The sequence below is a fragment of the Nyctereutes procyonoides genome, unplaced genomic scaffold (assembly GCF_905146905.1).
Source record: "Nyctereutes procyonoides isolate TBG_1078 unplaced genomic scaffold, NYPRO_anot_genome, whole genome shotgun sequence".
Taxonomy (NCBI): Eukaryota; Metazoa; Chordata; class Mammalia; order Carnivora; family Canidae; genus Nyctereutes; species Nyctereutes procyonoides.
Window position 1 is genome coordinate 14,545,899 of NW_026575126.1, and position 114,892 is coordinate 14,660,790.

The 114,892-nt window shown below is 43.4% G+C and overlaps 1 protein-coding gene, 1 non-coding gene and 1 pseudogene across 2 annotated transcripts; 1 reads left to right on the plus strand and 2 right to left on the minus strand.

Annotated features, from left to right (window-relative positions):
• Window positions 1-37,488: 37,488 nt before the first annotated feature.
• LPAR3 (lysophosphatidic acid receptor 3) lies at window positions 37,489-114,109 on the minus strand. The gene is made up of 3 exons (XM_055340347.1): window positions 113,943-114,109; window positions 88,948-89,704; window positions 37,489-39,255 (listed from the first exon to the last, which is right to left on the minus strand). The coding sequence occupies exons 2-3, from the start codon at window positions 89,681-89,683 to the stop codon at window positions 38,927-38,929; spliced, it is 1,065 nt and encodes a 354-aa protein (XP_055196322.1). The 5' UTR covers window positions 89,684-89,704; window positions 113,943-114,109; the 3' UTR covers window positions 37,489-38,926.
• Window positions 75,211-76,121, plus strand: LOC129519635 (mitochondrial carrier homolog 2-like; annotated as a pseudogene).
• On the minus strand, window positions 85,145-85,247 carry LOC129520322 (U6 spliceosomal RNA). The gene has a single exon (XR_008666559.1). It is a non-coding gene; the product is annotated as a U6 spliceosomal RNA (small nuclear RNA).
• Window positions 114,110-114,892: the final 783 nt, after the last annotated feature.

The window sequence follows — 114,892 nt, forward strand, 5'->3', positions numbered from 1 at the left end:
TTCAGTGGGGGCACAAAGTAGGAGCTGCTATTTCCTCTGTGGGAAGAAAAGCTTCCCCCCACCAGCAGTTGTTTGGGAATGAAAGTCATACAGTCTTCCATCTGCTTGCTAGGCTTCAGTCCTGGTGGTCACAGATGTCTGCCTACCCAGTCTAGTGGGGACCAGCATCTGAGGCATGAATCGGGCTCTTCAAGCTCCAGGGCTTAGGACAATAGTTCCAGTATCCTAATTTTCCATGGTGGGAGCTATACTTGTCCATAGCTGTATTTGTCCATACATAAGAGAGTATAGTTGTCCAGAAAAAGCCCACTCTTCTGGCACAATTGCCCAGGAAATCCCAGATAGATGTTTTCTTCAATAAAAGCTATGTTTATTTAAGAAACACTCCAAGTTGGGGCTACAATAAATCAATAGAAGAAAAAGAAGCAGCAGCCCATCCACAGCCAGAGACCTGAACATCGCCCAGGACATCCAGCTAGATTTGTCCAGTGGGCCACAGACTTGCGATTTTCCACGAAACGGCTAAGGAAAAACACTTGTACTGCACATTCACTACTGGGCCTACCTCACATCATCATGATAATTTGGGTTTTACCTGCACCCAAATGCATGATTTGGGGTAATCTAGTTCATTTAAAAAAAAAAGATTTATTTATTTATTTTAGAGAGAGAGAACAGTGGGGAGGACAGAGGCAGAGGAAGAGAGAGTCTCAAGCAGACTCCACGCTGAGTATGGAGCCCAACAGAGGTCTTGATCCCACAACCTTAAGATCACAACCTGAGCCGAAATGAAAAGTGGGACCCTTAACAACTACACCACCCAGGTGCCCGAGGTAATATAGTTCTTAATGACTGCATTCATTTATGTGCCCTATCCAGGAGTTATTGTATATAGTTACATTAGCATATATATTAACACGGGAAAACAATGTCTACGTCATAGACAATAATTCACAGATAAGGACCAAAGGCAACTTCTAGAATCTGCTAGTAAGGTCAAGCTAGAGTTCATGAAGCATGCTCTCCTTTTTGCTACTTGTTATTTTATCTAATTCTTTCCTCTAGCTTGATGCCTCTGCTCTATGCAGGCTTTGGGAAGCACACATCTGCTTATCAACAATCTCTGAAAGTGCCTTGAACTTTAGGAAAAACTCCATGCCCTTTTGAGGAGTCTCAAAAAATCAATCTCCACTAGTAGTTCTGAGGTGCCTTATCACGTCCAATGCGCTCTCTACCTGGACCTTCATGGGAAACGTGAAACCTTGGAGAGGCAATGCCGGAATGTTTAATGCCCACTGACCCTCGTTACTCCAGGCTTCCCCAGGCGGCAGCAGCAGTAAGGAGGCAGCTCTTTGTCCACGTGGCCCCCTTACCTCTCCCCACTAGGTGCCATCCCTGGGGCCCTAGCATCAGGAACACAGGTGGCTGCACCTCAGCGGCAACCAGGGAGAGCCAAGAGCAAAACCCATTTTTGCTTTTACTTAGTGAAAATCATGATCTGAGCTGTGTACTGCAGTGAAAAAATAATTTGTGAGTTTAAAAGCAGTGAACTATCCATTGCCACAGGTTACTTTTAAGACATGCTTTTTTGTCCCTGAGGAAGTTGCACTCCCAGTCATGAATCCCTAGGGAGGGCTTGGAGGAGGAGGAGGAGGAGGAGGAGGAGGAGGAGGAGGAGGAGGAGAAGCATACCAGGGAAGGGAGCTCCCCTGGCAGTCACTTCAGGCTTTAACTTTCGGAGCAAAGAAAATGGCTGAGCCGGTTCCGATCCCCTGCAGCCTGGCGCGGTGATTGCTTTACACTCCAGGGCTGCAGGGCTCACTAGAGCACAGCTCAGCACCTCAGTGGCTCAGGCCTTCTCAGGCACTCTGCAGGAGGCTTGTCCCAGATATACAACTGCTCCTGCATCTGGTTTTAGGTTGCACCACAGTATGGAATCACAATCTATTCAGAAGAGATGTGTTCTACTCACCTGCCTTCGTCACATACGTAGGTCTTGGTCCCCTCCACACGGCAGACCCTGCTCTAGGCGCTGAGACTTCAGGAGTGAACCCAATACAGGTGCCATCATCATGGGGCTGGCGTTCTAATGGAAACAGACAATAAACAAGTAAACATACGAATATATGATACGGCATGTGGCAGTGATCTGTGCCATGGAAAGCCTCAAGCAAGGAGGGAGGATACGAGCTGCTCTGAGTGCGGTGGCCAGGGAAGGTCTGCTGATGAGCTGCCCTCTGAACAGAGTCCCGAATGGAGAGCATTTCAGGGGGAACAGCAGGAGCTCAGTAGAAGGAAGACTCTGGCAAAGAGCACTAAAAACTGATTTTATGAATCGCTTACTATGTCTGTAAGCAAGCACTTTGCATACCTAGCGTGCTGCCTGTGTGCATCGGCGCATCTAACCGTCACGACAGTCCTTTGCCACAGGTACAGTTATTCTCCCATTTTATAGATGATGAAACAGAGGCTGAAGGATGAGCTACTTTGCCTCAGCTCAAATACTTAGGACATGGCAGAGCTGAGGCTTGAGCTTGGGTCTAGTCTCAGTCCAAACGCGTCCCTAACCTCTTAAGATATCATGCCCCATGCTGCTGCATTGGGGAGCACTCTCAGACCCTCGGGGCTTAGTGTGGAGGAAAGAACACTTTTGAGGCTGTGTGTTGCCTGGAAGATGCTTTGCTCATCATGTAAACTGCTTTCTTGTATGATTATTTTCTCTCTTACTTGGAAACATGGTCCAACCAAAGTTGTTTTTTGAGTGGCCTCCTGAGTCTTTGCTGCTTCTCTTTACAAGATAAATGTGGTTGCCACTAGGACGGTGGATACCACTCAGGTTACCCTTACTTCAGGGTTTGGTGGGGGTGCCAAAAAGCTGCACAGTTCTTTCAACAACCTGGCATGTGAGACTCATGTTTGTAAGGCTGCTTCATGAGCTCCCTTACGGTAGCCCTGGGATCTGAAGTGATTATAAATGGATAGCCATCTCGGTGAGTAGTTCATCCAGCAGAACGACATGGACACAGTTCAGTTTGGTAGAAAGAACAGCAATTTGGAATCAGGAGCTTTGCATTTTGCAGAGTCACCCCCCCCAAATCTGCATGATCCTGAGCAGATAAGTTAGTAGTCCTCTTGGAGCCTCAGAGTCCTCACCTACAAAATGGGAATAATCATGCCAACTTCTTTCCATCCTTTTCAGCTGTGACAGGAGTATATGCACAAGAGAATATGCTTTTTATAAAGAGCTCCTTCATCCCTCCCCAGAAGAGAAAACACAGGAAGAGCCTGGGTACAGAGGTCAATTCCTGTCTCCTAGATGTGAGAAGTCTGGATGCTATAAAATTGCCCTGGAGTTTATCCATGCTCAAATGGTAGTTCTTTGTGTTGGCTCTTCTGTCTTGGGGAGGCAGATCAAGGTCATTGAAGGATATCCCACCAGGCAGAAGTAGCACTGATAGCACCCTGAGTCAAGATGCATGGGAAACCATCTCAATATACACATTTTAGAATTAAGAAGCTCAAAATGACCCCCAAATACAAATATATCTATGGGTAGTTATAGATCTGAGTAGTGGTTAAGATATGGATTTGAGTCAATCTCTTTGAGTTCAGATCATGGCTCAGTCACTTACTAGCTATGTGACCTTAAGTGACTTAATTGCCATTTCTGTACCTTTAGTTTACCCTTTGTAAAAGTTGTACATGTAAAGATGAAAGCTTAAAAAGGTAAAATGGGAAATAGCAGCACCTACCCCAAGATTATTGTGAAATTTATTAAGCAAATGGCTACACACACACACACACAGAGTCCCTGACAAATTAAGCAACATTTAAATGTTGGCTATTAGTAGAAAGAAGGGACCAGGTTTAGGGGTGGTAAATGGGGAAATTCCAGGCCATGAGAAAGATGCTATCACTTAATTATCCGGGGAATGGCATGCCCTAGGAAAAGCGGTCCAAAATGTGCCAGAAAAGGCAGCTCCATGGCCAAAGATGTGTGGTGACTCTTGGTTGGGTGGGGATGAAAGCAATGCTCCGTGCCGTCCCAGGCACAGAGAGGAGGAGGGATGTTAAGTGTACGCTGCATTGTCGTTAATTAATTTCTCAAGGGCTGCAGTAATCAGGAGGCTCATTAATGTGTTTCAGGCTGCCTTTCATTTAGAGAACCAACGAGTAGTAAATGTAAATGTGGTGTGCTTAGAAACCTTAGAAATCATTCAGTGCTGTAGTAGGAGGGGGGAAACCCTGCTAATGTCTCTAAGGAAAAGGAAAAAAAACCCACAAGGGTTTCTTTAATCACACGAAAGAGGAGCAATTCTAACTCAACAGCAGCAGAGGCTCCCTGTGGCTTTTCAAAATATTATCATTTGGACCTGGTTGTCCCTCTGCTCTTGTACCATGTTTAAAGATGCCATGCTCTATCCATATTTATATTCTCCCCAGCAGGGTGCCAAATCCTGACAGGCAGACCTAGGGGCCAGGGCTTGGCAGGGTCCTGGCAAAGGAGCTGTCCTGAGCTCATGGGGATGTGCAGCACAAAAAGTCCCCAAAGGCCCCACCTACTGGAGGCTTGGCTGCTGAATCACGTTGAGGGCACAGGTTGGTGGCTTCTAAATGCTCAAGGCCAACCTCAAGGCTACATGAGCCCCCTTCACTCTAATCTTGACCTCCCCTGAGGAGATTCTTGAAACTATGCCAATTCCTGCTCTGAGAAGTGAGCAAATTTCAGAGGATCCCTTTCATGGACCTGGACCTCTTCTTCCCTAGCTCTTCCCATTAAATAAAGTGCTTAGAACAATGCCCTGCTCATAGTAAGCCCTCTCTAAGCCCTCTCTAAGTGTTTATTATTCTCACTGTGATTCTTATTAACTGCCGGCAGACAGCGGGCCACAGTTTTGGGGGGTTCTGTCCTTCCAGTGTTCCACACTGGGTTTCCTGACAATAATTGCAATACAGGTGGTCCAACTGGGACCAGTCAGCCATAGCACCTAAGATTATGACACAGACCTCCATCCTTCTTCTTTCTTCATCCTCATGTTTGATCCACTTAGGTCAGTGACACCTACTCTCATTTTTACTCTCCCCCACTATAGGGAAGGGGGCTGGGCCTAGATCTGCATACCCCCTTTCGAGTAGGTCATGCCTCCAGGGGGCATGGAGGTTAGCCCACAGGAGGCAGAGGTTGACAAGTGATATGTGACAGACCACACTCTTCCCTGGGGAAAGCAAACATCCAGTCACTTCCTACCCCCACCTCTCCCACGGAACTTTGAATATAAACCCTCAAATGGGACCCCAACCAACCTTTCGTCTGAAGTTCAGTTCAACATCTGTTGAGTACCTACTATGTGCCAAGTTTTATGCCAAGTGCTAGTGATACAAAATGAGTAAGACATGCCTCTACCCTTAGGGAACATAGAGTCTAGGGATAAGGTCACACCCAGAAACACAACTTCAATAAATGGAAGCACAGAGGAGGGCATGTAACTCAATCCTGGCTTCCTGGAGGATATGGGGTCTGATTTGAACTTTAAGGACAAGAGTCTGAAGCAAACAGGTGATGTGCTCAGTTTTACAACTTATTTGCTCCTGACTGTACTACCCAAGAGGGAGCCTTTTGAGAACACTAACAAATCAAGCTATAAAGATCATATTTTTATACTCTTGTATTCCAAGGTATGTTTGAGCCATATTAGATCCAAGTTGCTTCTTTATTAAACTAATTTGACAATGGGGGACACCTGGGTGGCTCAGTCGGCTAAGCATCTGCCTTCAGTTCAGGTCATGGTCTCAGGGTCATGGGATGGGTCCCTGCATCACATTGGGCACCCTGCTTAGAGGGGAGTCTGCTTCTGCCTCTCCCTCTGGCCCTTCCCTCCTCTTGTGCTCTCTCTCTCTCTCTCTCTCTCTCTCTCACATCTTAAAAAATAAATAAATAAATAAATAAATAAATAAAACAAACAAACAAAACAAAAAACCCTAATTTGATAATGGATATCTAATCTTGATACTGGGTCTAAAATTTATAGGGTGAAATTATCAATCTCTACCTTAGTTCCTAATCTGTAAATACAGCTTTAAACTTCTCTCTGAAATGCTTTCTCTTCCATAAAGCTTTCTTATAAACAAGGGTTTGTTGCTACCTTCTGCCCTTAGCCCCCTACAATGCAATGTCACAATTGAGAACATGTCCCAGCACATTGGAGTACATAGTCATATTTGTACACTGATGGGTCTATATCACAATTATGGCCTACTGGATTAGCTTCTCAGATGCAACCTGCATCATGTTATAAGATAAAGAGGAATCAGGCAGCCCCAGTGGCGCAGCGGTTTAGCGCCACCTGCGGCCCAGGGTGTGATCCTGGAGACCGCGGATTGAGTCCCGCGTCGGGCTCCCTGCATGGAGCCTGCTTCTCCCTCTGCCTGTCTCTCTCTCTCTCTCTCTCTCTCTCTCTCTCTCTCTGAATGAATAAATAAATAAATAAATAAATCTTTTAAAAAAAAAGATAAAGAGGAATCTTAGTTCCAGGCTTTGACACAAATTGGTAAGGCTAAAGTTCAGTGTTTACTGTAACATCTAGGTTTTTTTTTTTTTTAAGATTTTATTTATTTATCCATGAAAGACATAGAGAGAGGCAGAGACACAGGCAGAGGGAGAAGCAGGATCCCTGTGGGAGCCTGATGTGGGACTCGATCCCAGGACCCTGAGATCATGACCTGAACCAAAGGCAGACGCTCCAGCCCCTGAACCACCCAGGTGCCCCCATAACACCTAGTTTTAAACCTGAATCATGTTTCACTCTTAAAGATTTTTAATGATTTTTCTAAAAATGAAATAAAGTAATGAGTAAAGTGCTTACAAATGTCCTACCTATAGTAAACCCTCAGTAATGTCGCCTATGTTCATCATTACCAGAGGAAGTTCTGTTGAGGATTCAAGTCAGACCTCTGGAAGTGGACAAAAATTGATATATTATGAGAAATGAGTTTGGCATTTTCTTAATGGTCTCTCTGAACTCTCTTAAAGTTCTTTAATGTTTTGTGTTTATGTCTGCACCCCCTACTTAGACTAAAAGGAGTCTGAGGGCAGTGATCTTCTTAGATTTCTATTTTATTTCCCTCACAGCACTTAGCACCATTCCTCGCATACAGCAGATGTTTAGTAAATATATCTAGATGCACTGATTGGCTAGATGAATACAAGGCTGTATAAATGAATATTAAAGTGTTAATTACCACAATAGTTGGCATCATCTGTGCCGTAGTCCTTCTTTTTGCCACTGCTTTGCAGTTCAGAAAAATGAGTAGGAGGAGGGTCTTGAGTGGAGTAACACATCCAAAATACTATAGACTATGTGGCTGACCAGTTCACATACCTCAGCGTATCACTGTCTCTTCCTCACACTATACACTGTCCCCGCAAAACTGACCGTCTCTGACCTCCTGGCTCAAAGGCACCAAATGTGGCACTGGGTTATTGCACTAAAGGTGCAAATGACTTCTTCAAAGTTCAGGAGAAATACTGGAGAGGTGGCCTGCTTCCTAGGTCACCGCAGCAAGCTGGGGCAAACTGGGTTGGCTCCATCCTCCCTTTCAAATAATAGGCCATTCAGTCTTAAGGAGAGAAATGAATCAGCAACCCCAGGGCCATTCGAGCGGCCCAACAGCTGCCAGCTGGACAGCCCATTTCAAACAACCAATTAGTATGAGCACCACAGGTTGATTTGAGCAAATCCAGGCAGCTCTCCATGCAAAAACTAGAAGGGCCCACATGTCTGTGTGGAAAATGAAGTTGTTTCACCTTCCCTGGCACTGTTCCACTCCAAGGAACAGGCTTTATTTCTCTCAAAACTTGGCTTCCCTTGACTTGCCAGATGAAAAATGATGTGAAGTTATTGAAATCATCTGCTAAGGGAAATGAATCCAAGCTCAGTGAAAGAGGTTTTGCTGCTTTTTCAAAGCACATCAGTCGGTCTGTCTTATAAGCAAAATAGAATGTTGCTACCAGGTAAGGACAGTAATTACTTCAATTAGCAATTGTATTCGATGTAGAAGGTAATGAGGAATAAAGCTGCTGGACCCAGCCCAATGACTCATTATATATGTTTCTTTTTCCTGTTCTAAGGTAGCAAATGAACAGAGTGAATTCAGCTGTGGGATGACAGAGGCTTCCCCCAATGTGGACTGACTCCTAATTCATCATTTGCTGCCTGATGAAGAGGCAGCACAAGCCTGGAGAATACACAGATATGAGATGCCAAAGGTGTCTGGTCCACCTCTGATCTAATACTGCCTTTGTTGCACAGTGACCCTTGTGGACAATGGCAAACCATGAAGTATGGTGGTTAGTGAAACGATAATTTGCTGATACTTTTAACTCTATTGCTGAAATGAAGTAATGAAATCTCAAGGATCTAGAGTAGTTTTATTCAACGTCATCTTAGACTATTCTTTTGATTTTACATATATATGCACTCCTGTAATGGGAGGAAGGAAAAGAGAGGGAGTGGGAGACAGAGTGACAGCAGGGCCACCTTGTTCTGGGAGGACTTTGACCAAACTGGGTTAATGTGGCAGAAAAGACTGAGGCAGCTGAGAGGCTTTCTGCAAATGTAGGACATTTGAAGTTTCTGCTTTGATTAGTGCCTCTCTGTGTTATCTGAGAAGTCTATCATGAAAGCAAAAACTGACAGTACTTCAAGGGGTAATTGACAATTCCTTGATTAGAGTGACAGATTTAACACATATTTCTTAGTAACTGATAGATCAAACAGCCAAAAATACTCAGTAAAGTCATAAAGATTTTGAACAATATAATTAACAAGTTTGATGTAACGGACTTATTTTTTTTTAATTTTTTTAAAAATTTATTTATGATAGTCACACACAGAGAGAGAGAGAGGCAGAGACACAGGCAGAGGGAGAAGCAGGCTCCATGCACCGGGAGCCCGACGTGGGATTCGATCCCGGATCTCCAGGATCGCGCCCTAGGCCAAAGGCAGGCGTCAAACCGCTGCGCCACCCAGGGATCCCTGTAACGGACTTATATAGAGCACTGCACTCAACCACTGGAGAATACACTTTCTTTCCCAGATCACATATTACGTTTATGAAACTGATGATGAATTAGGACATAATATCAAATCTCAACAAATTTCAAAGAATCAGTATAAGATTGCATCACCATTAAGCTAGAAATCAGTAAAACTTATATCTTAAAAGTCTCTATACATTTAGAATTTTAAAAGCACAATTAAAATTCAGAGGCAGAAAGCAGGTTGTGGGTGCCAGGGGCTAGGAGGAGAGAGGAACGGAATGGGACTACTTAATGGGTATGGGGTTTTCTCTGGGGGTAATGAAAATATGTTGGAACTAGACAGGGGTGGTAGTTACACAATATTGTGCGATAAATTGTACACTTTAATATGGTTAACTTTATATGAATTTCCACCTCAATAAAAAAATGCTCATATCTCTGTGTTTAAATCCTAATCTATGGGAGGCCTGGGTGGCTCAGGGCATGATCCTGGAGTCCCGGGATAGAGTCCCACATCAGGTTCCCTGCATGGAACCTGCTTCTCCCTCTGCCTGTGTCTCTGCCTCTCTCTGTGTCTCTCATGAATAAATAAATAAAATCTTTAAAAAATTCTAACCTATGGATATATGGGTGTGTACAGTTTGTGAAACTTTTTCAAGCTAGTGTATTTTTCTTTATTGTATGTATATGTTTACATTTTCTATATTATGCTTCAAAAAAGAACTTCAAAATAAAAAACATCAACTAGAAGTCATAAAGTATGAAAAATAAGAACTGCATGACACTTCACTCAAAATTTACAGAATGTACTGAACTCATTCAGATCAAGGGAAATAAGCTGCAATAGAGAATGATGATTTGTCCAAAGTACACATAAAATAATTTATAGCTTTAAATATTTATTTGGAACAGGGAGAAAAGTTTAAAATTAATAAGATGAGCATCAAATGTAAGAAAGGAGAAACAAAATAACAGAATATTCCCAAAGAACGTAAAAAGGAAATAATACCCTTAAACAAAACAGAAACAAAAATGATGATCAACAAAGCCAAAGACTGGGTCTCTAAAGAGACTAACCCCTACAAAGATTGAATAAGGAAATAAAAAAATATATACAGAGAGAAGGCACACATAATATTAGGAATAAAAAAGAATACACAAGAATCACAAATATAATAGAAACATAGAAAAATGCCAATAAGTTTCAAAATGTACATTTTAGATGGAAAAATTCCTAGAAAGATATATTTACCAAAACTGACCAAAAAAGAAATAGAAAGCCTGCATAATCGGCAGTAAAAATCTTCCTATGAAAGAAATCCTAGGCTTTGAGAGTTTTTTTTTAATATTTTATTTATTTATTCATGAGAGACACACGGAAAGAGAAAGAAAGAGAGAGAGAGAGAGAGAGAGGCACAGACACAGGCAGGAGAAACAGGGAGCCTGACGTGGGACTGGATCCCGGGTTTCCAGATCAGGCCTTGGACTGAAGGTGGTGCTAAACTGCTGAGCCACCGGGGTGCCATACTTTGAGAGTTTTATTTGTGAGTTCTAGAAGACATTTCAATTTAGCCTCAGATTATAAACAGTATGTTAAATAAGAAGGATTCATAGAATGTAATCAAGAAAGTTACTACATTCTGTCTCCTACTGTCCCTTTAAATCATCTCAGTGAAGGTAATCCTTCCTCTGCCATTGGATGAAAACTCAGGCTAGCCTTCTGACTTTTAAGGTTATTACTGAGTAACAGAAATGCCTATAATAACTTATAGACATAAACCCAGATTCAAATTAGTAACTTAAAATGTCCAGTACAATATGAGATAGGCTTTCAATTTAAAAGTTAAGACTTCTCTTCCCCAAGCTCAGGCTTGTGGCAGACTTACCACCTGTCTTGGGGGAAGGAAATGGAGTCAGCTTCTTCTCTTTTCCTCTCTCCCCTTTTCAATCACACACATACCACCACCACCACCACCTCGTCTTAAGTCAGAGTTCAATCAAGAAACTGAAAATAAGGACACCTGGGTGGCTCAGTGGTTGAGCGTCTGCCTTTGGCTCAGGTCGTGATCCCAAGGTCCTGGGATCAAGTCCCACACTGGGTTCTCCACAGGGAGCCTGCTTCTCCTTCTGCCTATGTCTCTGCCTCTCTCTGTCTCTCATGAATAAATAAATAAAATCTAAAAAAAGAAAAAAGAAATTGAAAATATACCAGTGATTTCAGAAAAAAATTAATGTAAAACATTAACTAAATTGAAGTTACTAGCCAGGAGACTGATGAGACAAGAACATTCTAGCAGAAGCTACCATCCCCAGGGCTGAGGAAATAAAGATGTTAAAATTCTCGAAACTTCAAACCATAGACAAGGGACCCTACAGATCTGAAACTCTGGATCTTGAGGAGGAAGTGATGCTTGGCTGGTGCTGGTGTGTGTGAACTCAGAGGAAAGGAGCTCATAAGGCTGGACCCAAACTCTGAAGAGGATGTAACCCTCTTTCAGGATGAAGGAGTGGATGTGATGAGACTGACCTTACAAGTCTTGTTGAAACTGTAAATTGGACTGGCTGCTGCTATGGAGGGAATTGCCCTTGATGGGGTGAAGAAGTTGTGCTAGGGTGATACTCAGAGGGACCAGGCAGGAAGGAAAGCAGGGAGGAACACACTGCTTCCACTCTTCCAGCCTCCTGGTCTCCCTCCAGCTCTTTGACTGTCAGAGCCCATCAGAAACAGCTGGCGAAGCAGAAATGTGGTTTGCAGGATTGTGGCCCTAGCATCACAGAGAATAAAAGGGTGGGCTTTAATAAATGACACACCCTATTCACTCACTGCTTTTCTGATCTTCTCCAGCTTGGGGAGATTGAGAAGGAAGGGAATGGAAAGTTATTACTTAATTGGTACTATTATTAGAATGCTTTGCTCTCTCTGGAACTGCTGGGTATTTGAATCTGATTCTTTCTCTCTTGGAGGGCTTTCATGTGAACTTTGGAAAACCTATTTTCTTACCCCATCACTGCTGATTTCCTTTGATCTAAATGAATATACTGTATTCTGGGAGTTGCTCATTAACCTCCATTTAATGCCCAAATAAGCAGCATCCAGCTTCCCCTGTAATGAAACCTGTTTACCTCTCCAACTGATCCAACACGACTTGAGACAATATAAGATGACCCTGTGCCAGTTCCTTTGTATGCATCTGGCTGTATGTGAGCCAAAGAAACACACGGTTTCTTTGCCCAGGCAAATTTGGGGAATGCAGATTGACTCAAGCCAGGAGCACCTTTCTCTCACACAATCACCAAAGCAGCTAGCCTGCCCTGTTATTGCCTTTTATGTTTCAGGTGAGAGCCAGACACAAGTCCACTAGACTTGCCTAGTTGCAGAGGACTAAGGGGAAACCACTGAATCCCTCCTTAGTTGTTTCACTTCATAGCAGTAAAGTTTACCAAAGAAATCTTCTTGCAAAATTTCCATCACATTCCCTCTGTCGAGCCATTTACATGCTTGAAAGGATGAGGAGTTGTTAATGTCAAGGAACTAATTCCTAGATGTATCTTTAAAAGGCTATCTTGGCCTATCATCTCACTTTGGAACTTTGTATCTTGAATCTTGGTGCTTCAGTCAAAACTTAACTGAACATCCTCTTGTACCAATCTTTTTTTTTTTTAAGATTTTAATTTTTTTTCATGAGATACACAGAGAGAGCGACAGATATACAGGTAGAGACATCAGCAGAGGGAATAGCAGGTTCCCCACAGGGAACTCAATTAAGGACTGGATCCCAGGGCAGCCCGGGTGGCTCAGCAGTTTAGCACCTGCCTTCGGCCCAGGGCATGATCCCTGGAGACCTGGGATCAAGTCCCATGTTGAGCTCCCTGCATGGAGCCTACTTCTCCCTCTGCCTGTGTCTCTGCCTCTCTCTCTCTCTCTCTCTCTCTCTCTCTCTCATGAATAAATAAAACCTTTAAAAAAAAAAAAAAGGACTCGATCCCAGGACCCTGAGATCACACCCTGACCGGAAGGCAGATGCTCAACCACTGAGCCACTCAAGGGTCCCCTCCTGTAGCAATCTTAAATTCTTCCAATTCATTTTATGAGATTAGTATAACACTGATCCTAAAATCAAACAAAACAGAACGAGAAAGGAAAATCGCAGGTTAAATTACCAATCTAGCAGAGTATAAAAAATATCATACTAAGTTGGGTTTATCCTGGGAATGCAAAGTTGGGTTCATATTATAAAAATAATTTAATTCATTACATTTACAGATCAGATAAGAAAAACCACCTGATAATCTCAGTAAAAGCAGAAGAAACATTTGAGTAAAAGCAACCTAATTTGTAATAGAAATTCTGAAGATTATACTTAAGAAGGTAACTTTTTAACAAGATAAAAGCCAAAAACAAACACTTAAGGCAAATATTCTCCCCAGTAAAACTTACAAGTCTTCCTTTTAAAATTAGGAACAAGTTAAGGATGCCCAATGTCAATATCATATTCGACATCATTCTAGTTTCATGAGTAAAATGTAAAAAAGAAAAATTAAAGGTCTACAAATTGGAAAAGGACTAATCAGCATTAGCAGATTGATATGATTGCCCATAGGGAATATTCAAAAGAATCTATAGTCAAATTATTAGAATTGAGAAGATAATTTAGTAAAGTGGCTAACTATACAAAAATAATTGCATTTCCATACAATAGCCATAAAAACACAGTAACAGAATTTTTAAAGATACTATTACGGTGGACAGAAAACTATAATAAAATAAAATAAAGGCAAGACTTTATGGAGAAAAACTTTACTGCAAAACGTTAAAGAAGATATAAGGTAATAGATATACCATGTTCATAGATAGAGAGACTCAATATGTCAACTCTCCCTCAAATTCAATGTAATTAAAATCCATTTCTCAACATTTTATCACAGATCTTATTAATCTGATTCCAAAATTTGCACAGAAAAGCAAAAGCCCATGAATAGCCAAGATACTCAGATATTCTTGAGGAATAAGAACAAGGGGTATGTGTAAGATGGGGGGGCCCTGCCAAACGGTGAGGTTGATAAATTTATTTAAATACGACAATGTGATATTGGGACAGGGATAGACAAACAGACCAAAGGAAAGAATGGTGAGCCCAGAAATGGACTCATAAATATATGATGATGACTGATCTACTGGCACACTAGAGCAGCTGGCAGAGGTAGAGGGGATGAGAGGAAATGAAGTGTTTAATAGTATGGGAACAAGAGTTTATCCATATTGGAAAAAAAATGATATTGGATTCCTCCCTCACGGCATATATAAAATAAAGTCCAGGTGAAATGAAGACTTAAATATGAAGAGAAAAACCTTAAAAATTCATGTGTCAATACAGAAAAATATTTCTGACCTTTGGTAAGGAAATATTTTCTAAAGAAGACCCAGAAAATGCAAACCATAAAGGAGAAGATTGATAAATGAAAAGCTTTTCAAAGAAGAGGAAACATGAGTGGCCAATCATTATACAAAATGTAGTTTAATTTCATTAGTAATCAGGAAAAGCAAAATGAAATCACAATGAGAGATATTTTTACCCCTACCAACTGGTACAAATATAAAGTCCAACAATTTTAAGCCATACTATGAGATCTCCTAAACACTTACAATGGGTGATACAATCACTTTGGGAAACACTTCTGACATGTCTAGTATAGCTGAGACAGCACATCTCCTATGACTCCCAGGAACATGCCTTAGAAGAACTTCTGCATATGAGCACCAGGTGATACATTTGAAGCAGCGCTGTTTATAGTAACAAAAAACTGAACACAACCCAAAGGAGAATAGATGAATCAACTGTAGTGTATTCATAAAACGGTTGTAAGAGTAAAAATGAATCAACTACATAACTGAATTTCAGAAACCGTGTTGAGAGGAAAGGAATACATGATATATGATATTTTAATAAAACAAGCAAAAGTAACATTTTGCTTGGAAAACAAGCAAAGTAATATTTTGTTTAGGGATATATATATTAAACTATAAACTATAGCAAAGGTATGATAAAACCAAGGTTAAAAGCAATGGTTATCTGTCAGGGAAGAGCCATAGGACTATGATTGACAAGATAGTGTGAGATAAGACTAGGTGGGGCAGGTAACTGTGAATTTAGATAATGAATAATGTTTTTAGTATAACTATACCCCAGATATCTCATGGAACATACTTATACTAAAAATTATTTATTATTTACCTGAAATTTAAAATTATCAGGGGGTGTTTTGTTGTTGTTGCTTGTTTTTGGCTAAATCTGACAATCCTACTCACAAGGAGATTCAGTGATATTTATAACATACTATTTCTTAGGTTGTGTACTCGGGTCATGCTTGCTCATTTTATTGTTCGGTTTTTTAAAAGCAGACACCAAAATTGAATACATGTCTGTCACTGCTTATAATTCCACTTGGCGGATCCAAAGCTTTTGCTAAAGGATCAGCAATACCAAGACTGAAATGTCAGGTGCTGGCCCTCCATGACCACCTGAGGATACACCAAATTTCTTGTGGCTGGCCTTTCTCCTTACTGCTTTACATGTTCCTGTTAGGTATAATTTCACCTCCTCCTACAACTAGATAGGGCTTTCTGACTCAGTTAGGTAGAGTATCTCACCATCTTCCTTCCACAAAGTCTGTAAGTGTGGAGTGTTATGCAATGCATGACCCACTTTAAGCTCATGTTCCAAGCAATAAAAGATTTTTTAACCATCAAAGGGTCTTATTATCTCCCCAGTTCCTCAGGGAAAACATCAGAAGAGAGATCACAAAGAACATCCAGATTAAAGAGGCTATTAGTTGCAAAATCACTTGCCTAGTCCCATGGGGAAAAGCTTACTGGAGGGAGAAGAACCTTCCACAGAATTTAATTGATGAAGACTCAATATATAAAGACTCTTCTAGAAGCAAGTACATAAGCAAAGCATAAAGACCACAAAGAATACTAAAGACGCCCAAACAAGAGTAGAACATTCCAGCACAGCACAAATAGCAAGGAGGGGGGATGGTGCTCAAGACATACAGAAGAGGTTCCAACCAGATGTGACATTAATGAGCCCTAGGATCGTGAGCAGCTGTTCGGCTCACTGGTGTATTCCCAGTGCTTACACCAAAGACTGGCACGGAGTTGTCCTCCATAAATGTTTGTGGGTGGAATACATGAATGCATAATGAATGAAAGAAGTAGCAAGGGGAGTGTTAAAGATTATTATCAGATACGTAGAAAGGAGGAATTAAAAAAAAGTCATAGCAGAATCTGCTGATTCTCCTATATTTCTTGCCCAGGCAGACCTCAGAGATATTGCAGGTTTGGTTTCAGTCCATGGCAATAAAACAAATATTGCAATAAAGCAAGTCAGATAATTTTTTTGGTTTTCCAGTGCATACAAAAGTTATGTTTTACACTATACTATAGTCTACTAAATGTGCAATAGCATTATGTCTAAAACAAAAATGTGATGTCTTCATTAAAAAATACTTTATTGCTAAAAAAGTATGCTAACCATCAACTGAGCTTTCAGTGAGTCATAATCACTGATCACAGACCATCACAATGAGGAAAGTAATAAAGAAAACATTTGAAATACTGTGAGATTCACCAAAATGTGACACTAAGACACAAAGGAAGCAAATACTGTTGGAAAAATAGTGCTGATAGACTTGCTCAACACAGGGTTGTCACAAACCATCATTCACTTTGTAAACAAAAAACCCCAAAGAATCTGTGACATGCAATAAAGCGAAGTACAATAAAATGAGGTACACCTGTATACAGGTATGTAAGCTCTTTATTGTTCTCAATACAAAGGGTGGATTCACAAAACCTGAATAAAAGATCTCTGGTTGAAACCCACATATCTATTACAGTCAAGAACCTGGTATCCAGAGTAGTCAGAACCAAAAAAGTAGCTCTCAAAAAAATGCCACCTTAACTAGGTTTGTTCCTGCCTGGCTTTGCTCAGTCACCCTGACACCACGGTTTTATACATCTTTGGTTCCTTCTGGCTGACCCTGAGGCATGACAGCCAAACTTCTGTTACTTTTACTACTGCCATAAGGTACTGATATGCTGGCCTTCTCCATCAGTTCTTACATCTAACCACTCCTGCACTAAACATTTATAAAGCATGCACCAGGTGCTGTACAAAACCCTCAAGATTGAGAGGTAGTATTTAGTGCACATTACTAAGGCAGGCACCGTGTTAAGAACATTGCTTAGATGATCTAACTTGCAGCCCTAAGTAGTAGGTACTATTATCCTCTTTTATAGATGAGGAAACTCAGAGGTAAGACATGGTCTATGGCTTCAAGAGGGAAGACAGACATTTACAATCCACCATTCTGAGGATTTTCCAAAATGCCATGGGAACACAGTGGGTATGGGACCTGAGATGCTATCTATTGCTGCATAACTGTATCATTACCCAGTTAGCAGTTTAAAACAACACATACTTATTTTCTCACACTGTGAAATCAGGGTCCAGGCATGGTGTAGCTGGATCCTCTGCTTCCAGGTCTCTCATCTGAAAACTTCCAGCTCCTTGTGGGCTGTCAGGCTGAGGGCCTCAGTTTCTTGATGGCTGTCAGCTACTGGCTGCCCACAATTGTTGCCAGTTGCCCTCTCCGTGGGGAAGCTCATAACATGCAGCCTGCTTCTTCAAAGCCAGCAAAGGAGAGCCACTCCTAGCAAAAGGGATATTTTAGTCTTATGTAACCATTAGGAAAGGACATCCTATCACCTTTGCTGACTTATGTTGGTTAAAATCAAGTCACAGGTCTGGCCATACTTAGGGCGGAAAGGGTTACAGAGGGATGTGAATACTGGCAATAGGAAGCACAGGAACAGCTCTACAGCCTGTACACCTTCCGTTCTTCATCAACTCAGGTTAGCTGCCCCTGCTGTCTGCCTCCGGAGCTAGCACAGCTGCCACACATGGCTGTGCATTCATCCGACTGCAACCTGAAAGGCACCCTGCCCCACCTGGGGTTTTGCAGTGCACAGTTTGCATGATGATATACAGCAGCCCTGCCACTTCCATCCTAGTGTTTATAACACTGCATTATGATTATGTTTATATTTTTCCCTCTCTTCGCTATACTAAAGGCTCCTTGAAGTCAGAGACTAAAACTTTTATTTTTCTATCTCCAGTACAGTAAGTGCCAAAAAAGGGTTTGTCAAGTAAATGGAAGAGAGATGGTGGCACAACTAGTTGACTTGGGGTAGCCAGGAAGAGGCATGGGGAAGACTTCACAGAGAAGGCACATGTATGCTCTTTTTCATCGTGCAGCTAGAGCTGGACACTGAACTCCTTTAAAGAGACTTCAGGAACAACTTCCAGTGAGATATAATAATAATTAAAAAAATATTGGTTTACTGTGCTCTGCTTTCCTGCTGAGTAATCTCCATGGAGATAAAAACAAAAACACCCAGCTGATTCAACCCAGTAAAAACCAGTGTTCTTATTCTCATAATATGGTAGTGGGCGACAGCAAGTAGAATGTTTCCTTTTTTTTTTTTGGAACTGGCAAGTAGAGCCCAGAGCAGAGAAAGAGTGCTAAGCTTTCTGCAGTCCAAGAAAGGACAGCATCCAGCACTGGGGAACACCTCTCTGTAGGGCAATGCCAGCCACGTGCTCCTCTCTACCACTCTGCTTCCCCCACTGTCCCCTACAAGCCCCTAGAGCACCCTGAGAGCTTTGAAGTGAACAGAAGATGGAAGTGAACAGAACTAAAGACAGTCTTAAAATGGTTATACGTTTAAGATCATAATCCTCTCTCATTTTCTTCATTTAAAATAATTTGTTTCTTTATGGTTTCCATGTTACAGGTCTTCGGTCATCTACTATAATTATTCTGACTACTGATAATAATAAAGTGAAGACCAACACCATGTATTCCAGGTCAGGAAAGCACCTGCACAGCGCTCTACCATTCGGATCTGACCAATGGCCCAACATGGAAGCAAATGGAAATTAGGATCAGCAGCTGCACGTAAGGAAACCAATGACACATACAGCAATGAATGAGAATTTAAGTACTAAACCCCAAAATCGCTACTATTTCAAAATGATCATTCTATGGCTTTCTCTGTGGGGACAGAGTTGGTCCCTCAAATTAAACTAATAAAGAGGGCAGGCCCGGGTGGCCCAGGGGTTTAGCGCTGCCTTCAGCCCAGGGCGTGATCCTGGAGACCCGGGATCGAGTCCCACATCGGGCTTCCTGCGTGGAGCCTGCTTCTCCCTCTGCCTGTGTCTCTGCCTCTTTCTCTCTCTGCGTCTCTCATGAATAAATAAATACAATCTTTTAAAAAACTAAACTAATAAAGAAAGAGAAAATCAAAAGCTTGCCTGAATGCCACACTCACTGCACTGTCTTGGGGAGGAGAGGCAGGGATGAGCGGAGCTGAGCTTTGATGGAACTCACATTATCTGTTCAGTCACTAGAGGCCTTTGGACCTGATGTTCCTCCACGTGTCAAAGAACGCTTTGACTCAGAACAAAGGCACCCACCAGCGAAGTTCATGGCCTTCTGCTGTTCCCACCAGAGCACAGATCACCTTCACACTGTCCGGACACTGATCACTCCTGCTGACTGCCTCCCCTGGCCCTGTTCCTGAAGGATGACATAGTTAGAAAGTTTCTTTTATGTTGCTTCTATTAAATGTGAGCTTTTTGGTGCCCTCGAGTGGTTCAGAGGCAATAAAAACTATTCAGAGGTTAACGTTGTTTTTAAAAATTAATATTCAATTTATTAAAGTTACAGATTAAAAAAACTAATTTTTCCTGAAGCTTTTAAGCTCTGCATCAAATCTTCCTGTTCTTTGTATATTATATACAGCCTGTCATATATTTTTAAACTATGTTAAAGGCATTTGAATAATATGTGATCCTATTTCTAAGCTAATACCTTCAAGCAATTTAAATTGCATTTATTTATAAATGCATTCTATTTTTTGTATTACTTCAATGTTTTGATTGAACTAACACAACTTCCTGAGTACTCAAACAACAAAGAACACTAATAAGTTAAACTTATAAGGAGGGCTAACCTTAACTTATTTTAAATATTGCAATATTGTAGATATAAATAATAAAAGTATAACTTAAAAATCTAAGGCAATTATTCATACATTATAACTTGAAGCTTAAATTCTGTTCATTTTAATATTAGGTCAAGAGGTCTTAAACATTACAGGCACATGAAATACTAAATAAATGCTTCTCCCTCACACAAAATATTAATACAAAACAAGTTGACTTCCTTAAACACATCCGTAATAAAATCTTAAAAAAAAAAATCTAAGCACTGTACTGGTTCCCTAGGGCTGCTGTGACAAATTACCACAAACTGGGTGGCTTAAACAGCAGAAGTTGATTATCTCTCAGTCTGGAGACTGGAAGTCTGAAATCAAGGTGTCAGCACGCCCCTGCTCCCTTTGGAGACTTGAGTGGAGAATCCCTCCTTGCCCTTTCCAGTTTGGGTGGCTCCAGGCATTCCTTATCTTCCTTGGCTTGTGGAAGCCAAACCACTCCAAGCTCTGCTTCTGTCCTCACATTACCTTCTCTGTATGCCTCCTCTTCTGTCTCTCATAAGGACATTTGTCACTGGATTTAGGGACCATGGGGGGATGATCTTATTTTAAGATCTTTACTTTTATTGCATCTGCAAAGATCCTTTTTTCCAAAGAAGGGAACATACACAGGTTCCAGGGATTTGGATGTGGACATATTTTTCAACCCACTCTACCCACAAAGGGGGCCTGAAATTCCAGTGAATCATGGTAACACTCAGAGGTGGGAGCTGAGCGCTTTTTTGGTAGCAACACTGCTGGGTCATACTAGTTCTATTTATAGCAGCGCTATCAGTGCCTTTCAGAGGAGCTTCTCATAGTTACAGCTCTGAGTTCACATTCTGCTTTACTGGATTTCTTTTTGGGGAGGGGAAGGGGGTTATCTTTCTTTATTTAAATTCAATTAGCCAACATATAGTACCTTTGTTTCAGATGTAGAGTTCAAGAATTCATCCATTATGTATAACACCCAGCACTCATCACGTGACCTCCTTAATGCCCATCATCCAGTACCCCATCCCCCCTGCCCTCTCCAGCAATCCTCAGTTTGTTTCCTATAGTTAAATGTCTCTTATGGTTCTTCTCCCTCTCTGATGACTTCCCATTCCCTTCTCCTCCCTTCCCCTATAATCCCCTGTGGCTTCTCATATTCCATATAAGAATGAAACCGTATGGTAATGGTCCTTCTCTGACTTATTTCATTCAGCATAGTGCACTCCAGTTCTATCCACATTGATGTAAATGGTATTTATCCTTTCTGATGGCTAAGCAATATCCCAGTGTGTGTGTGTGTGTGTGTGTATACAAACGTCTTTATCCATTCATCTGTCAATGGACATCTCAGCTTTTTCCACAGTTTGGCTATTTGGACATTACTGCTATGAGATGGTATCTCATTTGTGGTTTTGATTTCCCTGATGCCAAGTGATGTGAGCATTTTTTCATGTATCCATTGGCCATTTGTATATCTTCTTTGGAGAAGTGTCTATTTATGTCTTCTACCCATTTCTTGACTGGATTATTAGTTTTTTGGGTGTTGAGTTACAGATCTTCAATACTAGCCTTTTATCTGATACGTCATTTGCAAATACCTTCTCCCATTCTGTAGGTTGCCTTTTAGTTTTGTTGACTGTTTCCTTTGCTGTGAACAAGCTGTATATACTGTTGAAGTTCCAATAGTTCATTTTTGCTTTTGTTTCCTTTGCCTTTGGAGATATGTTTAGCCAGAAGGTGCTGTTGCCAAGGTTGAAGTGGTTGCTGCCTGTGTTTTCCCCTAGGATTTTAATGGATTCCTCTCACATTTAGGTCTTTCATCCATTTTGAATTTATCTTTGTATATGGTGTAAGAAAATGGTCCAGTTTCATTTTTCTACATGTGGCTGTCCAATTTTCCCAACACCATTTGTTAAAGAGACTGTCCTTTTTCCATTGGATAGCCTTTCCTGCTTTGACAAAGATTAGTTGACCGGAGAGTTGAGGGTCCATTTCTGGTTATTGGATTTCTTTATGTCCTCACAGAATTCTGTACTAACTTCCTCCCACCTGGACTGTGCACTTTATTTGATTAGGTTTTACATGTATTAACTCTTAACATGTATAAATATATTGTATGGTTATTTCTAAACATGTTTGTACCTGACAGAATCCTGGATTCTTTTCACATCTTTCCAAACTATTAAAATCATCAACATCTAGGGATATTAGAACAGAATAACTGAATTTCTGTATTTCTCTTATGGTTCTGCCCAGAACAATTTCAAACAACTGGTTAGGGATTCTGTTAGGACTTTGAACAAACTGTTGAAAAATGAATCTCAAAAAATTCAATAGTAGATCTTTATTTAAAGGAGGTGGTACTGTAGAGTGGTAAAGAAACTCTTCTGTATATAAACTTAAGGCTTAGGAAAACTCCTTAGACTTTTTGAGTCGGTATACCCGTTTATAAAACATTGGTAACATCATCCCAAGTTACTTCATTGGGTTGTAAGGACTAAAAGAGTTGGTGCACGTAGAGTACTTTCCATAGCGCCCAGTTTTATAACAAGCACACAAAAAGTGTTAGTGATTTGAATACTAGAAGAGTGTTTCCATATTTCCTTAGGGGCTATTTGAACACAAATTTAGTATAGATAGAAATATTCCCTAAAAGGAGGTTCGTTCCTTCCTGCATATTTTATATTTATTTTTATTTAGGGAGCACCTACTATTTGCCAGGCATTGTTCTAAGTGCTTGGGATGATGACTGAACAAAATAGGCATCAATCCCTGTTTCATGGAGCTTAAATTCTAGTTGAGGGAGCCTTATAGAAAGTGAAAAGTAGGGCAGCTTGGGTGGCTCAGGGGTTTAGCGCCGCCTTCAGTCCAGGGCCTGATCTCAGAGACCTGGGATAGAGTCCCACGTTGGGCTCCCTGCATGGACCCTGCTTCTCCCTCTGCCTGTGTCTCTGCCTCTCCCTCTCCCTCTCTGTCTCTCATGAATAAATAAATAAAATCTTTAAAAAAACAAAACAAACAACATCAAAAAGAAAGTGAAAAGTGCTGTGGAAAGAATGGAGCAGAGGAAGAGGGCAGGACAGTGTCAGGAGCAGGGTAGGTTGAAATCTAGATAGGGTGGTCAGGATTTCGTGGGGAAGGAGGCACTGGAGTAAAGACCCGAGGAAGGTGAGGGAGCAAGCCATATGCAGATATATGGGAGACAGCACTGCAGGTGGAGGAAGCAACTGTGCAAAGGCCTTGAGGTGGGAGTACCTCTGACATGTTCAAGGACAAGCAAGACAACAGTGTAACAGGAGTGCTGTGAGACAAGGGGAGGGTAAAAGGGAAAAGGCAGAGAGATGACAGAACTAGATAATAAAGGTCACTGGCATCACTTTAATAAGATAGGAGGCCATCACAAGGCCAAGAGCGGAGGGTTGACAATTTGACCTGAATTTTAAAAGGATCACCCTGGCTACAGTGTGAATAGACAGTAGGAGGGGAAGGGTAAAAGCAGGGAGACCAATCAGAGGGTACGTAGGAATCCAAACAAGAGACAAAAGTAGCTCATACCAGAACACAGTCCTGGAAGTGGTGAGAAGTGGTCAGATTTTGCTTTTATGCTGAAAAGCACTATATGTGGGAAGTGAGGAAAAAAGAAGTGAAGGAAGATGCTAAGATGTTTGACCTGAGCGACCTGAAGGACCATATTACCATCAACTGAGATGGGTAGAGCAAGTTTGGGGTGAGAGGGAACAACTACTAGACATGGAAGGGGAATTGTCTACACGAGTTTAAAGTTTGAAAGAGACAGAGAGGTCCTGGGTAGAGACGTACAGTTGAGAGTTGCCAGCATCTAGATTTGATGATACGACCAAGAGAGAAGGTAGAAGGAAAAGACAACTGGACCAGTGGCCGTCCCTGCCAGGATTAAGATGCCAGGGAGAAAAGTGAAACGAGCAAAAGAGACTGAGAAGGGACAATGAAGAGAATGTGCTGCCTTGGAGGCCAAGGAGCTGTGTCCTCCATGGTGCTAGCAACTGCATTTAACTTTGGGAATGTCCTCTCTGTGATGACAGGGAGCCCCTTCAGGTTACACCTGTTGTAGCACCCTCTCCATCCCACCCCACCCCCCAGTTTCCTCTGCCTCTTCCTCTCTAGCTAAACATCTTTTGCCTTTCTGCACAGACTTTTCTATAAGGAAATCAGATAGATTTCAAGGATTAAAAAAATAAAAAAGGAAATAAAAAATCAAGAAATACACCTCAGGATAGCAACGAGAATTTTTTTTAAAGTATGCCTATAACTTATTCACATAATCTACATAAAATAGACAAATCACATGCAAATGCCCTTGCAGTCACTGGTTCTTAGGAAGATTTCTGTTGATCCCACAGCTATAGTGAATTTTAGACCATACCTTGCAAGCTGTACAAAGGCAATCCAAATGGCATTCTCAATAGCCATATGTATGGTCACACATTTTGGACAGTGGGGGCAACTTCTGAGTATTAGTCCCTTTCTTGTCCCATGAATATGTACTGGAAGAACCTTAGTCACTAGAGTAAGCTGTTTTTGAACTCAGGGTCCATTTTATTTCCCCTGGCATTTTTTTTCAATACCCAGCAATACTGTCTGGCTCATGGTAAATACTCTACAAAAGTTTGCTCAGGGAATGAATGAATAATGCCTGCTACCATTGATGAATGACTTGAACCAAACAGACTTTCTTGGTTGGAAACTTGAAACACAGACAAGGATAGCAATTATACTTAGAAGTTGGCTTTTTTGTTGAATTTACGGCATTTTAAAAAATTGGATCATTTATATTTCTTGCCCTGCCACCCCCTGTGCCATAACATAAAAAAACTCAAATTGTAGACATGCAGACTTTCTACCCCAGGACAGGAAAGACCCTTTCCACCTTGTTTGAACCACATATATTTCTAAGAAGAATACTAGGCAGAAAGAGAGTGGACTCAGCTTTTTAATCAGCAGCACTGCTGAGGACAGATGCTATTCTATTTTTCATCTCTCTCTCTCTCTAGCTACCATTTCAGGAACTATGATTTTCCATATTCTTAAAGTGAAAAAAATTGCTGATGGAGGGCAAGCAAACCAATGTCATCACTGAATATACCACACAAGTGCATATGAGAAGCTGTATCACTGGCCAAAAGGGGCATAAAACAGAGTTAGTCTGCAAACCAATCAAAAGGATCATTTCCATGAGCAGCCGCCTTATTAGATGCATAATCAACAGTCTACCTGGGGCCTCTTTCCATGGGAAGAATCGAGGAGATAAAGATTCATTTTGTCAGCGTGTTCTAGTTTTTCATGTGATTCTTTGCTGTCTCCAGAACTTTTTTTTCAGCACTCAAACAGACAGCTATAAAATTGATTGGCTTGAAAGCCAAATAAAATAAAACACAGTAGCCTACTTTATCATTTACTACTAGCTATTTATTATGAGCAGTGCTGTGTTGGGATATCGACCCTGAGATTAAAGCTAGAGAAATATAGATTCTGAGATTCTGTGGACACATAAACCTCCCCAGCCATGGTGACAGATGATAATGAGATTATACTCAGAGGCCATCTTTTATCTCAATGGAGCCCAACAGCTATCATTTTTTAAAAATAATGAATTGTACAAACAATGCAGGGAACATTTGCCCAGCAGTCCTGCAATGCAGCTTCCACGAGCCCCAAGTACATTGGCAGGCTGCCCAGCTGTCCAGCCACTGAAGACAGACACTCCCCCAATTCATTTGTTTGCTGGTTAGTGGAATCATTTGCTCTCTTATTCACTTCAACCTGGCCACAGGAGGCATCCTCCTCCCTGGATATTCCTTGTATTCACCACGTTCTTTCTTGCCCTCCTGGCCTTTTTTTCTGGAGTCTTCCTCCAGCTGAGAAAGCCCTCTTACATGTCCAAAATCAAAACCCACTTCCTCCTTGAACACGCGGCTTTAGTTTCACATCTTTCACAAAACCTTCAGCAAAAACTTTAGAGCAAATTGGTCCAGATTCAGACCCTACTTACTAGCAGGGTTGCTGAGGGCAACTCACATCGCCTGTCTGTGCTCCAGGTTATTTACTATGGAGCAGAGGTTAAAAATTCTTATCTCCAGGTCCTTCCCTAATTCCTACCTCATGCAAGATTAAGCAGGTGAGGTGCACCGCACTTCTCACCAGAGTATGCACTCACTCCACCCTCTTGGGCTCCCTTTCTCAGTTCAATTTTCAGCCCGCGCTTCGGTAATTAAACAGACCCTGAATTTTTCACAGCAGGATGTCCCTGGATCTCAGGCTCTTCTGCGAACCTTCCCTTCACCTTCTTGCTTTAATCTGTGGTTCTGAAAGCCTGGCTGAGAGTGGCAATCACTTCAGATACCCGCCCTGGTTGAGCCCAAGCCCCAGAGGTTCTGATTTAATTGGCTGGGACGGAGCCCGGACGTGGCCTGACAGGGAATTCAGGTCTCTGTCTGCACCATGACTGCAGCCCAGCAGCCAGACTGGCGGAAGGGAAGCATGAACTGTCTGAACGGTCTTGGATCGGTGCCCGCCAGCCTCGCTGGGCGGGCCTGGGTGTGGCAGTCCGACTGAGGTCCCCGGTCCACTCACCCTCGTGCTCTCCTGGACGCGACTTCTCACTTCCTCTTCCCCCTTCAGCCCCTCAACTCCTCTGCTAACCGTCTGCTAACGGTCAGGTCCGCAGCCCTCACCGATAAGACAGGAGGAGCGCCGGGCACACCGCAGCAGCACATCTGCCGACGCCCCGGGCCTGCCCCGCCTGGTCTCCTCTCGCTGTGCTCGGGAAATGTCCCCATTGCTGCGAAAGACAGGAGTGTCCACTCAGACCCTGGAGCTCCTTCCTTCCAGCAATTCATCACAACTCTCCTGAATCATCACTTATTCCCTCTTTACTGGATCATTCCCACCAGTAACCACATGCTGTAATAAATAATTCCCGTGTAAAAATAAGCAACCTCCCCCCCATCCCATCCCCCCCGTTACTGCACATGCCCCTCCAGCTACAGGTCCCTTTTTAGGACAGAAAACTAGGTAAAACTAACTAGTCCTCGCTGGCCTCCAGTCCCTTCCTCCCAGCGCCGCTCGGGCTTCCTGCGGGCAGGCTTCACCCCGCGGCTGCGCTGCACCAGTGGGCTCCAGACGCCAAGTCGCCGAGCATGCTAGGCCCCGGCGGCACCGGTCCTGCTCCTCCATCGCCGGAGCTCCTCCGCCTTCTTAACGCTCTTCCCCGACCAGGAGTCAGATCTCAGGCCTACGCTCTCGGGAGATGTCCAGGAGTCAGATCTCCGCCTACGCTCTCGGAGATGTCCAGGAGTCAGATCTCCGCCTACGCTCTCGGGAGATGTCCAGGAGGCAGATCTCAGCCTACGCTCTCGGGAGATCTCCAGGAGTCAGATCTCCGCCGACGCTCTCGGGAGATGTCCAGGAGTCAGATCTCCGCCGACGCTCTCGGGAGATGTCCAGGAGTCAGATCTCAGCCTACGCTCTCGGGAGATGTCCAGGAGGCAGATCTCAGGCCTACGCTCTCGGGAGATGTCCAGGAGTCAGATCTCCGCCTACGCTCTCGGGAGATGTCCAGGAGGCAGATCTCAGGCCTACGCTCTCGGGAGATGTCCAGGAGGCAGATCTCCGCCTACGCTCTCGGGAGATGTCCAGGAGTCAGATCTCCGCCTACGCTCTCGGGAGATGTCCAGGAGTCAGATCTCCGCCTACGCTCTCGGGAGATGTCCAGGAGTCAGATCTCCGCCTACGCTCTCGGGAGATGTCCAGGAGGCAGATCTCCGCCTACGCTCTCGGGAGATGTCCAGGAGGCAGATCTCCGCCGACGCTCTCGGGAGATGTCCAGGAGGCAGATCTCCGCCTACGCTCTCGGGAGATGTCCAGGAGTCAGATCTCCGCCTACGCTCTCGGGAGATGTCCAGGAGTCAGATCTCAGGCCTACGCTCTCGGGAGATGTCCAGGAGTCAGATCTCCGCCAACGCTCTCGGGAGATGTCCAGGAGTCAGATCTCCGCCTACGCTCTCGGGAGATGTCCAGGAGTCAGATCTCCGCCTACGCTCTCGGGAGATGTCCAGGAGTCAGATCTCCGCCTACGCTCTCGGGAGATGTCCAGGAGGCAGATCTCCGCCGACGCTCTCGGGAGATGTCCAGGAGGCAGATCTCCGCCGACGCTCTCGGGAGATGTCCAGGAGTCAGATCTCCGCCTACGCTCTCGGGAGATGTCCAGGAGGCAGATCTCCGCCGACGCTCTCGGGAGATGTCCAGGAGTCAGATCTCCGCCTACGCTCTCGGGAGATGTCCAGGAGGCAGATCTCCGCCGACGCTCTCGGGAGATGTCCAGGAGTCAGATCTCCGCCGACGCTCTCGGGAGATGTCCAGGAGTCAGATCTCCGCCGACGCTCTCGGGAGATGTCCAGGAGGCAGATCTCCGCCTACGCTCTCGGGAGATGTCCAGGAGTCAGATCTCCGCCTACGCTCTCGGGAGATGTCCAGGAGGCAGATCTCCGCCGACGCTCTCGGGAGATGTCCAGGAGTCAGATCTCCGCCGACGCTCTCGGGAGATGTCCAGGAGTCAGATCTCCGCCGACGCTCTCGGGAGATGTCCAGGAGTCAGATCTCCGCCGACGCTCTCGGGAGATGTCCAGGAGGCAGATCTCCGCCGACGCTCTCGGGAGATGTCCAGGAGGCAGATCTCCGCCTACGCTCTCGGGAGATGTCCAGGAGTCAGATCTCCGCCTACGCTCTCGGGAGATGTCCAGGAGTCAGATCTCCGCCGACGCTCTCGGGAGATGTCCAGGAGGCAGATCTCCGCCGACGCTCTCGGGAGATGTCCAGGAGTCAGATCTCCGCCGACACTCTCGGGAGATGTCCAGGAGGCAGATCTCCGCCGACGCTCTCGGGAGATGTCCAGGAGTCAGATCTCCGCCTACGCTCTCGGGAGATGTCCAGGAGGCAGATCTCCGCCGACGCTCTCGGGAGATGTCCAGGAGTCAGATCTCCGCCGACGCTCTCGGGAGATGTCCAGGAGTCAGATCTCCGCCGACACTCTCGGGAGATGTCCAGGAGTCAGATCTCCGCCGACGCTCTCGGGAGATGTCCAGGAGTCAGATCTCCGCCGACGCTCTCGGGAGATGTCCAGGAGTCAGATCTCCGCCGACGCTCTCGGGAGATGTCCAGGAGTCAGATCTCCGCCTACGCTCTCGGGAGATGTCCAGGAGTCAGATCTCCGTCTACGCTCTCGGGAGATGTCCAGGAGTCAGATCTCCGCCTACGCTCTCGGGAGATGTCCAGGAGTCAGATCTCCGCCTACGCTCTCGGGAGATGTCCAGGAGTCAGATCTCCGCCGACGCTCTCGGGAGATGTCCAGGAGTCAGATCTCCGCCTACGCTCTCGGGAGATGTCCAGGAGTCAGATCTCCGCCTACGCTCTCGGGAGATGTCCAGGAGTCAGATCTCCGCCGACGCTCTCGGGAGATGTCCAGGAGTCAGATCTCCGCCGACGCTCTCGGGAGATGTCCAGGAGTCAGATCTCCGCCGACGCTCTCGGGAGATGTCCAGGAGGCAGATCTCCGCCGACGCTCTCGGGAGATGTCCAGGAGTCAGATCTCCGCCGACGCTCTCGGGAGATGTCCAGGAGGCAGATCTCCAGCCTACGCTCTCGGGAGATGTCCAGGAGTCAGATCTCCGCCTACGCTCTCGGGAGATGTCCAGGAGTCAGATCTCCGCCTACGCTCTCGGGAGATGTCCAGGAGTCAGATCTCAGGCCTACGCTCTCGGGAGATGTCCAGGAGTCAGATCTCCGCCTACGCTCTCGGGAGATGTCCAGGAGTCAGATCTCAGGCCTACGCTCTCGGGAGATGTCCAGGAGGCAGATCTCCGCCTACGCTCTCGGGAGATGTCCAGGAGGCAGATCTCCGCCGACGCTCTCGGGAGATGTCCAGGAGGCAGATCTCCGCCTACGCTCTCGGGAGATGTCCAGGAGTCAGATCTCAGGCCTACGCTCTCGGGAGATGTCCAGGAGGCAGATCTCCGCCGACGCTCTCGGGAGATGTCCAGGAGGCAGATCTCCGCCTACGCTCTCGGGAGATGTCCAGGAGGCAGATCTCCGCCTACGCTCTCGGGAGATGTCCAGGAGGCAGATCTCCGCCTACGCTCTCGGGAGATGTCCAGGAGGCAGATCTCCGCCGACGCTCTCGGGAGATGTCCAGGAGGCAGATCTCCGCCTACGCTCTCGGGAGATGTCCAGGAGTCAGATCTCCGCCGACGCTCTCGGGAGATGTCCAGGAGGCAGATCTCCGCCGACGCTCTCGGGAGATGTCCAGGAGGCAGATCTCCGCCTACGCTCTCGGGAGATGTCCAGGAGTCAGATCTCAGGCCTAGGCTCTCGGGAGATGTCCAGGAGGCAGATCTCCGCCGACGCTCTCGGGAGATGTCCAGGAGGCAGATCTCTGCCGACGCTCCCCGGCCATGCGCTCCAGTCTCCCCCCGCGGCTTCACGCGCCCTTCAGGTCCTGTGTGCGACCCCGAGATCCAGCTCTCCGGCCAGACACCGCTCGGCCCAGCCAGCTCCTCCCTGACATCTCCACCTGGCTCTGTCCCGGCAACGTCAAAGGTCACACTGCCGCTGAATTCCGCCCCCCCTCCCCAATCTTGGGCTCCTACCACGGTCTCCATCTCCGCGAGTTCTACTGTTGGAGGCTGTTGGTAGCTGTGCTCCTCGGGCCCAACCCCCCGTTGGCGGCTCCGCGGGGTGGCAGCCGGCGGGCCGGCCCTGGGCACTGGCTGTCGCCGCCTGAGGCTCTGTCCGTGGCCCCGGGCGGTGGGGGACCTGGCTCCCAGGCCCGCAGGGCTCTCCGCTCGCCCGGCTCACCGCCCACGTCTGTGTGGGATAGAGAAAGCCGCCGCTCTGGGGCCCCACGGCGCGTGCGCATGCTCTGGCCTCTGACCCTTGACCTGCGGCCCCGTCGGCCCTCCGGAGGCCCGGATGTCCCGCCCCTGGGGCCCAAGCTGCCAGCACCGCTTTCGACGTTCAACCAAAAAAGAGAGAGAGAGAGAGAGAGAAGGAATAGAGAGAAAAGAGAAAAAAGAGAGAAAGAGAAGAAAGGAAAGAGAAAGAAAAAGAGAAGGAAATAAGGAAAGAGAAGATAGAGAAAAAGAAAGAAAAAAGGAAAGAAAATGAAAGAAAGGAAAAGAAAGAGAAAGAGAAAAAGATTGAAAAAGGAGAAAGAAAAAGAAAGAAGAAAGAGAAAGAGAAGGAAATAAGGAAAGAGAAGAAAAAGAAAGAGAAAAGGAGAAAGATAAAGAGAGAAAGAAAATGAAAGAAAGAAAAAGAAAGAAAAGAAAGAGAGAGAGAAAGAAAAAGAGAGAAAGAAGAAAAGAAAGAAAAAGAAACAGAAAGGAAGAAAAAGAAAGAAAGAAGGAAAGAAGACAGAAAAAAAGAAGAAAAAGAGAAGGAAAGAGGAAAAAAGGAAAAGAAAGAGAAAGAAAAAGAAAGAAAAAGAAAAGAAAGAGAAAAAGAAAAAGAAAGAGAAGAAAAGAAAGAAAGAAAGAAAAAAGGAATTCTCCATTTGTACGTTTGTAGTAGTCCAAGCCCAAGCCTTAGAAGTCTGTTTAGGACACAACTCTCGCTTCCACGTCCAGTCCATCAGCAAATCCTCCATCTTACACGTCTTTCAATGCCACTAGCTGAACCACAGCCATAATTAAATTTGCTGAGCAGCGTTCCATCCGTAACAATAAACACACACACAGAGCGCCCCAGCACTGTTAAATGCCTGACATAACTTATTTATTGTCCATAACAAGCCTGTGCTGGGTGGAATTGCCCAAAGAGGACCTGGCCCAAAGTCCCATAGCTAGTGAGTGAAAAAGCTGAGATACCTAGGCAATAGGATTCCAAGTCCACGTGCTGGACTACAATGCTTTACACTGATCGCGGTGCTTGGGTAATTGCATTGTGTAGAAGTCTCCAGTGCTATACATGTTGTTTTGACCACCTCTGTGTACAAAGCCTTTTCCTCATTTAGAACCATTCTCAGAAGTTGAATTGCTCAAAAGAGCATAAACATTCTTAATCCCTAAAGCGGCTAACCTATTATCAATTAACATTGGCTTTTTGAAATCTGAAGTCATATGCAGTTACTAAGGGCTGTTTTCTGAGTAGAGAAGAAAATCTAAAGTTGAACGTTAGCTAAGTTTGACCCTTGATTTAATCACCGTGTATCTTACATATTCGTTCAATCTTGTGGTCTTCAGTTTCCCTATTTGTAAATTCAAGATAATCCCTACATTACAACTTCCTCACAGAGATGCTTTTATCAGGCTCTAATTTCTGTAAAAAGAAGAAATTTTAGTGTTTTTTTCTCCCCAGCAAACCATAAACTCTGAAACTTAGATCTATGACTGTTCTACTCCAGAAAGGGGTTGATCTGTTGCATCTGTTAGACCATGAAACACTGAATTCTGACTTTTAAATGGCTTTGCAAATCTGAATTTTACACCGACCTTGGCTCACTTCTTATTTTTTCAAGATCCTCTTCTACACACTATCTGAACCTGAAGGAAAGATTGAATGGCGCTATATTTGTCATGATTGTATATCAACTGTGACACACATATTTTATTTCTCATGTTCTAATCTTAACTTTGATATCATAGGTTTGGATAATGAATAGCCAACAATAAGCTTTTATGTCCTTTTTTTTTTTTTTGTCTTATTCCCACTCAGTCTTTGGAAGATCCATATGCTAAAATGTGGAACCTGTAAATTATATGTACCAACACTTTATTTTTTACAAAATTTTCACCCCTTATTCCAGAACTAACTGTATCTTCTACCCTCAGTCAACAAAAACTAAAAGACACGTATTTCAGAAAGGGGAAATTCTCAGAAGCCAAGAAGTCCTTTCTCCTTTCATTTTCCTTTCTCCATGTGCTGAATTGGCTATTTGCAGTCGGTTGTATTGCTGATCTTTTCTATCTCTCCTGAATCTGAAAGGTTGGAAGCCTGGGAACCATATTTCTCAGAATACGAAGCCAGCAAATATCCCAGTCTAGAGTCTGGCAGTGCCAGACAACTATGAGAGATGAGGAAGGCAGAGGGAAGCCGGAGCCGTATTCTTCCTCTAGCAACAGATCTGAGATTTTGTTGTGGCCTCTGGGTGTCCTGTCACAAATGGTCTGCCTCAGGAGGCAGTTTCCAAAAGTTCCTGACCAGTGTGGCAATATATCCCAGAAAGTTAGCTGCAAACCTGAGAGCCAGTTATGGGCTCCCCTTCCTTACCTTGGTCCTCTAGCCTTTCCAACTGTTTATAAGTGCCTAATTGCCTATTTTAAACACCTTCCTGCTTCGAGTACCCAGAATGGTTTCTGTTTTCCTAACTGAAGCCTGATTGATGTGTCCCATCTCCCAGTTTATATAAACCCATAATCAGGCATTCACCTAAAAGAAACACAAGCCTGATTTAGATTACCAGAAACAGATCACTAACCCATAAATTGTAAACGGATTTTAACCAAAAAGTAGCCCCTTTACGTGATTTCTTTTTCTACTACTAGGTCTTGGGGAATTCTATATCAAGAATTACACCACAGAGGCCAGATCTAAAAAACATAATACCAGTATCACCAATGTTTCAAAGTGATACCTTGAGGATGACTACATCCATGCATATTTTATTTATCCTTAATATTTTCAAATATTTTATTGTTCCTTAGCACCTAGGGAATGTTCAAAGTTTTGGTTAAATGTAAAAATAAGTGTGGGGTTTCTCTTTGCCTTGGAGTAAACAGTTCACACACTTCACATTTAAGTTCACTTTAGCACACATAAACAGGTCATCGAGTCTCTTAGGTTCCCATTTTGATGAGCAATTCAATTTTATTCCAGAAATCCTTTCCCCCTGTATTGATGATGGATTTATAACTACACATTTCAGAGCTACTTTAATCTCATGGATTGTATTTTTTAGAGATTTATTTATTTGAGAGAGCACATGCATGAATGGGGGGGACAGGGGGAGAGGCAGAGAGAGAATCTCAAGCTGACTCCCCACTGAGCAGGGAGCTGGATGTGGGGATTTTATTTATTTATTTATTTATTTATTTATTTATTTATTTATTTATTTATTTATTTATTTATTTATTTATTTATGATAGTCACACACAGAGAGAGAGAGAGGGCAGAGACATAGGCAGAGGGAGAAGCAGGCTCCATGCACCGGGAGCCCGATGTGGGATTCGATCCCGGGTCTCCAGGATCGCGCCCTGGGCCAAAGGCAGGCGCCAAACCGCTGCGCCACCCAGGGATCCCTGGATGTGGGGATTGATCCCAGCACCCTGAGATCAAAACCTGACTTGATATCAAGAGTCAGATGCTTAACTAACTGGGCCACCCAGGCGCCCCTCATAGATTTTAGATGGTCTTCCTAGTGTACACTAAAGCTTGAGAACCACTTTTTTTTTTTTTATTTTATTTGAGAGAGAGAGCTAGGGAGCGCATGCATGAGCTTGGGGGGAGGGGCAGAGGGAGAGGGTAAAGCAGGCTCCCCGCTGAGCAGGGAGCCTGATGCAGGGCTCAATCCTAGGATCCTGCTGAGATCATGACCTGAGCTGAAGGCAGATGCTTAATCAACTGAACCACCCAGGCTCCCCAACCTTCAGAACCATTGTAAAAAGTGAAAACAGAGCTCTTTCTCTTTGAAATCCCTACAAAAGGAGTGTAATCCAGAGAATCCAAAGACTTAGGGTTCTTTCCAGGATTCCTATGTGGGAGGTGGATGTATAGAATCACAGAATTTTGGGAGCCCTACATTTAGTAGGCCAGTGATCATATCTAGGGTTTTATTGACAATTTAGGGCAGAATAGAAATTGGAACCCAGGTATTCTGAATTTCAATTTACTGTTTTAGGATGGATGTCACGTACATTTGTGTGAGTGGTGAACTGAACAACTCTAGGTATGCCAATCATACTGTGGACATGCATATATATTAGTATAGTTTTCTGATACATAGTAGTAAAGTTCTAACGAAATTAATGTATCAGATGATTTTCCAATAGATGCAAGCTGATTATCTTGAGGAGGAGAGTATTTGCTAATGTGCACAAAGATAAAACCTGGGCTTGTGACAGGTGGCCTCCCCCCTTTCACTTTTTCAATATAACCGTGTGACTAATATGGAATGTGCAGGCTCTAAACTCAGTAACAAACACAGATGGTTTATGGAAATTAGAATTGTTCAAACTTGAAGTTGCTGATACAGAAAAAATTTATGAAGTTTTGCTGTACAAAACTGCAACTCTCTAAAAAGCTGGCAAGATTTGCACATTCCAAGATTGGCTGACCCAGTGAATTGCAAACCGTGTTCATGGATTGGCATGCAAAGGTACTGCATTGCATCCATAGCACAATGTGACTCACATTCTTACTGATGTCCACTGGAATCTTCACATGTGATTTTGGTGACCATTTTACTATCATTTGCACTAGAAACCTTTAGTTCACAAATTATATATGATAAAACACTCTGAACTCCTAATCATTGCCATTAATAGTTTGCCATCTGTTAATTTGGGAGAAAGCACACTCTAAAAAGTACTGGAGAGAATGCTGTAAAAATATAATACAGCATTAGGGCCCCCAAAAAACCCAACCCCCAGAATCTCCCACCCTGACATTATTCCTCTGTGAAAACTAGTCTTAAATCATGAGTATTTTCAATTAAGTGACGTGTTCAAGAGAGCGTCACTCACAAAATGCAGCTTCCCTTACTTTAAAAATCTGTCATGTTTTTTAAGTGATTTTAAGCCCATGCCTATGCCTGAAAGACAATGTATAAAACTGGAAGGAGCCCTAGGGGTTTCCAATTTAATATCACAGTTAGCAGTCCACCAAGGGGATATAATTCTGAGGTAAGTATCCTAGAGGTCAGATCTGTGTTTCCAAGTTTTGGATTCTTTTTGGTACACAGTGAGATGGATCATGATGTAGAACAAGACTTTGGTTGTTTTCACTCTCGGTTCTAATAGGGCTAAGTCACCTTCACGGGTGTCTTCACAGGTTTACCTTCGTTATGGCTATCCAATTAATTAAAAGCATTCTTCTCCCCCATCACGAATGATTAAAGGATTAATGGGCTCATAACACAAAACACTCTTAACCTCATGAAATTACTGACCTGGGACATGGCATGCCCTGTCGTATGTGGGGTGGCGCCAGCAGATGAACAGAGCTATACCGCCTGTTCCCACGTCTCCCCCATGGCCCACCAGCTAATATTGATGCTGCTGACTTCACCCAGTCCTGGACTCTGGGCCTTCCGACCATGGGCTGTGCAGATGCTCAGCATGTCTGGGGAAACAGGGGCAGCGAAATTTCTAAATTTTGATTATCGGGATGTACAAAAAGCATCAAAAGGCTGATTGTGAGGGTAATCAGAGGTCTGTTAGAGGCTTACATTTATTCTGATTTAGTACTGTTTGTATTTGGAGTTCCACAGTGGGGGCCATGATCATTTCAGGGCTTAGTGCTTGTAAAGATCACATGATGGCCCCAAGTCTACCACTCACTTAAAAAAAAAAATTCAACAAAGTATTTCCAAAAAATTATTTCCTTCCAAGCAGGCAGTTTTCACAAAGAAGCAGACTCTGTCACCAGCACAGATATATGAGAACACCTCAGGTGGTGCCACAAATCCAAGAAAATTAAATCTTGTTTGGCTTGGGAGTAGCCCATGCCTTGAGTCAAGGGTTGGTCTGAAAAGGTCTAGATCGAATTTTTAGGACCATCACCTCAATGACTTGAAGGTAAGTTTGGGGTCCTAGGATTTGAGGGAAAATATTCTTTCTTCATTTTTTCTCCAACTAAGAGATGGGTTTGCTATGCTCCGGGCAAGTCCTGTGACCCCTGCCACTTGTCATTTCCAAATATACACAACTTCTCTACTCTTACACCATCTCTGAGATATGTGTGCACACATAAAAACAAAAGCTATATATTTCCATCACAAGTTTCCACACTTGGATCCCCTCCAGACACTATTCTGAATACAAAATTCTGCTGCAGGGTACTAAAAATGGTTCTTTCCTCAAAATAAAACCTTTAAAGATCCCTTAGTAGCTATTCAGGGACTGGAATTCAATTTCAATCCTCCACCCTTTGGCCAGCTGTAGATTCAAAATGCTTACATAAAACATTGAAAGTATGTACTTCATGGCAAATCTGATTTTTCTTCTGCAATAGAAATGTGTGTTATACTTGCCACAGACTATATTTTTACTTAGAAAATACACAAAGCAATAATGCACTCAACAAGAGGGAACAAATTATTTTATTTTATTTTATTTTATCAGGAACTTTGACATAAGCTTCAGATAGACCCACTTACTACATGGAGTCTGTGAAATCTACACCTTCAAATCATAATACTCTCTATTTTAGGCCATTCCATCTAAAAAGCATGACTTCTCAAATCCTTTTATTCCAAGTAGTTCTTGCACATAAATGTTACATCACAATAGCAAAAAAATGTAAACTTCTTTTGCAAACTACATAAATACTATAATAACTGCCTTGAAGTTATTCTTATTTTAAAATCAGAATATATTCTAAATGCTTTACATAAAAACTTTGGTCAGTAGCCTATGTGTATGAAAATTTTTTTTTTACTGACTTGCCTTTCATGTTTACTTAGGTCTTTGACAGAGATGATTTTTAAATAGGACTCAGATCAAAATTCATTCCATACGGAAGACAAGTACCGGAAATATGTCGATAACTCTGGGCAAAATATGAAATGTGAAAATTATTCCACATACTAAGTCTGACAAGCCACCAGTGATATGGAGGTAAGTGAAAATAAGGACTCAAGTCAAGCTCATATGTGATCCTATATGAAAGGAATTCAGCCCACTTATCAATATACCTTCTAATCTGCTCTGTGTCTGTTTGCAAATGAGTCATCCCTTTTTCTTTTCTTTTAGAGCATGACAGGTCATTTCTACAGCTATAGTCCTAGACTGAAAGTCTAGGTGGCCAGTGAATTTACTTCACCATCACTGTCCTTGAGGTCTTTAAATACAAATTAGAAATGTATAAACATACAGGAGTGTATACACACCCATGCACACTTAAGATGACCACTTCAAGGCCTTTTTTTGTGTGTGTGTGCTGCTTCAAGAGAAGTTTCTAACATGTACCTGTTTTTGTTATTAAGTAAATCTTCTTGCTCAGAATGTTCTTTCAGTTAAAAACCAAGTCAAATCTGGAGCCCTTACTGATTTGCTATTCTGAGATTCCTATGGAACAACTAGCTACTGGCCATGGTTTCTTTGAGGAAACAAATATCATAGCTGAAGCATTTTCAAAATTTTAAATGCATGCAGAAAGAACTACATAGGCTTTCCAAGCAGCTATATCAAGTGGCTCAAGTAACATTATTATTTATCTTGGCCTAAGGCCCTTTATCAACATCCTTTTAAAACACAAAGAGAATGGCTACAAGATGGTGACAAGGGCCCAGAATGGTCCTCCAAGCAGTTCCAAGGACATCACTGAGGATTCCACTGTGCTGTCTCTCTCTTTTGTGCATTTTCTCCAAATGCACTGTGTCCCCTCTACTGCTCATGCTTTGAAATTATGTAAAATAATTTTTAAAAATCTACCAGTGATTCATTTCGACCTGAAATAACACTGTAGGTGGGTGTAGTTAGAGACAGGTAGCCATTCTTAACAGCTCCTCTCCCAGAGGAGGCCCTGGTAGGCACACCCACAGTTTAGGAACTGCTCTTGTTGCAGACTGTGCCTTGGCTGATACTGTCTTCCTTATACTGGCTGCCTGTGTCGCTCCGGCTGAGGATGGTGGAGGCGATGCGGGAGGGGCGTCTCTCTGAGTTCTTCTCCTGAGAGAAGCAGCAGATCATCTTCTTCATGGTGCTGTACATGTCCTCATCTTTGTAGGAGTAGATGATGGGGTTCATGACTGAGTTCAGCAGTGCCAGCAGCAGGAACCACCTTTTCACATGCTGCACACCACACTGCGTGCAGTTCAGGCCGTCGAGCAGCAGAACGACCAGGCCTGGGGTCCAGCACACGACGAAGGCCCCTGCGGGGAGAGAAAAGGAAGCAGGCTGCTCAGTTAGGTTTCCTCTTGCCCTGCCTTCAGTCAGTGGCAACAATGACCTTGAGGATTTGTTTTTTGTTTTGTTTTGTTTTTTGAGGATTTGTTTTGACAACTGCAAAGCCCACTTCCATCCATCCTCTGAGCACTTGAGTCCTGGGCTCGTTAGGGGTGAACAGCTGGCCACTTCCTTGACTGTTCTCTGTGTTCTATTTCAGCTCCTTACCTGCTTTCCCAGGGCTCATAATTAGGGGCTCACATTTACCTCATGTTTACTAAGCACTCCACATCCCTCATCTCTGTCAGCTCTCTAATCCACACTGGGAGGCTCCTGCAGTCATCACCCATGCTTGGCAGATGAGAAAACCAAGGACAAATGCCAGGAGTGCGTGTGGGAAGGCCTCACACCATCAACCCTACACTCCGCTGTGCTACAACTCAGATGTTCTAAATGTTTTGCTGACAATATGACCCATGGCATCTATAGCATTCTCCTGGTCTCTTAGCTAAGTCACCTGCTCACAAATTTCACTCTATAAATCCATGTTGATGCTGAGGAAGCCCTGGATTCTTTCTGACATATTCATAGGCCATCTGCTTGATTCTCTGCTCTCGATTTTTTGTTCCTGTTGGTTGTTGTCAGAAATAAGTCTTTCTTTTTAATGATGAGATAGAGATGTGCTTGTAGCAGGTCTGTTTATTTAGCACAATTTTAGCACCAACTGCACATGAAGGGTAGTCTCTTTTGAGTCACCAGACATCTGATCATGCCTAGCTTACCACTAAAGCTTTCTGACACATTTTTCCTAAAATATGAGACATAGGTTCAATATTCCCCTGTTCCATCACCATCACCTTGGATAACAGTGATAGCTCACATTTATACAATGCTTACTATGAGCCAGGCACTAATGTAAATGCTTTCCTTTACTCATAGAACCACACTAAGAAGTAGGCATCCCCAGAAAAAGGGGGCACAAGAAAGTGAGGTAACTTGTTCACCATCGAACAGCTGGTAAGAAACATCTAATTGGGAGTGTTGGCAGTCTTTCTCCAGAGGCTGTGCTCTTGGCCACGATATAGGTGACCTGTCTCTATAATGTGATATGGTTTCTTTCCTCCAAAGTCCTTATCATTTCTAAGCAACCTTGCTTATCCATTCCATAAACATTCATCATGAGCTTACGACGTACCAGGAATGCACTAGACAGCAAATGAGGCGAACTATGCACTCCAAGAGCTAAGTGCTAGGGGGGAGATAGAATAAACAAGCAAGTCTATAAATCACATCACCAACTAGTTATTCTTATTGGTTAGAATTAGTCCTGGACAGTATTCCTCTTGTCCCTTCACCTTTATTATGAGAGATATAATAATAAGCAAGTCAAATCAAGAATTATAAAAAGGCCATGTGAGGCTGTAAAATGCCATGAGCCTCAGGGTCAGACAGGTGTGCCCAGCTCCTCACTTTGAGCTACACAAATGAGGCAAATCACTGCATTTCTCTGAGCTCCCATTTCCTTGCTTTATTACTATTACTTTTTCAGGTTTTATTTATTCATTGGAGAGGGACAGAGAGAAAAAGAGAGAGAGAGCATGAACATGAGTGGGGAGAGGGGCAGAAAGAGAGGGACAAGCAGACTCCCCACTGAGTAGGGATCCTGACACAGGGCTCCATCCCAGGACCCTGAGATCATGATCTGAGCCAAAGCTCAACTGACTGAGCCACCCAAGCACCACCCTCATTTCTCACTTATGAAATAAAGATAACAATCCCGACTCTGGATGGTTGTGAGGGGTCAGAAGTAATGAAAGTGATGCCATTCCTTGAGTTGGGTTCACTAATTAGTGGTTATCATGAGATGTTCTGTCAAAGACATCGGTCAAAATTAGATGTTTAGGAGTTATCAGGAGGGTTTAATTCTCCATTTCATAATTACAGCTCATCAGTGGTTCCCTTTTCACCCCTTTCTGTATTATTTTTGGTCCAGCTGGCCTATATGAATAAAGAACTTGGAGATAAGAGGTCAGAGATTGGGTCCTACCCTACACTTACTGCACAACTCTGGCCACCCATGTCATCTGTCTGGGGTTCGGCTTCCTAAACTATAAATTGAGGACTTTAGGAAAGTTCTGGGTTTTTCCAATTTGGGGCTAGGACACCTTAGTGTGTATGCAGTCAATTTAATGGGTTTGGACAAGTCTGGGGATTTTTAAAGGTTTTTTTTTTTAATTTTTATTTATTTATGATAGTCACAGAGAGAGAGAGAGAGAGAGGCAGAGACACAGGCAGAGGGAGAAGCAGGCTCCATGCACCGGGAGCCCGACGTGGGATTCGATCCCGGGTCTCCAGGATCGCGCCCTGGGCCAAAGGCAGGCGCCAAACCGCTGCGCCACCCAGGGATCCCAGTCTGGGGATTTTTAAATGCAAGAATGGAATGGAATAGCTCAGAGTATATTGCATAGACCAAAGGAAGTTTTGTTTCATGCAATTTTTGTTTCAGTTTTATACACTATGTTTATGTGTGTATTGGTTATGCAGTAAACTTATTTCTTACTGTTGGGCTTTGCCAAAAGTTTGGAAAACACTAGTTTAGATAAACTTGAAGGCCCCATCCGGGTCCAGTGGTCTGTATTTCCCTTAACAGTAACACTTTTGTTCTCTGCTCTTCCCGAGGGAGGGTTACTATGTTGTCAAGAGGCAAGAACTAAACAAGCCAGACATCAAAAGCTGTTGCTGCCAATTTTGATGCGAAGACTCCTTTCTGTGTGAAATTGCATGATTCCAAAGAAATCCCGGTGGGAGAGTTCCAACGTCCTTGTGTTAATGAGGAAAATATCGATTAACTTTATACTTTGTTAAATATGCATGTCAAAATTTAATAGAGTATATAACTTCCAAATTAATGGAAGGGGAAGGATGGAACCAAAGGAAAGGAAAACAAGATCTCAATATAAAAAAAAGGAGTTTGGGGGGAGAGTCAAACATAGGAAAGTAGAACAAATAAAGAACAAAAGAAGATACTGGAAATGAATCCAAATGCACTGAAAATCAAGCCCAATGTTAATGTGGTTATCATTTTTTTAAAACAGGTGAATCTAAACAATTTGATGTCTAACATTACATCCATACGTGGTAAAACCATAAGGAAAAGCAAGACTATTAACATGAAATTTATGATACAGTCATTTCTCCAGGAGAAAGGGTCACTGGGGCAGGGCCACATAGGTGATGCTTAAGATATTAGAGATGTTCTATTATGTTGAGTGGCAGGTACACAGGAATTTTTAATGTTTTTTTAAAAATTATTTTAAGTGTTATTCTTTTTTTTATTTTTTAAGATTTATTTATTTATTTATTTATTTATTTATTTATTTATTTATTTATTTATTTTTTACATTTTTTTAAACTGGAATTCAATTTGCCAACATATAGCATAACACCCAGTGCTCATCCCATCAAGTGCCCCCCTCAGTGCCCGTCACCCAGTCACCCCCACCCCCCACCCACCTCCCTTTCCACCACCCCTTGTTCGTTTTTCAGAGTTAGGAGTCTCTCATGTTCTGTAAGTGTTATTCTTTATACCATACGCATGTCTTATATAATTTTCTCTGAATGATGTATCTCACACATACACATGTCAAAAAAGGATAAAATTGCCACTATGCTTTCCTAAAAACTTTTTTAAATCAATTTTTTTTCAAATCATAAAAGTGTTTTTTCCCCACCCAGCACAAAACTGTTTTATATTAGGGGATCCAAACACTCTAAATAAAGTCTCCAAACTGATGTCTTGCTTGTCACAATGCAATTCATGTATATTTCCCCTTTGCACTGAACTACATAATTCATTCAGTCAACACTTGACAAACTTCTCATTGAGCAATGATTATATGCCAGACACCGTTCTAAGAATTTTATATGAATTATCCATTTAATTTTCATGGCAATCCTACTAGTATTATTATGAACACTACCTCATAAAAATACTGATGCAACTCTCTTTTTAAACCTGAGGAAGGTGAAACACAGAGAAGCAAGGTAATATGCTCAAAGCCACAGAGCCAGGATTTGAACCCAGATTTGATACCCTGGCACCAGAGTCTGTGTTCCTGTCCACATGTGAGGCTTATTCAGCAATGGATACAGAATCTTACCAAAGTGAGTGATGGGGGAGGGAGAAGGGTACTTTTGGTCCTTAAATTCCCATTTATGGTCTGTCACATACCATGAAGCTGTGTGTATATAACAATTAAGTCATTCTTTGGTTTGTTAGCATAAAGATTTTATGTCAGGAAGGGAAGGGAAGGGGGAAGAGGGAAGGAAAGGGAAGAAATTAGGAAGAGGAAAGGGGAGGGGAAAGGGGAAGGGGGGAAGGAAGGGAAGAAGAAAAGAAAGAAGGGAAGGGAGGAAAGAAAGGAGAAAGAATTCCAACAAAAATAAATGCTAGTATTAGGAGTAAGAAGAAACAAAAATCTGCTGACCTTTTCTTTATACTGTTTCCAAGAACAACAGAAGGCAAGTCTTCTTTCACAAAGCAGCCCAGATACCCTGCACTGCCAGAGAGCCCGGCCTCGGGCATGCTGTCTCAGGTGCTGGCTGCACACCGGGCAGTAACCCTGGTAAATACCCCACACTTCCTGACTCCTCCACCTGGCAGTCAGCCTCTCCCACCCAACACATCTCAGCACAGATATGAGGTTTATCTAATACTTCATTCTTCGGGGGTTTTACTGTATGTGGGCAGCTAGAGATGAGGCCCCCAAAACAATTTAAAAGGAGAAGAACATGTCAGGAATGGTCTTGGCCTGGGGAATCTGTAATCTTGGAGAAATTCTTTGAGATTGCAGGGGATGCCATAAACAAACAGATAGGCAACTGGCCTAGTTCTTAAAAAGGGGGCAGATGATAGATCCTGGGAAATATATATGAGTCAGTCCCCTACCACGTTCCAAAGGTTTTGGAGGAAAATACCTAACGTAAATATTTTTTGAGTATTTAGATTCCATGTTCAGACCATGCCAGCTGGGAATAAGCAGAGTTTTCAAAGAGAGGTCATGACAAGTCCTAATCACTTTAAAAAAAAAAATCAGGCATTCATAAATACAAGTGGATCCAAGGTGTCTATTTGGCAACCAGTGGAAAAAATCAAGTATGTTCCCCTTGGAGAAGAAAAGGCTTAGGAAAGACATGATGTGCTAACTACCTCAAAAGCCTGAAAGATCATCATGTAGAAAGAGGATGCGCAGACTTGTCCTGGGCCATTCTAGAAGGTCAGTCTAAAACAGCAGAAAAAGTACAAAGAGAAAAAAAATTGGATGTAAGAGTTCTTCCTAAGTAAATGAAGCTATTTGGGAGGGGAACTGGTTGTTGAGTGGGCAGAGAGCCTCCCATCAGCAGAACACTTCCTTTGCCTGGATCTTCCTGAGATATGCAAAAGGAAGGCATTTTTCCTAAATGAGATACAGGGTTAAGTGGTTTCTAAACTCTTTTCCAAGTAGAAAATTGCTACGTTCTACAAAATTATGAATTTCAACTCTCCATAAGATTCAAGCAAATTTGACTTGTTTGTTTTCCGGACACAATTATCCGACAGTATGGCTAAAAACTGATGGAGATGAATACTTTGAGCTAGCTGTTCCCAAACCTGGCTGGTCATCTGAATTACCAGAGGCACTTTTGTAATAATGCAGATCCCCAGGGCGCCTGGGTGGCTCAGTCAATCATCTTTGCCTTGAGCCAAGGTCATGATCTCAGGGTTGGGATGGAGCCCCACCTCAGGCTCCCCACTCAGTAGGGGAGAGGCCTGCTTCTCTCTCTCTCCCTTCCCCCTGCTTGTGCGCACGCACTCACTCTCATTCTCTCTCATAAATAAACAAAATTAAAAAAATAATAATGCAAATCCCCTGATCTCACATCAGACCCAGTAGTTAAAACCTCTGGTAAGGCGTGCACGTCCTCCTCTGGCCTTTGTTGGCTCTCTGGTTTGCCCTGCCAGGAATGCCTTCCTGTCTTCTAATCTAAGGTCTACTTTTCTTTCTAAGCTTAGCTCAAATTCTGCTTCCTCTACTGGACCTCTCCCATCATCCGACCCACAGCAATCACTCCTTCCTCTCAACTCCCAGGGCACTCTCCACCTATAACATCATGTGCCCCCAAGCACATTACCTGCTTAATTTACTCTCACATCTGCCAAGAGCTCTGGGCCAGGCAGCATGTTCGGGGCTTTAGATGCACTGGTCATTTAAAACTCATAGCCCTGTGAGGTTGCCCCTCTTACAATAATCCCAATCTTACACACAGTGATTTGAAGTTTAGAAGTAGGTCAAGAATTTGTCTTGGGCCCAGAAGCCAACTAGTAGAAGAGTCATAATTTGAACCCAGACCTGACTGGACTCCTCCATCAAACTCTTGAGCACCAGGCTAAACTGGAGATAGTTTTTAATACCTATATCCTCTCTCTCAGGCCTGTTATAAGCTCCCTAAGCATGTGGGCTGTACCTCATAACCAGTCTGTATCCTCAGAATGAAGTATGGAGCCCCACACACCATAGCAGAGATGAGGCAGTTGAAGGTATGTGAGATTTAATAAGAGGCCTCACAGGGCCAGGTACCGCCCTAGTTGCAGCATCTGCTCTTGTGAACAGCATCTGGTCCTGCCCCCCAGGTGCTGACAGGCACAGAACGTGGGTACAATGTGTCATGATTCTGACTGTCATCAAGGAAAGTCTCAGGTGAAGTGACAGCCAGGTGAGCTAAGTGTTGATGGTTAAGACCAGCCATGCAGAGGTGAGAAACAACATGATACATGGGGGGAATTCCAAATAGTTCAGGATGGTTTTAACCTAGAGAGGTGACTGAAGAAGTATAGTAAAGTCTGAGAGATGACATGGGCCAGACCCACGTTGCCTATTCAATATCACTTTTGTACCATACCCCCCACCCTCACCCACACACACACACACACACACACACACACACACACACACAGGCATCTCTGAGCAAGGGTCCTGTGGGCAGCACTCAGGAGTCTGAATTTATTATAAAGATCAGACCCCATAAGCCTTTGCCCTCAGGTGTCCATTCTGTATAATGAATTAACTTCTCTCCCAAGCATCTAGAATGGTATGAGTCATACAGCATTCTTGAGAAGATTAAGAAATATTTCTATGCTCCATGGTTCATGAGAGAATCCCATTGAGAAAGGCTAGATCAGAGGTTTTTCAAACTCAATTGCAAGTCATTAGTGAGCTGTGAAATCAATTTAGTGGGTGGCAACCAGCAATTTTCTAAAAGATGAAATAGAACAGAACAGAAAACATCAGAGTGCATCAAGTATAGTAAGAGTATGTTTCATGAAACTTGTTTCAGTTACACACAAAAATGTGGGTGTGCACTGGGCCATGATATAGAATGTACATCATTTCTTATTGTGGGTCCTGATTTTAAAAGAAAAAAGCATAAACCATGTCTATAGATGAGTGGTTTTTCAAATCAGGTTTTTAAAAAGTAGAGAAACACTTCCCAAAGGAAATCTCTTGTTAAAGTTCAAAATCCAAGCTTCTCTGACTAAAAGAAAGAGATGGGAGAGCAGGGGGTGAGGAGAAGTTGAGTAAAGCCCTTCACAGCAGAATCCATGCTCCTCTACACTACAACCCCCACTCCACATGTGTATATGCACTGGGGCTCCCTGGGGAGCCCCACTGACCGCTGTTTAAAACTGCTATGGACTCTTGTCTCTCATGAATAAATAAAATAAAATCTTTAAAATTTTTTTTTTTAAAAAACTGCTATGGAATGGTAGCTTTTTGAAGGTTTTTAATGGAGCATGGATAAGTCGTTTCCTTAAAATTCTTTTTTTATTTAAGTTCAACTTAGTTAACCTATACTGTATTATTAGTTTCAAGGGTAGAATTTAGTGATTCATCAGTTGCATGTAACACCCAGTGCTCATCACATCATGTGCCCTCCTTAATGCCCATCACCCAGTTACCCTATCTATCCTCCACCCCTCTCCCTTCCAGCAACCCTCAGTTGGTTCCCTATAGTTAAGAGTCTCCTATGGTTTGCCTCCCTCTCTGTTTTCATCTTAGTTTCTTTTTCCTTCCCTTCTCCATCTTCATCTGTTTTGTTTCTTAGATTACACACATATGAGTGAAGTCATATGGTACTTGTCTTCCTCTGCTTGACTTGTTTTGCTAATACACTAGTTCCATCCACGTCATTGCAAATGGCAAGATTTCATTCTTTTTGATGCCTGAGTAATGTTCTTATATATATATATATATATCCCCTCTTTATCCATTCCTCTGTTGATGGACATCTGGGCTCTTTCCATAGTTTGGCTATTGTGGACATTGCTGCTATAAATGGAGTGCAGGTGTCCCTTTGAATCACTATATTTGTATCCTTTGGATAAATACCTAGTAATGCAATTTCTAGGTCATAGGGCAGCTCTATTTTTAGCTTCTTGAGGAACCTCCATACTGTTTTCCAGAGTGCTTGCACTAGTCTGCATTCCCAGTGTACAAGGGTTCCCCTTACTCTGCATCCTCACCAATCTCTGCTGTTTCCTGAGTTGTTACTTTCAGCCATTCTGACCAGTGTGAGGTGATATCTCATTGTGGTTTTGATTTGTATTTCCCTAATGCTAAGTGATGTTGGGCATTTTTTCATGTGTCTGTTAGCCATTTCTATGTCTTCTTTGGAGAAATGTCTGTTCATGTCTTCTGCCCATTTCTTGACTGGATTTTGTGTTTTTTGGGTGTTGAGTTTGATAAGGCTTTATAGATTTTGGATACTATACCTTTATCTGCTATGTCATTTGCAAATATCTCTTCCCAGGAATATGACAGGGATGTCTCCTCTTACCAATATTGTTCAACATAGTACTGGAAATCCTAGCCTCAGCAATCAGACAGCAAAAAGAAATAAAAGGCATCTAAATTGGCAAAGAAGTCACATTTTCACTCTTTGCAGATGACATGATACTTGATATAGAAAACCCAAAAGATTCCACCAGAGCATCTGGGTGGCTTAGTTGGTTAATTAAGCGTCTGCCTTCGGCTGCCTTCAAGATCTTTGAGTCCTGAGATCAAGCCCCATATTAAGCTCCCTGTTCAGTGGGTAGTCTGCTTCTCTCTCTGCTTCCCCCCATCTCCGGCTTGTGCTCTCTCTCTCAAATTTAAAAAAGAAGATTCCACCAAAAAGTTGTTAGAACTGATACAGGAATTCAGCAAAGTGGCAGGATATAAAATCAATGCACAGAAGTCAGCTGCATTTCCATACACTAATAATCAAGCAGAAGAAAGAGAAATCGAGGAATAGATCCCATTTACAATTATACCAAAACCCATATCTAGGAATAAACCTAATCGAAGAATAAACCTAACCTAAAGGATGTGTACTCTGAAAACTATAGAACACTTGTAAGTATTGTATTTTAGAGCAAAATTTTCAGTGCTCAGAACAGACTAGAGGTAAGTGGAGCTCGAAGTCTGCTCCCACCTGCATCAGAACCACTGGGGGTGGGTAGTCAGGAGCTCTTTAAAATTCAGGTTTCTAGGCCCCACCTAGATCTACCAAGTGAGAAACTGATGAAAGTAAGATCTAAGCATCTCCGGGGGTAAGCTAGCTCCCTGGGGAATGCTTTAGTATAGCAAAGCATGAAAACCACTGGCCTAGGTAGGGAGACTCAACTGAGGACTGGCCAAAATTCAGGTGAGAATGATAAGGGTGGAAAGAGCAGTGGTGGTAGAGATGGACAGAAACAGATGGTAAAGAGGAAGAGACTGAAGGACTTGATAGGAACTGGCTGTGGCAACTGAGGGAGAGGAAAGAATCCAGGGTGAGTTGCATGTGGTTCTGATAACCAAGCAGAGAGGCAGCAGAAGGAACAGGTTTAGAAGGAGAGTGTTTGGTTTTCACCATTCGATAAGGAGAGTACCTATGGTTCCTCAAGCCAGAAACGTGTAGAAGGCAGCCGGCACTCTGAGAGCTCCAAATTGAAATGTTGATTTGGGAGTTACCAGCAGTAGGTGGGCACTTTGGCCATATGTCGTCCTTCCATTAATAAATATTTACTCAGCAATCACATACCATGTGCCAGCTCCTAAGAGTGGATATTTTCATGATAATTACATTTGGATAACAAATCTCATTTCCTTCTATTGCCAAGTGACAGGTCAGTTACATTGACAAGAAGCAATTAGGTTTTATTTTAATGAGGCACTATGTTCTTTCAGTACCTGTTTAAGAGACTCACTAATTGTCCAATTAGACTACAAATGAGCTTTCCTCTGGTAATTAAATAAACTAGTTTTAGTGCTATACTCAAAAACCAGTACCATGAGTTCAATGTTAATTTTTAAAGCATAGTGAATCATATACTAGAATATGCAATTACAGTGCTGAAATGATATTTAATGACTCCAATTTAAGGTAATCAGAAATATCAAATTAAGGAATGTCTAACGTTTTGGAAGATAGAATTACAAATGAAAATATTGGTGACAAGTTAAATAAAAGATCTTTTCAGGTCTCTAATCAATATTATGTTAGACAGTCTATAACAGCCCTCTTCTCTTATTTGGAAGTTTTCGAAATATCTCAAAAATCCCCTGGCTAATACTTCATCTCCACAATATATAGGAAACTAGAAAGAAGAACACCAATCCATCTGGAAGAAGGGCCTCTCATTGGAATGTAATTAAGATAGTTCAGCATTCTTTAGGTTTTGGTGACAGGATATACAAAAGATGAAGACTTCAAGGTATGTGACACCCATTCTTCAGGACTCATATTTTTTTTCTATTCCACTAGTCAGACTTGTACCCATATTTTCATCTGTTTAAAAATTCACACATGCAATTAAAAAAATCCTGACATGCGAGTGGCACATAAATAAAACATCTATAACAATAAAAGCAATCACTCACACAGAATAGTCACACTTTGGCACATGGACTACTCATTTCATCAAACAGGAGGATATATTTTAAATATGTTCACTCTGTTATTCCTTGTTTTTTGTCCAGGAAAAAGTGGCAGGGCACAGGCAATAATGCTAACCTAGTAAGCCACAGGGCTGTCTGATTTACTAAAATAGAAAATTACAACTCTACATAAAAATCAGGTTGTGAACCTCATCTGAGGAAAACTCTCTTATCTGAAAAGAAATTTTAAAAGTAAAATTTTAAATTAAAAAGTTATTCTTGATCAGCAACGTTATATTGTGCAAGTCACATACTAACAAAATAGTTAAATGGCAATCCTCTCATGATAGCAAAGAATTTGTTCAATAATTTCAAAATAACACTTTCAGATGTGGTTTGCATTTAAATTTGTATTTGTTTACCCACAGTGCTTCAGAAATCCAATAATTCAGAAAATAGATTGTCACATATGTGAAAGGAATGAAAACATATACTTTTAGGAAACCTGACTTATTTTTACTACAGAAAGCAAGAAAACACTGAGACACTTCAAATAGAAGATGAGCAGTTAAGCATTCCACAAATGATTCATTTAACACTATTGTCATGTCTGTTGGGTCTTTTGACTCTAACAACTGGTTTTAGGCACTTGTTTTAAATTTGTGGCCAGCTTTGGAACTGAAAATCTCAGTGCCAAGGGGTTATGAGATAAAATATAAAGGAGTGGCATAGCAGCTAGAACCACAGCCCTAGACCTAATTCTAGTGTTTAACTCTGGGCAACAGCTGGAAATCATAAGCTGAATAAGTAAGGGAACACCATCTCCACCTCCAGATTCCTCTTTGAGCATAATATGTATGGACCAATAATACCTCAGTACCTCACTAACTATTACACCAAGGGCTCTTCAGCATCTAAGAAAAGGTGTGAGGTCAGCTGCATGTATTGGCAGAGTAACAGCTCTTTGTTTGGTATAATTTTAAAGATGGACAGATTCCAACTAGTCTGCCCAAGGATCTGAAATTCTTGCTGGAGTCACTTCCTTTGGATTAGGAAGGTCTCTGTTGCACCCTACCTAAAAATGTAAACATATTAAGCCATAGGCATATAATATTTTATGACATAAACTGTCACTGGCACAGAGCAGGGTTCTGAGGGGATGTTAAAGGGATATCTTTTTTTTTTTTAAAGATTCTATTTATTCATGGGAGAGAGAGAGAGAGAGAGAGGCAGAGGCAGAAGCAGGCTCCATGCAGGGAGCCCAATGTGGGACTCGATCCCGGGACCGCAGGATCACGCCCTGAGCCAAAGGCAGATGCTCAACCACTGAGCCACCCAGGCGTCCCTAAAGGGGTATCTTTGATGAGGTTGAAAATTTTCAAAAGGGCTGCATAATATGGGACACTGCACGGGAAAGTTGATTTGAATAGAATACAAGATTCTGGACACTCAGATGGCACAAAACACCATTCTGAGCTCAGAGGAAGGGAACAGAAATTGACCTACAGAAAGCTGGACCTGGAGGAGCAAGAGCATGTTTTAGCTTAGGAACTACAATGTCTTCACACGAGAGCTATCACCTCCCATCCCATGCCCCTGGGCACCATTATTTATCCACCACACCACCTGTAGCTGGATCCACATTCACTTCAAATCCTTCACAGCACAGCTCCAAACATCCTCTAGCAATCAGATGGAATTTGCCCTTGAGGTGAAACCCACCTAACCATCCCTGTTCTGGTGAACAGAGCATAGGCCGGAGATCAAGCAGACACCGAGGGGACCATGGGCAAATCCATTCACCTTCTTGGGCCTCCCACCATTTTCTAAGCTATGGGATGAGCATGATGATACTGACCTGACAGGAATTTTGTAAGAATTTCATAAGATAATACACGGAATGTCCAACACAGAAAACCCTCAGAAAATGTTAGTTCTGACTGCGCAGATAGGGTTACTTCCCCTGCTGTGCCTCCTAAGGCAATTCATAAACACATCCTGTAGGATGCTTCAGTTGTTGTTGTGTATCTGCGTGTGCATGTACACACACACACACACAATTTATTACAAGTGGTCCCAATTCTGCATGCATTTGGCTGCCCTGCTAGGCTGACATCCTCAGAAAGACCCCTTTTGTATCTTATTCAACTTGGGTTATCCAGTGCTTAGCCAAGCACCATAAACATAGTAGGTACTTAATAAAAGCTTGTTAAATGAAAGGATATCAATTTGAATCCAGACCCAGGAGTACGCTTTTTAAAAGGTCATTATGTTTCTCTGCTGCCAATTTCTTCATCTGTCCATTAATGAGATTGGACCAGAATGATCTGCAAGGTTCCCTTTGGCTCTCACATTTGATGATTCTGGGTTTCACTCAGAGCTTCCTTCAGTCATGGCCAATGAATAGTCCAAGTAGGCAAACATGGATGCTCTCTATGGTGCCAAGTGTGAGAGAGAATTCTGTGGTAAATTTAAGATGCACGTTACGTGATTCTAGCAGAAACTGCTATCTGAGTGGGGACACCCAGAATGCTCTCAGATACCAATGTGTATTCAGTTAATATACAGTGAACATTTGTTAAGTATCACACACTATGCTAATGACTAGGAATAGCAAGTCAAAGGAGACAGAGGAGTAAATGACCACCACTGCAGGGTATGCATGAGATACCTGTTAGGGCATACTGCCTAATGGTATTCACAAGAGTTGAACTTACCATTCTCTAAGTGTCACCATGGATTGAGTTTTTAAAAGGATGCAAATGTAGGGGCACCTGGGTGGCTCAGTTGGTTGAACATCTGACTCTGGGTTTCAGCTCAGGTCGTGATCTCCCCATGGTGAGGCTGAGCCCTGGGGATGGGCTCTGTGCTCAGTGGGGAGTCTGCGTTAGATTTTCCCCTTCTCCCTCTGCCCCTCCTCCCGCTACAAATGTTAGGAATACCTTATGGCAGTATTGGTATTATTACATTGTTTTCAATATAAAAATATTTTTGATATATTAAAAACAATATTGTTAAAACATTGAAATAACTGAAAATAATAGATATAAACAATAACAGTACTGAAAACAATATTGATGTAGAAGATGCTTATATTATATTGTTGAATTTACGTAAAACATAGGTTATAAGACACTATAAATATAGAATTAATCCATTCTGATTAAAAAGAACAAGTTAAGAGGCACCTTGATGGCTCAGTCGGTTGAGCATCTGACTTGATCTTGGCTCAGGTCATGATCTCAGGGTCATAAAATTGAGCCCTGCATCAGGCTCCAAGCTAAGAGAGGAGACTGCTTGAGATTCTCTTTCTCTCTCTGCCCATTCCCTTGCTTGCACTTATGCTCTTTCAAAGTATTTTTTTAAAAAAGAACAAGATGCATTGTGCATGTACATGTGTGTGCTTAGAAAAGACCACAAAATATACAGTATTATCCAAATACCCCAGCAAATATAATATCTAGGCAGCATAAGCCAGGTGCTATTTCTTCTTCCCTACCTCTCTCATTATTGTCTTTCGTTTTTTGCTAGGAGCATACCTTAAGCTCTCACTAAAGCTAGCTTTGTTTCTATTTTGGGAACAAATATATCTGCATGCACTAGATTTCTACTGCAAGAAATGCGATAAGACTGAGTTTATGCAGTTGAGAAATAAGAAGATCAAGACTGCCTCTCCCAACAAATTTTTTAATGGGTGTTTTACTCCAAGTTACCCACCGATAGTTTACTAAATAGGTAAATGCATAGTAAGAGAAAATCATTAAATGGTAAAACCATGTTATAACCGTTAAAGTAGAACCAATAAAAATCAATTGTGTAAAATGTGAGGTTTGTTGTTGCAATGTTAATTAAAAACATTTTCTATTAGTTGTACATTAATCACAAGGTAAAGAAAGGAAGATATGCTATACTATACACTGAGACAAAAGGTCACAAATGATCACTTCCCCCTCCAAGAGCACACATCATCCAACAAAAATTTATTAAGCCCCAAGAGGAACCAATGATAGCACAGGTTACCCAGGACACAAGATAAACAAGATGGACACGATCTCTTTCCCAGTTCTTGACTTCATCAGCTCCTCACAGTTTAGTACCCTTTGGAGAGGACTTCCTTTGTGCCACATAAAGTAGTGCCCAGCCCAGTCATTCCCTAAAATATCATTCTGCTTGATTTTCTTGTCACTCTCTGCACTTATCTTGTTGATTAGTTAGCTGGGTGACTGACTGATTTACTAATTGCCTATCATCCCAGTTGTAAAGTAAATATGAAGTGGGGGGGGGTCTTTGCCCATTTTATTTACCTACAAACACTTCTATGTAAATGGTACTTTCTAGTTCCCTTCCGGAGGTTCTGATTCTAGGGAGTCTGGAGTAGGGGCCCAAGGATCTGAATGTTCAAAGAATACTCCAAGGGATTCTCATGCTCAGGGCAAATGTGCAAAGTGCTAGCTTTTATACAAACCCAGGTTTTAACTCTCATCCACAATTCAGAAGTCTGATGACCATATCTGTTTCCATCCCGCTGACAAAATGGTTTCTTGGGGATCCTTCTATTGGAAAGGAAAAGTATTCAATTCTAATATACTCTGTAGACTCGTGGGAAATATAATTTGGTAATACTGAATGGCCTAGGTCTATAAGAGCTTATGAAAAACCATTATTGGTCAGGCTTATACTCAAGAAAAAAACTGTTGGTGAAGTACAACCTGACTACTTAAACTTACTAAGGGATCAGCTATGCCATCAGAAAAAGAAAAAGCAGTATTCGGAAACATACTCCTAGTTTGCAATAACCAAATTTGCAAAGTTTGATAGAAGGGAAAGGAATATGAGGAAATGGGTAGCTTACGTATATAGCAAAGTAAGCCTGGAGGACATAAATAGAATATGTGCAAAAGGGGACAGGGTGGCTTGGTGGTTGAGCATCTGCCTTCAGCTCACGGCATGGTCCCGAGATTGAGTCCTGTATCGGGCCCCCCTTGGGGAACCTGCTTCTCTCTCAGCCTGTGTCTCTGTTTCTCTGTGCCTCTCATGAATAAATAAAATCTTAAAATAAAAGAATATGTGTAAAAGATAATGATGGAAGGAAAGATGGACACTGCGAGACATACTTAAAGATGCTATTAAGGTATCCTGTGAGAGCCTGGAAATGGGAGGGAAAAAGCTTGCTCTTTCAGTTAAGCCCTAAGCCACTTAAAGAGATACAATGGTCCTTGGGTCTGTAGTACCTTCACTGAAATCTGACTGAAGGTGATAACATCTCAGAAGAAAGAATGTCACTGGAGCCCGGGATCTCTAGAAGCACCACAGGAAACTCCCAGAAGAAAAGTTCTTGGCCAGTGTGTCCATTCTTATGGCTGGGCAGTCTCTAATGTTCTGATTCTGCAAAAAAGGCAACTTCTGATTGTACCTGAACTTGCCAGGTATTGACTATCTTAACCCCTTGGTAATTAACAGAGAGAGCAGGCCAAAGGGAATAAGGGAAGGAAGCAAATCAGTAGTGACACCTATGCTTTATTCACATTTTGCCTGTCACATTTACTGCCTGGTGACCTCCTTTGCCTTTATTCTTTCAAGTCCAGCTCATTTGTCACTGCTCTTCACAGCTTTCCCCAGATGCTGCCCCCAGGCTGAATCAGATGTTCCCCAGTCCACGTTTCTGTGGCACTCTCCTAATGCTTACTGTCAAATCAGACACTGTGAGTGGCTTGTCCCTCTACGGCCAGCTAGGCTGAGAGCACCTGAAGGGTAAAAATGCTGCCACAGTCCCCTTGGATTCCCAACTGGCTGGGACTGGGTGCTTGGTAGGTGCTCAATTTTCAAGAAAGCAGGCAAGGAAAGCTAGAATGTCACAGACAGGAAACACAAGAGAAAATGAAATATTCTCTCTTGTGAGTTTTCACCCAAATGGCTCATCCTCATATATTGGTTTCAGATAGAACATTTCTCAGGCAGTCGGACGTGATCCCATTTCTGTGCCATCAAGGAAAGCGCGAAGTGCTGCAGGAGACCCACCTTATGAATTTACTCAATAGCCTGTTCTCAAACTGTGCAAGCTGCTTGGCTGAAATTCAAAATACCCGTTGTCATGAGCATAACTGATATTTGAGTCACTCAAAAAAAGCCCATTCCACCTCTAGTCGTTGATTACTTTATAGGCAATTCTAGGCCAACTGTGAGTTGATTTGCAATGATGTTTTATTGATTCATTCTCGACCAGTTATATCCTTTTTACCCTTGCTAATGTGTGAAATAATTTTCCAACAGTCTCCACCCAAACTGTGAGCCTCGCCCTGCCTAAGGCCCCGCCAATTCCTACAAAGGGCGTTAGAGGTACATCTCTGTTTCTGCTGGCTATTTCTTCAAAGCCCCCTCTGTCCTTTCCCAGAATTCCAATGCCTCTTACACCTCTGTATTTGAAAATAAACTATATTAAACCTTAAAACATACAGTTGCTTACTCTATTTACCCTGTAAAATGCAGATACATGTACATATGCATATACATGGCACACTTTATATACACTTACTTTTTATTACATATAAATATTTAACTCAGAGTTGATAAAGCATTGGTAAAAATTTCCTTTAGAGAAAGACTGAACATTCCAGGCCCTTGAGTAGAACACCATTCTCTTTTAAGACATTGTTTCTACAGAAAATTAGATTGAACTTCATTTATATCACTTTATCCTGGAAAGCAAGCAGCAAACTTAAATGTGAGGACTGTCTGTGCTAACAGTGCAATATTACCTAAGCAACTATCACATTCCCCTACGGGCAAGATGATCATGGTTCCAATCTGAGCCGCTAATCATAAATATGCTTCCTTCCCACCGAAGAACTCCTATACAAAATGCTAATGTGTTTTTTCCTTTCTTGTATCTTCCAGCAATCATTAACACATTTATTAATCTCAGCAATAACTGTTGGGCTAATAATATGCAGTTCCTGACCTTAAAGTGTTTGCTCTCTAGTAGGACAGAAAGGGCACGCACACAAAAATAAATCACCGTTAAGGCAGTAAATGACACATAGCAAATGAATGGAAAGGGGGAATAATACAGGAACTCAGAGAAGAAATCTCCACATGTTGGGGTGACTGAAGACCTGATGGAGAGAACAGGGTTTGAGGGAGATCATGAAGGAAATGCAGGAATTACTAGAGAGGAAGAACACTCTCAACTTGTCCCCCCAAGCCACCAGCTAGATGCCTAACATGAATATACCCAACACCTCTGAGATCAGGTGCTGTAATAAGAGAGCTGAAACAACTCGCAGTGCACATCTCACCCAGTGGAACTGTAAATCATGTTATCACAGGTACCTAGGAAGCCAAAGACTCCTCTTCTGAATTGGAATGGTTTATTATAATCTAGAACAGAAGAGTCTGCGTCTTGTCCTTGTAGTCCATGTTTTTCCACATTTGGGTTAATCAAACTCATATAAACCACATTACATCATTGCTTGAAAGAATCCTGTTTAAAAAGTTACTTTTACTATCCTACTAATCAAATGAGATTAGTAAGTCAGAATGTGTAAACAACAAATAATTTGTAAATTGTTTCTTTTAAGATTTTATTTATTTGAGAGAGAGAGAGAGAGCGAGAGAGAGCAGAGAGAGCGAGCATGAAAGGTGGGGAGAGGCAGAGGGTAAGGCAGAGGCAGACTCCCCACTGAGCAGGGAGCCCCACGTGGGGCTTGATCCCAGGACCCTGGGATCATGACCTGAGATGAAGGCAGACATTTGACTGACTGAGCCACCCAGGTTCCCCTAATTTATAAATTGTAATCAGTGAAGAAGAAACTTACCTAAATCATATAAAAACAGATGCTAAAAAAGGTCATTCAAAGTTTGAAGGACTCCTTGAATCAGAGCATCTCTTTACAAACCAATCAAACACTCTAAATCCATTAAAGGGCAAATAAAGAAGTCTGGGATACTGTCTCACTTAAACTGTGGAACTAAAGACATTATGATAGTCACATAACAAAAAGCTCATCTTCTCACCCCTTTAGCCATCCCCAGGAAAACATTAAATGCTTCTTCCCCTTTCAGCATACACCTTTTTTACTTTCCTGAAACAAATGTGTCTATTATTGTGTACAATGACTACCTGGTATTTTTACCTGATGACATACATATGCTGAAGGATTTACTAGTTAGGTAAACTTGGACGATTTACTTAAACTCTTAAGCCTCACTGCCTCATCTGTAAAGCAGAGGCAATAAAATCCCCCTCATGGAATTGGTGAGGCCCAAGTGAAAGAATGGATGAACACAAGGCGTTTCACTGCAGCATTTAGCACAGGGTCATTGACATGATCATCACGTCATGTCTCTCATTGCTCCAGGAAAGATTTTTTGTGATCTCATATTTGGAAAATCTACAATGGCATTGGTGAGAGGGGCAATATGGCATTGTGCTTTCACAGCTTGGCCTCTAGAGCCAGACTGCTGGGTTCAAATCCAAGACCTGCCACTTGCTTTTAGGTACCCTTGGGCACTTTCTATGAAACCACTTTAACCTAGTTTAGCTCCCTTACCTGTGACATGGAGGCAATAAGAATACCCTCCACCTGGGGTTGCTGTACGGGCCAAATGACTGATTATTCATAAAGTATATAGATCAGTGCTTGGCATGGAGTAAGACTTCATATGTTAGCCATTCCTGTGCTGACCATGCTCTCCAGGTTGAAAGATGGTCAGAATCAAACTCAAGAGTCTCAAAAAGGAGGGAAAAATCCTAAGGTACCAGGGTTACATAAGATGTAGGAATGTTCTATTGTTCCCTGAGTAATCAGAGGATTTTAAAATTAAGTCTTTTAGAACACAGCTGTACAAAAGGGGGAACCAAGTGAAAAAGACGAATGGCAGAGGTAGCTGGCTGAGCTCTATCTCTTCCACATTTTTCTACTAGAGCACCAGCAACACTGCAAATATTTGTTTTCATTCTCATGCCCATGTTCTCTACTAGACCAGGTATACCTCAAGGACTAGTGCTACAATCAGCCAATTTACTTTTCTTTTTTTTTAAATTTTTATTTATTTATGATAGTCACACACAGAGAGAGAGAGGCAGAGATACAGGCAGAGGGAGAAGCAGGCTCCATGCACCGGGAGCCCGACGTGGGACTCGATCCCGGGTCTCCAGGATCGCGCCTTGGGCCAAAGGCAGGCGCCAAACCGCTGCACCACCCAGGGATCCCCCAATTTACTTTTCTATCCCTAGTTCTTAGCATAGTGCCTGATATAAAGCAGGCACTTAATATTTATTAATGAGTGGATGATCAGATAAGTGAATATAAGAATGATCTAAAGATACATATAGATATTTGTCCAAGTTTAAGACCTTTTTCTCTTTTAAATTTTTTTACTCAATTGAGCATAGTTGTCACAAAATACTACATTTGTTTCATGTGTACAATAGTCATTCTAAAATCAAAGACAAGAAGCAGCAAGTGCTGGTGAGGGTGTGGAGAAAAAGGAACCCTCCTGCACTGCTGGTGGGAAAGTAAATCGGTGCAGCACTGTGGAAAACAGTAAGGAGGTTCCTTAAGAAGGCTTTTTAAATACTAACAGAGCCAAATTTGACTATTGGGATCACTTGGAGGGAGCCAAGAGCATGGAAGAAGATAAATGAACAGGAGTAGCACTCCTATAACCTGGAACCTCAATTTCACAGTTTCTAGTTTTTATTGTATGGAGCTTTTATTATGAATCATCTTGTCTGCTTGCCAAATCTAATTAGCCCATCCTGAGCTAATAGATTGCACAGGGCCTTTGGCAAGATGGTTTTGTTTTCTGCAAATGATACACACCCATGCAATTAAAGTAGTTAATGCTTGTGCCTACTTCAAATGAGATCGAGTTATCTTCCCGTACTCATGAAAAAATCTGATCACTAGGTAAATCCAATAAAATTTTTTTTTGTGGAGTCACAGACTTGCAAGGATTCTTAAAGTTTGCCTATCTATCCTATGCAGTGAAAGAATCCCTAAGTAACACCAGACATCACCTAATACCTGTGTAACATTTCCAACAAGAGGGAGCTCTCCTCACTGCACTAGGCAGCCAGCTCTACTAGAGATAGCTTGAATTTTTATAAAATTCTTCCGATAGTTCAAATATCCTTTTTGTAACTTTTACTCTTTTTTTAAAATTTTTAAAAATTTCTTTGTAATTTTTACTCTTGACCCTAGTTTTAACACCCAAACCCTCCAAAATATAATTTATTTTCCAGGTAACAATTCTTAAAATGTTTTTTAAGATAACTGTTATGTTGCCTTTCTTCTTCTTCTTCTTCTTCTTCTTCTTCTTCTTCTTCTTCTTCTTCTTCTTCTTCTTCTTCTTCTTCCTCCTCCTCCTCCTCCTCCTCCTCCTCCTCCTCCTCCTCCTCCTCCTCCTCTCTTCTTCTTCTTTTCCTCTTTTTTCCTCCTCCTCCTCCTTCTTCTTTTTTTAGTGACACTTCCCCAGTTCCTTCATCTGTCCTGGATCCTTTGAAACCCCAGATGCTGACTACACTGACAATATTCCTTTTGAAATGTGATGTCCAGAACCAGCTTTGTGGTGTCTCCATGGACTTAACCTGTATCCAGGGAAAACAGGACAATTTCTTCTCTAACTGGATCTTTCATGTTCGATTAGTATGCCTATGATCACATTTCCCTTTGGGCAGCCACACAGCATGACATCCTCTACACAACAGCACTGCTGGTCAGTAAAACCCTTGGGTCTTTTTCTTTTTTGTCCAAACATGCACTGTTTTTAAAGAAGGTCTGCCTCACTTTTGTGGTTGCAATGTGTGCATTGGTGTGCTTTATTTAAATCTAATGACCAGATCTATTCTTATAAAATGCTCTTCCTGTTTTCTTTGGTGTATCATTCTACTCTGTTGACAGCTGTTTAAATCTAGAATCTCTTCCCTAACAAATTATCTATTCTTTCCTCTTTTTGCCATGTATGCAAGCAATGTTCTTCACATCTTCTCTAAGTCATTGTTATTTTGCTGGTGAAATATAGACCATATATTTAGTGCAAGAGTATAGTGCAAGAATCTTGGCAGTCCTTGAGGTTCTTGCCAGGCTGATATCAATCCTGTCTTTAATCACCAAGCTTCAGATGTAATTGCTCTTACTGGTGAATCACTTGACTGTTCTATCACCCTGCCCACAGTTCTTGATAACCAGAATATTATGTCCAATTATCAAATGTCTTCTTGACAGCCACATACATTCCATCCACAGCATTCTCTTTATCTATTCACCTGACAACCTTATCACAAAATGTAAATTGGGTTAATTTGTTATTTATGTGGTATCTTCTGAACATTGCTTTTTTTAAACTTAAAAATCCATTCTGCAATTTGCTGGCCATATGATTCTTTATCAAACATAAAAATAGTTAAGCAATATAAATGTATGACTTATTTTCTGACTTTATACAAAATTGCTCATATTTATAAAATATTTTTAAAAATCTTCAACCATGATCCGAAAATGAAATTTAAAGTTTTGATGTTCACAACTGCTGTATTTTTTTTCACATATCCATTGTGTTCTGGGAAAGAATAATAACATTTCATTTTCAATCACCATAATAGCTTACATGGTACTTTAGGAAATTAGGACAAACTCTTAATACTACATGTCTCAAAATTAGCCACTTCTGTGCTTTCTAATGATTTCATTTTATAGATGAAAAAAACTGAGACACAGATAGGTTAAGTAAATCTTATTAGCAAACAATACAATTAAGACTGATGTAGCCTGCAAATTAAAATATCTATACTTTGAAGAAAAAGGTAATTCCATCACTGAAAGAAAAACACTTCCTTTATCTGTCATTAAGTTTAAAAACTCACTTTTTACAGCCCTTCAGTTATTTAAAGACAGAAGACGCCCCTAGGCTGATTCCATATAGTCAACACCTGTGCTCCCTGCAGGTTCTGATTTAGTTTGGAGCCAGTAAAGAGAATCTGGGGTCCTTTCCCATTCTAGAAAAAAACCAAGGTGACATTAATTCTGATGGAGTCAACAGAAGGTATATGCAATGCCAGACTCAGGCAGGAGTTTCTCATCATAAAACATGGAAATATGGTACATTAGTAAAGTCTTTATTACATACATATTACTTACACACACACACACACACACACACACACACACACACACACCTCATATCAGTGTATTGCCACAGAATACACTGTGAAAAGTAAGGCTGAAATGCTACCGATGGTAAGGAGACATGGAGACAGGAGGGCAGTGAGGCTTTACATACCACCTCTTTGCTGGGCTACAGTAAAATCAAAGGGTAGAAACTTACATTCTTATTTGTACAAGAACTAGATAGAGTGAAAAGAATATTACTTAGAGCTACAGGAAAAATGATTCAGAAGTGGTATCCTTACAATACAACAGAATTTGGTCCTATCATGTCTACTTGTGAAATACTATGCTGGGATGGATGCACTGGATGGCCACTAAGGTCCCAGCTTGTATAATATGATGGATTTTTAGAAATCTCCCTTGAACACCAGAGCTCTGAAAATCACAAGTCTAGCACATATTGGGGCATAAAGAGCATTTCTCATGGAGAAATAAGTTGCTACTCACCAGGGCAGACCCTGGAGGCTAAAGGACAAGGTAGGGATGCTTGGAGCAAAAGGTATTTGAAGATGGGGATCACTATTGCCAGCAGTCCTATGCGAACAGTCTGGTTATCAGCCTCTCTGCATGAATGCTAAGAAATCTGTGTTTGACCCAGTATTGATGCTGGGTCCACCACGAATTCCTTCATAGATCACCTTCTTTCACTGTAAACTCTACCATCTTTCATGGTCCCATTCTCAATGATTCCAGAATCTGCATTCTTATATATAGGTTATATGCTCTGAGTTACAGGTAGCAGGATCACTTTCCTCTCAACTGTCCAGGCCAGAAATGTGGGTGTCATCTTTGATTTCCCCCTCTCATGGAACACATGGCAACAGTCACCAAGTATTGCTGCTTCTATATCATTAATGTCACTCTCATCCATTCATTTATTTCCAACCATCCTATCTGTCCCTTACATCAAATCACCATCATCTCTAGCTTGGATTAATTTAACAGCCTTTCTGCCTCCAGTCTTTACCCTTCCTAATTCCAAAATGTGGTCAGCAATCTGTACATAAAGCAATTCTGCTGAAGTTGTCTCCCTGCTTGAAATCTTCAGGACAAGCCCAAGTCCACAGCCTGACAGAAAGCTCCTTCAGGACCTCACCTTGATTGACCCGCCAGCCTCCTTGCTCCTCTGACCCATTATTCTGTACTCTGTGTTAATTGCAGCACCCTGATCTGGCATGCCATCCTTTATTTCTGGGTCTTTGTCCTTGCAGCTTCTTTGGCCTTCAACATGCTTTACAGATCCTCAACCCAGTTCTTCACATAACTCCACAGCTTCCAGTGCTTGGCTTAATAAAAATCGCAGCTGACACTCAACATGAGGGGCTCTCTTCTAAGCATTTTTATGCATTAAGTTATTTAATCCTCACATCAACTCTTTGAGGTATTATCATGTTCTCCTTTTAGAGACCAGCTGGCATTATCTCTCAAAGCTGGGTTATGTGCTTCCAAGTGCTCCCAGAGCCCCCTGTGTTTATCATAAGACTTACTATTATATCTTTTCCCAATTTTCTGCACTGTAGACTACAGGTCCTAAAGGAAACAGACAAGTCTGGTTTCTAGTGGTCTTCTAGATGAAGCTTAATAAATGTCTGCTGAACTAATAAATGGATGACAATAATATGGCATACAGGTAGAACCAAGTGGTTGCATCCAAATCTCAGCTCTTCCAATTACTGTGTGACCTTGAGAAAATTATTTAACCCTTTTGCCTAGAATGGGAATAATAACACATGCTTCATATGAGAGTTAAATAAGTTAATATCTGTAGAGTGCTTCGATGAGTTTCTGGCATACATAATGATTATACAAAGTGTTTGCCATTATTAGCATTCATGTTAATGAAAGAACGAAAACTACCTGTGAGATGGAATATCGTTAGCCCAATTTTATAGGAGCTAAGATCAAGTGACGATCCTCAAATATATATTGGTTCTAAAATTAAATATCATCATCCAAGGATTTGTTACAATACACCCAATACATAGCTGAAGGATTCCTTACAAAATATCCCATCAGGAGACTTTCAAGAAACAGTGACCATGATGACAGATGAGTGAGTAGGCTCCTTACTAACGCCCAAGAGGAAATGATCCAGAAGTTTCAGAGCACACCGCTTACTCGTATAAAAGGTGTACAGCTACATTTAAGGGCCAAATTTAGAAGACAGTTACAGGGAAATGTTTCCTAAGACTAACAGGACCATTTCAGATTTGTGGGAATGTTTAGGACTCAAGCAGCTCTGTTTTATAGAGAAAATTTCCTGCACGAAATACTTACTGACAGTGAAAAAAACTTGCATCCTCAGACCTTGACAGGGGATTTAGTTGTGTGCTCTTAAAAGCAAAGCAGATGTCTTTTCAAAATTAAAAAAAAAAAAATCTGTCTAAGAAAAGATATAACCAAAGGAGTAAACACTGTGACAGGGTTTTGTAGAGTTAATTAAGCACCACATTAGGAACATTGTCTTTGCTCAGAGGGTACTGAAATGAAGACCCCATTGCTGGAAACAGTGGCTAGTTGTCACTGAAGGAGATAACAGAGAACAGTTTTATTCAGAGCTGACCCTTTGCTTTGGCCCCCAAATCCCTAACCCATTTAAATGCTCACAGGAATTTCCTTCTGAACAAACAGCAACCAGAACTTTTACTCCAACCTTATCCTTTGGTTCTCACAGTTATCCATCCTTTGGCAAATGATTGACAATGAAAATAATAAAGTATTCATTGAGGTTCATATCTTTTCTTTCTAAATCACATGTCAAAAATGAATTCCTGAAACTCCATTTCCCACTTCTGTGATAGAGATTAAACCTTACTTAAGAAACAGCAAAATCATGAGAATTTTTATTTGCCTGAGAGGTTTGCAAGAACCACCAAAGGCACCTCATGACAAATAATGTTTTACTCATTAATTTTTTAAATTTTGAGACAAGATCTCATTATGACTAAAAATCTGAGAAGCCCTGGATTTTGCTGAAGAGGAATCTGTACTTTAGAGGAAAAGTAAAATGGATGAAGCCACCATGAGATTCTAGAAAATTCTCAATGGCTCTGTCATTCTCCAAGCTTATACCTCTACACTTTCATGTCATTTGGTGTGCATGGCTTTATGTTTTGGGATTAAAACAGATGCCAACAAGTCAAGATTCCCTCTTTTCTGGCGACTGCTTCTAGCTACACATCCCTCTCTATCTATCTCTGTCTCTTAGTATTTAAGTATCACATTCCTTGTCTCTAACTCTGTCTCTGTCTGTTTCTCTTTGTCTGTCTCTCTGTCATAAACAGGTATCTCCAGCTACATCGTTATACAGGTGAAGCTCCGGGCATGTCTGATTCCACTCCTGACCACAGTTAGTTCCTTTAAAGCATCAGATCTACAATGGACCAATTACAATTCCCTTCCTAGACAGCAGCTTCTGGTCAGATGTGAATGGTCTAAGGGTTGGCATGGGATTCTCGGCTAGGTCAGCTGAATCCCCTCTCAGAAAATGTATAAATGCAAGAAAGACACAAACCTTGGTGTATACACTGAGGAACTACTGGCTGCCACGTTTTGTACAATATAAACAGAAGTAGCAGGGGGAAAATGGGGAAGAAAAGCAGTTCTCAGAGGGAGCTAAGGATAAAATAAGCACAAAGGAGAAACTATGATGAAAAAAATGAATATACTTTCCTGGATAGCACAGGGCTTTCCAGCCTCTGGTTCCAGGCTGTATCTTAGGTGTGGTGATCTACACACCCTTGGGTTCTATGACACTTTTGTTCTTTTTCACTTAAGTGACAAGAGTTGGTTCCTGTTTTTATAATCAAAAGGATAGTTAATACAGGACTAGAACTCCAAAGTTAGGTATAGGGCCTCCAACTAAAATACAGAGTTTCTTCCAGATAGATCATAGCCACCACTAACAGATCAATCTTTTGCTGTAATTTTAGAGTCTTGGACAAAAGAAGTTCAGTCCATGGTCAAAAGCCAAAAAGTTCCCAGAGAGTTTAAAAAAAGGAAAAATAAAATCCATAATGTATGGGCTACACAAGCGCTTTTAATGATGTAAGTGAATTAGTAGAAATCATCTTCCTTACATTTCCTTTAGCTTTATAACTTAGAGCTTTGAAGAGATATATTAAAGAAATACACTGAAGTAGATTAGTTTTCATTTTGATAAAATGAAAGTATTTGTGCAGATTATAAACCTCATCAGTCTGTTTATTAAAAATTGTCTTTTAAAAAAATGATGTTAAAGTACTTATGAGTCAGCACATTTTTTCTTTATGTAGGTAAATGAGGGTAGATTCGGGAGTTTCTTTTAGAAGCAGAAGATAATAATAACAGCCCTATGTTTGAATTTCAAGTTCAATATCGCATTTGGCATGGATTTCAAAGTCTTCCAGGGGTGTTGTTTTGTTCACAAGGAGGTTTTTCTTGTTTGAGCCCTCTTGCATAAGACTCTTGGAGGAGAGCAAAGAAAAAAAGATTCACTACATGTTGAGACATGAAGAAATTAGTGTACAGGAAACTTAGTAAAGCACCAAGAAGCAGTGCTTCAGCCTCTGTAAGCTGAACAGCAAGGCAATTTCATCCTCTCTCTGAAAGATGAGGTCAAAAAAAGGGGATGAAGGAAAGGAAACTCCCATCTTGGTCTTTATGCTGCAGAAACCACATCAAGCCTGATGGGTGACAGGGCTGAGCCCAACAACGTTCAATGCCTCTAGAGGAAGCTCCAGCCTGCAGAAAATTCTAACTTTCTCCAACCTCACATTTAAAACTGCCCTCTTTCTTTCATCATGTCCTCTGTCCCCCTGCACGCAGCTATTCCTCAACTCTCTAGCCTCTGCTCTCAGCTGACACTGGGGTGTCTGAGTTGGGAGGGAAGGTGGAGGGTGATCCATCCTCAGACACAGGAGTAACTTCCCAGGGCCTGGTGAGCGGAAGCTTCTCTCTGTGACTACCTTCCAACAAACTTCGTTTTAAATGATTACTTTCCCCTTCAGTTGTGTTAAAACACATTTAATAGCAAAGAGTTCTTAGGAAGCAAAGAAGTAAGAAGGACCCAATCATGAGTGTGTAGGCCTAACCTTCTCACACTAGAGGTGCAGTGGGCCTGGTTCACATTTTTATCAGGTTCATAGAGGTGGTCTTCACACTAGGGAGAAAGGCTGTGTACAGCTCCGTGTCTGCTGGCCATTGGCAGACACTTCAAAGGCTTCCAGGGGTTAAATTCTAGTCAACACTAATGGCACCACCCTCTAAAGAGATGTAAGGCATTTCACCAGTTCATGCATTTGAACATGGCCTTCTACAAAGATAGTTGTATCCTCTTATGGCAGATCAAGTCAGTGAGGCTTTGAGGCCACAGAATCTGCCAAATCGCTCCTCTCTCAGGGCTTCTGCTCTCCCCGTTGCCAGACCTGCCCACATGGAACTGTCCCCTGTCATTACTGAGCTCAGCCCTCATTGTACTGGGTTTCTATGCAGTTGGCATGTCAGCAGAGAAACTTCTAGGACCACCCAGCCTAAAGTACCCTACCCTTCCCCTATCTCTGCCCTGCCACTTTATCCCTTCCCCTGCTTTATTTTTCATCAGAGATTTTAACTTTACTTGGCATTATATTCTAATTTATCTGTTTATAGTTCACCCACATGAGAATGTAAGCTCATGAAGGCAGGCACTTCATCCTGTTCATCACTCAATCCCCAAAACCTAAACAGGGCCTGGCCCATAACAACCCTCAGTAAACACTATTTGAATGAATGAATAGGAATGGAAGCCAAATATCTAAATATCTAGCTTAACATATGCTCATGCCCCTGTCAGCTTTCATTTACTCCTCTGTGCTTGCTGTGCTTGGTTTGCTGACAAGACTTGATAGATGGGAGAGCTCCACCCTTTCAAATGTCTTATGCTAAAGCACAAATGCTTCATTTAAGGGTATGTGAGTTATAAAAACCTGGTGTTGACAGAAAGCAATGGAGAAACACTGCACTGTTTGCAAGAGTGTGGACTATGTAGAGGATGACTTAGAAATATCTGACAAAATTTTAAACGGGCATTCTCTTGACTAATTCTCAAACAAGATAGTCCACAAAAGTAGTTCACAAATGCTCAGATGTACCTTTAAAGGATGCTCATTGCAGCATTATTTGTGAGGGTAAAAAGAACAGCCCATAAAATATCAATAATTTGGTGTGGCATGCTGTGTAATCTTATATACTCGCTGAAGAGAGTTAGATATGTTGGTACTGATGTAAAAAAAAATCTAAGATATGTTTATTGTCAAGTGAAAAAGGCAAGCTGTGAACTATTATAAATATTAACAGGACATTTCTATACAAAAATCATTATTATATGGGCAGCCCCAGTGGCGCAGCGGTTTATTGCCGCCTGCAGCCTGGGGTGTGATCCTGGAGACCCGGGATCAAGTCCCACTTCGGGCTTCCTGCATGGGGCCTGCTTCTCCCTCTGCCTGTTTCTCTGCCTCTCTCTCGCTCTCTCTGAATGAATAAATAAATCTTAAAAAAAAATCATTATTATGTTTGTGTGAGGAGTACACACACACACACACACACACACACACACTTTTATTATTTGCAGGGAATGGGTCTACAAGATGACACATCACACTGTTAACAGTGGTTCTGACCTTTCTAGAGAGAGGGTGACTTCCACTTTCTAAATCATAAATTTCTATAATGTGTAGAATTTGGCAACCAGCAAGGACTACATTCATAATAACAAAATAATAAAGGCTTTAAACATATTTAAATTCTGGAGCCAAGGCACTCTAATATTTATAAAACTATTTACACTCTGAGCTCTAGTCTCGACGTCCAGATTAACAAGTTTTGTCACCTCTCTAGGCTTTATTTATTTCTGGGCCATAAAATGAGGCTAGGAATTTCTGTCCTGTCTGCTGCTTGGGGTTATTGGGTGGCTAAATCAAACTCACAGGGTGAGTCTGAAAACATTTTGAAATTACTAAGTCGATTCAAGAAGCCATTGTGTATATTATTGTTGAAGCTTCTTGTTAGCAGTATATTTCATTTACTCCTAAGAATATACTCTGGAACAAATTTGTGTTAGGACTTTCCTTTTTAAAGATTTTATTTATTTATTCATGAGACACACACAGAGAGAGGCAGAGACACAGGGAGAGGGAGAAGCAGGCTCCATGTAGGGAGCCCGATTCAGGACTTGAACCCAGGACCCCAGGATCACCTGAGAAGCTCAACCGCTGAACCACCCAGGTGCCCCTGTGTTAAGACTTTTACAGGTGAGGAAACGGGTGGAAAGAAATGAAATTTCTCCCTCAGATCGTAGAATTAGAACCCAAGGCCAAGTATAACCTTCATGCCATCCCAGGTATTACCCAGAGAGAAGGCAAAGGACAAGGCCCTGCAAAGCATGGTCCCTCCCAGATGCAAGGGGCTGGGCCCTCCTCAGGAGCAGGATCAGATACCCTTAGAGCCATAAAATGAAATAAAACTGCAGTGAAAAAGCGGCATGCTTCCTATCCTTCAAATGTGTTGATCCAAGGCCAATTAATTCCTTTAATTATGCTCAAATAAATGCTTTTATGCACCCCAGACGATAGTAGTTTTGGAAAACCTCTTCAGAATAAATAGTCAAGATTTTTAAAGAAAAGAAGAGAAAACGTAGGCTTTGCTAAAACAAACATGCTTTTACTTGGAGGAAAAATGAAACTTTTAGAAAAAAGCAGGAGCAGTAACTCTACCCCACAGTGGAAAAGGACACTTCCTCCACTGGGAAGTCTCTAAAGGGTGGCTTGTTATGGCAAAGCTACCGTTATATACAAACAAGAGGGCAGGACGACATGTCCTACAAGTCCCACGCAGCCGCGATCCTAAAGGTTGTTACTCTTGCCAAGGCTTCAAATAAGAGGGTTCATTTGTAAATAAGGTGGGTGCGCTCCAAATCCCTAGGCCTTACGCAAGCAAATTTTAGCTCAACATCACAAAGTTCTGTCAGTCCCCCAGCCCAGGCATGGGTCTAGCAATAAAAAAAAAACAAATTCAAGACAGTAAGTTTATTGATCAACAAAGAGGATCAAAAAGCATCATCCCTGGATACATGTTCCCGTTTTACAAAAAAGGGGGGGTTGCATTATAAAGATGTTTCAACTATGTAACTACTGATTACATTGCTCCCAGGTATTATTTTTTTGAATAATAATAATTATTATTATTCTCTCTTCCTTGGGAGGACATCCAGAGGTGTTTCACAACAGTAAAAGACTGTCTTCTCGAAGACTTCTTGGCTTACTGCTCGAGTCCTGCTATGTGCACTGCACGGAGCAAATAAAGACAAATGAGATGCAGCAGTCCCTGCCCCAAAGAGGGTCACCTAACACAGAGAATTAAGGTTAGAAAAGCTTTCTTTGAAAGTTCCAGTTCTATTAGAGAATCTCAAAACACAATGTGAGTCCCATGCAATTTTTATTTCCAAGATAACGACTGCAACAGCTTTCTGTGCCCAGTTCCACCCGATACTGAAGACGTGCTGTGCTAACTTGTCAACTTGGTGCCCAGGTTAATGCTAGAAGTCCTGCCTGCCCTCTCAGTCCTTTATAGCTACTTCTCTGTCTCAGACCCTCCCACCCTCCTCCTTCCTCCCCCGTCCTCCTTTCTTCTTCCCTTCCTTCTTCTTTCTTCTTCTTCCCTTCCTTCCTCCTTCCTTCCTCTTCCTTTTCTTCCTTCCTTCTTCCTTCCTTCCTCCTTCTTCCTTCCTTCTCTTCTCCTTCCTTCCCTTCCTTCCTCCCTCTTACTTTCTTCCTTCCTTCTCCTTCCTTCCTCCTTCCTTCCTTCCCTCCTTCCTCCTCCTTCCGTCCCTTCCTTTTCCTTCCTTCCTCCTCTCCTTCCTCCCTTCTTTCCTCTTTCCTTCTTTCCTTCCTTCCTTCCCTCCTTCCTCCTCCTTCCGTCCCTTCCTTTCCTTCCTTCCTCCCTCTCCTTCCTCCCTTCTTTCCTTCTTTCCTTCCTTCCTTCCTTCCTTCCTTCCTTCCTTCCTTCCTTCCTTCCTTCCTTCCTTCCTTCCTTCCTTCCATGCCTTTCTCACATGAAGTGTTCTCTAAAACATTTCTGGGCACCATTTCATTTCATGCTTCCTCGGGAGTGCAATAATATTGGAAGCACAGTTTGCAGGTCATTGTGAGAGGTCAGCAAGAAGTCCCCTGGTGTTAATAGCTTGAGTAATATTGTTTTCTCCTTCAGACCACACCACTAAATTGTTTTCATTACCCACAAAGGGATTGTTTGTGTCAGAACAAATGAGATTTGATACAAATGCAAACTGGCTAATTTCAACCTAACAAAATAGTTTACTCCTAGTAACTAAAAGAACAAGGCAGGGACAAAAATTTCTTAAATTTCTTGATGGTGTACAGGCAAGAGATTAGATATGTATTAAATAGATGAGTTCCCTCAAAGCAAATTATGCAGCTCCCGTGTGCTACCTGGAACTTTTGAGGGACTACCACAGTTTATTCTCCTAGAGATTTGGAGTTAGGGGATATATTCCAAACTTATTGAAAAGATGATATTTTATGTTCTCTAAGAATATCAGAGATTCTGCTCTGGGTCTATTTTATTGAACTTCTGTTTATAAACCTTTTTTTTCTCTCTCTCTTTCCGTCTTCCAAATGTAAAGCTCTGAAGCTGGGTTCATCCTTTTGCTGCTCCCCTCATGCCTCCCCTTCCTGAGGTATCTGTCTTTTTAATGTCTTTTAAATCTATTTTTCCTGTCTTCTCACTACCATCATAGTAACTCTTGCCTGTGAAGCATTTCTGCATGGGACCCAGGTGGTTTCTTCCAGACATGCAGGTCAGGGCTTTCCACTCAAGTAGAAACTGGTCTGTGTGTGCAGGAGGGGAGGGAGAGCTTGCACATGGGTTGCAAACATTGCTCGGGTGATCCTGATACAATGCCTCACACCACCTCCCCAAACTTCATTTCTATAATAAATTGTCTGGGCCCTCTTTCAGCAGCCCCCACAACCAAGCCCTGGGAGGCAGCCCACCTCTGGGCAGGAGAAATCTGAGGAGCCCCCAGCCTCAGTCTGACCATATCCCTGGTCTCTGCTTTACACTCTAGTCCCACTAATTATGTCTCCATGGTAACCTGACTGGTATTCCAGGTCTGCTGAGACTGAACCTCATCAGATCCTAGTATACTCTCTTTTCTATTGCCCAAGGCTTCCCTAGCTCATGAGCCCCATGCACCCTGGCTCAGCTGTGCTCTCTGAACATCTAGTGCCTGGTCATAACCAGTCTCTGAAGGATCCACAATGGTTGCTCTCACCTGAGACCCTAAAGCCTCTTAAGGTCCCCAGGTCCCCAGAGGCTAGCCTGTGGTGCTTCAGAGGGACTGAAGAGCCAAGTCCCAGAGAACTTCTCAAACCAGAGAGCCCCACCTTTCTGTGTGAATCCTGAAGGCCATAGCCCCTCTACCCCACAAACACTGAGACTCCTCAGGCTGAGCCCAACTACCTAGTGAACTCTCCTATGTTATCTCCCCTTCCTAAACGTAAAGGAATTCAAGAAAGCCCTCTACTTAAGAAATTCCAGGCTGCCTCTGCAGGACCCCCAGGCTAGCCCTGTCCACCCACACCCCGCCCCCCGACCACCCTGCCATGAGAGAAGTCCAAAATTCAATGGCTGGTCCTTGGCACTGTCTCTCTCTGACCATATCCGGAGAGACTTCCCCAGTCAGAAGGGTCTACATGATCCCTTATTAAACAGAGGCAAGCAAAGAAGTATCAGGAAGCCTAAAGATTCTCTAGGCTAACCTGCCTTAAAGCAAAGGAATAATATTTTCCTTCCGAGTTAGAGTAAATGGAGGACAGTCCAGTAATACCCCATAAATTAGCACTAACCTCTTGTAGGACCACTTCTATGTCCTTCTGAGGGTCTATTCCATGCCACTGCAGAGATGGAGTTTTAGCTTCCAAGCTACAAAGATTCAATTAGAGCCAACAATTCTGCTATGCAACCTCAGCAACTTCAGGAGGGCCCCAGCCACAGTGGGCAGCACTGACCTCCACTCAGAGGCCTTCACAAGATTGCTCTGTGTCCCTGGAGTGATAGCGGGACATCCAAGTGGCCATGAGGATCCCAGGAGCTTTGCTACAGGTTTTCCAATCTATGTACACTCAGTATAACTCCTCCTGAGCCAAGAGCCTTCAACAGAACATCAGGCCTAACTACAAGGAGTCCCAGGACCCAAGAGCTTGGAACACATCCCGGGAAGGATAACACTGATGTTCCCAGGAGGAATTGTTCATGTCACACACAAAAAGTACTGACCTTTCATATGAGGCCGATTTGTGGTATTCTCTAGGTGAGCCCAGTCATGAGGGGGACTGTTCTGGATACAGTACTTCCAAGTCTTGTCTTGGGGACCCAGCTGAGAACAGATATAGGACAGGAACAGATGGGTCTTTGCCTCCCTGGTGAGTCTAGTTCTGAAAGCCCAGTCATGAATGAGCTGTATGTGGGAGCTCCTGGGATGGTCTCAGTCACACAGGCCCCATGTACCCCCGTCAGTGCTCGAGGCTGGTAAGAAGCCTCACTCTAGAAACAGGCATCGGCTCTGAAGAAGACAAGGATGCTTCTAAGAAAGTGCTTCTCACAATTGAAGAGAAGACTCATGAGACAACACACATGGCTGGCCCTTGTAATCATGGAAGAGGATAAATTCAATGAGACCTGAGTCTCCGCAAGTGGTCCTGGGATAGTTAGGGCTGGGAGGTTATACTCAGCAGCCACGGCCAGTCTCGTGGGCAGGTAGCCTGCACAGTCACATGGAGCCTGAGCTCACCAGGGCCCTGAGCTCCATTTCAAGATCTACTGTCACTATCTTGAAATCCTCAGTAAGTTTACCTTTGAACTTACTGTTTGTAAGTGAAATCTGATGGGACAGCAGAGCATGAGTGTGAGCGAAGATGTCCAGAAGAAAGGAGTTTTAGATCATAGTGCCTTTACCAGCACTTTTTTTCCTGCCTTCTTTTAAGGGGCCCATGAATTGTGCAGCCAATCCTGTCAGCAGACCTGATATAACAGCTTCCCAAGTAACCAGCTAACCCTGGAAGGAGGGAATTAAAAACGTAATAACCGTGTTTTCTCTGGCATTATCTCCACCTCTAATCCCATTTCTACCAAAGAAATCTCCTTTTATACCTTAACAGACAGTCACTTAAGGTTTACATGGTACCTGCTTCAAACTCCCCCAGCTCAAAAAGACCATTGGTAAGAGCTAGACATTAGGGGCCTACATTCCAGAAAGCAGATCATGTCATGATATCACAGGGTAAGAAGGATCCCAAGGGGCAGTAGGACCATCCCTATGATCATGACCAAGACAAGGACAGAGGCTGGGGCAGCTGCTCAGTTCCTGTCTCAGGCCCCATTTGGTTAATATGTTTGTTAGCTTATTACATACACAATAAAGGTTTGTTGAGTAACTGCTGTGTGCCAGGTACTACAGAGATAAAGTAGGACAGACACAGTCCTTGTCCTTGATAAGCTCAGTCTAGTAAGAGATACAGGCACTTAGCAAATAAATTATAATAGAATGGGCCAAGTGCTTTTATACACATCAATAGTATGCTACAGAAGCTCTGGATAATTAACTTTGGAAGAGTCAGAGTATCACAGAGAAAGATCTTAAAAGATAGGGAGCTTGTCACACTAAGAATACCCAAGAAGGGCACCTGGCTGGCTCGGCTGATAGAGCACACTACTCTTGATCCCAGGATCATGGGTTTGAGCTCCATGTTGAGTGTAGAGATTACTTTAAAAAAATATTTTTTTAAAAGGAGGTGCCATCATGGCAGACGCAGCCAGTCAGGTGCTCCTGGGCTCTGGGCTCACCATCCTGTCCCAGCCGCTCATGTACGTGAAGGTGCTCATCCAGGTGGGATACGAGCCTCTTCCTCCAACAACAGGACGAAATATTTTTGGGCGGCAAGTATGTCAGCTTCCTGGCCTGTTTTGTTATGCTCAGCTCATTGCAAGCATCGATGGGAAGCGTGGGTTGTTCACAGGCTTAACTCCAAGACTGAGTACAGGTGTCCTTGGAACTATGGTCCATGGTAAAGTTTTATAGCATTACCAGCAATGTGACAAGGTTGAGGATTTAGGTTCTGGAAATGTACAGAAAGAATTCACACCTTCCTTCGACCAAGTTATCAAGGAGACAACTCAGAAATGATGGCCCGTTCTGCTGCTACCCTCATCATACATCCCTTCCATGTGATCACACTGAGATCTATGGTACAATCCATTGGCAGAGAATCCAAGTACTGTGGACCTTATGACTCCATAGTAACCATCTATAGCGAAGAGGGCATCCTAGGATTTTTTGCGGGTCTTATTCCTCACCTCCTAGGTGACATCATTTCTTTGTGGCTCTGTAACTCGCTGGCCTACCTCGTCAATACCTATGCACTGGACAGTGGGGTTTCTACCATGAGTGAGATGAAGAATTATTCCCAAACTGTCACAGGATTTTTTGCCAGTATGTTGACCTATCCCTTTGTGTTTGTCTCTAATCTTATGGCTGTCAACAACTGGGGGCTTGCTGGTGGATCCCCTCCTTACTCCCCAATATATACTTCTTGGATAGATTGCTGGTACATGCTACAAAAAGAGGGAAATATGAGCCGAGGAAATAGTTTGTTTTCCTGGAAGGTTCCCTTTGGGAAGACTTATTGTTGTGACCTGAGAATGTTAATTTGAAGATGTGCGGCAGGGACAGTGACATTTCTATAGTCCCAGATGCACAGAATTATGGGAGAGAATGTTGATTTCTATACAGTGTGGTGCGTTTTTTAATAATCATTTAATCTTGGGAAAACGAAAAAAAATAAAATAAAATAAAAAATATTTTTAAAAGATTAAAAAAAAACCTACCAGGTGGTCTATCTCTACCACTCATATTAAAACAAAAACAAAAACAAAAAATGATTACCCAAGAGGAGCTTCAAGCAGACCCTGCACACCTGCAGAATGGTGAAAAGCTTAGCATAGCAGAAGCCCGGGCTGTGTGGGAGGAGGGATGTTTAGAGAAGAAAGTTGGGACCAGAATTGTGCAAGTGGCCTCATAATTCCTGCTCAGTAATTTGGGCTTTATCTAGAATGAATTAAGGGCCAAGAAAAGATTAGACAGCGTTCATTGTGTTTTTTTAGGATGGTGCTCCAATGGTGGTATGTAGGAAGGCCTGCAGCAGGAAAAGCTGGGAGGAGGGAATCCAGAAATGACAATAAGCAACAGAATGATGAGGTTTAGTCCAAGGGGATGTGGTAAGATCTGAGACACCACTCAAGTACATATGGTGACTAACTGGGTATAGATGGTGAGCAAGATGGCCATACCAAGTGTTCCAGGTCGGAAGACAAGGCAGATGGGACCTCTGCTGTAGACATGGCAATACGACCCATGGAGCAGGTTCAGAGGAGAAGATAAAGCTTGTCATGCCTGCAGGGCATCCGGGTGTGTGTACCCAACCCATAGCTGGAGAGATTTGGATCTCATGAGAGAGGCTGAAGATGGAGACATGGCTTTGAGCAGCATTCACAGAGGGGCATCGGTCCATGCCACAGGAGGACGGTCATCTTTAGAGAACCTGGGCGGGCCACAGGGGATGGGAACAAAGGGCATTTCAGGGATGTCAAGAGACAGAAGAAGGAACTGAAGGGGGAAGAAATCATCAAAGGGTGGCATGAAGCAGGCAGCCGTGCAACAGGGAGCTCAAGTCCGATCACAAGAAATGGCGGGAAGGAGGGCAATGGTGGCTTCATCAACACAAACTTAATGGGGCAGAGCTAGCTTACCATGGCTTGGGGGATTAAGAAAAGAGGATAAGAGATGGAAGAAGAGAGACAGAACAGGAGTGAGAAAGGGGACATAAGGCCAGGGGCTATATTTTTTAATGGTCAAATACACAGCAGAGCAAGAATAATGAGACTAGGCCCTTGGGGAGGCTGGAAATCACGGGCTATCAGAGAAAGCTAGAAAAAGATGGAGGCCTTTGCGGATTGGCTAAGAAGGTGGAGGGAGGGCTAATGGGGGCATCACGTCACACAATTTCTATCTTCGTGGTTAGAAGGAAGAAAGGAAGGAGGGGTCAGCTGGGAGTTGAGAAAGGGCAAAGCTCAAAAGGCTTTAAGAAATCTTAGTCTCCAGGATTAATTTCTACCCCTGAATCTTAGTTTCCGGGATGGAGCTCTGTTTCCTGTTTCCAAATTTCCCTGCCCTTGGCCTTCTGCTTCTTCTATCTCTCCCTCTTGCCAGATCTCTGCAAGCTCGTGCTCCACTGGCCTGCTGGGCTTCCCTGGCTGCTCCTCCTGGCCCATGTAGACTTGGTCTCTGCTGACAGCTGTACCCTCCTGCTCTGGAAGGGGCCAGCTCTGCCTTCTCTGTGGCATGTGAGTAGCTCATGCCACCCACTGAGCCTTGGGTCAATTCCAGCAATCTCTTAAATGATCTCCCCTTCTTCACCTGTTCTCTATCTTTCTAAAATTCTGCATTTAGCAACTCTCACCTTCCTCCCAACCCATCAATGCCCTCAAGACCACACACTGTCCCTCCGTTGCCAGATGAAGCAGTTTAGCGTGGCCATAGACCTATTTAATTCAACCTATAGAGTCTTTTTAACAAAAGTTCAATCTGTCCAGGCAGCCATAGGTGCCACCCCTCTGTATTGCCTTATAAGGCCAAACCCAACCCAGGCATCAATGTCATCTGCCCGGCCTCTGTAGACATTTGACAATGAAATCCATACCATCTTAGGATTCAAGTCCTTCCATTCTCTGACTCCTATATGCCTCTAAAACCAAACTGTCATTATTATGCAATACCCTTATTCCAGAAATTGGGCTACTCTGTCCCCCTTCCTATTCCTGGCCCCTGTATGGTCTCCCTGGATATACGTGAGCCTGTCTTCCATCCTGCCATTCCTATCTGCAAAGCTTTGCCTTCTCTTCTCTACCTGTCATATTGAGATCTGGCTCATTTCCTGCCTCTTCAAGGAAGCCTCCAAAGACCATCCAAACCCACAGCATTTTTTTTTCTGGACCCCCCTCACTTGGCTCTTCTGTATATTTATTTGTTCCTTCAGTTATCCTATTAGGTTTTTTTTTGTAACTCTCTTATTTTCTCAGATCAGCCTATAAATAGGGTTCCCTTTAAGTCTTATGTACAAAAAGCCAACACAGCAGATCTGCCTCTGCGTGATCTATTTCGTACATGACCCAACCATCAATTCATTTGGTCATTTCCTGACAACCATAAAACTTTAGAGCAAACACAGATTTGTAGTGCTTTTAGGGCAGAGGCCACGTCTTACAGTAGTACACTGCCTAAAACCCAATAGGTACCCAATAAATGTTTATCGTGAGAAAATGTAAAAACCAGAAATCTCTTCCTGTTCAGAAAACCAAAGGGATAAAACAGGCCCTGTGTTGAGCCGTGAACTCTCTGACTTGATGAAAACAAACAACTCTTAGTATATGTCACAGTCACTTAGCCATCCAAGGAGAGGTATATTTCGCCAAGGCAAGGAGGGAGACCCGACAGAAAGAGCAGGAACTAGAAGCCCAGAGCTCTGGCCACAATACCAGCAATGATTTACTAGTGAACTTGGACAAACTTCTCAACAGATACTGATTCATCAAGGTATTCTTCAAGGTAACAGGATCTTTCCTTCTCACACTCTGCTGTTATGCCAACAATCCGGCGTGAGGGGCAATTGTCAGAGCAGGGTGAAGGTGCTCTGCTCCTGTGGTATCCCCCCACCAATACTTCTGGTTCACCTGCCCTCTATCCCAGCTTCTATGTTGATGCCTAGGCCTGACAGGCCCTGATTCCAGAAAACACCTTTACTCCTAATTCCTACCCAACCTGTTTGCTTTAGCTACACACTGAATGCAGCAGCCCCCAGCTGAAATTATAACAACACAAACGATGTTGGCATGGATTTGATAAAATTCTACCATGGGTCAGCACAAACCATGCTATTCCAGGTGTGAGCCCACTGGTGTGACCTGCACAACCAACAATGACCACATACCCTTTGGCAGAAATTGAGGCCTTAAGAGAAGGCATTACTGACTTCTGGAAGTTTAAACCTTCCAGGAGGGTAGATGCGTGCAGGCATGAGCACTGGATGTAGCTGGTTAATGCAACATCTCCGTGAAGTGAAATAAGCCAGACAGAAAGACAAACACGTATGGTATCACTTACATGTGGAATCATAAAGGAAAAAAGGAAAAATAAAGCCAATTTCATAGAAACAGAGAATATAATGGCGGTTGCCAGGGAGAAGAGGGAATGCGGAGACATAGGTCAAAGAGTACAAATAGTTATAAGAATTTTTAAGTTCTGAGGATCTAATGTACAGTGTGATGATCATAGTTTATAAAACAGTATTGCATATTTGAAAGTTACTGAGAATAGATCTGAAGCATTCGTGCTGCAAGAATGAAATAGAGAGAGAAGGAAAGAAGGAAAGCAAAGGAAGTACAAGGAGAGAAAGAAAGAGGGAAAGAGAGAGAAAGAAAGGATCTAAGGAGATGGATATATAGATTTTCTCAATCTTGGTAATTATTCCACATTTATATATATAACGTCATCATGTCAGATACTTTAAACATACCCAGCTACATTTGTCAATTATTCTTCAATAAAGTTGGAGGAAAACAGAGAGCTAGAACTTGAGCCGTGTTTCTGTACCTCACACTTGGGAAATATTCAGTAATTGTTTGTTCCAGCAGAAGAGGAAGGTTTCAGGTTTCAAAAAAAAAAAAAAAAAAGGCCAGAAAAACAGTTCTGAAGGAGGAAGTGTGATAGGGGAATAAAAGAATTGAGTCGTAGTTAGTGTAACAGAACTGAAGGGGTATGTGGAAGGAATGGAAGAAAGAAGGCAGGGCAGGGATTATACTAGAAATGCGAACAAGGATTCGGAAAAAGGACTTCTGAGCTGAGTGCAGAGGGAGGCATCCAAGGCAGCGAAGCGGGGGCGGGGGGGGGGGAACCAAGAGCCAGATAGACTGGCTGGTAGACAAGTGCGGGTAGACAAGCACCCACACAGGCAGGGGCAGAGGCAGAGGGAACACACAGACTCCCAGACATGTGTGTGTGGACAGGGTGTGACATCAGGCAGCGGGGTCTTCTCCGTCCCCACGTCCCCCCTCGGGACAGAGAGGGGGTACAGACAGTATCACCATATGGTGGGAGCCACGAGAGCCAGGGAGCACTCCCAGTTCTCCTGGACACGTGCCTCTCTCCCCAAAGACACCTGTTGCGACGCCATGAAGCACATGGCTCCGCGACAAAGGTGCTCCTTGACTGGCTGGTCTTCAAACAGAAGCCTGAACAGCCCCCGGACTCAATGCATAAGTACTGGTGCCTGGATGGCCTGCCTCTGAAAAGAATTAGTCATTCTCCGCCTGATAGGACTGCACAGCGACAAGAGAGCCCCTACGTGCCAACAATCTGATCATTTCAGCATTTCTTAAGGCAAAGCTTTAACTTTTTTTTTTTTTTTAAGCAGATATCTGATAACTCAGGCATGCAGAGCAGTGAACACTGGAAGGTTTCTGCCATGGAGAAGCCACTACAAGGCTTCTGAAGCTGCAAACAAATCTGGACAATTTCCTGGGATTCTGTTAGCATTTCTCAACTCCTGGTTTCTGTGTGTGTGCTTGTGTGTGTGCTTGTGTGTGTGTGTGTGTGTGCATGTACACTTTTTTTTTTTTAATGGAACAAGGGCATTTCATTGATTAAATCCATAAATCTTACCAAAAGGCCTAGGTTCTGGTCTCAGCTGTTTTTGGACAGAAAGCAAACTTCCTAACCCTGGTTTAGGTGGTAACAGTATTTGACTAACAAGGCATCCTGGTAGGATTCATTAGCAAGGTGGGACAGTTTCTTAGGAGGAATGCTTTCTAGATTACACCTAAGATGTCGGTGCTGTGTTACAGGATTCTTATTGAGCTACCACTTAATGGTCAGGGTCTCACTTATAATGTTTTATTCATAAATGTTGCAAAAGTGAAATGAATTATTAATGCAAAGATCATCTGTCAGACACAGGAATCATTAACAGCATCTTGTGGTTGGGGCTGGCGTTTACAGGCACTAGTAATGCAAACTCGGAGCCTTTCAGTTCCATGGTGGTCACATGTTCAGGTTGGCCTAGGTCTTCAGGAACTGAGCTGGTGCCCTTTGGCAGCATTTAGTTCACTGCCAGGCAGCCCACCCAGGCAACTTCCTCCTGACTGTCTGGCCACATTACAAAATCCGCCACCATGATGTTACCGACAGTAGGCCTCTGGCCTCCCCCTCCACACTACCTGTGACATCACTGGAAATAATGGGGCACTCTGTTTAAATGCAGGGCCATGCTCTCCAGTCAAACCAAAGCCTACGAAGAGTAGCCAATATTTACTTAGCACATACTATGTGCCAAGTGCTACGCTAGGTACTTGTATGTGCATTATCTTATTGCATCCTCAAAACCTTGCCATGCCAGAGGTACTGATATTACCCTCATGTGTAAGAAACTAACTCACAGAGTGCTGAGTTAATTGCTTAGGGTCACATAGCTTGGAAGTGGCAAAGCTGGGATTTAAATCTGTTCCCTCCTGATTCCAAAGCCCCTGATCTTGCCAAGTACATCTTGCATAAAGTTTCACAAGTGTACAGCTGTCATTCCCCAAGAGATGTGTTGTCATAATTGTCACTACCATATGGCAAAATCTTTAGAACAAATCAAGAGTGAACTAAATGCTGAGAGTTCAAGTGGCCTTGCAGAAATAACTAGAAATCAAGGGGATTGCAAGTTATAAACCTCATTAGTAGGGTCAGTGTTGTTCTATCCCTATCACTTATGTGAAGCTGCTTGTTAACCTTGAAGAGTGGGGTCTTGGAGCCAATCTGCCTGGATTCAAATCTCAGCACTGCTACTAATCTTAGACAAGGCACTGAACCATTCTGGGCCTCAGTTTCCTCAACTGGCAATAATAACAGAACCTCCCTCGAAGAGCTAACATGAAGATTCAAAGAACATGCCAAGTGCTCAGAACCATGTGTAGCACACAGTGAATGTTAACTGTTATTATTTTTGCTAATATAGATCTCTGGGCAAGATGCTTAAGTCCACCCAAATTTCCTTATCTACAAAACAGATCTGTGTAGCATTGTTATGAAGGATAAGTGAAATGAAATTCCCAAAGCATGTAACACGTAGATTTCCTATTGGTAGGCGCTCAAAAAATGTTGATTTGATCTCTTCTTCCCAAGACAGCACTACCACTCACTCTTCTAAGACCTCGGTTTCCCATATTACAAAGCAGAAGACACATCCATTCCTCGATCACCATCCACCTCACAGGCATGTCACAGCCAGATCCTGCCAAAGGCCAAGCTGGATATGAGGAAACCCGGTTTCTACTTTCATTCCAGCTTTTGAAAAGCCACTTAACTTCCCCAAACCTCAATGTCCTCATTCATTCACTCATTCTATTATAACCTCAACAAATATGTTCCAGACAGCATGCTACATGTTAGATATGCAAAGACAGACAAACAAGGCCCAATCTCTGACTCTCAAGTATGCACACTCTAGTTTAAAATGAAGGCATGTAACAATTAAGTGGATTGACTGAAGTATGAACAAAATAGAGAAGTGGCCGAAAAGACATAGTAAGCAGATTTACCCAGGTAGGGCAAGCAAAGATTCAGGGGAGACAGGCCCTTGAGTTGGGTCTTACAAGATGAATGGGAGTTTCCCAGACAGAACAAGGGGCATTCCACCATTTGCAAGGCTTAGAGATGCCAAACACAAAACCATAAATAACTATAGCTGAGTGTAGGGCGCATCTAAGGGAGCGGCAGGAAAATAGAATAATATCTTTCCCACTTATCTTGCCGGATTTCCCAAGATGGGATGAGAACATGTATTAAAACACTGAACAAGACATAGTGTTGCAGAAACGTCGTGTACGCTTATTATTAGTACTCTGGCAAGGCTCAGGATGGACTTAATTTTCACCCATTTCCTTCCAGTGTGAGAACTCCCAGCACTGTTTCTTTACCACCACTTTGCCTCTTTCCTCTCTCTCCTGAGAGAAAGCAAAGAGGATTTAACACTAACCTAAGTGCAGAGGTGGGAGGGAGAAATGACAAGAGAAACATCCAGTTCGTTTCGATTGCCACAAGCCTTTTAAAGGTCCCTTAACCATAATGTTTCTCATATTTTAAAAGATTTCAGTCATCATTGGACAGAAAAGAAACTTTGACCCTAAGACCATGGCTTTTCAAATATACTTGACCACAAGGCTGTTAAGAAAATACATTTTATATATTACGATCCTGTACACACACAGAAGGTGTTAGTTACAATCTCCTAATTGATTTCATTACTGCCCGTGGGTCATAACCTGAGGTTTGAAAACCACCCCCTAAGAGACGAGAAAGTTTATGGAAGATTTTTCATGAAAGACTTCAAGAGTATGGTTCACGAATCCTCTCGGCCTTCTTTTCTTTTGCTTTTCAAGACATTGCAAAGTAGGAGGAAACATCCAGCCCATTTCCCAGGAAACAGAACATCACTGTGTGCACAGTTGACATGGTCTATTGTCTGCTAATAAATGAAAAGCTTTTCCACGAGGGGCTTCTTGTGCACTCGTTTGGTTGCTAAGGTTGATTAGGCTTGTTAACAAGCAGGGTTTCAAAATACAGGACTCTCTCTTAGGCAGGGCCTTGGTGCCTTATAGAAAGCAGCATCATATGTCCCCAATGTCTTTTCCATGAGAACACTCAAAAACGCAACTTCTTCCATGTAAAGAGCTCATCACACATCATGACTCAGAAATGAGCAAGCATTCTGCCTCAAGGCTGCTAAAATGGGAACACAATGCCTAGATGCCTTTCCACTCACAGACAGATTTAAGATTCACACCACCACCATCACCACTACCACCTCCCTCAACAAGGAAAATAATCTGCTCCCTGTTCAGCTCTGTATGTTTCATGTACAACCAAAATACTAAAGCTGGAAAGAACCATAAAGGTCTCCCCCGCTCCTGCCAAAGAGGATGACCAACTAAACTTTCCTGGCTCATGACTGAGGTTTTTTGTTTTTTTTTAATTTAAATTCAATTAATTAACATGTAATGTATCATTTGTCTCAGAGGTAGAGGTCAGTGATTCATCAATCTTATATAACACTCAGTGCTCATTCCATCATGTCCCCTCCTTAATGTCCACCCCCTAGTTACCCCATCCTCTCACCCCCCTCCCCTCCAGCAACCCTCAGTTTGTTTCCTATGATTAAGAGTCTCTGGGCAGCCCGGGTGGCTCAGCGGTTTAGTGCCGCCTTCGGCCCAGGGCGTGATCCTGGAGACCCAGGATCAAGTCTCAAGTCGGGCTCCCTGCATGGAGCCTGCTTCTCCCTCTGCCTGTGTCTCTGCCTCTCTCTCTCTCCTCTCTGTGTGTTCTCATGAATAAATAAATAAATTTTTTTTTAAAAAGTATCTTATGGTTTGTCTCCCTCTCTGATTTCATCTTGCTTTTCCCTCTCTTCCCCTATGATCCTCTGTTTTGTTTCTTAAACTCCACATATGAGTGAGATCATATGATAATTCTTTCTCTGGTTGACTTATTTTACTTAGCATACTACCCTCTAGTTTCATCCATGTCATTGCAAATGGCAACATACTTTCTTTCTTTCTTTCTTTCTTTTTTTTTTGATGGCTGAAAGAATATGGAACACTTCACAAATTTGTGTGTCATCCTTGCACAGAGGCCATACTAACCTTCTCTGTACCATTCCAATTTGAGTATATGTGCTGCTGACGCAAGCTACTTACTGTTGTGCCACAACATGCATCTGCAAGGGCCTTCCTTGTGGTACTACTCAATCGTAGATGGTTCTTCTGTCACTTCTGATTTTGCCATTTCTCTTACTTAAAATATCTTTCCCTCTTGTGCATTCAAACCTCACCCATCCTTCCAGATCACATCACAAGTCCTCCTAGAAGCTATCCCCAAACTCCACCTGTCCATCTCATCTTTCTTCTCTGAAATAATACTCAGCTCAATGAATTCATGCAACTCTTTGCTTTAGATACTGTTTAAGAGACAGTTAATACATATTTATTGGCTGAAATTTTAATCTTAAATTAACCTTTCCTACAACATATATATCAATGGCAGAAAACCATTTAATCATTTAAAGCAGAAAGCTTTAAAGCCATTGACTAGACTGTATTCCTGAATTCCTAAAGCTTTCTGCTTTAAATGACTAAATCAGGTAATCATTACAGAAATAAGTATTAAGTATTAATTTGCACATACGTAGAACCAGTAACTACAATGATGGTAGGGCCAGCACTTTCAAGTTTTCAAAGATACTATCACTTGGGAAACACTTGTGTTAGGCAGCTGAATTCTTAAATGCATCACACTGAGCAACTGATGGGCTTCTTCCCTAAGGAGATACTATGGCACATCTTTTCATGGAAAAAGATTCTGTGCTTTGATACACAGTCGAGACACTGAACTCTGTGTTGACTTTGGTTACTTATTGTCATCATAGGATCACTGGATTTTATGACTCAAATGATGACATTTAACCAGGAGAAGGTGAGCTAATAATGTGCTTCAGATCATTCTTGTAGGAAACGATAGATTTGGGGCTAAAACTGTATCTTCTATAATCCAAAGAAATCAGGTTCTGGAAGTCTAAAAGCCTCATACCACCCAGCTCTTCAGTTTCATTTCCTCTGTCCTCAGACTTCTCACTTTCCACCAAATCCCTCTGTCTCACCACTTAGGAAGTCCGCCAGGTCCTCGCCATCAAGCTGTCTTCCCGCCATTAACCAGTTCCTCCACATTGTTGCATCTCAGCACCACAACTTCTCTTATCCTACTAGTAATTCCGTTTTTTACCCCCTTATCCAATCACACCTGCCCAAACCACATTGCTCCTGTATTTTACCCTTCTGTAACCATTCCAGACAAAGTTACATTCAAAGCTAAAGCTAGTGACCATGACAATCCTGCAGAGTCCTGTTCTCCCCACCTAGGGTTACAGAAGCCTTTTCTATCTCACCTTGCATATAATATATAATATGCTGCAAAGAAAAAGTTTTCTCTTTAATCAGGCAGGTAGTTTCTCAAGACACACAGCCAAACAATGATGCTTACAATTCAAGAATAGCAAATCCATTGACAATACCAATAAATACTGAATGTTGTTCTTTACCAAAAACATCAACATCCTGTTTAGTTTGAGTAGAAAATTGAGAAATGTGACCCCTGCGTCCTTTTCTTACTCTCAGCCTGTATTCTTGTCAAGGGGCTAAATGAAGACTGACGTTGTCACAGCAGAAGATGGGACAAAGAGGAAACTAGTAAACAGTCCAAGTAAGTCAAAACTAACTGTGGAGTGTCGTATAAAACACGTGGGTCCTGAAGGCCAACTGCACAGTGAGTGTTGGTGCCACTATTCATCCATCACTGAGCAGCCCTGGGCATACTGCTTTGCTCACTTTCTTCATCTGGTAAATGAGGGTAAAGGCAGCACCCACATCACAAAACTGGCATGAGGATTGAGGAGATCAATATCTATAAAATGCTTAGAACAATGCTTGACACCTAGTAAGTACTATATAAATATTTGTCAACTAAAACAAATCCTCAGTTTGAAATCATTTTAACAATCACGCTATGGGTCTGCTGACTTCCACATCTTACTAGCAATTCCAGGACCTGGAGATAACATGATGGCTCCCATGCCACACCACATATTCCCTGCATCTTCTAATATGACTTGCTACCCAAAGAACTCCTTCACATTGGGACGTGACAGGAACGTATCTGGGACTTCTCTCAATAACAGTCCCCACTACTGTAGCTACCACTGCACATGGTAAGAAATAGCCTCTCTAAAAAAAAAAAAAAAAAAGAAAAAGAAAAAGAAACGGCCTCTCTAACTTAGAAGAAAAGGCCTGTGAACCCACACAGCACCAATTCCACCTGTAACCCAGGCTGGAATTGAGGGAATGCCTCCTAGAGAGGAAACAAAACAAAGGGAAAACTTTTTGCACCAAATACATCTTCTGGGGACAGGGACTGCAGGGCAAAGCAAAAGTCCTCAGAGGTTTTCACATTTGCTGTCCTAAGGCCTCTCATCCCTTTCTTCATTTTGTTCTGATCAGGCTCTTGGCTATACCAAATTTGATCTCCTCAAAGTCACCCAAAAACTACTAGCTTGCTAAGTTAAGCCCAGTAAGACCTCATTTAACTCCACCTCCCAAGTGTGTTAACATTGCTGATACTCTCTTTCCTTGATGGCTCTCTTTTCATAGCTTCTAGGCCACCATATTCTCCTGCATTTTCTGGCTCTTTTGCTGGTTGTTCCTTGCCTTCCTACCTTCCTCACACTGCAGTGCCCCAAGGCTTATTCTTTGGTTGTCTTCTTTACATTCAGCAACCACATTCACCTCACCATAGTGAGCTTATCTAGTCTTGAGGTTGAAAAAACCATTTCTTCCCCCACTGATTCTCAGTGATTCTCCAGTCTAGACTCTATTCCTGAATTCCTGATTCAAGCACTCACTCAGATGTCTAATACAATTGTAAACTTAGTTTGTCCACATCCAAACTCCTGATCTTCCCCACAAACCTCTCCTGCCTCCCCATCTGGGTGAATAACCCTCACCACCTTCCCTCCTCCTCTCACCTTGCTTCATACATTACCCGTCAGCAAATCCTATCACCCTGACCTTTAAAAAATATCCAGGATTCAACCATACCACACTACCTCTCAACTGCCCTCTGGGCCCAGTCACAATCACCACTCTGAGGACTGAAATATCCTCTTCAGCAATTTTCTTGCCTTTGCCCTTACCCCTCACAAAACGGCAGCCAGAGAGATACCATTAAAATGCAGGTCCAATCATGTTTACTCCCTCGTTCAAAACCTTCTCATGGTTTCTTCTCTCACTTGGAAAAAGCCAAAGTCCTTGTGACAACTACACAGCCCAACATGATCTGAGTGGCCCCTGTACCTCCCATCACCCCTCTGACCTCCCATCTTCCCACTCTCCCCACTCATTCTATTCCAGCCACACTGGCCTCCTTGCTGTTCCAGGCTCCTAGGCTTACTGCATCTCCTGCCTAGTGCCCTTCCCCAAGCACACATGGCTTGCTTCCTCACCACCTTCACATCTGCTCTAAAGTCATCTTCTAGCTGAAGCTAGAATCACAGACTAGACCTGCTTAGCCTCCTCATCTTCCTTCCCTGCTTTATTTTTCCCCCTGAGACTCCTCAGCATCTTATTTTATAAATGTTATATTAAAATGTATTATAAAATTATTTAGAATACTTCTGTTGTCTTCCCCTAGTAGGTATGAGCTCCAAGCAGGTTGGGGATTTATGACTGCTCTTGTTCACTACGGCATTCCTACAGCCTAGTGAGCACCTTGCGTACTCTAGGCCCTCGATAAATATTTGCTGAATAAATGGGAAGAATGACTCACTTGATTCCTCCTTACCTAAGACAGTCATCACCGTCTTCATTAGCTTCATAGGTGCCCTCCGGCGGCTGATGGACCCACTTGTATGTGGAGACAAAACATTGGTTTTCCTCTTGACATACATGTAGATCCGCAGGTACACCACAACCATGATGAAGAAGGCCACAAGGTTGGACACAGTCCAGAAAATGAGGTAACTCCTGCTGTAAATGGGGGCCAGGGAAGAACAGGCAGAGATGTCACAGAGGCAGTTCCAGCCCAGCGTGGGGACTGCCCCCATAAAGATGGCAATGGCCCAGACAAACAAAATGAGCAGCGTCACCCTCTTCTTCGTCAGGTTGCTGTGGACCCGCATCCTCATGATTGACACGTGCCTCTCCACGGCAATAACCAACAGGTTGGTCAGAGAGGCAGTCAGGCTAGTGTCCAGGAGCCCCTGGCGGAGAAACCAGCGGTTGACAGTCAAAGTTTTTGAAACGGGGCCAGTGTTGAACATCAGGAATACATAGGCAATTCCAGCAAAGAAATCCGCAGCAGCTAGGTTAGCCAACAGGTAGTAGAAGGGGAAATGAAACTTTCTGTTTTTGATCACTGCTGCAATGACTAGAGAATTCGAAAAAAAAATGAACAGGCAGAAAAATGATCCAACGCACAGAACGATCACCAGCTTCGTGCCTGTCCACTCATCGGCAGTGTCTGTGTTGCTCCTATTATAAAAAAAGTCCATCCGCTTATCATAGTAACACTCATTCATTGTGGAGAAGAACTGAACATCCTAGAAAGAGATTTAAAGAAGAAACAAACATCACTCTTTGCAAATCCAATCACTTAAACCAACCCCCAATTGCCACTGCTAAGGCTCTGTTCTGGCCAACTCCCGTTAATCCTTCAGAACCTGGGGTAAACGTCCCCTGCTTTCGGATTCTAGCCCCTGACCCCTTATCACAGCATTTATCTTGCCTCAATAATTGTCTGTTTCCCAGGCTAGGCGCAAGCACAGGGAGGGAGGGTCGATGACTCTTTTGTTCACCATTATAATCCCAAGACCCATCTGCCCTGGCTGCTTCATGATGGTACCTGCTGAATGGCTGGCTGGCTGGCTGAATGATCATGGATCAGCATGGATCAAATATTTTGAGCCCTTCAATATCCATTCTGCATCAGTAATAACTACAGCACAGCGCATTAATGCTTTCTCCTGGTGGCTTCCAGCTCATTCCTTATTTATGGGTTTTGTTCATTAGGCAGGGGCAAGTTGGTAATGACGGGCACATTCTCCTCGAGATAATGTGTTGAGTTACTCTTCACGTGACCAAATGGATTCCCCAAGAGATCAATTTTCTATCACCTCTGATTCCACTCCTCATCCTCTTTCTGCCATCTTTTGGTTTCAAGCTATATGACAACGCTCACTTATTTTAGCATGTGATGCAGGGCTGAAGACCTTGTTCTCAATACTCCTCCATACTTTTTTGGTTCACTTTTTCCTTATTGCCCTAATCCAAATTGTATCACTGGTGAATCTGCTTCCTGGATTTTCCAACACAATCACTCTAAGTCAGGTTCCTTCCCTGGGCCTTCAACATGGCAGGTGGTAGAAGAACAGGGCTCTGTGGACGAGACTGAGCTCTGGAGTCCGGGCAGACATCCAAACATACCTGCCAAGTGAGAACAAGTCCTTGGGACACATGTCTAAATGGAGACCTCAAACCGAGGTATCAGGCAGACAGAGAAGGCACTCATCTCAGGACAAGATCTCTTAGACATCAAAACTAAGGGATTCTGGCCAAGGAAGGGATGGGAGGGGCTCTAAGGATGCCTCTCCATCTGTGCTTGGTGGAAAGACCACGTGTTCTGCCTTGGAGGGTCTGGCCACAGCTATGAAGGGTCCAGTCAAAGGAGACTGGAGCCAAAAGCCAGGAAATTTAGAGGGAGAATGGCCATGGGCTCCCTTTCAGGGAATGAGGCTGCAATTGATTCACTTGGGAACCAGAGATCCAGTAGGGCCAGGTGCTGAGCAGTCCACTGTTTGGAATGAAGTGGCTCTAACAGGGAAAGCTTAATAGAAATCCCCAGCTTTTAAGGTTCTCATAAATTCTGCAGTCTAATACCATACCCAGAATCAGGATAAACAGATCAAATATCGATTGGAGTAGCACAAAATACAAATGTATCTTAGACAACGTTTTTTTATTATTTTAATGGTGTGATGATACTTTTAAATGAATTAGATACATAACTCTCAGCCATGTGAGAAGGTAAAGTATAATGGAAGAAGGTAAAATATAATTTTATAAGCTTACGATAAACAAACCAGGAGTGGTCTCAAGAGACAAATGGCTCTAGTGCCTTTCAATTACAAGGGAGGGACTCAATTTTAATGACAAAACAAAAATTACTCTCTTTGGCAGACGTTCACCAATGTTTAACTGCCAATAGCAGACAAATCCATGTAACAGGCCAATAGATCTATGCTATATCATGGTCATTTTCCCAAATTAAAAATATAGATATTTAATTTTAATAGCTTCATAATGTTCCAGTATATGATCATAACATGCTTTACTTAACTAATCCCTAAATGTTGGATATTTCAGTTGCCTCCAATATTTAGCTTCTATAAGCAAGGGCTTTGTTCTTGTGCACTAATCTTTACATATTTGGCCAATTATTTGCTTAGAATTAATCCATAGATTTCAAGTTACTGAAGTAAAGAATATGAATTTATTTAAAGATTTCTGATACATATTGTCAAACGGCCCTTAAGACAGATCATATTTCTAAGCCCACCGCCAGCATAAAAATTTGAACAGAAGACACTAACCTAATGAAATTCAATTTAAATAAACAAGGAGAACATTTAGCTTTCATTAGGGTTGAAAGTATATAGAAATTCAAGACAAACAATCCAACAGCCACATGAAAAATTTTCATGGTGCAATTTTATGTATCCTTTCATTAATAAATACTTCAAGTATTTTATTTTGCTATCTACTCTGGATAGCTAAGAGAAACATATTTCTAATTTATGTTATCCTTGACTAACTCATCAGCAGTATCGATTAATATGTCAGAGAGATGTTGAAATGAAGATACTACCAAAAAACCTTTAAATTTTTCTGATTTCCTTTTGAAGGGTTTGTAACATTTTTGTTTTGTTCATAAATTTGGTGGAATTTGTAATTGTATGATACCAAAACCTCAATGACTTTTACTAGAAAAATCTTCCCCCATCAAAATCCAACTCTCCGCCATCAAAATTCAAATGGCACATTCTTAGACATATTTTAACCAAAAAATCATCCTGAGACTGAGAAGTAGTTCTGTCTTCCAAAGTTGAGAAACCACAGAAAAAAACATAATAAAAAAAAAATAAAAAAAAAACCATAATCAACTAGAACACCCACCAAGCAGCTCCCTATCTCAAAGCCTCAAATCCCACTTTTGGGAGAAATGGACAATGAGAACAAATGGGGAACCTGTGAAAAAGATTCCACAGGATGGAATATTGTACAGCCATTGAAAATCATATTTAACATGAAGTTGTGGTAATATGAGAAAAAGCACATGCCATTATTTTAATTATAAATCATTATATATGTATGTATCCATATACATAAATATATACATGCACATATTTCTTGAGTACCTTTTAAAAATATAGAAAAAAAGGGAAAAAATCTTAAAGTGTAAATACTTAATTAAAGATGGTGGAATTGGGGATCATATAAAAAATTCTTTCCAGTTTTTTCTCTGTTCCTCATTTTCTGTAATAATTAAATAAACAGACTTTAAATGCTAGTTTAAAATTCTCTCTTAGGAACGCACATTCTACTTAATATATTCCACTTCTTTGACAAATACAGCTCCAAAAAATCAAAATTAATGTTCAAAGGAAAAGCCTCAAGGATTCACTATGTTCATTATTACTATTCTCACCAGCACAGCACATTTTAGAGTTTTTCAGTGATAATGACAATAAAATGGTTTTCTACTTAAAATTTCATCTAACTGTAAACCCTTACACATTGACAACCATAATCAAATCAGGACGTCACTTTACCCAACTTTCCTGTGAAACATTTCCTAACACAATCACCCCAGAGCTTCAAAAATGAGTAACTGGCAGTTTTGTGAATTAGTACTTTTGATTTTTTTTCTTTCCCTGCCATATGCTGCCAAGCTTGCTGACACTCTCCAGTACTAATGACAGGTCACCCTATTTTCTTAGCTGGAAATTACCAAAATTTTAGTGAGCTTATAACGAACAATCAATGTATCGTCTTTTAACTCTCTCAAACTTTAAAATATGATTCTGTGATCCCAACCTAAACATCTCCTCCACAGAGATACCTTCTCCAACCAATCCAAAGTAACTACAGAAACCTGTTTATCTTCCCCAGAGCACCTATCATTTGTTACGTGTTTTGTTTTTATGCATATTCCATCCCCCATCGCTAGACTGTTCTGCTCCAGTATGGCAGGGACCTTGCTTCTCAAGATCATGTCCATAGCATCAGCATCTGTGGAAAAAATGAATGAATCTCCATCCTACCCTACTTCTTCACCCGCTAAAATGAGAAGTTCACTTGAACATCTTGGCGGACTTACACATCACCAAGAATGTCAGTAAGAGAACTGCTTGACCTAACTGTGCTTTTGGGTTAGTTACTTAATACCTCTACTTCACTATTGCTATCCTTAAGTGCTAGTATTTGAGTGATTACTTTGTGCCTGGTGGCTCATCTCTTTTAATCCTCCCAACAGTGATGTAAATACTATTATATCAACTTTGCAGATGAGGAAACTTAAGTGCCCTTCCTGAAGATCATACAACTAGTAAGAGAAGACCCTGGATTCTCTTCTGGAAGCTGTGCTCCCAGGCCCCCATGCTTATGCACAACATTATGCTTTCTCTCCATGGGCAAACAAAACACCAGACGGACCAAGAACTACAGTCATATTTATAATAACTAGAGAATTACCAGAACAGAATGATCTAATCAAAAGACATTCAAAGACTGTCTTGCAGTATAAAAAAATTGGACCTTTATAAGTAGCCTTTAGGATTTCTTTCTTTTTAAGATTTATTTGAGAGAGAGGGAGCGTGTGCACACACACACCCACAAGAAGGCGAGGACCAGTGGGAGAAGGAGAGACAGAATCTCAAGCAGGTTCCCCACTGAGCAGGGAGCTAGACATAGAGCCTGATCTCATGACCCTGAGATCATGACCTGAGCCAAAACCAAGAATCTGACACTCAACCGAGTAAGCCACCCAGGTGCCCCTAGGGTTTCTTTGTTTGGTTTTAATAGCCCCGAGAAGGACAGAAGAGGCAATTTTCTGAAAATATGTTTTCAAATTTCATGGTGAGTAGGCCCAGAATATGGTCAATTTCAAGATTAATGTTGCTAAACTAATTCTGCCAAAAGCCAAGCAGATTTTTTTCTATTCTTTTTCCTTTCTTTTCTTCTTCTTTTTTTTTTATATACCAAAGGTTTAGAGGATTTGGCTAGTTGTGACCCAAAAACAAAAGATGTTAAACTCTGGAGCTATTACCACAACTTCAAACTTGAGTAATTTAAGACTTCATAAAATGATGGTTTAGAAAGTCTATATGTGGAATCCAAATGAAAACTTCATGAGCAAAGCTTTCATTTGGACTCTCCTAAACTTGATTCTCTGAAAAAATGTTCAGCCAGCCCATAATGTGGAAACAATTATGAAAATTAAGACATTTGAAAACCACTCAAGCAGCTTTTATTTCTAGCTACATCTCACCCTATATGGCGCTGCTGGCCTTTTAGCTGGCTTTCAATAATGCTCCCTTCTGCCTCCTAAGATGAAACGAGGTACATCGTGGATGAGGTCAGTGGGTGCTGTGCATATTTTCTTCTCCCAGGGCCTGCAAATGTAGAACAGTTCTCTCCTCTCTGGAAACCCCAGCCAGGTGGGAGTCAGAGGTTAGGTCAGTTGGTGTGCCAACAGCCAGAAAAGAGACCATTCCTGCATAAGCAATCATATCTGCTCACTGAATTCTTTTCAATAATTCATGTTAATGGAAAAATCAGGATAGCTTGGGAGATTTAAATCCACATATGATCCCTGAGCTTCATTTTAGTCATTAGTTTGGAAAGTCTTTAGACTTGCTATGCTCTCTGCTCAGAAGCCTCTTTGCCCAGATGTCCACAGGCTCACTTCCCCACTTCATTCCTGCTCAAATGTCACTGCATCAGAGATCCTTCCTCTGCCATTCTGTAAAAGAGCACCTCACACCCCCTGCTGCACTTCCACCCCCTGTCCTGCTGGCTTTTTCTCTGCAGCATTTCTCACTCCCTGAAACTACTTATCAGGGTTATGGTCTGTTCCCACGTGTTAGGAAGTCAGGGACCTTGTGCTGTTATGGTGCATCCCCAGTACGCTGAACAATGCCCAGCACATAGTAGGCAGTCTGCAAGGGCTGGTTAAATGTAGAACTATATGAAGTCCTTGTGCACACATGCCTGCATGCCCCTAACTGTTTACTCAAACTGAGCATTATTACTTTCTTCTCCGGCATACTCTCTAATTTGGATCTCACAACTCTCTCATTTCCCTCCACAGACCTGGCTCCAAGCCCTGCTGGCTGAGAGGTGTGAGGAGTGGAGTTTACCACCCTTGCACAGGGTGGTCTGAAGGGCAGTCCCATAGAAGAGACCTCTCCCTTGTGTGACACTATGACTCCTCTTTAAATATAACTTCAAAAGAGAAGGGGACCCAGTGGCCAAAGCTAGAACAATTTGAGTAACAAAATAAAAGAGCAATGGACTATATACCAATGTATAAAATAAACATCCTTAATGCATACTGATGTAAGTAAATGATGGAGTAAAATAACAAAAAGAGAAAGAAGAGAGAAATTTCCCATGCAGAAGAATTCCAAAAAAATTATACAGACATTCTACTCAAAAAGAGGGGAACATAATTTCTCCCAGAGAGCAGTTGGGAAAGGGAAAGGGGGCCTGGTAAGGAGGGTCACATCTCAAATGGAGAAACTTGACAAATGACTTTAGTGAGGTGACCAAGGTCAACAACAACAGTGGTAAGTCATGTTGCCAATCTGTAATCTTGATGTATGTTAAGAATGGCACTCTACTCTGTGATCTTCCTTCCCCAAACCCACAACCACAGTCTCATCATGAGAAAAACCTCAGACAATTCCCTTTTGGGTGACATTCTGCAAAATTCCTGACCAGGACTCCTCAAAAAACCGTCAAGGTCAAGAAAAATGAAGAGAGTCTGAGAAACTGTCAGCTAAGAGGAACCTACAGACACAACATCTAAATATAATATGTATCCTGGATCCTAAAACAGAAAAGGGGCATTGGGTAAAAACAAGGAAAATCTGAATAAAATGCAGACTTTAGCTAATAATACTGTATCCATATCAGTTCACTAATTATAACAAATGTACCACACTGATGAAGATGTAAATAATAGGGGAAACTGCAAGCGGGAGTACAAGTGTAACGTGGAAACTCTATACTATCTGCTCGATGTTTCTGTAAATATAAAACCACTCTATAAATAAATACATACTAAAATAGATTTTAGAAAGAGAGGAGAGGATGTTACCAACTTCACTATACTTCAGTAATTTAAAGATAAATGAAGCTCACATGTTTCCTAAACGGTTGCTATACTGTTAGGATAAAACACACAGAGAAGAGGCCATTTGTATGAGGTTTAATTTAAATGGATATTGTCTACGAGTGCTGGAAGCCTCTGTTACCATTGGGTAAAGCTAATGTGTTTACTTAGCGGTGCCTGTTAAGTGTACAAATCTGATACCCTATCTTTGTACCCTAGATCACTTCTCTCAGGAAAGCTAAACTTAGCTCTGCTAAAGTTCTGCCACTCTGTCTCTCAAGAAGGAATGGTTAAAAAAAAAAAAAAGGAGGCAATGGTAAAGTCGGGCATACAAAGTTGTTTTTTCCTTCCTTCCTTCCTTCCTTCCTTCCTTCCTTCCTTCCTTCCTTCCTTCCTTCCTCCCTCCCTCCCTCCCTCCCTCCCTCCCTCCTTCCCTTCCTATTTCTTTATTTAAGAGAGACACAGAGAGAGAGGCAGAGGCCCTGGCAGAGGGAGAAGCAGACTCCCCATGGGGAGCCTGATGCGGGGCTCGATCCTGGGACCCCAGGATCACGCCCTGAGCCGAAGGCCTATGCTCAACTGCTGAGCCACCCAGGTGCCCTCGTACGAAGTTGTTCTGATGGAGATCCTCCGGCTCCGCTCAGCAACAAGGTTTCCACAAGGCACAGCCAGTGCTTCTACTGGTAGGCCAGTTTCCCAGGCAGCAGCCACCCAGAGGAGGGGCCTGCACATGGGGTGCACTTGGGAGATGACAAACATCCGTGCCTCCAGTGCTACTCAGCCCGGAGGTGGTGACCTGCGGGGGAGGACAGGCAGCTGGAGCTTCGCAGGATGCACAGGTCACCGGGCCACTGCCCGTGGATGAGCCCGTTAGGTCGGGAGGCCCACCTGTCCTGTGTCAGCTGGCTCAGCCCTCAGCCACAGCCTTCTCTGTCCCCTCGGAGTGGGCGGGCTGGTGACGGGCCGCGGGATATACATACTGCTTCTACCCTACGACTTGTTTAATAAACAACTGCGAGCAAATGCATTGTTCCCCAGATGTCACTGGTGACCGAAGTCTTGTCTTAAACCTCTTGGTTAAACAGGAAAGCAAACTGGAAAGCATACAGAACCAAACCAAGGAGACACAGGTTTTATATGGTCAGTCCATTCCCTCCCTGGCTTAACCTATCCACATATAATGTAAATATTTGTGTTTCCTTCATCTGTTATGCAATTTTCATCTCATCTAATTCACGAGGCTAAAAAGATGACAGATACACTTTGTCCTTTGCCCCTCTCAAAAGTAAAGCTGCTAATCACTAATGCTTAATGTCTACATGTCCAATAACTACAGATGTTTTGTTATAACGTTAGACCATTACGCCACCGTAGGCTTTGCTGTATTGAAGGAGGCAAGTGCCAAAATTTAAAGCGTGGACATTTACGGCTGAGAAAGATATTCTTCTCGTACGAAGAACTTTACCACTGTGAAAATATATTTTGAGAAACCTCAAAGTTCCTGTTTACAGCAAATACTTTCCACAAGAAGAAAATTACGTTTCTTTAGATGTAAAATCTACAGACAGACAAAATTTCGGTCCAAACCATTTGTCTTAACCTAACCATAGTACTCTATTCCCTTGCTTGTTGCATTTCATGACCCTGTCCCAGCCCTAAATAGCATATTCAAGAGTCTTCTTGCTCTACATGGCTTGTTCCAAATCTTCTCCCACTGTTACCAGCGATGGGTTCACTAGTGACCTGCAGTGACCCCTCCATGCTTCTGGAGACCACAGAAGACCAGGTTAGTGCCTGACTAAATTCTAAAATTCTGCAGAGAAAGGAAAATCGTATTTCCAAAGCGTGTGGCTATAACAGGAAAGGGTTGTTTTAATCAACGCTTCAGGGGTTCTAAAGGAGAGCACTGCTACCGCTAAACCAACGAGTCCCAGGGTCTCCTGCAGGAGTTCTAGGCCTTGGTCAGGAAGCAGCACTCATCACTAAAGTGGGGAGGCGCACTGCCCCCCCCCACCCTGCCTACCCTCTGCCCTCTCCTACCCCACACCTGCCTGGCAGTGAAAGAGCAATGTCTGTGCAAAGGTGGCCGGTCATGGAAATGTATATAAAAGGCGTCTGAGTGCTGTGCCTGATTCATCCACCCGCCCCTCCAGCTCCCCTCTGCATCCTTCTTCTTTGCTCCCTACCCTGCAAGAGATGGAGAGATTGAGACCACATCAGGGGGCTTTCCTGCCAGTGGGAGGGACAGCAAGAGATGGTGGGAGGCCCGAGGCTGAGGCTGAGACACTGACTGGCCTGGCTCCCTCCCCGCTGGCTTGCTGTGGACTGGCCCGGCTAGCTCCTGTCAGCCAGCCTCTCCACACAGGCAGCCTCACCTCCTGCCTCCCCTCGGCTTTCAGGTTGAGGGGTGTTAACTGCCCCTTGCTACTTCCAGTTCTTGGCTGATGCTGCGCCATCTCTTGTTGGCTTCCATGAACTCTGCCCCCTGCCCCCCTACCAAGGTACCGTGCCCCCCTGCTCCAATTACCAGTTTGACTGTATCCTCTGTTTCTCATGGGACACTGATAATACACATCATTTCAAGTACACTGTAATACAAAAAAGTGTTATTTTTGAGGTTTTAATGTTATGGATTTCCTTAAATCTTTTAGTGATATCTAGTACACTTTAACATTTCTTGGTTGTGGGGGCACCTGGGTGGTTCAGTGGTTGAGCATCTGCCTTTGGCTCAGGGCGTGATCCCAGGGTCCTGGGATCGAGTCCTACATCAGGCTCCCACAGGAGCCTGCTTCTCCCTCTTCCTATGTCTCTGTATCTCTCATGAATAAATAAATAAAATCTTTCTAAAAAATTTCTTGGTTGTGAATATAGTAACTCCCAGAGAAGGAATAAATCATATTCCTGAGGCCATGGACCAGTATCATAATTCTTTTGCTGCCCTCAGTGTCCCCTTACCTGTACCAGAACCCTACTAAATTTTTCTACATATAGTAAGTGATTTAATAAATGAGTGATCTATACCCATGGTGATAGGGGTTATATAAAATACAGGGGATGGCACTGGATTCCAACAGATCCTTGCATATTGGAGTCTACATCACTGATGTCCTTCAGCGTAATCCAGGATTGGTCCCAACTTGATCTGTGTTGCTGGTCTTAGACACCATGGAAATACATGACATGGATTTAAGGGTTAAGTTGGGCCTAAGGTTAGCCAGGTTTGAAACCAGGGGTTACAGCGAAGGAATTAATAATCTTTTCTGTATACTGCCTGTGAGGAGGGCAGGGGGAGGGTAATGACAAACTGAGCCGAGGGGGCACCACAGCCTGATGTGAACCAAAAGCAAGGCAGACATACTACAAGGGCTACACGTTGCTGGGCACCGTTGATCCATCCTCCGGTGGCATGTCCAGGGGTGGGGCCAGCTGTGGGGAATCCTGCATCAGTGCTGTTCTCCCAGAAGCTCTGTAGCCTGCAGCCTCCCTGGAGATGCTGCAATGGCAGATGATCTTTGGACTCTGGGGACACGAGCCTGACATAGTCCCCGAATAAGCAAAGAAGCTTGGGGGCTCAAAGCACGGGGTGGGGGTGTCTCGGGAATACGTTTGTCCCTATACCAATAATAGCTTCACCTTGTCCTAGCCTTCCTCACCTCTGCTCTTCCACCTGCTACCTCCAATACGAATACAAACATGCTTGGGGGAGATCAGAGGCAATCCTTGACTCTAGAACTTAGACAAATCGATACAACTGAAACTTTCCTACACGTATACACTGATTTTGCTGAACTGACTTTTGGTTCACTGGATTCAGACTCTGTTTTAGTCACTGTTGGGGAGAGCTCCCCAGAGGTCGGAGGTCACACTGTAGGAGTGTCCTCTACCCCAGGGTCAGCCTTTCCCACCAGACTGTGAGCTTCTCAAGGGCTAGCACAGTTTCTTACATTTGTGCCCCTGATGCCCAGTAGAGTTAGATACACAATAAATATTTGGCTCATGTGTTGGTTAGTTTCAGCCAGCCAGTGGGAAGCGGAGGAGATGGAGACTTGATCACATTATGCTGAATAAGGCTTGGGTGATACAGGAGTAAAAAGAAAGTGTAGGCTGTCCTCTCAAGAAATTTGGCTGAGAAACACTAGGCACCCCTTCTATGGCATTCGACATGCTTTATTGCATATTTATTTATCTTGACATCACTTCCAAACCCATTGTGAGCAGAGCTGGTGTCCTGTCTCCCTGCTCTTTTTGAAGCACAAATAAGTCCTTGCTTATAACCAGCACAAAATTAAAATGTGTTCCATTTTATCAAGTAATTCCCAAATCCTCTGTTTCCAGTCCTCTTTTCCTTTGGTTCGCTGTGGAGGTTGACAAAGAGTTATTTCCTTCCTGAAACGCCCCACCTAAGCCCTTGGGCCTCTCTTCTTTCCTGGTGTTTCCCCATCATCCTCAATATCTCTGCAGTGTACACATTCCTAGACTTGTTCTCAGCCTCCTCTTCTCCTCCCTTTAAACTTTCTCCCACCAGAACTACTATTGCTTAAATTATTACCTCTATGTGATGACTCCTGAATAGCTATCCCAAGCCCATGCCTCTCACAACCCCTCTCTCTCATGCTAAGCTCCCACACTGCCTTCAAGATAAATAAGAAGAAAGTCACCCTAAAGATAGCACATGTAGTTTGGAACTCTCAACTTCCCTCATTTCAGCTCTTGGAGATAATAAGACCACAATAAAAAATAAAATTACAAGTTTGAACACCAGATTTTTAACGTAGGGAGCTAGAAATGATGGTTGGTCTCAGGCCTCACTCCTTGTTTGTAGAACGGCATTCAAAAGTTGCCAGAGCAGTTTGGAATGGGACAGGCTTTCGTCCCAATCATGCTGGCCTGGACCTCGTGTTCTCTCTCCTCTGGGTGTTTTGCTCAGGCTCAGGGTAGACTAGTAGAGACCCTTTCCCCGATGTGCCGCTGGGTCCTGACTACTGTTTGTGTTCCGGGGTCTCAAGCCACTCCTGCTCCAGCATGCTGGATATGCCCTTGCGGATACTAACTCAGCGCCAAACCCAAACCCAGTAGATGCTTGCTGGGCTTTCCAGAGAGAATGGTTCTCTGCCTCTTCTCCAGGGAACTCCCCCTCATTAACCTTACCAGCAGCAGGCCTCTGACCCTCAGGCTGCAAAGAAAGACTGGCAGGACCTTGGACTCCATTTCCTAAGAAGTCCTGTTCTACCTGGTATGACACTGAACTCCTTCTGCTAACTCATTTGCCCTTAGCTTTATACCATCCTACAACTTTTTTTTATTTTTTTATTTTTTTTTAAATTTTTTAAATTTATTTATGATAGTCACAGAGAGAGAGAGAGAGGCAGAGACACAGGCAGAGGGAGAAGCAGGCTCCATGCACCGGGAGCCCGATGTGGGATTCGATCCCGGGTCTCCAGGATAGCGCCCTGGGCCAAAGGCAGGCACCAAACCGCTGCGCCACCCAGGGATCCCTGATTGTTTTTTTATATCTATATTTAGCTTCATGTTCTATGGCGCAGACTCCTAATTGTTTCCCACTTGTAACAAACTCCATTCCCCAGCCTCCTTGCAGCTAGGCGGGCCACATGACTAAGCTTCTGCAACCGAATGTGAACATAAATGAAGCATGCTACTTCCAGGTTAGTCCTAAAACGTGTGGTGTATGCTCCTCCCTGCTCTTTCCCTTTCCTGCAAGTTAGAATACAGATGGGAGGCCTGTGATTCAGCATTAAGCATTCAGACCAGGGTGGAGCCCTAGAGAAGCATGATTCAACACCTTCCATGGACAAGTTTCTGTCAATGGGAAGGTAGGTACAGAAACTGCAAATAAACACCTAGAGCTGTTTACAGCACTCTGATGCTGCTGTCAACGACAAAGTGCACGACCAGTGGAGTATAAACCACTGCTACTGGTCTTTGCAATACTGGAAATAAAGAAAACCCGTCTCTAAACAGAGTCTGAGGAGCACTGCCCTAGTGGATGGCAGAAAAACAAGACAAAAGGGACCCTTAGAACGCAAACCACTCACCTCGGTGCTGTCCACAAGACAGAAAAATAAACGGCTACCTTCTTCAAGCCAGTGTGTTTTGAGAACTCTGCCCAAGAAGCCTGCAGTTGTAGGTGAAGGTGCTAGAATCAAACACAATGTGAACACGCACTGGCTGCCCCTTCCTTGCAGCTTTGAGCAAAGCATTACAAGAAAGAGATGAGCTCAGGCAAGAAGCGTCTGTAAGCTTGGAAGCCAAGGTGCAGAGGGGCAGATGGCATCCAGAAACTGGAGACAGATTAGAAATGTTAACTTCTCTGTGACCCCAAAGAGCAGAGGGTGGTGTGGCCACCCTCAGACTTTCCTGAAGCCCTCCCAAGAAGATGCTGCACTGAAGCAAAGGAAGACAGGCCTCTAGAAGAGCAGAGCCAAGGTGCGCCTTCCTGCCCACGTCCATGCCTTAGGGGACCTGGCAGCAGAGATCAATGAAAAGGGAAGACAGAGGTGGGCTGAGCACAGAAGTCGGGAGGTCAGGCAAGCTTCAGAACGTGGTTCCCCACAGAACGTGGACACGGTAACTGCTGGGTGGAACTGACTAGAAGCAAACAGACCGGGAGGCCTAGGAACTCCTTAAGGTATCAGGTTGCTGTGGAAGCCACAGCTGGGCCTGGAAAGGTCCCTGTTCCCTCTCCCGCAGGAGCACACCCTCTCCCACACCCATTTCAGATATGGCCACAGAGGGTGGTGGATGGGGAGACCTTCACAGGAACCAAAGTCAAGGTCAGGGTGCTGGTGAGGTGCCTCCCGGGGAGCAGAAGCGGGGCCAGCCGCAGAATTACTCCCCTACCAGGGCAGAGAGGTTTCAGTTCCTGGCCAGCACGGCTTCATGATCGTTATTTTTATGCACCCGTGCAGCTGCAGGTCTCCTGTCCTGCTGAATGGGAGTTTGTTTTATTTCAATGTAGTTCTCTCATTTCTACTCCTCCATCACAGAGCAGATGCTGGCCAGTCCGCATGAAGCAAGGAAGTAACGCTTCAGCACTGGCATGTAACACAGAGGTCACAGAGCAAAAGGCTACACCTGTGGAGTCTGGTAAATGCAACCCTGTCAAGGAATGCATGGGAGACCACGACACAGGAGGGGCAGGGTCACCAGTGCCAGGGACCAGAGAGGCTCTGGCATCAGCTGGACCTAAGTCTGACATAGGCTGGTCACACTCAGCAACGACTCTGACCTGGCGCACTGCTGACCCAGCTGGAGCCTTTGCCTCTCTCTACACATAAGGCACCATAGCTACAACGGCTGTATGGGACTGCCCAAGGGTTAAAGCAGAGCAATGTTTACAGGGTGAGGAGCAAGATGCTTAGCCCAGAGGAACTAATAAATGGTACACGGTACTTCCCAAGGAGGCTGGGGAACTCAAAATTTCTAAACAATCAATGGAATATACAACTGGCATTCTGGAAGTTTAACTGTTCATGCTCTGACACCTCAATTTAACAAGGAGTGATGATATAGTCATCCTATACCTACCCTAGAAGAACTACAGTCCAGGAACGAATCTCCCCCTGCCCGAGGATGGACCCAGTGCCACATGACTAAGCTTAAGGCACTGCCACTTCCTTTTGCTGCCGCTTGACACAAAGCAGGGAGGCAGCAGTGGAGCAGGGGGTGTAGGAGGGAAAGCAGAGGCTACACGGCACAGTAGAAGAACACAGACTTCAGGTCTGGGTTCAAATACTAGGAGATAAGCAGGTGAGGCGAATGGTTAAAGAGCGTGCCTCCCACAGCAAACATCAGACCCTGCAGTTAGAAACTGAGTTTTTCCTCTAGGATCAGGGACAAGTCAACGATGCCCACTTTGGCCACTTCTATTCAACATAGTACTGCAAGTCCCAGCCAGGGTAATTAGGCAAGGCAAAGATATAAATGGCATCCACATGGGAAAGAAGGAGTAAAATTGCGTCCGTTCATAGGTGACATGATCTTATATAGAGAAAACCCTAAAGGTTGCACAAAAAACCCTAATAAATGAATTCAGTAAAGTTGCAGGACACAAAATTAACGTACAAAAAATCAGTTGCGTGTCCACACACTAATGATGAACAATTTAAAAAGGAAATTAAAAACACAATCCCATTTACAATAGCATCAAAGTAGAGTAAAAAAATACTGAGAAACAAGCTTAACCAAAGAGGCAAAAGACTTGCACACTGAGAACTATAGCATATCAATGAAAGAAACTAAAGGAGATGCAAGTAAATGAAAAGACACGCTATGTTAGTGCATAAAAAGACTCAATATTGTCAAAACAGCCATACTATTCAAAGTGATTTAAAGATTCAGAGCTATCAGGGAAACCCAGATGGCTCAGCGGTTTAGCTCCTGCCTTTGGCCCAGGGCATGGTCCTGGAGTCCCAGGATCGAGTCCCATGTCAGGATCCCTGCCTGGAGCCTGCTTCTTTCTCTGTCTCTCTCTCTCTCTCTGTCACTCATGAATATATATATAAAATCTTAAAAAAAAAAAAAGATTCAGAGCTATCCCCATCAAAATCTCCATGGCACTTTTTAAAAAAATCCTAAGATGCATATAGAACACAAAGGATTCCAAAGAGGAGAAAGAATGACAAATTTGGAGGCTACATACTTCCTGATTTCAAGACATATGACAAAGCTACAGTAATTAAAACAGTATGGTACTGGCAAAAGGACAGACATAGGGACCAACAGAATAGAGGACCCAGAAATAAATCCACTTGTAGACGGTCAACTGATCTTCAGCAAGGATGCCAAGAATGCACAGTGGGGAGAGGACGTCTCTTCCACAAATGCTGTTGGTGAAACTGGACACGCACATGCAAAGGAGCACGGCCTCGAGCTACATGGCCTAAGTCGAGGCCTTGCTCACTAGCAAGTTACTCAACCTCCGTGTGCCTTAATTGCCTCATCTACAAAATAAGAATAATAATACTATCTTCTCCCTAAGACTACTGGAAGATTTAAATCTGACATTCCTTTTCAGTTTTTATCAATAGGGTCTTGGGAAAGTTACTTTCCCTCTTTGAGCTTTAATTTCCTCTGCTGTAAAAGGGAGACAAGCTCTAACTTGTTGGGTTACTGGGTAATTAGGACAAAATAAATGAAATAGCCAATGTAGAGACTTCAGCCTGCTTCCAAGTTCAGAGGAGTCGAAAGACTCCAGTCAACTTCGAGGCAAGCCTGTTACCAATAGGCCGAGAAGGGGAATCTCAACAGAGGTTTCTGGGAAGGCGGGAGACCAGAAGAAGAAACGCCTCCCTCAGACTGGGTGGGTCACCAGCATAACAACCTCTAAGCTAAGGCTTTCTCTCCTCTACCACCCTGTCCGGAGTCATGAGCTGGTGTTTCTCATCACCACTGACAACATTTAGATGAGTATGTGTAAGAGGAGCTTAGCTAGCTGGGTTGAAGCATTCTAAGTACATTACCATGCTTACTCTAGGCCACTCTGTCTGGATCTTAGATTAATCCATCTAAACACATTCATTGACATACCACTGAACAGTGTTCAAAGTGAGTTCCCATCTCTTTTCCCATTTGATCACACGGTGAGACAGGCAAATAGAGCATTCTCCACGTTACGGAGAAGAAAACTAAAACTGGGACAGCCTGCTTCACTCTCACCAGGGCTCAGCCTTCCGGCCCAGGGCTCTTGGGCCACACTGACCACGGGAACCCTTTTTCCGTACTTAATTCTATGCCCCATGAGAAATGAAATACGCAGATTTATTCTCCATAATGACATTAATGCCTTTTCCAAGCATTTACTGATTCCCAAAGAAATATAATAGGATTATGGTAAATGTCAATAAAACTTGTAAGTGTATCTCTACTTAGAAGTTTTGACAAAAGTTTATGGGAATAAATCCATATAATCCAATGAAAGTGACAGAATAAAACTCTAAATACCCAACAGAAAGTATCAATGATTACTCCGTTTGCCTGCTTCAGAGAAAAGTCCAGAAGAGCAAGTAGTCAGGTTTATCTCTAATGCACTGAACAATATAACTTAAGAACCACCTTCTCCTAAAGCATCTTGCTCTCCCCATCAACAGAACAGTCTACCTGTTGAGCTAGACCACAGAATTCAATTACCTGACTTAAAAGAAAAGACTGGAAATTAACTCAGCAAGACTAATAATGCCTGAGCCTTGCTGCCATTCCTTTTCTTTTCCTTCTTGGATAGTCATGGAATTCCCATACATGAAAAGTTACGAATACAAAAAGGATGAGTTCCGCTGGTCCTGTCATGGTGAATGCTACCCCTCCACGGATTCCTCTCATCCCTGTCCAGTTAACATTTCCTTGGTTTCATTAAATGCAGGAGAAAGAGATGTGCAAACATGTATAAAGATGTAAAATGCCCTCAGGAAGTTTGTAATCTAGAGCCATGGGTGCTCAACCAGGGCTAATCCTCCATACACCCCTGCCCCAGGACATCTCACAATATCTGGAGACATGTGTTGGACACAGCTGGGGGCGCTACTGGCATCTGGTGGGTAGAGGCCAGGGATGCTGCTACACATGCTACAAGGCACAGGACAGCCCCCACCACACAGAATTCTGCAGCCCCCAAATGTTAGTGGTACCCAGGCTGAGAAACCCTGATCTAAAGGGTGAGATGAGAACTAGACACAGTGCTGCGAGGTGAATATGGTGTGAGTTATAATAGAGACAAAAGTGAAGTGCTATGAGGTTGATGTTTAAACAGTTGACTGGACCTCAGTGCTGGCAAGGACACAGTGAAAACGGCATCCACAGACCACACCTTGAGGATGTACAGTGATACAACCTGGGGGAGAGCCATGTGGCAAGATGTATCAAAAGCTTTAAGAACGTGTATATACTATTTTCATCTTGGCTTTCTTTCCATTCCCACCTTCCCTTCTCTTCCTTTGCCTTCTCTTTCTTCCCTCCCCAGAACTGAGGGGTCAGCTTGTAAGTGAGAAAAAGGTATGATGAGAAGCAGTTCGGGGGAGGTGCACTGAGGCATGGGCTGTGGTCGGGGTGCCAGTGAGGTTGGTGAGCAAAGGGAGCATCACGTTAGAAGGCACATGATGTCAAACTGTCCCACCACTGGAATATTGGCCTTGAGCATCTGGCTATGTGGGTGTCTACCACATTTCCTCACCTCAAATTCACTATTTTTCCCTTTGAAATTTGTTGGTGGTTTTGGGGAAGCACTCTGAGGTTATGTTGATAGTCTGTTCTACAGAGAGGCATGGGTGAGCAGGCCTGATAGATGAGGACAAGAAGCAGTGTGGAGAGAGCCAGAGGAGGCAGGATGGCCTTTGTGGTTAGGAGATGGGCTACCATGAGTAAAACAGTATAAAAATAAGTAAAATATTAAGTAAAAATATTAAAGGTTACAATCTTCCTACTGCCAGGAAAGATGTACAAAGACAATCCTGGGTGTTGGATTAGAGTTGGAGCTATTTGTTTTGAATTCATGATTTTATGAGACATAGGCTAATATAGAAAAATTTATGACAACTACATGTGTATACATACACACGCACATATACATACATTGCCCACCTCTGTGCCCTGAGGGGTCTAAAGCAATGACACTCCAGAAACAATGAGAACATCAACCTTCCATATCTTTTTGATACTATCCTTTACCAAAAGGGGCACTGACTAGGTCAGGGAAAGTACAACGTAAGCCTGGAATATCTTGTGGTGCCAGAAACTTTTCAAATGCTTAGTGTGGGACGCCTAAGTGACTTAGAGGTTGAGTGTCTGGCTTCAGCTCAGGGCATGATCCTAGGATCTGGGATCGAGTCCCACATTGGGCTCCTTTCAGGAAGCCTCCTTCTCCCTCTGCCTGTGTCTTTACCTGTGTGTGTGTGTGTGTGTGTGTGTGTGTCTCATGAATAAATAAATAAAATTTTTAAAAATGCTCAATGAATAACAGGATATCAAAAGGACACAGGAACCAGTTTAGAGGGACTTCCACTGGCCAAATGAGGTCAATTTGAGCATCAAAATAAATAATGACAGTAACAGGTTTCAACATTTTGGATACAAAGGGAATCCATGAATACTTCCTAATATAAATGAATAAACACAGAAGGGAGAACAAAAGTTCTTCCTTATAGTATAATGCCAATGAACAAACATAGAAGGAGGGCTGGAAATAAAAAATCACCATGTGGCAACCTTCATAGAGGTGGCTGATTCAGGCAGAAGTCATCGATGAATGGTACAGGCGGTAGGTGGAGGTTTAATGAGGAACAGGCTGTTAACCTCAGAGTGCTTCCCCACAACCACCAACAAATTTCAAAGGGAAAAATGGTGAATCTGAGGTGAGGAGATTTGGCAGCCACCACCATAACCAGGTGCTCAAGGCCAATATTCCAGTGGTGGGACAGTTTCATATCGTGTACTTTCTAACTTGATGCACCAAGACGAGCTGAGTACCACCAAGGACACATGACCTGCGTCTGATACTGAAGAAACATCTGCTAGACCCTGGTGGATAATCAGCCTACAGAGTGTGCAAGACCTGTACAGCTGTAAGGACCTCGGGAACAGAGTAAGTCTGAGCAACTATTCCAGAAAAGATGGGACAAATCGATGTAACATGGAAAAGCAAGAAAAGAGATATCGGGGGGGGGTGTGTGTGACTGATGAAATATGAATGGGTTCTGTAGACTGGATGGCAGAGAGTAGTACCAATGTCAATTCCCTGATTTGGTGGTACAACGGTTACTTGTATGTCAACATAACTGAGTGAAGAGATGCACAGACAGCTGGTAAAATATCTGGGTGTGTCCCTGAGGGCGTTTCTGGAAAAGATTAGCATTTGAACTGATAAACTCTGTAAAGAAGATAACCCTGACCAATGAGTGGGTGTCATCTTCCACAGAGAGCCCGAAGAGAACAAAGAAGTGAAAGAAGGTCAAGTTTGTGCTGTTGCTTGAACATACATCCTCTTCTGTCCTTGGACAACAGTGCTTCCAGTTCTCGGGTTCTTCAGACTCTCACTGAATTACGTGACCAGCTTTCCTGGTTCTCTGGCTTGCAGATGGCACATGATGGGACTTCTCAGCCTCCATGACCCTATGAGCCAATTCCAATAATACACACACTCACGTATATCTATATATATCCTGTTGGTTCTGTTTCTTTGGAGAACCCTGACTCATCCAAATGCCATGGGGGTAGAGAAAAAGGTTATACTTATTTTCAGTTTAGTTCAGGGGAAGGGCCCCCATTCAAAGGACTAACCTATTAAAAATCAACCAGGGCAGGAGGCAAAATGAGTCAGTGGGTTCTCTACCTCAACTCTTGTTTTGGTCTTCAACAACTAGCTTTGCCAAGAGCTTAACTTTGGATTTCTCTAGCTCCTTGGGGAGTGAATGCCTCTGACTTGACTCCACTGCCCACCTTGGACTTCTATGGTCCGAGTCTATCTGTAGGCAGCTCTGGAATTTCTGTAGAGGAGGGGCTTTGGGGCAGCCTATCTGTAAAGGGAGACCAGGGAAACCTTAAGGCTTCATTTACAAAGCAAGCCCACTGCTTTTGTTTAGACTGCATGTTCGTTTGGAGGGACAAACCGGTGGCACTTATGGAGGGGCTAAAGTACCCTCCAACCCAGAGCTGTCACCTGCCAAGCCATCCCTGATGATACCACAGAATCTGCATGGGGCTAAGTTAGGGCCAAGGCTAGCAGCCCCTCAGCCTAATGTCCCAGAGAATAATCAAGACACCGGACTGTTGATGAGTAATTGGGGGGGGGGGGGGAGGCGCTGCCTAACACCCTAGGAAGGAGCGGAGCAGGCTGTACTGGGCAGGCTGTTTTCCAGAGTGACACCCAGTCTGGCCCAGCCTAAGGCGTATGAATGATTCACATCTAAGGTAGGGAGGCAAGGTCCATGGGAGCTGGGTGATGTCAGGGGTCACAGGCAAGGGAGGAATTCAAGGCAAGAGGCACAGAGGACAGGATGACAGGGGTCAGGTACTGCAGAGGCAGGGGCAGCAGATGCAGAGGGAAGAGGAAAAAGGAGAAAGACCTCAGCCTGGGGGGGCGGGGTCAAAGAGGGGCAGGTGCAACCGGGAAATCCGAACCTTCCACTCATTGGGCACCACTCTCCCAGCTCAGCAGGCAGGGCCGGCAGAGAGCAAGCATCATTCAGACTCAATTAAATAATTAGCTTAATTGTCTGCAGCATGGAAATGCAAGGAGCTGGACTCGTGCTTTGCAGAGTGAACCTTAAAGACCCAAGTTAGCAAGAAGGCACAGGCCAGTGAGGACGGCATCAGGCACCCCAATTCCACGTCCAAAAGCAATTGCATTACCGTGCTCTTCTGACTCACTGGCTGGCTGGCCTAACCGGCTATGTTTTTGTCCACTAAGAACTGAGATGAGCAGACAGGACAGGTGATTCTAAGAGGGAATTACAGTTCCTTCGGAACTTTGTCCTGTGCCATGGAATCACGCATCAGGAAGTCATCTCAGTCCTGAAACTTGTATTCCTCATAGAGCAGTTTCTCACCCTCTGGCAGGATTTCCTCCATGAAGTCCCCTTCAATGAGAGGGCAGGAGAGGGGGTGCAGAGGGACCGCAGTAGTGTGCACGTAGCACATCCAACACCCAGACCTTACCACCTCCAGGTGGCCTGCCTGGGTTGTCCCCCACCTGCAGACCCTGTCTCAGTAATTCACATGTTTATGCAGTCCTCACTGGGTGCCAAGCTCTTTCACACAGACGACTGACTTAACGGCACCCACCAGCACAAGCATGTAGGCAGGAAAGGGATTATCACCCCTGTTATTTTAAATGGCAAAACTGATTCAAGGACAACAAGCGATTTACTTTGTCATAAGACCTCACAAAAGTGGGGCAGGGACTGGAACCCAGACCCTTGTACTCCAACTGCCTAACTCAGTCCTGTCAAAGCCCAAACTCTCAGGGCTTCTGCGCCCCTCACCTCCACATCTCCCATCCATGGCAGGACTGAGTTCCAGGGGACTCCTCCCCATCCACACAGAATCCAGGATGAGGAACAATGGATCAGCAAGGCCAAAGAGGAGGAGGCTCAGTCCCTGCAGGAGGAATGATGGAGGGAAGAGCAGGAAGGGGGAGGACCAGCAAGGAAAGTAGGTGGAACACCTCTAGGTCACCGACAGCGTGGGAATCTACACTTGCACTCTCACCAGAGCAATGTACATTTGCACCCATGTTTACAGAAATACCAACATTTTAATGTTTATCTTGGAGGAAAGGATGGCAACCAGGTAAGGAGTACTTCCTGTGTATCAGAGACTCTGCTAAGTGCTTTGTCTTCTAGAATCTTTGTTTTCACAGGCAAGGAAATTAAGGCTTAGAGAAGTGAAGCAAGTATCCAAGGTCACAAAGCCTGGCCTGGAACAAAGGCTGGTCTGACTGTAAAGCCCTGCTCTTTCCCTTACACCACATTAATAACGCCCTGGGCCCAGGCTCTGCCATTTTGAAGCTTGCAATCAGACTTAACCACTCTGTTGGGTATAATCACAGGCCAGAAAAGCGTTCTGAGCTAATGTATACTCCAAGGAGAACGGCTAATAGGTAATTTGAGTTATAGTAATTCCCACTCGAGTTACACTGATTCCCCTGCCCCAGCCCAAAGAAATAAGAGGTTGGACTTAAGTCATGGTGCATTTCTGCCCCTCATCAAAAAGATGGAGAACTTGGGGGAGAAGCAGCCAGCTTAGAAAAGAAGATGTGTCATCTATAGTTAAATCAAAGCTATAAAGTTTGGAATGCTAAAGATTAAAAAAAGATAAGAAAAAGATGCCCAAATGATCTACTTTCCTAGTCCTATAGTAGTGACAATCAATTAAGTCATGTCTAGATGGTGAAATGTCCAGATCTAACACATCCTCGTACACGCTACTGGGTCCATACAGTCTCAAGGCACAAGAGACAACTCTGGAAGCTTATCTCAAGTACATAAACCTCAAAAAAAAAAAAAAAAAAAGTACATATACCTCACCGGCAGGATTTGTTTTCTGGCCTTTCCAGAATGGTCCAGTTTGTTTAGACAAGCATGATGTTAACAGAGCCAAGGTTGTGTGTTTCTGACTGTATGACTTCTGGTTGGAAAGGAGGAAAAATCCATTGGCTGGATTCAAGACCACACAAAATTGGATCCAAAGTCTCAGGGGGAGCCGGGTTAGCAACTCCTGACAGTTCACGGGAAAATGGAACAACTGACTTTAGCAACAGAAAAGTCAATGCATTAATGCAGTGCATGGACTCCTAGCGCCTGGTAAAGAAGGGACCTTCTGTGTGTAACTGCCACTTACTTTTATACTCCGACTTATTTAAAAAACAAAAACAAGGGATCCCTGGGTGGCGCAGCGGTTTGGCGCCTGCCTTTGGCCCGGGGCGCGATCCTGGAGACCCGGGATCGAATCCCACGTCGGGCTCCCGGTGCATGGAGCCTGCTTCTCCCTCTGCCTGTGTCTCTGCCTCTCTCTCTCTCTCTCTGTGACTATCATAAGTAAATAAAAATTTAAAAAAAATTTAAAAAACAAAAGCAAAAAACAAGTAGGAACCGTGAGAGGCTTCGCGGCCTTCGCCTTCTAAAGTCGCGCTCCAAGACCAGGCAACACGCTGGTCAGCAGGGGAGCGAGGAGGGAGAAATGCGTTGCACGAACCGTGACAAATGATGGGAACCCATTTCGTGGAAATCACTCAGTTAAAAATCGCTCTTGAGGGTCGTTTTAATGATTACCCCAATAAGACCAAATTGTTTCCAATATTCACAGCCACTACTCGAATTACAAGTTGAGAAACCTCCAAGCAATCTCAGGTAGTCGCAACTCGCCGAGGGCGAGCAATGAAGTGACCCTGCCCCGGGGCACAGCGCGTCCGCCCGCGGGGACCTCCGCTCACTCGCAAAGCGCCCCCCTCCCCCCCCCAGTGCTACCAGTTGGTTAATAATAACTATTTCTGGAATCTTCATGCCTTGCAGACTTGGAGCTTTTCCCTGACACACCGTCGCACCGGGCGCAAGTGGAGGTCGAAAAAAATGTTCCTGCCCGGGCTCCACGGGGGCATCGCCGTTCAGCCCCGACGGCCGGCGGCCGAGCGCGAGCAGCACCTGTGCAGAGGCCCCGCCGCGCCGCAGCCCGGCGGCCTTGCACCCCCAGAACCGGGAGCGGCGCGCCAGATGCGCCCCCGGGAGAGTCGCGTCCCAGGTGCCGGGGGGGGGAACCTCGGCGCCCGGCTGGACGCCAGGCGACCCTGCAGAGCCGCGGGCCGGCCCGGCCGAGGTGCGCCCCCGCCCCGCCCCGCCCCGCGCGCCCCGGGCCCCCTCCCCGCGCGCGGCGCCCGCACTCACCGCTGTCGCTCGCCCGCCGCCGAGCCCGGGAGCGCGGCCCCTGCGGCTGCCGCATGCCCTCGGGGCCGAGCGCGACCAGGCGACCGGGGTCGGGCTCCGGCCGGGCGCGGGCAGCCGCGGAGGACGAGGCGGGCGGTCCTCTGGGCGGCCTCTGCGCCGCGCCCGCAGCCCCGGGAAAGTTTGGCGGCGCGAGGGGTGGCCCCGCCCCGCCCCGCCCCGGGCGCCCGAGCGTTCCCACGCGGGAGCGCCCCCCGCCGGCGAGCGCCGAGCGGAGGCTGGTCCCCGGGAGCCGTCCCCGCGAGCGCCCGCCCGCCCGCCCGCCGGGTAGGAGCCCCCCTGGGAGCGCGGGAGCACAGCGCTGAGCCGCTCTCCTCGCCCCCCCCCAACCCCCGCCCACTCCCCCGGGAGACGTTTGTCTGCAGCGGCTGCGGGTTCGTGCACCCGGCTCCCCGCCAGGCCACATGCCTGCTCTAAAACTTGCAGCCCAGAGCCACCCCGGGGTGCACGCAGTCCCCGGAGGCCCAGATGTTCACGACTTTCCTGGCCTGGAGCCTTTCCTGGGCACCTTTCTGTTGCAACAAGGAAATAAAATGAAATTAAAAAAAAAAAAAAAAACACTTAAGAGTTCTCGAAAGAGGCTTCTTAAGCTCCTGGGGTAAATAGTCCTGGATACTTGTTTTTCAAAGCTGAGGTATAAAGCCTCCCCTGACCCACCTTTGGTAAAGAAAGATGCAAAGTAAAACAATGTCCTCAAGACTGTGCCCTCTCGGAGCTCTGCAAGGCAAAATGAAGTCACAGGTGTGCTGTAAGTTGGACCTTCCCGGTGATCTCAGGGAGAGGGAGAGGGTGAGGTGAGGGAGGGCCTTCCTACTCAGCTTCAAAACCTCGGGAAACACGGGGAGCCCGTGCCCAGATGCCTTCCTGTAGCCCTTGGCCATTCATTCGGTCCT

Bases quoted from the DNA above. Each gene is read 5' to 3' on its own strand.
- LPAR3 (XM_055340347.1), bottom strand. From the start codon at position 89,683: ATGAATGAGTGTTACTATGATAAGCGGATGGACTTTTTTTATAATAGG. The intron at 39,256-88,947 runs GTAAGGAGGAAT...CTCTCCCCGCAG, and splicing joins GACGGTGATGACTGTCTTAG to GGGCCTTCGTCGTGTGCTGG.